This window comes from Halichoerus grypus, chromosome 13 (genome assembly GCF_964656455.1).
Source record: "Halichoerus grypus chromosome 13, mHalGry1.hap1.1, whole genome shotgun sequence".
NCBI lineage: Eukaryota > Metazoa > Chordata > Mammalia > Carnivora > Phocidae > Halichoerus > Halichoerus grypus.
The window spans coordinates 61769527-61913705 of NC_135724.1; the positions used below are offsets into that span (position 1 = coordinate 61769527).

Below are 144179 nucleotides of genomic sequence, written 5' to 3' on the forward strand. Positions count from 1 at the left end.
TTTGTGGAGGATTTTGGAATCCATATTCATCAGGGATATCGGTCTGAAATTCTCCTTTTTGATGGGGTCTTTGCCTCATTTGGGGAGTAAGGTAATGCTGGCCTCATAGAATGAGTTTGGAAGTTTTCCTCCTGTTTCTATTTTTTTTTTTAATTTTTTTTTATTGTTATGTTAATCCCCGTACATTACATCATTAGTTTTAGATATAGTGTTCCATGATTCATTGTTTGTGCATAACACCCAGTGCTCCATGCAGAACGTGCCCTGCTCAATACCCATCACCAGGCTAACCCATCCTCCCAACCCCCTCCCCTCTAGAACCCTCAGTTTGTTTTTCAGAGTCCATCGTCTCTCATGGTTTTTCTCCCCCTCCGATTTCCCCCCCTTCATTCTTCCCCTCCTGCTACATTCTTCTTTTTTTCTTTCTTAACATATATTGCATTATTTGTTTCAGAGGTACAGATCTGAGATTCAACAGTCCTGCACAATTCACAGCGCTTACCAGAACACATACCCTCCCCAGTGTCCATCACCCAGTCACCCCATCCCTCCCACCCCACCCCCCACTCCAGCAACCCTCAGTTTGTTTCCTGAGATTAAGAATTCCTCATATCAGTGAGGTCATATGATACATGTCTTTCTCTCTTTGACTTATTTCGCTCAGCATAATACCCTCCAGTTCCATCCACGTCGTTGCAAATGGCAAGATCTCATTCCTTTTGATGGCTGCATAATATTCCATTGTATATATATACCACTTCTTCTTTATCCATTCATCTGTTGATGGACATCTTGGCTCTTTCCACAGTTTGGCTATTGTGGACATTGCTGCTATAAACATCGGGGTGCACGTACCCTTTCGGGTCCCTACTTTTGTATCTTTGGGGTAAATACCCAGTAGTGCAATTGCTGGATCGTATGGTAGCTCTATTTTCAACTTTTTGAGGAACCTCCATACTGTTTTCCAGAGTGGCTGCACCAGCTTGCATTCCCACCAACAGTGTAGGAGGGTTCCCCTTTCTCCGCATCCCCGCCAACATCTGTCATTTCCTGACTTGTTAATTTTAGCCATTCTGACTGGTGTGAGGTGGTATCTCATTGAGGTTTTGATTTGGATTTCCCTGATGCCGAGCGATATTGAACACTTTTTCATGTGTCTGTTGGCCATTTGGATGTCTTCTTTGGAGAAATGTCTGTTCATGTCTTCTGCCCATTTCTTGATTGGATTCTTTGTTCTTTTGGTGTTGAGTTTGATGAGTTCTTTATAGATTTTGGATACTAGCCCTTTATCTGATATGTCATTTGCAAATATCTTCTCCCATTCTGTCAGTTGTCTTTTGGTTTTGTTGACTGTTTCCTTTGCTTTGCAAAAGCTTTTTATCTTGATGAAGTCCCAAGAGTTCATTTTTGCCCTTGCTTCCCTTGCCTTTGGCGATGTTTCTAGGAAGAAGTTGCTGCGGCTGAGGTCGAAGAGGTTGCTGCCTGTGTTCTCCTTTAGGATTTTGATGGACTCCTGTCTCACATTGAGGTCTTTCAACCATTTGGAGTCTATTTTTGTGTGTGGTGTAAGGAAATGGTCCAGTTTCATTCTTCTGCATGTGGCTGTCCAATTTTCCCAACACCATTTGTTGAAGAGACTGTCTTTTTTCCATTGGACATTCTTTCCTGCTTTGTCGAAGATTAGTTGACCATAGAGTTGAGGGTCCATTTCTGGGCTCTCTATTCTGTTCCATTGATCTATGTGTCTGTTTTTGTGCCAGTACCATACTGTCTTGATGATGACAGCTTTGTAGTAGAGCTGGAAGTCTGGAATTGTGATGCCACCAGCTTTGCTTTTCTTTTTCAACATTCCTCTGGCTATGCGGGGTCTTTTCTGGTTCCATACAAATTTTAGGATTATTTGTTCCATTTCTTTGAAGAAAGTGGATGGTATTTTGATGGGGATTGCATTGAATGTGTAGATTGCTCTAGGTAGGATTGACATCTTCACAATATTTGTTCTTCCAATCCATGAGCATGGAACGTTTTTCCATTTCTTTGTGTCTTCCTCAATTTCTTTCATGAGTATTTTATAGTTTTCTGAGTACAGATCCTTTGCCTCTTTGGTTAGATTTATTCCTAGGTATCTTATGGTTTTGGGTGCAATTGTAAATGGGATCGACTCCTTAATTTCTCTTTCTTCTGACTTGTTGTTGGTGTATAGGAATGCCACTGACTTCTGTGCATTGATTTTATATCCTGCCACTTGACTGAATTCCTGTATGAGTTCTAGCAGTTTTGGGGTGGAGTCTTTGGGATTTTCCACATAAAGTATCATATCATCTGCAAAGAGTGAGAGTTTGACTTCTTCTTTGCCAATTTGGATGCCTTTGATTTCTTTTTGTTGTCTGATTGCTGTGGCTAGGACTTCCAGTACTATGTTGAATAGCAGTGGTGATAGTGGACATCCCTGCCGCGTTCCTGACCTTAGGGGGAAAGCTCTCAGTTTTTCCCCATTGAGAATGATATTCGCTGTAGGTTTTTCATAGATGGCTTTTATGATATTGAGGTATGTACCCTCTATCCCTATACTCTGAAGAGTTTTGATCAAGAAAGGATGCTGTACTTTGTCAAATGCTTTTTCTGCATCTATTGAGAGGATCATGTGATTCTTGTTTTTTCTTTTGTTAATGTATTGTATCACGTTGATTGATTTGCGGATGTTGAACCAACCTTGCAGCCCAGGGATAAATCCGACTTGGTCGTGGTGAATAATCCTTTTAATGTACTGTTGGATCCTATTGGCTAGTATTTTGGTGAGAATTTTTGCATCCATGTTCATCAGGGATATTGGTCTGTAATTCTCCTTTTTGATGGGGTCTTTGTCTGGTTTGGGGATCAAGGTAATGCTGGCCTCATAAAATGAGTTTGGAAGTTTTCCTTCCATTTCTATTTTTTGGAACAGTTTCAGAAGGATAGGTATTAATTCTTCTTGAAATGTTTGGTAGAATTCCCCTGGGAAGCCATCTGGCCCTGGGCTTTTGTGTTTTGGGAGATTTTTGATGACTGCTTCTATTTCCTTAGTGGTTATAGGTCTGTTCAGGTGTTCTATTTCTTCCTGGTTCAGTTTTGGTAGTTGATACATCTCTAGGAATGCATCCATTACTTCCAGGTTATCTAATTTGTTGGCATAGAGTTGCTCATAATATGTTCTTATAATTGTTTGTATTTCTTTGGTGTTGGCTGTGATTTCTCCTCTTTCATTCATGATTTTGTTGATTTGGGTCATTTCTCTTTTCTTTTTGATAAGTCTGGCCAGGGGCTTATCAATCTTGTTAATTCTTTCAAAGAACCAGCTCCTAGTTTCGTTGATCTGTTCTACTGTTCTTTTGGTTTCTATTTCATTGATTTCTGCTCTGATCTTTATTATTTCTCTTCTCCTGCTGGGTTTAGGCTTTATTTGCTGTTCTTTCTCCAGCTCCTTTAGGTGTAGGGTTAGGTTGTGTACTTGAGACCTTTCTTGTTTCTTGAGAAAGGCTTGTATTGCTATATACTTTCCTCTTAGGACTGCCTTTGCTGTATCCCAAAGATTTTGAATAGTTGTGTTTTCATTTTCATTGGTTTCCATGAATTTTTTTAATTCTTCTTTAATTTCCTGGTTGACCCATTCATTCTTCAGTAGGATGCTCTTTAGCCTCCATGTATTTGAGTTCTTTCTGACTTTCCTCTTGTGATTGAGTTCTAGTTTCAAAGCATTGTGGTCTGAAAATAGGCAGGGGATGATCCCAATCTTCTGGTACCGGTTGAGACCTGATTTATGACCTAGGATGTGATCTATTCTGGAGAATGTTCCATGGGCACTAGAGAAGAATGTGTATTCCATTGCTTTGGGATGGAATGTTCTGAATATGTCTGTGAAGTCCATTTGGTCCAGTGTGTCATTTAAAGTCTTTATTTCCTTGTTGATCTTTTGCTTAGACGATCTGTCCATTTCAGTGAGGGGGGTGTTAAAGTCCCCCACTATTATTGTATTGTTGTCGATGTGTTTCTTTGCTTTTGTTATTAATTGCCTTATATAATCGGCTGCTCCCATGTTAGGGGTGTAGATATTTACAATTGTTAGATCTTCTTGTTGGATAGACCCTTTAAGTATGATATAGTGTCCTTCCTCATCTCTTATTACAGTCTTTGGTTTAAAATCTAATTTGTCTGATATAAGGATTGCCACCCCAGCTTTCTTTTGGTGTCCATTAGCATGGTAAATGGTTTTCCACCCCCTCACTTTCAATCTGGGGGTGTCTTTGGGTCTAAAATGAGTCTCTTGCAGACAGCATATCGATGGGTCTTGTTTTTTAATCCAATCTGATAGCCTGTGTCTTTTGATTGGGGCATTTAGCCCATGTACATTCAGGGTAACTATTGAAAGATAGGAGTTCAGTGCCATTGTATTGCCTGTAAAGTGACTGTTACTGTATATTGTTTGTGTTCCTTTCTGGTCTATGTTGCTTTTAGGCTCTCTCTTTGCTTAGAGGACCCCTTTCAATATTTGTTGTAGGGCTGGTTTCGTGTTTGCAAATTCCTTTAGTTTTTGTTTGTCCTGGAAGCTTTTTATCTCTCCTTCAATTTTCAATGACAGCCTAGCTGGATATAGTATTCTTGGCTGCATATTTTTCTCATTTAGTGCTCTGAATATGTCCTGCCAGTCCTTTCTGGCCTGCCAGGTCTCTGTGGATAAGTCTGTTGCCAATCTAATGTTTCTACCATTGTAGGTTACATATCTCTTCTCCCGAGCTGCTTTCAGGATTTTCTCTTTGTCTCTGAGACTCGTAAGTTTCACTATTAGATGTCTGGGTGTTGACCTATTTTTATTGATTTTGAGAGGGGTTCTCTGTGCTTCCTGGATTTTGATGCCTGTTTCCTTCCCCAAATTAGGGAAGTTCTCTGCTATAATTTGCTCCATTATACCTTCTGCACCTCTCTCTCTTTCTTCTTCTTCTGGGATCCCAATTATTCTAATGTTGTTTCGTCTTATGGTATCGTTTATCTCTCGAATTCTGCCCTCATGATCCAGTAGTTGTTTATCTCTCTTTTTCTCAGCTTCTTTATTTTCCATCATTTGGTCTTCTATCTCACTGATTCTGTCTTCTGCCTCATTTATCCTAGCAGTTAGCGCCCCCATATTTGATTGCACCTCATTGATAGCCTTTTTGATTTCTACTTGGTTCGATTTTAGTTCTTTTACTTCTCCAGAAAGGGTTTCTCTAATAACTTCCATGTTTTTTTCAAGCCCAGCTAGTATCTTTAAAGTGATGATTCTGAACTCTAGATCTGACATCGTACTAATGTCCGTATTGAGTAGGTCCCTGGCAGTCGGTACTACCTCTTGTTCTTTTTGTTGAGGTGATTTTTTCCGTCTTGCCATTTTGTGCAGAGGAGAATAGATTAATGAGAGAACAAAATGCTAACAGGGTAACAACGTTCCCAGAAAATATACTCTAAACAAATCAGAAAAGACCTGAAGCAGTGGGAAAAGAAAGGGAAAGAGAGAAAAAAGAAAAGGAAAGAAAAAAAGAAAAAAGAAAAAGATAAAGATAAAAACAAACAAAAGCAGAACAAAACAAAACAAAACAAAAACAGAATGTGATCAAATATGATCAGGCTGGATTATAGATCAGTGCCACACACTAGATTTTGGGTGTATTTTGGTCTGTTAAAAGAAAGTCCCTCCCAAAATTTTAAAGAAAGAAAAACTTATATATGTACAAAAATAAGGGTTGATATGATGAAGGGATGGAATATGACTGTAAAGATGGAAATTATAAAAAATTTTAAAAAAGGATTTGATAAGTTGTTTGAAAAAAGAAGAGGATTAAAAAAAAAGAAGAAGAAAGAAAAAAGGGAGAGAATGTGATCAGGCAGGGGAGTAGAAAAAAACCATACACTAGAGATTTAGAGTATATTTTGATCTGTTAGAAGAAACTATCTCAAGATTTTAAAGAGAGAACAACTTATATATATATGCCAAAAATACGGGTAACTACTATGAAGGGATAGAATATGACTTTAACAATGAAAAATAAAAATGTTTTTTTTAAAAAAGGTATTGATAAGATGTTGGTTGAAAAAGGGAAAAAGAAAAATTCAAAAAAAAAGAAAAAAGGAAAAAAGAAAAAAAGACAGTTAAAAAAGTAATTAACTTTGAAAGACTAAAGAATCATGGTAAAAAAGCCATGAATTCTATGTGCAGTATTCCCCTAGCGCTGGAGTTCTGCCGTTCTCATTGATCGGTAAACTTGGTCTTGGCTGGCTGTTCTCGCTGATCTTCTGGGGGAGGGGCCTGTTGCCGTGGTTCCCAAATGTCTTTGCCGGAGGCAAAAGTGCCCCGCCCTTGCCGGTCCGGGCTAAGTAATCTGCTCGGGTTTGCTCTCCGGAGCTTTTGTTCCCTGCAAGCTCTCCGTACAGCTTTGGAGGCGGAGAGTGAAAATGGTGGCCTCCCAGTCTCCGCCCCGGCGGAGCCGAGAACTCGGGGTCCCGCTCCTCAGCGAGCCCCCAGAGAAAAGCCGTCAGTCACTCCCGTCTCCCCGGTCTCCGGCCACACTCCGCGCTCACCCGGCCTGTGACCGCGCCTTTCTATCTGGCACCCGACCCCGGGTGGAGTCTCCAAACCCAGCAGATCCCTGCCGTGCACTCCCGCACCTCTCCTCCCGGGGCAAGAAGGTGAGTCTCCCCGGATCTGCCGCTTGTTGGGTCCCTGCTGGAGGAGCAGTGGCCCGACTGTGCCGCGGATCACGGTCTATGACAACCCTGAGCTGAGAGCCCGCGCCTGGGCTCCGTCTCTGCAGCCGGCTTCCCTGCTCCGGTACCTGGGAGCTCTGCCGCACTCAGGCACCCCCGGTCTTTCTGTGACCCCGAGGGTCCTGAGACCACACTGTCCCGCGAGGGTTCCACCCCCCACTTCGCCACCAGAGTGACGTCCCTCAGCGGAGCAGACTTCTAAAAGTTCCGATTTTGTGCTCCGTGGCTCTATCACTTGCCAGAAGCGGCCGACGGAGGCCCCTCCCCCACCGTCTATCCTCCCGAATGTCGCCTCGGATTCACTTCTCCGCACGTCCTACCTTCCAAAAAGTGGTCGCTTTTCTGTTCAGAGAGTTGTTGCTCTTCTTTTCTTTGATCTCCTGTTGAGTTTGTAGGTGTTCAGAATGGTTTGATCCCTATCCAGCTGAATTCCTGAGAGGAGACGAAATCCAGGTCTCCTACTCCTCCGCCATCTTGCTCCGCCCTCCTGTTTCTATTTTTTGAAACAGCTTCAGTAGAATAGGTATTATTTCTTCTTTGAATGTTTGGTAGAATTCCCCAGGGAATCCATCTGGCCCTGGATTCTTGTTTTTTTGGGAGGTTTTTGATCACTGCTTCAATCTCGTTACTGGTTATTGGCCTATTCAGGTTGTCAATTTCTTCCTGTTTCAGTCTTGGCAGCTTATAGGTTTCCAGGAAGGCCTCCATTTCATCCAGATTGCTCAGTTTATTGGCATATAGTTGTTGATAATAATTTCTAATAATTGTTTCTATTTCCTTGGTGTTAGTTGTGATCTCTCCCCTTTCATTCATAATTTTCTTAATTTGGGTCCTTTCTCTTTTCTTTTGGATAAGTCTGGCCAGAGGTTTATTGATCTTATTCTTTCAAAGAACCAACTTCTAGTTTTGTTGATGTGATCTACTATGTTTCTGGTTTCTAATTCATTGATTTCTGCTCTAATTTTAATTATTTCTCTTCTAATGCGTGGCTTAGGCATCATTTGTTGCTTTTTCTCTAGGTCTTTAAGGTGTAGAGTTAGTTGGTGAATTCGGGATTTTTCTATTTTTTTGAGTGAGGCTTGGATGGCTATGTATTTCCCACTTAGGACCGCCTTTGCAGTATCCCATCGGTTTTGGACCGATGTGTTTTCGTTCTCATTGATTTCCATGAATTGTTTAAGTTCTTCTTTGATTTCCTGGTTGACCCAAACATTCTTGAGCAGAGTGGTCTTTCACTTCCAAGTGTTTGAATATCTGCCAAATTTCTTCTTGTGACTGAGTTCCAGTTTTAGAGCATTGTGGTCTGAGAATATGCAGGGAATAATCTCAATCTTTTGGTATCGGTTGAGACCTGATTTGTGACCCAGTATATGGTCTATTCTGGAGAAAGTTCCATGTGCGCTCGAGAAGAATGAGTATTCTGTTGTTTTAGGGTGGAATGTTCTGTAAATATCCATGAGGTCCATCTGGTCCAATGTATCATTCAAAGCTCTTGTTTCCTTGTTGATTTTCTGCTTAGATGATCTGTCCATTGCTGAGAGTGGAGTATTGAGGTCTCCTACAATTAACATATTGTTATCAATATGACTCTTTATTTTGGTTAACAGTTGGCTTATGTATATGGCTGCTCCCATGTTGGGGGCATAGATATTTACAATTGTTAGATCTTCTTGTTGGATAGACCCTTTAAGAATGATATAGTGTCCTTCTGTGTCTCTTATTACGGACTTTAGTTTAAAATCTAATTTGTCTGATATAAGAATTGCTACCCCAGCTTTCTTTTGAGGTCCGCTGGCATGGAAGATGGATCTCCATCCCTTCACTTTCAGTCTGGATGTATCTTTAGGTTCAAAATGAGTCTCTTGTAGACAGCATATGGATGGGTCCTGTCTTTTTATCCAATCTGCAACCCTGTGCCGTTTTATGGGAGCATTTAGGCCATTCACATTGAGAGTGATTATTGAAAGATATGAATTAATTGTCATCATGTTGCCTGTGAAGATGTTGTTTTTATAGATTGTCCCTGTAAATTTCTGTTGTAGATCACTCTTGGGGTCTTTCTCCTTTTATAGAACCGCCCTTAATATTTCTTCCAGGGCCGGCTTAGTGGTCACATATTCTTTCAGTTTCTGCTGGTCGTGGAAGCTCTGCATCTCTCTGTCCATTCTAAATGAAAGCCTTGCCGGATAAAGTATTCTTGGCTGCATGTTCTTCTCGTTTAGTACCCTGAATATGTCTTGCCAGGCCTTTCTGGCTTGCCAGGTCTCTGTGGATAGGTCTGACATTATTCTGATGTTCCTCCCTCTGTACGTAAGGAATCTCTTCCCCCTAACTGCTCTTAAGATGGTTTCCTTGGTTCTAAAATTTGCAAGTTTTACTATTACATGCGGGGGGGTTGGCCTGTTTTCCTTGATCTTAGGAGGGGTCCTCTCTGCCTCTAGGACGCGAATGTTTGTTTCATTCCCCGGATTAGGAAAGTTCTCAGCTACGATTTGCTCAAATACATCTTCTAGTCCTCTCTCTCTCTCCACTCCCTCCAGGATTCCAATTATTCTGACATTGGAATGCTTCACGGTGTCACTTATTTGTCTGATTCTATTTTCACGGATTCTGAGTTGTTTTTCCCTGGCCTCCTCTTTTCCCTTTTTATCTATTAAATTGTCTTCCAGGTCGCTTATTCTCTCTTCTGCCTCAGTTACCCTAGCTGTTAGGTTATCTAGATTGGATTGAATCTCATTGATAGCATATTTAAGTTTTGCCAATTCAGCTTTCATTTCTGCCCTTAGAGACTCTATGTTGCCATTAATTGATTTCTCCATTCTAGCCATTGTCTTCACAATTGCTAGCCTGAATTCCATCTCTGACATCTTGGTTATATCTGCATCCATTTGTAAATCTGCAGCATAAGTCATAATCTCTGAGTCTTTTCTATTTTGGGGGCTCCTCCTCCTACTCATTCTGTTGATGGGTGTTTGAGGGAATGTATAGAGTCCAAATTATTGCCCAGAACCCAAGCAAGATGCACCTGTTTTCTTGGGACCTTAGGGTTGCTGGGCTCTTGTTTTCCCAGCCTGTCTTCTGCGGGAGGGGCCTGCCATGCTGTTACTCAGGTAACCCTGTTTGGGCGGAGTTGCCCTGCGCCCCTGTGGCAGGGGATGGGCTCAGTGGGAATCAGTTTTTGGGGCTTTTGTTCTCTGGTGGCTTTCCCTGGCGGCTTTCCGCGTCTCTTCCGCGAGTCAGAGCAGAAGAGACCGTTTCCAACCCTCTGCCTCAGAGCAGAGAGATCGCAGTCTATTCTTCAGTGAGCTCTCCAGGCCACACTGTCTCCGTTTCTGTCCGTGCTGCTAAAAACTGCAGCATCCTGGGTTGTGCGCCCCTCCGCAGTGCTCCCAGTCCTGCCTCCAGGTCGGGGCCCGTCTCTGCCCTTTGTGCTTCTAAAACCGCCAGCCGCTCCCAGTTCACGGGTGCACGACCCCGCCGCTCTGGGTTCCCGCCCGGGGGGCTGCCCTAGAGTCCTTTTCCCATCGCTACTGGTCTGCGAGTCTGTGCCCGTCCCCAGTGAGCGAGGCTGTCACTCATTGGTGGTGTAGGATCCCCATGGCCAGGCATCCTCCTGTTGCCGTTTATCCTCCAATATCTGCCTGCGGAATCAGGGCTCCCCGTTTCGTACCTCGAAACCAACCGCCTGTGATATTCTGTTTGTAGAGATCCAGATCTTCTCACATCTCAGGCTGGTTTTGTGGGTGCTCAGAGTGGTCTGGTAGATATCCAGCTCAATTCCGGGGACCAGTTGAAATAGGGTCCCCTACTCCTCGCCATCTTTCCTCAACCTCCAAATAAATAAAATCTTTAAAAAAATGAAAGTTCAACATACCAAGATTTAATTGATGCAGCAAAAGCACTGCCTAGAGAGAAATTTAGAGCTATAAGCACCTACATTAAAACAGAAGAAAGCTCTTTTTTTTTTTTTAAAGGAGTCTCCATGCACAGCATGGAGCCCATTGCGGTGCCAAACTCATGGCCCTAAGATCAAGACCTGAGCTGAGATCAAGAGTTGGATGCTTAACCGACTGAGCCACCCTGGTGCTTCAAAAGCTCTTCTTTTTTATTTTATTTTTATTTTATTTTTTAAATGTTTTATTTATTTATTCATGAGAGTCAGAGAGAGGGAGAGAGGGAGGGAGAAGCAGGCTCCCCGCCTAGCAGGGAGCCAGATGCAGGACTCGATCCCAGGACCCTGGGATCATGACCTGAGCCGAAGGCAGACGCTTAACCATCTGAGCCACCCAGGCGCCCAAAAGCTCTTCTTTTTTAATAAGATTTTATTCTTAGGTAATCTCTACACCCAGCATGGGGCTTGAACTTAAAACTCTAAGTTCAAGAGTCACATGCATTACTGACTGAGCCCACCAGGCACCCCCTGGAAGAAGCCTCTTAAATCAACAACATAAACTTCTACCTTATGAAACTAGAGAAATAAATGCCAACTAGAACCCAACACAAGCAAAAACAAGAAAATAACACATATTAGGGTGAAAATAAATGAAATGGAAAATAGGAGAACAATAGAGAGCATAATGAAGCCAAAACTGGGGTCTTTGGAAAGATCAATAGAATTGGCTAGGAAAAAAGAAGACTCCAGTGATTAAAATCCACAAAATGAAAAAGGGTACATTAATACTGACTAATAATTAAATAACTTAAATGAAGTAGACTAATTTCTAGAAAGATACAAACTGCCAAAACTGGCTCAAGAAGAAATAGATAATCTGAATAGACCTAAAATAAGAGATTGAGTTAGTGATAAAAAAAAACTTCCTACAGCGGCGCCTGGGTGGCTCGGTCGTTAAGCGTCTGCCTTCGGCTCAGGTCATGATCCCAGGATCCTGGGATCGTGCCCACAGCGGGCTCCCTGCTCAGCGGGAAGCCTGCTTCTCCCTCTCCCACTCTCCCTGCTTGTGTTCCCACTCTCACTGTGTCTCTCTCTGTCAAATAAATAAATAAAATCTTAAAAAAAAACTACCTACAAAGAGTACACTTTATTGTGATTAGCACTGAGTAATGTATAGAAATCTTGAATAATTCTATTGTACATTGAAACTAATATAACACTGTATGTTAATTATACTGCAATAGAAAAATTTAAAAAAAACTGGAGAAAAAAAAAAACTTCCTGCAAACATAAGCCCAGGACAAGATGGCTTCACTGGTGAATTCTACCAAATGTTTAAAGAATTAATACCTTCACAGACTCTTTCAAGAAATACAGGGGAGGGAAACACTTACCAACTCATTGTATGAGACCAATATCATCCTGATACCAAAGCCATCACAAAAAAAGAAAACTACAGATCAATATCTCTTATGAGTATGACAAGGGGCGAGAGGAAGAGGGTACTATCTTTCCAGAATGTCTCTTAGTTGATGGAGGGACAGAGAGATGTTAAATAGTTTAACTGGTAAGTGATTGTATTTATATTAAATAAGTATGGATGTGTTATATATTACAAGGAAATGTGTGTGATTTTAAAAGAGGCAACAACACTGGAAAGAGGTTTTGAACTTGCAGAGACACATTGCCTATGGATCCTTAGAGGCCTCTGTGCAGCTTTCTTGGACAATAGGGATAAACAAATGAGGAATCGACTTTCTCTTCTCTATCCAAAACTTGAATACTGAAACCTTAAGGCCTCTGACTCATGGTACCATATTTGGATGTTCAGAGGTCAGACTCTCCTGCTCCTTGGGACATATCCCTCTTCATTCATGTTGTAAAGGACCCAAAGGCAGAAGAATGGAGGCAGGGCCCTGGGCTCACACATGCCACCAGCCCCAACACCTAAGCCTCTTGTCTTTCCTGAGCAAAGTGTCAGGATTCCAGGCCTGATGTGATCTCCCGGTTGGAGCAAGGTTGATTGCCATGGATAGTATGAGGGACATCCTTAGGGGGCCCTCTCCAGGTGGGAAGGAGTCCTGGGTGCTCACACACAAGGCTGTCCAGCAAGCCGGTGGTTTCTAGACATGTGGCCACAGAGCCTTCTGCCAGGGGAAGTCGGGGCTGCTTCAGGAACACTGAATAGCCTCAGTCCTGCCTCTGGGTGCCACTTGTTGAGCATGAAGCTTCTCCCGCTCCTCTTTGCTCATGTTCTGCAGTGCACATCCTTCCACCTATGCTCTATAAATGGTGCCTCTTCTAGACTGCACTTGGCTTCACTTGCATTTCTCTCAGCTGCCTGCTGTCATACGTTTGCTGACTTGCTTAACCATGCTGTCATCTCTTGGTTTTTGTGCTGAGTTGGGCTGTGCTCTTCTCTGCCTTCTCTGCACTTAGTTCCCCTTTCCAGTATCTCTTCTGTCTGTCTCCATGGCCCCAGTTGTCGCCCTTCAATCCTCCATGAAGGACTGTTTTTATTCTCTGCCCCCATCTAATATACTTACTGGACTTTCTGTAACCACTTTTTATCCCTGTCTCACTCCTTGTTCATATATCACAATGGCTTCCATTCTCTGTGCTCAAAATTCCATAAGTAACTCATATAGATTATTATTTGAAAGCTGACAAAGCCCATTAAACTTATACGTGTTTCAGTTACTTTATGCTTCAGTTTCTCCATAGAAGTTTCTGGTGTGACAAAGATTCTGCATTTGTAATTTCTTTCAGGCCAAGAAATAAGAACTCGAGCCAAAGATTCAAATCTGAAGCAAACTATTTCTGAAGACTTTTCCCCCTGGAATAGCAGAAAAGCTCAAGTCAGATGACATTTTGTACTCCCCAAGTGAAGTCTCAGATTTTGGTGACTACCGAGGGTGTTGCTGGAGATTTCCCCTGGTAAGTCATTGTCGTTCATAAGAAAAAGCTTCATTCAGGAGAATGTACTTAAATGTAATGAATTTGGGGGAGACTTTAGTCTGAACTCAAACCTTATTTCATGGGAGCATATTCCTGAAGGTTACAGAGTGCATAACTGTAACAATGATAGCAATAACTTCACACAACCCAGAACCTAATTAATTAAAAGAGAAGCTATACAAGTGAAAAGCCTTACAAACATAGCAAATGTGGAAAACACCTCAGCTGCATCACATATCTTACTCAAATTCAGAGACATATTGGAACTTCAGAGACATACTGTCTCATAGTGGAGACAAAGCCTACAGTTGCAATGGATGTAGGTATACATTCAGTGATAGTGCATATCTTACCTTATTGAACATCAGAGACCCTGTGTATATATGTATACTTATGTATGTATTTTGTTACTGAAGTATAATTAACACACAGTGTTATATTGGTTTCAGATGTACAGATGTTTCTATATCTGTTTCTTTCTTTTTGTTTCTTCATTTGTTTTATTTTTAGATTCTATGTATAGGAGAAATCATATGGTATTTATCTCTCTTTGTCTGACATATTTTGCTTAGGATAATGCTCTCTAGGTCCATCCATGTTGTCTCATATGGCAAGATCTCATTCTTTTTGATGGCTAAGTAATATTGCATTATATATATGTTTCCTTCAACCATTCACCTGTCAATGGACAATTAGGTTGCTTCCATGTCTTGGCTATTGTAAACAATGCTGCAATAAACATAGGGGTGTGTACATCTTTTTGAATTACTGTTTTTTTTGTTTTGTTTTAATTTTTTATTTGAGTCTAGTCAACACACAATGTTACATTAGTTTCAGGTGTAGGTGTGAAATCTTATTAGTGTAATGAATGTGAGAGAGCCGTTAGTCATACCTTTACCCCTCATTAACATCAGAGAATTTGCTTTGGAAAAAAGTTCTACAAATGCAGAAATTGTGGGAGATCTTTCATAGGGATCACACCTTATACAACACACATTCAGAGAGATACCATATGAGTATAATGTAAATGAAAATCATTCAGTTGGGACTTATCTCTCATCCTACTTCAGAGAATCATACCGGGGAGAAACCCTATGAATGTAATGAATGTGAAAAAGCTTACAGTCAAAGTACTTACATCATGTGACATCAGAAGATTCACACAGAAGTGAAAGGCTATTATTATTATTATTATTATTATTATTATTATTATTTAAGAGAGAGAGGGAGCGCACACTTGGGTGCTAGCTGGGGGGGAGGGGCAAAGGGAGAGGGAGAGAATCTTAAATAGGCTTCATGCCCAGCATGCAGCCTGATGTGGGGCTTGATCTCACAACCCTGAGATCATGACCTGAGCCGAAATCAAGAGTCAGACGCTTAACCAACTGAGCCACCCAGGCGCCCTGAAAGTTTATTAATATAGTCAGTGTGGGAAGACTTTTAACTAAAGTACATATCTTACTCTGCATCACAGAGCTCCTACTGGGCTAAAACTCTATCAATGTCCTGAATGTGGCAAAGTCTATAATCATGGGTCATCCTTTATTCAACATAAGAGGATTCATACTAGAAAAAACCATTTGAATATTAAAAATATAGGAAAGCCTTTACTCAGAGCATTAAGCTTATTTTCTATCTGAGGATAAATATGGGAGATAAATCCTATGAATGTACTGAATGCAACTAAGCCTATAGTCATAGGTCATAGGATCCTCAACGTAAGAGGATCTATACTGGAAAAAAGCCTTTTGAATGTAATGAATGTGGGGAAATTTTCTGATGGAATACACATCTTACTCAACACCAAGAATTCATACCAAGAAAATCCTTATAAATGCAATATGTGGCAAATCTTTCAGTAGAAGTATACACCTTAATCAACACGAGAGAACTCATATTGAAGAGAAACCCTACAAGTGTAGTGACTATTGCTAATCCTTTGGTCAGATGGCATATGTGACTCAACATCAGAGGATGCATGCTGGGGAAAAACCCTATGAATGTATGAAATGTGGGGAAGACTTCATCATAAGTGCTACCTTATTCACCATCAAGGATTCATAAGAGGGAGGTGGGTGGGGGATGGGGTAACTGGGTGATGGGCATTAAGGAGGGCATGTGATGTGATGAGCACTGGATGTTATATGCAACTAATGAATCATTGAACACTACATCAAAATCTAATGATGTATGATATGTTGGCCAATTGAATTTAAATTTAAAAAAAGGATTCATAAGAGAAAAGTCTTAATGTGACAAACATAAAGAAATTCAGACAAGAGAAATTCAACAGATACATTTAATTTGAGAAATATTTCAGCTATAATGCAAACTTCTCAACATCAGTGAAAAATCAGTTCAAGAGAGATATTCTATGAATGATAATCATGAGAAATACTTCAGTCATAGTATATTATTTATATGACATTTATCTTTTTCTAATGAAAGATTCCTATAAATATAAATTTATAAAATGTTGTAGTGAATTTTTATCTCTTACTAAATATTAGGGAATAAACACTGGGAGAAAGTACAAATAACATATTTTCACCACAAAATTAGTCAATAAGGTGAGCCTTTTCTCCCAATACTAGTAATTAACTTTCTAGAAAAATATAAAAATAATGTATTTGTATCTTGATAGCATCCAGAAACAATATTACGAATGAGGAGAGAGTTTAATGTTACAAATCTGATGCCCGACTTTTTATAGAAGTAACTTTGAATTTGGTAAATATAAAACTGGCATGTCAGAGGCCTATACAGTCACATCTCTAACATTAATCTAAAACTAATTAATCTAGGCACTACAATGATGAATCCTATTATCTTGAATTTACCTCAAAATTACAGTGTACTACATAGAGTTTTTCCTATTTGGCAATTCCCAAATTTTGTTGCAAAAATTAGAGAAAGGATTTTTTTTTTAGATGATTTAACCCAGATATTTTTCTTTGAAAATTATAGGTGTCCCTTTGATACCATCTGGAATCACCTCTTCTGCTTCTCTATGTTTGCCATTATGTTTAACAAACACAGGAATTAAAAATCAAACATCCAAGATGTGTGGGTGGCTCAGTCGGTGAAGCATCTGCCTTTGGCTCAGGTCATGATCCTGGAGTCCCTGGTTCAAGCCCCACATCAAGCCCCACATTGGGCTCCCAGCTCAGTGGGGAGTCTGCTTCTCCCTCTGCTTCTGCCCCTCTCCCTGCTCCTTCTCTCTCTCTCTTTCTCTCAAATAAATACATAAATAAATAAATCTTTTAAAAAATTAAAACTTCCTCTTTCTCAGCTGTTTGAAGGGAGGGGTTTCTGTCCTTTTTAGCCAATCAGGTTAGCATTAGCAAGTGCAGTTCAAAGATATCAGTATGCAAATTTAATGAGACTTAATAGCTAAGATTTCTTTACTGCCCTTATTAGTTCTCTTTTTACTTATTATTTAATAAAATCAAAACCCTTACATCTCCTACATTCAGCAAAAACAATTCTCTTTCTCATCACAGGATTTTTGTCTTAAAAGTAACATATTTCAACTATTTCTAGAACATGGTTGTTTTTCCTTTATCAGCTTTTAAAAATTAATCTCTATGAGTTACATTATAAGGTAAGTGAAATAGGTGAGACCAGTTTTCTTAACTCATACACTGGATTTTATGCATCCAAATGGACTATATCCTTCCAAATAGCCAACATAAAAAGGTCTGTGCTAAATCCTGGGTTATTTCCATTGTTCACAATGCCTGAAATTCTCTTTGCTTTGAAATGGCCCTGGAGGAGTTTTCTGGCCATGCAGGCAAAGTAATGTCACTTAATGCCATGGATGCCTTCCAGTGGTGCTTTCTGGTTTTGTTCTGCCTGAGTCTCTTGACAGTTTAGGCACTCAGCTGAGGACACTTGAAACGTTTCATTTTGTTGGTATGAGTAACAAATGGATTCCCCCAAAGAGTTAAGCATGACCCCTGGTGAAGGCCCAGTGGAGTTGTATCAGTCATCTTGGGCTGTCTTAACAAAATAACACAGATGGTGTTGCTTAAACAACAGAAATTGCTTTTTCTTACAGATCTGGAGGCTGGAAGCCCAGGGTCAGGGTGCCAGCACAGTCAGATTCTGGTGAGAGATCTCTTCCTGGCCTGCAGACAGCTGCCTTTTTGCCATGTCCTCACATGCTGGAGAAAGAGAAAGCTCTGAGGTTCATTCCTCTTCTAATAAGGGCACTAATCCCATCATAGAACCCCACCCCATGACCTCATCTAAACCTAACTATCTCCCAACGACCCCACTGCCAAGTGCCATCACACTGGGGGCTAGGCCTTCAACATATGACTTCTGGAGGAGACACAAGCATTCAATCCATAGCTGGGGTGCTTCATTTTGTCCATGTCAGAGCTGATTAGCCCAGGCACATAGATATTTACTGATTTGTTGACATCACAGGCACAGGTGGCTGGGCCCTAAGGATGTGCATCACCATAAATCATATTGCCATGTGTCCTGAATAAATGAATAACTAATGGACAAGATTTCACTAAGCCCATGTCTTCCAGGCAGTGGGTGCACATTGTCACTCCCTTTTGGCCATAAATTAAAGGGTGAATATAGTCTTTCCAGACAGTATGACATAGGGCTTATCATTTTATCATGAAAGTGCTTCTAAAACTTGATAAGAAAGTAATAAGGCGGGGGGGTGGAGCAAGATGGCGGAGGAGTAGGAGACCTGGATTTCGTCTCCTCTTAGGAATTCAGCTGGATAGGGATCAAACCATTCTGAACACCTACAAACTCAACAGGAGATCGAAGAAAAGAATAGCAACAACTCTCTGAACAGAAAAGCGACCACTTTCTGGAAGGTAGGACGTGCGGAGAAGTGAATCCGAGGCGTTATTCGGGAGGATAGACGGCGGGGGAGGGGCCTCCGTCCGCCGCTTCTGGCAAGTGATAGAGCCACGGAGCACAAAATCGGAACTTTTAGAAGTCTGCTCCGCTGAGGGACGTCACTCTGGTGGCGAAGTGGGGGGTGGAACCCTCGCGGGACAGTGTGGTCTCAGGACCCTCGGGGTCACAGAAAGACCGGGGGTGCCTGAGTGCGGCAGAGCTCCCAGGTATCGGAGCGGGGAAGCCGGCTGCAGAGACGGAGCCCAGGCGCGGGCTCTCAGCTCGGGGTTGCCATAAACCGTGATCCGCGGCACAGTCGGGCCACTGCTCCTCCAGCAGGGACCCAACAAACGGCAGATCCGGGGAGACTCACCTTCTTCCCCCAGGAGGAGAGGTGCGGGAGCGCACCGTGGGGATCTGCTGGGTTTGGAGACTCCACCCGGGGTCGGGTGCCAGATAGAAACGCGCGGTCACAGGCTGGGTGAGCACAGAGTGCGGCCGGAGACCGGGGACACGGGAGTGATTGACTGCTTTTCTCTGGGGGCTCGCTGGGAGCGGGACCCCGAGTTCTCGGCTCCTCCGGGGCGGAGACTGGGAGGCCGCCATTTTCACTCTCCGCCTCCAAAGCTGTACGGAAAGCTTGCAGGGAACAAAAGCTCCGGAGAGCAAACCTGAGCAGATTACTTAGCCCAGGACCGGTAAGGGCGGGGCAATTTTGCCTCCAGCAAAGACATTTGGGAACCACGGCAACAGGCCCCTCCCCCAGAAGATCAGCGAGAACAGCCAGCCAAGACCAAGTTTACCGATCAATGAGAACGGCAGAACTCCAGCGCTAGGGGAATACTGCACATAGAATTCATGGCTTTTTTACCATGATTCTTTAGTCTTTCAAAGTTAATTATTTTTTTTAACTTTTTTCCTTTTTTCCTTTTTTCTTTTTTTTTCAATTTTTCTTTTTCCCTTTTTCAACCAACATCTTATCAATCCCTTTTTTAAAAAAAAAACATTTTTATTTTTCATTTTTAAAGTCATATTCTATCCCTTCACAGTAGTTACCCGTATTTTTGGCATATATATATAAGTTGTTCTCTCTTTAAAATCTTGAGATAGTTTCTTCTAACAGATCAAAATATACTCTAAATCTCTAGTGTATGGTTTTTTTCTACTCCCCTGCCTGATCACATTCCCTCCCTTTTTTCTTTTTTCTTTTTTTTTTTAATCCTCTTTTCTTTTTTCAAACAACTTATCAAATCCTTTTTTAAAATCTTTTATAATTTCCATCTTTACAGTCATATTCCATCCCTTCATCATATCAACCCTTATTTTTGTACATATATAAGTTTTTCTTTCTTTAAAATTTTGGGAGGGACTTTCTTTTAACAGACCAAAATACACCCAAAATCTAGTGTGTGGCACTGATCTATAATCCAGCCTGATCATATTTGATCACATTCTGTTTTTGTTTTGTTTTGTTTTGTTCTGCTTTTGTTTGTTTTTATCTTTATCTTTTTCTTTTTCCTTTTTTTCTTTCCTTTTCTTTTTTCTCTCTTTCCCTTTCTTTTCCCACTGCTTCAGGTCTTTTCTGATTTGTTTAGAGTATATTTTCTGGGGACGTTGTTACCCTGTTAGCATTTTGTTCTCTCATTAATCTATTCTCCTCTGCACAAAATGGCAAGACGGAAAAAATCACCTCAACAAAAAGAACAAGAGGCAGTACCGACTGCCAGGGACCTACTCAATACGGACATTAGTACGATGTCAGATCTAGAGTTCAGAATCATCACTTTAAAGATACTAGCTGGGCTTGAAAAAAACATGAAAGTTATTAGAGAAACCCTTTCTGGAGAAGTAAAAGAACTAAAATCGAACCAAGTAGAAATCAAAAAGGCTATCAATGAGGTGCAATCAAATATGGGGGCGCTAACTGCTAGGATAAATGAGGCAGAAGAAAGAATCAGTGAGATAGAAGACCAAATGATGGAAAATAAAGAAGCTGAGAAAAAGAGAGATAAACAACTACTGGATCACGAGGGCAGAATTTGAGAGATAAACGATACCATAAGATGAAACAACATTAGAATAACTGGGATCCCAGAAGAAGAAGAAAGAGAGAGAGGGGCAGAAGGTATAATGGAGCAAATTATAGCAGAGAACTTCCCTAATTTGGAGAAGGAAACAGGCATCAAAATCCAGGAAGCACAGAGAACCCCTCTCAAAATCAATAAAAATAGGTCAACACCCCGACATCTAATAGTAAAACTTACGAGTCTCAGAGACAAAGAGAAAATCCTGAAAGCAGCTCGGGAGAAGAGATATGTAACCTACAATGGTAGAAACATTAGATTGGCAACAGACTTATCCACAGAGACCTGGCAGGCCAGAAAGGACTGGCAGGACATATTCAGAGCACTAAATGAGAAAAATATGCAGCCAAGAATACTATATCCAGCTAGGCTGTCATTGAAAATTGAAGGAGAGATAAAAAGCTTCCAGGACAAACAAAAACTAAAGGAATTTGCAAACACGAAACCAGCCCTAGAAGAAATCTTGAAAGGGGTCTTCTAAGCAAAGAGAGAGCCTAAAAGCAACATAGACCAGAAAGGAACACAAACAATATACAGTAACAGTCACTTTACAGGCAATACAATGGCACTAAATTCCTATCTTTCAATAGTTACCCTGAATGTAAATGGGCTAAATGCCCCAATCAAAAGACACAGGCTATCAGATTGGATTAAAAAACAAGACCCATTGATATGCTGTCTGCAAGAGACTCATTTTAGACCCAGAGACACCCCCAGATTGAAAGTGAGGGGGTGGAAAACCATTTACCATGCTAATGGACACCAAAAGAAAGCTGGGGTGGCAATCCTTATATCAGACAAATTAGATTTTAAACCAAAGACTGTAATAAGAGATGAGGAAGGACACTATATCCTACTTAAAGGGTCTATCCAACAAGAAGATCTAACAATTGTAAATATCTATGCCCCTAACATGGGAGCAGCCGATTATATAAGGCAATTAATAACAAAAGCAAAGAAACACATCGACAACAATAGAATAATAGTGGGGGACTTTAACACCCCCCTCACTGAAATGGACAGATCGTCTAAGCAAAAGATCAACAAGGAAATAAAGACTTTAAATGACACACTGGACCAAATGGACTTCACAGACATATTCAGAACATTCCATCCCAAAGCAACAGAATACACATTCTTCTCTACTGCCCATGGAACATTGTCCAGAATAGATCACATCCTAGGTCATAAATCAGGTCTCAACTGGTACCAGAAGATTGGGATCATCCCCTGCCTATTTTCAGACCACAATGCTTTGAAACTAGAACTCAATCACAAGAGGAAAGTCGGAAAGAACTCAAATACATGGAGGCTAAAGAGCATCCTACTGAAGAATGAATGGGTCAACCAGGAAATTAAAGAAGAATTTAAAAAATTCATGGAAACCAATGAAAATGAAAACACAACTATTCAAAATCTTTGGGATACAGCAAAGGCAGTCCTAAGAGGAAAGTATATAGCAATACAAGCCTTTCTCAAGAAACAAGAAAGGTCTCAAGTACACAACCTAACCCTACACCTAAAGGAACTGGAGAAAGAACAGCAAATAAAGCCTAAATCCAGCAGGAGAAGAGAAATAATAAAGATCAGAGCAGAAATCAATGAAATAGAAACCAAAAGAACAGTAGAACAGATCAACAAAACTAGGAGCTGGTTCTTTGAAAGAATTAACAAGATTGATAAGCCCCTGGCCAGACTTATCAAAAAGAAAAGAGAAATGACCCAAATCAACAAAATCATGAATGAAAGAGGAGAAATCACAGCCAACACCAAAGAAATACAAACAATTATAAGAACATATTATGAACAACTCTATGCCAGCAAATTAGATAACCTGGAAGTAATGGATGCATTCCTAGAGATGTATCAACTACCAAAACTGAACCAGGAAGAAATAGAAAACCTGAACAGACCTATAACCACTAAGGAAATAGAAGCAGTCATCAAAAATCTCCCAAAACACAAAAGCCCAGGGCCAGATGGCTTCCCAGGGGAATTCTACCAAACATTTCAAGAAGAATTAATACCTATCCTTCTGAAACTGTTCCAAAAAATAGAAATGGAAGGAAAACTTCCAAACTCATTTTATGAGGCCAGCATTACCTTGATCCCCAAACCAGACAAAGACCCCATCAAAAAGGAGAATTACAGACCAATATCCCTGATGAACATGGATGCAAAAATTCTCACCAAAATACTAGCCAATAGGATCCAACAGTACATTAAAAGGATTATTCACCACGACCAAGTCGGATTTATCCCTGGGCTGCAAGGTTGGTTCAACATCCGCAAATCAATCAACGTGATACAATACATTAACAAAAGAAAAAACAAGAATCACATGATCCTCTCAATAGATGCAGAAAAAGCATTTGACAAAGTACAGCATCCTTTCTTGATCAAAACTCTTCAGAGTATAGGGATAGAGGGTACATACCTCAATATCATAAAAGCCATCTATGAAAAACCTACAGCGAATATCATTCTCAATGGGGAAAAACTGAGAGCTTTCCTCCTAAGGTCAGGAACGCGGCAGGGATGTCCACTATCACCACTGCTATTCAACATAGTACTGGAAGTCCTAGCCACAGCAATCAGACAACAAAAAGAAATCAAAGGCATCCAAATTGGCAAAGAAGAAGTCAAACTCTCACTCTTTGCAGATGATATGATACTTTATGTGGAAAATCCCAAAGACTCCACCCCAAAACTGCTAGAACTCATACAGGAATTCAGTCAAGTGGCAGGATATAAAATCAATGCACAGAAGTCAGTGGCATTCCTATACACCAACAACAAGTCAGAAGAAAGAGAAATTAAGGAGTCGATCCCATTTACAATTGCACCCAAAACCATAAGATACCTAGGAATAAATCTAACCAAAGAGGCAAAGGATCTGTACTCAGAAAACTATAAAATACTCATGAAAGAAATTGAGGAAGACACAAAGAAATGGAAAAACGTTCCATGCTCATGGATTGGAAGAACAAATATTGTGAAGATGTCAATCCTACCTAGAGCAATCTACACATTCAATGCAATCCCCATCAAAATACCATCCACTTTCTTCAAAGAAATGGAACAAATAATCCTAAAATTTGTATGGAACCAGAAAAGACCCCGCATAGCCAGAGGAATGTTGAAAAAGAAAAGCAAAGCTGGTGGCATCACAATTCCAGACTTCCAGCTCTACTACAAAGCTGTCATCATCAAGACAGTATGGTACTGGCACAAAAACAGACACATAGATCAATGGAACAGAATAGAGAGCCCAGAAATGGACCCTCAACTCTATGGTCAACTAATCTTCGACAAAGCAGGAAAGAATGTCCAATGGAAAAAAGACAGTCTCTTCAACAAATGGTGTTGGGAAAATTGGACAGCCACATGCAGAAGAATGAAACTGGACCATTTCCTTACACCACACACAAAAATAGACTCCAAATGGTTGAAAGACCTCAATGTGAGACAGGAGTCCATCAAAATCCTAAAGGAGAACACAGGCAGCAACCTCTTCGACCTCAGCCGCAGCAACTTCTTCCTAGAAACATCGCCAAAGGCAAGGGAAGCAAGGGCAAAAATGAACTCTTGGGACTTCATCAAGATAAAAAGCTTTTGCAAAGCAAAGGAAACAGTCAACAAAACCAAAAGACAACTGACAGAATGGGAGAAGATATTTGCAAATGACATATCAGATAAAGGGCTAGTATCCAAAATCTATAAAGAACTCATCAAACTCAACACCAAAAGAACAAAGAATCCAATCAAGAAATGGGCAGAAGACATGAACAGACATTTTTCCAAAGAAGACATCCAAATGGCCAACAGACACATGAAAAAGTGTTCAATATCGCTCGGCATCAGGGAAATCCAAATCAAAACCTCAATGAGATACCACCTCACACCAGTCAGAATGGCTAAAATTAACAAGTCAGGAAATGACAGATGTTGGCGGGGATGCGGAGAAAGGGGAACCCTCCTACACTGTTGGTGGGAATGCAAGCTGGTGCAGCCACTCTGGAAAACAGTATGGAGGTTCCTCAAAAAGTTGAAAATAGAGCTACCATACGATCCAGCAATTGCACTAATGGGTATTTACCCCAAAGATACAAAAGTAGGGACCCGAAAGGCTACGTGCACCCCAATGTTTATAGCAGCAATGTCCACAATAGCCAAACTGTGGAAAGAGCCAAGATGTCCATCAACAGATGAATGGATAAAGAAGAAGTGGTATATATATACAATGGAATATTATGCAGCCATCAAAAGGAATAAGATCTTGCCATTTGCAACGACGTGGATGGAACTGGAGGGTATTATGCTGAGCGAAATAAGTCAAAGAGAGAAAGACATGTATCATATGACCTCACTGATATGAGGAATTCTTAATCTCAGGAAACAAACTGAGGGTTGCTGGAGTGGGGGGTGGGGTGGGAGGGATGGGGTGACTGGGTGATGGACACTGGGGAGGGTATGTGTTCTGGTAAGCGCTGTGAATTGTGCAAGACTGTTGAATCTCAGATCTGTACCTCTGAAACAAATAATGCAATATATGTTAAGAAAGAAAAAAAGAAGAAGAAGAATGTAGCAGGAGGGGAAGAATGAAGGGGGGGAAATCGGAGGGGGAGAAGAACCATGAGAGACAATGGACTCTGAAAAACAAACTGAGGGTTCTAGAGGGGAGGGGGTTGGGAGGATGGGTTAGCCTGGTGATGGGTATTGAGGAGGGCACGTTCTGCATGGAGCACTGGGTGTTATGCACAAACAATGAATCATGGAACACTATATCTAAAACTAATGATGTAATGTATGGGGATTAACATAACAATAAAAAAATTAAAAAAAAAAAAAGAAAGTAATAAGCTAAAATGGTGGTGGAGTAGGAGGACTCTAGGCTCACCTCATCCCACAGATACAACTGGATTACTGCCAAATCATCCTAAGTACCCCAGAAATCAACCAGAAGACTGGCAGAACAAACTCCACAACTAAAGGTAGAGAAGAGACCACATCGAAGAAGGTAGGAAATGCAGAGACATGGTTTGGGAGAGAAACAGATCATGACTCCATGGTGGGGAGGGAGCTGTGGTCATGGAGAAGGGTGAGAGACAGACTAGCACATGGGAACACAGGGGGAAAATGAATCCCCATAACAACTGGATTGGAAAGCAAGAAGGGTTGAGTTTCATGACTTCTGGTAAGCAGTGGGATGTAAAGCTTGGAGTTTTAAAGGTCAGGGGTTAGCTGGGATAGACCCCTGAAGGCATTGTACTGCTCTTGGAGAGAAGGCAGGCAGACAACCCACAGATATACAGCGTGAAAACAGTGATCTGAAGAGTGCCTGGGGCACATAGTGGGGAGGTTAGTTGCTCATCTCAGAGTGGGTCCCAGAGAGGCAGTGTTCATGGAGAGATCCCTCTGGGAACAAAAGAACTGTCCAGCACCATTTCCCTCCCCTGCCTCTCAGCATAAACACAGGGCCACCTGCAGGAACCAGCGCATCACCAACACTTGCTACTTAACTTGCTTACACCAAGCCCCGCCCTCCCCACTCCAGTGGAATCATGCTTCCAGTCATGCTTGCCTCAGTCACAGTTTGGTGAGCCCCCTCCCCCAGAAGACTGGCCCAAACGCCTGTTTACACCATTCCCAACCAGGGAGTTTTGTAAGGCCTTGGTTCTGGTGGAAGTGGCAACAGACCAGCACAAGCAAAACAGAGCACACCTCATTAAATATACCACATCCAGGCCAGGGACCAAACACTGCCCACAACAGGCAAAGAGAGCCTCTGTAGACGACTGGCCTGAAGGAAAAAGTGGCCAGGGCAAAATAGCAGACCACACACAGCACACACTAGAGACACTGCCTGAAGTGCTAGGCCCTGGAGAACAGGGGACATTACACAGCAGGGTACACAGGCCCTCTTCTTCATAAGGACGTTGCCCTCAAGAACAGGAGACATAGATGACTTTCCTAACACACAGAAACAGGCACAGAGATTAGACAAAATGAAAAGACAGAGGAATTTGTCCCAAATGAAAGAACAGGACAAGAACAGGGCCAGAGATTTAAGTGAAACAGATAAGTAACATGCCTGATAGAGAATTTAAAGTAATGACCATGAAGATACTCACTGGACTTGAGAAAAGAGTGGAAGACATCAGTGAGACCCTTAACACAGAGATAAGGAATAACATAGCAGAGATAAAGGGCTCAATAGATGAAATGAGAAACACATTTGATGGCATGAATAACAGGCTGGGAGAAGCAGAAGAATGAATTAATCACCTAGAAGACAGTAATGGAAGATAATGAAGCTGAACAAAAGAGAGAAAGGAGAATTATGCAAAACAAGAATAGACTTAAGGAACTCACTGACTCCATCAAATATAATAACATTCACATTATAGGAGTCCCAGAAGAAGAGAGAGAAAGGGGTCAGAAAATTTATTTGAAGAGATAATAGCTGAAAAATTCCCTAATCTAAGGAAGAAAACAGATATCCAGATCCAGGATGCACAGAGAACCCCCAACAAAATCAACAAAAGCAGATCCACACCAAGCCATATTATAATTAAAATGGCAAAATGTACTGATAAAGAACAAATTTTTAAAGCAGCAAGACAAAAGAAGACAGTTACATACAAGGGAAACCCCATAAGGCTATCAGGGAATTTTTCAGCAGAAACTTTCCAAGCCAGAAGGCAGCCAGTCAGGGAACTCACAAAATAAAAGGATGTAAAATATGACACCATATACCTAAAACATGGGGAGGAGAAAAGTAAAGAATGGGTTCACACTCAAATGACCATCAGTTTAATATAAACTGTTATATGCAGAAAATATATACAAACCTAATGGTAACCACAAATCAAAAACCACTAATAAATATGCAAAGAATAAAGAGAAAGAAATCCAAATATACCACTAAAGAAATGAGCAAACCATGAAAGAGAGAAAGACAAGAAATGATTAGAGAAAATCTTGAGAAATAACCACAAAACAGGTAATACAATGGCAATAAATACATATCTATCAATAATTACTTTGAATGTAAGTGGAATAAACACTCCAATCAAATCAGGGTGACAGAATGGATAAAAAACCAAGACCCATCTATATGCTGCTTACAAGAGACTCATTTTAGACCTGAAGACACCTGCAGATTGAAAGTGAGGAGATGGAGAAACATTTATCATGAAGAAAGCCAGAGTAGCAATACTTACATCAGACAAAATAGACTTTATTTTTTATTTATTTTTTTTTAAAGATTTTATTTATTTATTTGACAGAGAGAGACACAGCGAGAGAGGGAACACAAGCAGGGGGAGTCGGAGAGGGAGAAGCAGGCTTCCCACTAAGCAGGGAGCCCGACGTGGGGCTCGATCCCAGGACCCTGGGATCATGACCTGAGCCGAAGGCAGACGCTTAATGACTGAGCCACCCAGGCACCCCTAGACTTTATTTTTTAAATATTTATTTATTTATTTTAGAGAAAGAAAGAGAGTGTGCGAGTGGGGGGAGGAGCAGAGGGAGAGAATCTCAAGCAGACTCCTGCTGAGCATGGAGCCCAATGCCAGGCTGGATCCCACTACCCTGAGAACATGACCTGAGCTGAAATCAAGAGTCAGATGTTTAACTGACTGAGCCACCCAGGCACGACTAAATAAAAAATTTTTTTAAAGATTTTATTTATTTATTTGACAGAGAGAGAGAGAGAGCAAGCACAAGCAGAGGGAGTGGCAGGCAGAGAGAGAGGGAGAAGCGGGCTCCCTGAAGAGCAGGGAGCTAGTTGCGGGGCTCAATCCCAGGACCCTGGGATCATGACCTGAGCCGAAAGGAGATGCTTAATCAACTGAGCCACCCAGATGCCCCTAAATAAAATATTTTTAAAAAATTGACTAAGGACCTAAATGTGAGGGTCATCTGGCTGGCTCGGTTGGTTGAGCAGCTGACTCTTGGTTTTGGCTCAGGTGGTTATCTCAAGGTCCTAGGATTGAGCCCTGAGTCGGGCTTTGCACTCAGCCCGGAGTTCTCTCTCTCCCTCTCCCTCTACCCCTCCCCCTGCTCTCTCTCTCTCTCATAAATCAATCAATCAATCAATCAATTTTGGGGAAAAAAATAAAAGACCTCAGTGTGAGACCTGGAACCATAAAATCCTAGAAGAGAGCACAGGCAGTAACTTCTCTGACATTGGCCATAGCAACTTTCTTTCCAGATAGCTGCCCTGAGGCAAGGGAAACAAAAGCAAAAATAAACTATTAGGACTATATATATTAAAAAAAAAAAAAAAACCAACTCTGCACAGCAAAGGAAACAATCAACAAAACTAAAAGGCGGCCTATGGAATGGGAGAAGATATTTGTAAATGACATATCTGATAAAGGGTTAGTATCCAAAATACATATAAATAACTTATAAAACTCAACACCCAAAAAACAAATAATCGAATTAAAAAATGGGCAGAAGACATGAACGGACATTTCTCCAAAAAAGACATTCAGATGGCCAACAGACACATGAAAAGATGCTCATCATTATTTATCATCAGGGAAATGCAAATCAAAACTACAATGAGATTATTGCCTCACACCTGTCAGAATGGCTAAAATCAAAAACTCAAGAAAAAACAGGTGTTGGTGAGGATGTGGAGAATGCAAACTGGTGCAGCCACTGTGGAGAATGGTATGAAGGTTCCTCAGAAAAGTAAAAAATAGAACTACCCTATGATCCAGCAATCGTACTAGTGGGTATTTACTCAAAGAATACAAAAACATTAATTCAAAGGTATACACATTTGCAGGTCTTCAGATCAAGAGAAGTCCCACTCAAAGTCAAACCAAGGACTGCACCTGAGGAGTTTCACCTGCAGCTGTACCTGGTTTAGATACTGGATTTAGATTCTGGACCTTGAACCTGAGCCCAGGGCCATAACAGGATAAGACTTGGGGGTGGGGCTTGCAAGGGGTGAGTGTATTTTGCATGCGTGAAGAATGAAGGTAAATACTTTTTGGTCAGAGAGTAAACTGGTGGTTTTTAAAAATGGCCACAGACTTTCTGACAAACGTTGTACTGAGAGGTGGACTCTATGCCCCCTCCCTTTGAATCTGGGATGGTTCGTGACTGCTTTGACCAACAGACTATGGTGGGAGTGATGCTGTGTGGCGCCCAAGACCGAGTCATAAAAGTCTGTGTGGCTTCTTGGGTCATTGCTCTCTTTCAGGACACTCCCCAGAACCTGGCCGCCATGCTGGGAGGAGCCCACACCACATGAAGAGACCGTGATTAGGTTCTCAGGTTGAGTCCAGGCTGAACGCTGTCTTTGAGTCTTCCCACCCAGGTGCGAGCCATGCCAGTGATAAAGCCTCCAGATAGTTCCAACCCTCAACCATGAAGTCACCTCGAACTCTGACAGTCTACCTGGCTGAGACCTCAGTCTGCTCACTGTGGAGCAGAGATGAGCCCCCATGCCCCATCTTAATTCCTGGCTCACAGAACCCATGAACACAATAAAATGGTAGTTTTACATCACTGAATTTGGGGTGGTTTTCTTATAGCAACAGAATGCCCTCCTACAGAGAGATGTAGCCTGTACTTACAGAGATAGGACGAAATGTTAGTAGCTGTCTTACCGGTAATCACCCACAGAGCTCTTTGGGTCTCAGGCTAGTTTAAGACAGACACAGTTTACTGTGGGGTTCAAGAGAGGCTCACAGAATTCAGAGGCAGGAAGTAGAGCCAAGGTGCCTGGGGGCTGGAGCTGAGAATGGGGCCTGGAGGAATTAGGACTGTGCTGACCTGCTCTCTCTGGGACTGCGCAGGTCCTCCTCCTCCAAGTGCCCTCCCTGTGGGAGCGTCTAATGACTCCTGGCCCCGCAGTCCTCTAGGACCCTCAGTCCAACTGGGCACACTGGCTGCTCCCATCAGAATTCCCAGCCCATGGGGGATTAGCTTGGGAAACAGACCTGGCTGCCTTTGGCCCCCAAAGCCAAGGTCAGGCAAGGGGGTACCTCTGGCAGGGAAGGCACTCTGACGTATGTCAGTCATCCAGATGGGTGGGCATATTTTTGATCAGGAAGAAATAAAAATAGGCATTGTTGGCTGATAATACTTTTTTGGGTCTTTCCTGTATGTCTGAGGTAAATAACCTTATTGTCCAATCTTCCTTCCTTCCACCCTTCCCTCCTTCTTTCTTTCCTTCCTTCCTTCCTTCCTTCCTTCCTTTTTTCTTCCTCTTCTCTCTGTCTGTCTCTCTCTTTCTTTGTTCTCAAGTTGCTCCCAGGGAGAAGGGGAGTAAAGGCTGAGACCATGGAGGAGCCTTCTCACCAGGGGCTTACCCCAAAGTGTTCAGGTCCATAGGACTCATGGAAAAGCAGGTGAAAGCAGGAACTGTCTGGAAACTTGCCTACCCCTCACCATCATGCCCTGGCCCTGATGCTTAAAGGACTCCAGGGAGAAAAGCAAAAAATGTGTTTCTGACACTCACTGAACTTCACTTGTCCTTGGTCAGCAAAGCAAGGGCCTTAGTCCCAGGTCTCTTGATTATATGGCCCCTCCTGTCCCAGGATGGCACAAGTATTTGGCTTCCTCCTTCTAGCTGGACAGCCCCTAGGCTGGCACACTGGCCTTGAGTCCCCACCAAGTGAGCCATAGCCAATACTGACCCCCTGGTGCCCCCTACCCATGTCCTTATTTCTGTGCCCACATCTTGACATGGTGGTTCCCAGAAAAAAACCAGCAGATGTCTCACCCTTTCATGTGTGTGGCAGACCCTCAGGGTGGCCACGTTTCTATCCAGGATAGGGAGGCAGGGGCAGTTATGTACCTCTGCAGACTCTTCCCCTCATAACTCACGCCCAATGCCATCAGAAGAAAAGCCCAGGGTCAAGGGCAGCAGCTGGGGCTTCCTGAGGGCACCTTCCTTCCTCTTCTGGGTGATCCCAAGCAAAGGACCTGATTTTCTGGGCAAAGAGAAATGGACCCACTCCTATCCTTGAGGATGGGAACAAAGAGTAGGTCAACAGCCAGGATCCCTCAGAACCTGGCAGATGTCTCTGGAGTCTTATCCTTCTCACTCAGAGGTCACATGATCTGCATTCTCCACACTCGCCTGCCAAGCACACACATGTACACACAACACACACACACACACATACACATGCGCACACAGGGAGACACAAACCAGAACTGTGAGACAGGAGCCATCAGATAACACTCAGGTGCATGTGTGTACAGACCATGAGATAGAAGTCACAAGTAGAAGCTCACAGAGTTACACGTGGCCCAGACCTGCAGGAGATGATGTCACTTGTATGCAGATGCATGCTCACACAGTCACAACCCCCCCCCCCCCCCCGCCGACAGACCAGACTGTGAGATAGCGGCCAGCACACAGACCCACATTCTGTCCTGTAAATAGGGAAGTTCTTACAGTGTCACATGGAAGCACATGCCCCCAGAGAGCACAGATGAGAACCGTGAGCCACAGTGTGCATACACAATCATTCTGGTAGATCTGCAAGGGCTGCAGTGGTACACAAACTCACACAGAACACAAATATATGAAGACATACAGACTATACCCACCACCCAGCATCCACAAACACACAGTCCCACTGGGAAACCCACAATCAGTCATGCATGCACACACGAACACACACACAGTTACACACAAGGCATTCACTGGCATAGACTGGTACTCTCACAAACACAGACCTATAGATCAGCAGTTACACCAAAGGCACACACATTCACAGGTGCACACAGATTGTCACACACACAGGCACACTTCCATACTTAGACAAACACACACACACATACACACCATCCAGGCAGTTGCTTCTGATTAACATTGGTCCTGCACTTGGCAGGAGTATTAATCATCTATAGCTGTGTAACAAATAACTCCAAACTTAGTGACTTAAAACAGTAACAGATACTATTTCACATAGTTTCTGTGAATCAGAAATTGGAGAGTGACTTAGGTGGGTGGTTCTAGCCTGGGGTCTCAGTTAAGATGTCAACCATGGCTGCACTCACCTGAAGGCTTGACTGGGGCTGGAGGATCCCCTTGCAAGATGGTTTACTAATGGTTGGCAAGTCCATGCTGGCTGTTGGCAGGGAGCCTCAGCTCTTCACTGTGTCTTCTCAATAGGGCTTCTTGAGGGTTTTCGTGACATAGCAGCTGGCTTTTCTCAGAGTGGATAATATAAGAGAGCAATGCTGGGCTGTAATGCCTTTTATGACCTAGCTTTAAAATCTACACATTGTCATCTCTGCTACATCCTACTGGTTACACAAGTCAGCTCTAATCCGTATGGGAGGGGACTATACAAGGGCATGAGCACCAGGAGGTAAGCATCATAGGGGGCTATCTTATAAGATAGCAACCACAGTCCACCTCAAGTCTCTAGTGATTCACATCTCTCCCACGTGCAAAATACACTCATGCTTTCCTGAGTCTGCCAAAGTGTCATGCAATTACAACATCTGCTCAAACTCTATAATCTTGTCATCTACATCAGGTCCACGTGTGGATCTACATTAGTATTTTCTCAAGTTCAGCTCCATGAAGGCTGTTGCTCTTGCTCCAAAGAATTGTGAACTCACAACTGCCCTCCACTACTCACCCAATATACATGGTGAGACAGGCATAAGATAACTGGATGTTCTTGTTCAAAAAGGGGACAGATATGGGAGATACACAGGAATCACTGGTCCACAGTAATTATGAAATCTGGAAATGCATGGGTTGGAAGTTCTTTGATTAGGCCTCAAGGTCTAGGAATAATTCTTCATGGCATTTTGCTCAGCCCTCTGAGTTACTGTTCCTTTTCCATGAAAGGTTCTTGTGCTTATAACTGTGTAGTCCTATGTGTTATCAGTCTGATTCTCATCCTATAGAAACATTTGAACATTAGAAGGCCTCTTTTCCTTTTGTACTGTCTCTCTCCCTTTTAGTCCAAGCTGGTGGCACTTTTGTCAATATAATTCTCTTAAAAGTAGGGCAGGTCTCCTGTGAATCTCATTGGAGTTTATGCAATTAGACAAAATCCACACCCACAAATCTCTTTGAAATAAGCCCTTTTTTACTGTGGACTTACACTGAGTTGTCCAAAAGACAACATACTTATGCTTCTAAGAAGCTCTTTGGTTTGAATAGCTTTCTGAGGCACCACACTTAGATTTTTCTCAGTTCTTAACAAATGATTTTATAATTTCTTTTTTTAATTTAAAAGCTTTATTAAGATATAACTCACAGTCCATATTATTCACCCATTTAAAATGAATAATTTGATGGGTTTTAGTATATTCACAGAGTTGTGTAATCATCACCACAGTCAGTTTTGAATATTTTCATCACCTCTCAAACAAATACCACCCCAGAATCATTAGCAATCACTGTCTATTTTCCCCAGACCCTCAGCCCTAGGTAACCACTAATCTACTTTCTGTCTCTATAGATTTGCCTACTCTGGACATTTTATAGAGATGAAGCCATACAACGTGTGGTCTTTTATGACTGTATTCTTTCATTTACTACAATATTTGCAAGATCCATCCATATTGTAGCATGTATCAATATTTTATCCCTTTTTAACGATGACTAATATTCCACTGTATGGCTATTCCTCGTTTTATTTACCCATTCATCATTTGGTGGACATTTCGGTTGTTGCCACTTTTTGGCTACTATGAATAGGAGAGCTATGAACATTCATGTACAAGTTTTTGTGTGGACATAAGTCTTCATTTATCTTAGGTATATGCCTAAGAGTGGAATTGCTGGGTTATATGGTAACTCTATTTTCAGCCTTTTGAGGTACTGCCAGATGGCTTTCCAAGGCATTTTTGTATAATTTTACATTCCCAACAGCAATGTATGAGGGTACCAATTGCTCCACATCCTTGCCACTACTTGTTACTACCTCTTTTGGTTACAGCCATTCTGGACGGGGTGTGAAGTGGTACCTCAGGGTAGTTTTGTGCATTTCCCTGATGGCTAATGATGTTGAGCATCTTTTTTTTTTTTTTTTTAAGATTTTATTTACTTGCGAGAGAGAGAATGAGAGACAGAGAGCATGAGAGGGAAGAGGGTCAGAGGGAGAAGCAGACTCCCTGCTGAGCAGGGAGCCCAACGTGGGACTCGATCCCGGGACTCCAGGATCATGACCTGAGCTGAAGGCACTCGCTTAACCAACTGAGCCACCCAGGTGCCCCGTTGAGCATCTTTTCAGACAACTTCATCTTCATAGCATTTTTCCTGACTGTGCCCTAGATTTAATCTTTGCCTGTAAACCATTTCCTGATTTCAGCATCATTTGCCATCTGGAGAGCCTGGGAATTTTCAGACGCAGCAATACCTCACTCCTTTTTGTTTAATGGTGAATTTCTCCCCTCTCCTATGTTCCTATGAGCAGCAAGAAGCCAGGAAGCACCTTCAACACTCTGTCGGGAAATTTCCTTAGCTAGATCACCCAGTTTATTAGGTACCTTTTCTGCTTTCCATGTTACTACAGGTGACTGCATTGCTAAACTTTCTGCCACTATGCAGCAAGGACTCCCATCTCTCCAATGTCCAACATTCTCCTCCATTTCCTTTAAGCTCTCATCCAAAGTATCCTTTTAAAAAATATTTATTTATTTAAGTAATCTCTACCCCCAACATGGGGCTCGAACTCACGACCCCAAGATCAAGAGTCACACGATCTTCTGACTGAGCCCCCCAGGCACCCCATCATCTGAAGTATCCTTCAAGGCCATCAGACTTCTTCTAAATAGATCCTTCAAAGGCAATTATGCTTTCATTACCACTCTTCTCAAAGTCCTTTTAGCTTCACGCTCTTTGCTGGTTCCAAAACTTCTCCCACAATCCAGTTTTTGAGGCCATAGCATCCTATTTCTAAACACTGGATTTAGTAATCTGCCCTAATTATATATACTACTTTTACCTGTACTTGTTATCTATTGCTGTACAACAAATTACCCCTGAATTGGTGACTTAAAACAATAAACTTATATTCTTGTACCTCATGTCTGGCTATTCTTGTGTTGCTCTGGCTCGAGATCTTTTATAAGTTTGCAGTTAAAATGTCACGAGGGCTGGGGGCGTCCACTTTCAAGATCAATCCTTCTGTGGGTGGCAGTTGCTGCTGGCTGTAGGCAGGTGGCCCAAGTTTCCTCCCATGTGGAACTCTCCAGATTGCTCAAGTATACTTAAGATGTGGTGTTGGCTTCCCCAAGAGTGAGTGATCCAAGACAGCAAGGCTGAAGCTTCAATCAATGTCTTTCATGACCTAGCTTCACAATTCACACACCAGTATATCCCCAATATTATTTCTGTTACACAAGTCATCCCTACTCAGTTTGGAAGTATTACACAAAGATGTCCCTACCAGGAGACGAGCTTTACAGCGGCCATTCTGGAGGCCAGCAACCACAGCAGGGTTGTGCTGGTGCTGGCTGGGTACAGCTTGGGGCCAAAGCTGAACCTGGGATTCAAGTCAAGAAGGGTGAAATTGTTCGAGCACTGTGTCAAGGCTGGACCAGACCCTCCTTCCCCTCTCGTGAGGAGGGACCAGCATCAGGATCACTGGGCCTGAGAGCGGGGCTGAGGATTTCCCTACCCCTGTCCCTCCTTGCGACCTCAGGTTAGGGGCAGCAGGGGCAGGAAGCCTGGTAAAACGCACCACCACTAGTATCCTTAGGGCATGAGGTGCATGAGCCTTTTCTGCAAAGATCGATATGGACCGGGAACCACCCGAATCCACCTGGAGACGTGGACGAACTGACAGAATCATTCCACGTTCCTGGGCACCATCTTCTGGACACCCCTGCAATTAGACACACACGCAGTAGTCCAGCCTGACACTGGAACTACACTTCCCAGAAAGCTGTGCTACAAGCTCGTCTGCGTCCGGCCGTCAGAGCATCTGGGAAATGGAGTCCGCGGTCTGCGCAGCGCAAAGACTCCCGGGAGTTGTAGTAGGCGCCCGGTCCGCGCAGGCGCACCTTCCCACAGCGGTCTTCGGGTTGCTCCTTTGTGGCTGTTGCTGGGCTTTTTTGGGAGGGCGGTCAGCCCCAGGACCTGTTTTGGAGGCCGGGCTCCGCGCCCTCTAGTTCACAGCAGCTGCACCCGAAGCCGGCCTGAGTGTGTGGGGCCCGAGTGATGGGGCGTGGGCGCCCCCTGGGGTGTGGGGCGCTTGCTGAGCCTGCCTGACCCCGACCTTGGGGGGGGGGGGCGCAGGGGGCTCCGCGTGCGTGATTGTGCAGCCGGGACTGCGTGTGCGACCCCCCGGGGCTCCCCTGCAGGCTGTCGCTGAGCCCCGGGAGGCTGCAGAGCTGCCCACGCCTCCGGGGAATGCTCCCGAGTGGCGGCGCCATGGAGACCCCTGCCTGGAAGCCCCAGGAGACAGGTACAGCGTCACTCTCTGTCTGTGGATTTGTATTGGAAGGGACTGAAGGTGAATTTTCCTGCTGTGAAATTCTATACGGAAAACCCAGAAATGAGAGCTGTATGAACGTTGATGAATCTTACCTACCCAAAGTTAAGCAAAAGAGTAACACACAAAACGATTATGTTTATGCCAAGGTCAAACACTGGCAAAATAGAAACTGTTGTTTATGGTGCAAGGTTGTGGTAAAACTGTAAAGTTAAGCAAGGAAAGTATTACTGTAAAAGCCAGAAGCGTGTTTAGCTGGGGAGTGTAGGGAGGTGAGGGAGAGAGATGATAAGAGAAATAGACAGGGCAGGGGCTGTTTCAGGGACACCATTAGTATTTATTTCATGACCTGTGTCAAGAATTCCATGGATGTTCTCTATACAACTGTCTGGTCCAGTGTAAGGTTCTTGCATGCACTGTATGTGTGTTTCACAATCAAAATCTTTTAAAGATAACCACACACCCATTAGGATGGCTATTATAAATCAAAAACAAAAACAAAAAATAACACGTTAGTGTGGATGTGGAGAAATTGGGACCTTTACACTGTTGGTGAGAATGTAAAATGGTGCAGCCACTGTGGAAAACAGTATGGAAGTTCTTTAACTTTTCTTAAAAAAATTAAAACTAGAACCACCATATAATCTCTGGGTATGTATCCGAAAGAACTGAAATCAGGATCTGAAAGAGATACTTGCACACCAGGTTTATAGCAGCACCAGTCACAATAGCAAGAGGTGGAAGCAACCCGTGCGTCCAGCCACAAATGAACGGCCAAGCAAACTGGTATATCCATACAAGGCACGATGGTGTTCAGCCTTAAAAAAGGAAGTTTTGGCACATGGTACGACATGGATGAAGCTCCAAGACATTATGCTAACTGAAATAAGCCCCATCTCAACAAATAGTGTATGAGTCCACTTATATCAAGTCCTTAGAGTAGTCAAATTCATAGTGGAATGGTGGTTGTCAGGGGCCAGGGGGAGGGTGTGTGGAAAGCTGTTGTTAAACGGGTGCAGAGTTTCAGTTTTGCGAGATGAAAAGTTCTGGAGATTGGTTGCACAGCAATGTGAATATACTTAACACTACTGAACTGTACTTAGAAATGGTTAAAATCGTGAATTTTTTGTTATGAGTATCTTTACCACGATTTTTAAAAATTTAAAAAACATTAGTAAAATAATAATTAAGGTGTTAGTGTGAACAAAAGTTGAAAAGACCCTGGGAGCCCACAGAACACTGGGTCGCCTAGGCCTTTTCATGCCCTGATGGGTCTCCTTTCTTGAGTTGGGGTTCTGACAGGCTCCCCTGGTCCAGGAAGGGCATCTCTGAGAAGCCTGCTCCTAACACCCCTGCCTGGGGTTTCTCTTCCTTCTGCCTGGGGTGTTTGAGTCAGGAGCTCAGAGTCAGAAGTTCTTCCAGGTATTTGGAGCAGTGGTCCAAAACGTGGATAACAGGAGACCATCTAGCTATGCATCCGTCCCCTGAGCACTTGTGTGGGGCCCTGTGTTGGGGGGCCTGCCCTCAGGGCCGTGGTCCTGAGTGACCAATGGGAGAAGCGGCTGGGGCTGGGCCTGGCATACAGTAGGCCCACAGGCAGAGGGAATAGCCTGTGCATATCCAAAGACAGTGACAGTGTCTGGGCAACTACATAGGCCATGAGGAGGGTCTCATGAGTCATGCTGAGACTATCTCTGCTTTATTGTAAAGAATCATCCAGTACAAGTAATGCACACGTGCTGGGGAAGTGTTGGAAAATCCAAACAAGCACGATAAATATTAACCCCCCGAGTCCCAGACAGAGCTCCTCTTACCTTTTTGGCAAACATTCCTGTGGGCTTTCCCAGTCTGATTATGCTAATTATCTCAGTAATTACGTAATGTAATACTTTGAGATTGGTAAGTCCAGTGGCATATTCATTCACATAGGATCAATACTAAGCAAGGATCGAAAATGATCTCAGATGTAAGGTTGGTAGTTACCAATTTGAAAGTATGATCTCTCCCTGTTAATAAAACCCTCTTGTCCCACTTTCCAGCAACCACCCTGTTCCTCTTTTTTGCCTTTATACCAGAACTCCTCCAAAAAGTTGTTTCTGTCTGCTGTCCCTAACTGCTCTCCTCCAGGTCCGTCTTGAACCCACCCTAAGCAGGCTTACACCCCTACAGTGGTACCCCAACTGTCCGTGTCAAGTTCTCCAGCGAATGCTATGTTGCTTCATCTTTAGCACTGTCTTCTCTGGGCGGGGGGACAGCGCCCCTCCTGGCTCTCCTGCTGCCTCTCCAGGAACTCCGCAGTCTCCACTGCTGGGTCCTCATCTCCCCCTAAGATGAGAGACCTCTCTCCCCAAGACTAGAGGGCCTCAGGGCTGGATCTTCAGAAGCCTCCCCTCTTCTCTAGCTGCCCTCACTTTGGAGAAACGTCATCCAGCCTTGTGGCTTTCACTGCCACCCTTGGGCTGCTGATGCCCACATTTGTATCTCCCGCTTAGATGTCTGTTCTGAGCTCCGGGCTCACTACCTGACTGCCCACTCGGCGTTTCCATTTGGATAGCTAATATCCTGGGACTTAACATGTCTAAAAGGACTCCTGCGCTGTGCACAGACCTCCTCCTCCCCCTGCACTCTTTCCCATCTTAGCAGATGATCGTTCCTTTCTTCCAGTTGCTCAGTCCAAAAATCGTGGAGTACTTCTTGACTCTGCCTTGTCTCTCACATCCCACATTTGATTCCTTCACCAACCCCGTCAAACTCTTTCTTCACAAGGTATCCAGACTCTGTCCCTTCTCAGCTTCTCCCCTGCCCGATACCATCTCTCCCTGGATTGTTGGAATAGTCCCTCCCTGGTCTCCCTGCTTCTACTGGTTCTGCTCTAGCAGCAGGATGATCCTGTTCCAGAATGAGCCTCACCATGGCCTGTGAGGTCCTGTGCCATCTGGTCTCTGGTTCTGAGTTCCAGCCTCATCTGGGGTCGCTCCCTCCCTCCCTCTGCTCCGGCCACACCCGCCTCTCTGCTGTATCTGGAACTCACTAGGCATGCTTCCACATGATAGTCCCTCTGCCGGGAACACTTTTCTCCCAGATACCCATGTACCCAAGTGGTTTGTCTCGTCACTTTTTTGTTTTTTAAGATTTATTTATTTGAGAAAGAAAGCATGAATGGGGGGAGAGGAAGAGAGAGAATCTCAAGCAGACTCTAGAGCCCATGACTGAGATCATGACCTGAACCTAAACCAAGAGTCGGATGCTTAACCACCTGAGCCACCCAGGTGCCCCATGGAGCTAGTTTCTTTTTAATCAACTTATTGCCATATAACTTAGATACAATAAAATGGGATGTGATGGAATGTGGCGTATAAATCTGTGTACCTACCACCCCAATTAAGACGGAACATTTTTAACATCCCAAGAAGTTCCTTTATGCCTCTCTGTAGTCAATTCCTAGTTTTTCTCACTTTGAGCAACCACCGGGCTGATTTCTGTCATCATAGAACTTGCTTTAGAACCATTTCCTTACACCACACACAAAAATAGACTCCAAATGGTTGAAAGACCTCAATGTGAGACAGGAGTCCATCAAAATCCTAAAGGAGAACACAGGCAGCAACCTCTTTGACCTCAGCCACAGCAACTTCTTCCTAGAAACATCGCCAAAGGCAAGGGAAGCAAGGGCAAAAATGAACTATTGGGACTTCATCAAGATAAAAAGCTTTTGCAAAGCAAAGGAAACAGTCAACAAAACCAAAAGACAACTGACAGAATGGGAGAAGATATTTGCAAATGACATATCAGATAAAGGGCTAGTATCCAAAATCTATAAAGAACTCATCAAACTCAACACCAAAAGAACAAAGAATCCAATCAAGAAATGGGCAGAAGACATGAACAGACATTTTTCCAAAGAAGACATCCAAATGGCCAACAGACACATGAAAAAGTGTTCAATATCGCTCGGCATCAGGGAAATCCAAATCAAAACCTCAATGAGATACCACCTCACACCAGTCAGAATGGCTAAAATTAACAAGTCAGGAAATGACAGATGTTGGCGGGGATGCGGAGAAAGGGGAACCCTCCTACACTGTTGGTGGGAATGCAAGCTGGTGCAGCCACTCTGGAAAACAGTATGGAGGTTCCTCAAAAAGTTGAAAATAGAGCTACCATATGATCCAGCAATTGCACTACTGGGTATTTACCCCAAAGATACAAAAGTAGGGACCCGAAAGGCTACGTGCACCCCGATGTTTATAGCAGCAATGTCCACAATAGCCAAACTGTGGAAAGAGCCAAGATGTCCATCAACAGATGAATGGATAAAGAAGAAGTGGTATATATATACAATGGAATATTATGCAGCCATCAAAAGGAATAAGATCTTGCCATTTGCAACGACGTGGATGGAACTGGAGGGTATTATGCTGAGCGAAATAAGTCAAAGAGAGAAAGACATGTATCATATGACCTCACTGATATGAGGAATTCTTAATCTCAGGAAACAAACTGAGGGTTGCTGGAGTGGGGGGTGGGGTGGGAGGGATGGGGTGACTGGGTGATGGACACTGGGGAGGGTATGTGTTCTGGTAAGCGCTGTGAATTGTGCAAGACTGTTGAATCTCAGATCTGTACCTCTGAAACAAATAATGCAATATATGTTAAGAAAGAAAAAAAGAAGAAGAAGAATGTAGCAGGAGGGGAAGAATGAAGGGGGGGAAATCGGAGGAGGAGAAGAACCATGAGAGACAATGGACTCTGAAAAACAAACTGAGGGTTCTAGAGGGGAGGGGGTTGGGAGGATGGGTTAGCCTGGTGATGGGTTATTGAGGAGGGCACGTTCTGCATGGAGCACTGGGTGTTATGCACAAACAATGAATCATGGAACACTATATCTAAAACTAATGATGTAATGTATGGGGATTAACATAACAATAAAAAAAATAAAAATAAATAAAATAAAATAAAAACAAAACAAAACAAAAAAGAACTTGCTTTAGAACTTCACGGATCGTGTGTCAACTATACTTCAATTAAAAAGAAAAAAAAAAAAGGGGCACCTGGGTGGCTCAGTCGGTTAAGCAGCTGCCTTCGGCTCAGGTCCTGACCCCAGGGTCTTGGGATCGAGTCCTGCATCAGGCTCCCTGCTCAGCGGGAAGCCTGCTTCTCCCTCTCCCTCTGCCTGCCACCCGCCCTGCTTGTGCTCTCTCACTCTCTCTGTCAAATAAATAAAATCTTAAAAAAAAAAAAAAGAAAACAAAGTTCATGAAATTCAACCATATTATATGTACCATTTTTCATCTGGCTTTTAAAAAATTTTCATTGAACTAAATGTCTCTGAGATTCTTCCATATCATGTGTGTATTAGCAGTTCATTCATTTTTATTGCTCTGTGTTACTCCTTGTATGAACATACTACTGTTTGTATATTCGTTCACCTGCCAGTGGGCATTTGAGTAACTTCTAGTTTTTAGCTTTTATGAGTAAAGCTGCTGTGGTCATTTGTGTACAAGCCTTTCTGTGGACATATATTTTATTTCTCTTGGGCAAACAGCTAGTAGTGGAACGGCTGGTGGCTCATATGACAGGTATATATTTAACTGTAAAAAAACTCTGAAACTTCCAAAGTGGCTGATCCATTTTACATTCCCACTAACAATGTGTAAGAGTTGTGTTTGCTCCAGATCTTTGCCAACACTTGGTATTGTCAGTCTTTTTAATCTTAGCCCTTCTAATGGCATGGTGCTGACTCACGATGTCTTTCATTTGGATTTTCCCAATGGCTATGATGGTGAGCATATTTTCATATGCTTTTCATCATTTTTATATCTCATTTTATGAAGGCCTGAGTCCCTTGCCCATTTTTTCCTGGGTTGGTTGATCTCTTGTTTTTGAGCTCTAAGAACTCTTTCTATATTCTAGATGTAAGACCTTATCATGTATGTGCTATATGTGTATATGCTCATGTTACCCTGTATGTGTTCTGTACTGCTGTGTTTGTATGTCTATATGTATTACGTCTGCATTACCACATATCGAGGGCTTGCTGTCTCAAGGATCCCCAGGGCCACCGTCAGGCTTGATGTTCCACTAGAAGGGCTCTCACAGGACTCAGAAGTTACTGCCTCATGGTTAGTGCCTATTACACCAAAAGAATGCACAGTAAAATCAGCACAAGGAAAGGTGCATGGGGCAAAGTCTAGAAGAAACCATGCACAACCTTCCACGTGTCCCCTCCCAGTGGAGTGGCAAGGCATGTACCAATTTCCCGGGCAGTAATGTGTGACATGTGCAAAGTGTCACCAACCATGGAAGCTTACCCAAGTCTAGGTGTCCAGTGTTTTTTTTATCGGAGGTCAGCCATGTAGGCATATGGTGCTGCATGGCTGACCTCAGTTACTAAAGCTCCAGACCCCCAGATGGGAAGTAGGTGTTCACCATGAATCACACTGTTAGTGTAAGCTATCTGGACAATCTGGCACAGGGTGGCTCAAGGCCTCAGGCTTGCAAAAACACTCTTCTCATCCAACAGAACATTCTAGGAGCTCAGTGCCCAGGAGCTATCCAGGGGCCAGTTCTGAAAATATGCCTTTCTTGGGAATGTGCAGGGCACGAGCAAACCAGGCATGTAGAGTTAACCCTTTCCTGCATGGTTGCCTCTTTATTTTCTTAAGGATGTCTTTTATAGAGCAGACATTTTTTAATTTTGGTGAAGTCCAATTTATCAACTTTTATAGTTATTGATTTTTGTGTCCTACTTAAGAATTCTTTGCCTACCACAAGGTCACAATGATTTCCTGTTTTTAGCTTTTCTGTTTACATCTATAATATAATTCAAATTAATCTTTTGTATGTAGTGAAGTAGAGGGCAAGAGTAGTTTTTTCCCCTGACAGTTGTATCAGTAAATATCCAACCAGGAGACAGAAACTGCACAGTGAGATGAACAGGGAAAATGTAGCATAAGGAATTTTAACTATGGCCTGGGATTGGAGTATTAAGGTTAGTAAGAAATCAGGAGACTCTCACATCCTATGACCTTGCTTAGTTTATTCATTTTTAAAGATGTATTGTGGCTTCCTTAGGTTTTTCTATGGAGAAAATCATGTTGACTGCAAATACAGTTTTACTTCTTCCCTTTTACTATTTATGCTTTTTATTTAGTTTTTCATGTTTTATTTCACTGACTAGGACCTCAAATACAATGTAAAATAGAAATGGTGAGAACAGACATCCTTGCCTAGTTCCCAATATCAGGGTTAAAACATTGAATGTGTCATTATTTATTATGATGTGAGTTGTAGGTACTTTTTGTGGATGCCGTTTATCAACTGAATAAGTTCATTACTGGTGTGCTGAGCATTTTAATCATGAAGTAGTGTAGAATTTTATCTAATGATTTTCTGCATCTATTAAGATATGATTTTCCCCTTCATTCTCTTAATATGATCTTAATGTGATTAATTACATAAAATTCCTAATCTTAAACCAACATTTTTTTTTCTGGGATAAACTCCACTGGAAGATATACACACACCTGCACACTTATATATACATATATTTTTGATTTGCTGATATGTGGTGAGGATTTTTGTATCTGTGTTCCTGGTGTTGGTCTTTAATTGTCTTGTAATGATTTCTCAAGTTTGAATAGCAAGGTTGTGTTGGCCTCATGAAATGAGTTAGGAAGCATTCCCTTCTTTTCAATTTTCTGATGGAGTTTGTGTATTTTGCCTTTAAGTGTTCGATAGCATTCATTCATCATTGAAAGCCATCGGGGCCTGGAATATTCTTTATGGGAGGAGCTGGTCCTGAGAGAGAAGGGATCTATGCTGTCAATGCCTCAGAGATGTCAGAAAAGACCAGAAAGCCAAGGAAAAAGCCCCACTCTTTCTTCACGGTATAGAGCCCCAGGGGCACAAGTGGTCGTGTCCTTTATGCCCCTGTTGGGGTGCCGGGGGAGAGGTGAGCGGTCCTCTCTGGACAGTTCTGAGCCCACAGGAGCAGGCACTCATGTGTCCTCTCTCTCTCTCTGCAGCTTTTCCTGGAAAAGAGGACATGGCCAAGGCACAGGTGACGCTGAGGACTTTGCTTTCTGTGCAGGTGGGAGTCAGGGAGGTTGTGTTTATTCTTTCTGACCTTTGCATGTTTATTTATTGGGGTCATAATGTTTATTTAAAGCCCACTTCTGTGAATTTTTTAAGTAATTAAATTTTTAAATAAGTAATACATGCACATAATTGAGAATTCAAACATACGAAAGGGTGAACAGAGAAGTGCAAGTCTTCTACTTCTGCCCCCAGCCCCTCAGTTGTCCTCTGCAGACAACCTCCTGTGTATTCTTTTAGGGATAATTTATACATATGCAACCATCTGAATTTGTATCCTTCATCCATTTCTTTTTCACCCAAGTGGTAGAATGCTACACACACAGGTTATCACTTTGCTTTTTTCTATTGTGGCAAGATATGTATAACATAAAATTTGCCATTTTAACCATTATTTAGCATACACTTCAATTACATTCACAATATTGTACACTCGTCACCAATTATCACCACCCAGTTACCATCAAGCCAAACAGAAACTATATAAACTAATAAATAGGGGCGCCTGGGTGGCTCAGTCTGTTAAGTGTCCAACTCTTGGTTTTGGCTCAGGTCATGATCTCAGGGTCATGGGATTGAGCCCTGTGTTGGGCTCCACGTTTAGCATGGAGTCTGCTTGAGATTCTCTCTCACCCCCGCTCCCTCTGCCCCTCCCCCTGCTCACTCTAAACAAATAAATAAATAAATAAATAAAATCTTTAAAAAAAATAAACTAAGAAATAATTCCTCACTCTTAACAGATAATATATGTTGTAGCATGTATCAGAATTTAACTCCTTTTTATGGTGGGATAATGTTTCATTGTATGCATATCCCCCATTTGTTTATCCAGTCATCTGTTAATGGACACTTGGACTGTTTCCACCTGTTAGCTATTGTGAATAATGGTGTTGTGAACATTGGTGTACAGGTATCTATCAGAGTCCCTGTTTTCCATTCTTTGAGGCATATACCTAAGAGTGGAATTGTTGGGGTATATGGTAGTACCGTGTTTAACTTTTTGAGGAATCACCAAACTTTTCTACAGCAACTGTACCATTATACATTCCCACCAGCTGTGCATAAATGTGTCAGTTCCTCCATGTCTCACCAACACTTGGTATTTTCTGTTGCTTTTATTACAACCATCCTGGTAGATGTGCAGTAAAATTTCATTATGGTTTTGATGTGTATTTCCCTAATAACAAATGATGTTGAGCATCTTTTCATGTATTTATTGGCCATATGTATACATATACATATATATGTTCTTTGGAAAAATGTCTATTTAAGTCTTTTGTCCATTTTTATTTTTATTTAAAGATTTTATTTATTTGAGAGAGAGAGAGAGAGAGAGAGAGAGAGCATGAGCAGGGGGAGGGGCAGAAGGAGAGATAGAATAGAATCCCAAGCAGACTCCACGCTGAGGACCCTGAGATCATGACTTGAGTCAAAATCAAGAGTCAGATGCTTAACCGACTGAGCCACTCAGGTGCTCCTGTCCATTTTTAAGTTGGGGCTTTTTTTTTTTTTGGTGGTTGTTAATTTGTATGTGTTCTTTATATATTGTGGATATTAAGCACTTACTAGATATATAATTTGCAAATATTTTCTCCCATTCTGTGGATTGCCTTTTTGCTCTCCTGATGGTATCCTTTGATACACAAAATTTTTAAGTTTTGGTGAAGTCCAGTTTATTTATTTTTTTAATTTTATTGCCTGTGCTTCTGATGTTATATTTAAGGAACCATTTGCCAAATCCATAGTCATGAAGATTTGCCTTTATGTTTTTTTCTGAATTTTATCATTTTAGCTCTTAAATTTACGTCTTTCATTCACTTATGTTAATATTTGTGTATGGTGTAAGGTAAGGGTCTATATTCATTCTTTTGCATATGGATATCCAGTTTATCCTGCACTGCCTATTGCCCCATTGAATAGTCTTGGCACCTTTCTCAAAAATCAGTTGGCCATAAAGGTCATTTGCCCCTCCCCACCCCTGCCCCCACTCACATGCATGCACATGTGCTCTCTCTTTCTTTCTCTCAAATAAATTAAACATTTTTTTTAAAGAAAGCTAATTTATTTAAACTAAAACAAAAAACAAACTTCACCCATTTGTCCCACTCCTCACTCCCCCACCTCTGGCAACCACTCACCTATTCTCTGTATCTATGAGCTTGGTGTTGGTTTTGTTTTTGTTTTTGTTTTTAATTTATTTTCCACATATAAGACAGATAATTTGGTATTTATCTCTGCCTGACTTATTTCACCTACCATAATTCCGTCGAGGTCCATCCATGTTGTCACAAATGGCATTGTGTGGGGATGTCTGAGTAATATTCCGTTGTATGTATACACCACACCTTTATCCATTCACCTATTAATAGACACTTGTATTGCCTACATATCTTGGCTACTGTAAATAATGCTGCAGTGGACACAGGGGTATGGATATCTTTTTGAGCTAGTGTCTTTGTTTTCTTTGGATAACTACCCAGAAGTGGGATCACTGGATCCTATGGTGGTTCTCCTTTTAAGTTTTTGAGGATCCTCCATTTTCCACAGAGGCTGCACCAACTTACATTCCCACCAATAGTGCGTGAGGGTTTCCCTTTTCTCTACATCCTCACGCATACTCGTTATTTCTAGTCTTTTTGATAATAGCCATTCTAACAGGTGTGAGGTGATATCTCCTTGTGGTTTTGATTTGCATTTCCCTGATGATTAATGATGTAGAGCATCTTTTCATGTGTCTGTTGGCCATCTGTATGTTTTTGGAAAAATGTCAGATCTCAGATCTTCTACCCATGTTTTAATCTGATTATTTGGGGTTTTTTTACTATTGAATTGTAGGAGTTCTTTATATATTTTGGATATTAGCCCCTTATCAAATATATATTTGCAAATATTTTCTCCCATTCAGTAGGTTGCCTTTTCATTTTGATGATGGTTTCCTTTGCTATACAGAAGCTCTTTACTTCGATGTAGTCCCACCTGTTTATTTTTGCTTTTGGTGTCAGATTCAAATATTTTCTTCTAGGAGTTTTAGGGTTTCAGGTGTTAATTCAAGTCTTTAATCCATTTTAAGTTAACGTTTGTGTCTGATGTAAGATAGTGGTCCAATTTCATTCTTTTGTGTGTGGCTATCCAGTTTTCCCAGCACCGTTCATTAAAGACTGTCCTTTCCCCCATTGTATTTTCTTGGTTCCTCTGTCATAAATTAATTGACCACATATGCATGGGCTTATTTCTGTGCTGTCTATTCTGTTCCACTGATCTATGTGTCTGTTTTTATGCCGATACCATACTGTTTTAATTACTGTAGCTTTGTAATATAATTTGAAATCAGGGAGCACGCCACCTCCAGCCTTATTCTTTCTCAATATTGCTTTCAATATTTGGGGTCTTTTATGGTGTCATAGAAATTTTAGGATTGTTCTATTTCTGTGAAAATAGAATTTTCACATTGTAATTTTTTTTTTAATTTTATTATGTTATGTTAGTCACCATACAATACATCATTGGTTTTTAATGTGGTGATCCACGATCCATTGTTTTCGTATAACACCCAGTGCTCCATGCAGTACATGCCCTCCTTAATACCCATCACCAGGCTAACCAATCCCCCCTCCCCCCTCCCCTCTAAAACCCTGTTTGTTTCTCAGGTCCATAGTCTCTCATGGTTCATCTCTCCCTCCAATTCCTCCACCCAATTTTTCCCTTCCTTCTCCTAATGTCCTCCATGTTATTCCTTATGTTCCACAAATAAGTGAAACCATATGATAATTGACTTTCTCTGCTTGACTTAATTTCACTTAGCATAATCTCCTCCAGTCCTATCCATGTGGATGTAGAAGTTGGGTATTCATCCTTTCTGATGGCTGAGTAATATTCCATTGTATATATGAACCACATCTTCTTTATCCATTCATCTGTTGAAGGGCATCTCGGCTCGTTCCACAGTTTGACTATCACGGACATTGCTGCTATGAACATTGGGGTGCATATGGCCCTTCCTTTCACTACATCTGTATCTTTGGGGTAAATACCCAGGAGTGCAATTGCTGGGTCATAGGGTAGCTCTATTTTTAATTTTTTGAGGCACCTCCACACTGTTTTCCAAAGTAGCTGTACCAACTTGCATTCCCACCAACAGTGTAAGAGGGTTCCCCTTTCTCCACAACCTCTCCAACATTTGTTGTTTCTGTCCCTGTCCATTTTTGCCATTCTAACTGGTGTAAGGTGGTATCTCAATGTGGTTTTGATTTGGATTTCCCTGATGGCTAATGATGATGAACATTTTTTCATGTGTCTGTTAGCCATTTGTATGTCTTCTTCGGAGAAGTGTCTTTTCATATCTTCTGCCCACTTTTTGACTTGATTATTTGTTTTTTGGGTGTTGAGTTTGAGAAGTTCTTTATAGATCTTGGATACCAGCCCTTTATCTGTAGTGTCATTTGCAAATATCTTCTCCCATTCTGTGGGTTGCCTCTTTGCTTTGTTGACTGTTTCCTTTGCTGTGCAGAAGCTTTTGATCTTGATGAAGTCCCAAAAGTTCATTTTTGCTTTTGTTTCACTAGCTTTTGGAGATGTATCTTGAAAGAAGTTGCTGTGGCCGATGTCGAAGAGGTTACTGCCTATGTTGTCCTCTAGGATTTAGATGGATTCCTGTCTCACATTGAGGTCTTTCATCCACTTTGAGTTTATCTTTGTGAATGGTGTTAGAGAATGCTCAAGTTTCATTCTTCTGCATGTGGCTGTCCAATTTTCCCAGCACCATTTATTGAAGAGACTGTCTTTTTTCCATTGCATGTTTTTTCCTGCTTTGTCAAAGATTATTTGACCATAGAGTTGAGGGTCCATATCTGGGCTCTCTATTCTGTTCCATTGATCTATATGTCTGTTTTTGTGCCAGTACCATGCTGTCTTGGTGATCACTGCTTTGTAATATAGCTTGAAATTGGGCAACGTGATGCCCCCAGCTTTGTTTTTCTTTTTCAACATTTCCTTGGCAATTCGGGGTCTTTTCTGATTCCATACAAATTTTAGGATTGTTTGTGTGGAATTTTGATCGGGATGGCACTGAAGGTATAGATTGCTCTGGGTAGCATAGACATTTTAACAATGTTTATTCTTCCAATCCATGAGCATGGAATATTTTTCCATCTTTTTGTGTCTTCTTCAATTTCTTTCATGAGTGTTCTGTAGTTTCTAGAGTATAGATCCTTTACCTCTTTGGTTAGGTTTATTCCGAGGTATCTTATGGTTTTTGGTGCTATTGTAAATGGAATCGTTTCTCTAATTTCTCTTTCTACAGTTGCATTGTTAGTGTATAAGAAAGCAACTGATTTCTGTGCATTGATTTTGGATCCTGCCACATTACTGAATTGCTGGATGAGTTCTAGTAATTTGGGGGTGGAGTCTTTTGGGTTTTCCACATAAAGTATCATGTCGTCTGCGAAAAGAGAGTTTGACTTCTTTGCCAATTTGAATACCTTTTATTTCTTTTTGTTGTCTGATTGCTGTTGCTAGGACTTCTAGTACTATGTTGAACAATAGTGACGAGAGTGGGCATCCTTGACGTGTTCCTGATCTTAAGGGAAAGGCTCTCAGCTTTTCCGCATTGAGGATGATATTTGCTGTGGGTTTTTCATAGATGGATTTTATGAACTTGAGGAATGTTCCCTCTATCCCTATACTCTGGAGAGTTTTAATCAGGAAAGGATGTTGTATTTTGTCAAATGCTTTTTCTGCATCAATTGAGAGGATCATATGGTTCTTCTCCCTCCTCTTATTAATGTGTTCTATCACATTGATTGATGTGCGAATGTTGAACCACCCTTGCATCCCGGGGATAAATCCCACTTGGTCGTGGTGGATGATCCTTTTAATGTATTGTTGGATTCTATTAGCTAGGATTTTGTTGAGGATTTTGGAATCCATATTCATCAGGGATATCGGTCTGAAATTCTCCGTTTTGATGGGGTCTTTGCCTCGTTTAGGGATTAAGGTAATGCTGGCCTCATAGAATGAGTTTGGAAGTTTTCCTCCTGTTTCTATTTTTTGAAACAGCTTCAGTAGAATAGGTATTATTTCTTCTTTGAATGTTTGGTAGAATTCCCCAGGGAATCCATCAGGCCCTGGACTCTTGTTTTTTGGGAGGTTTTTGATCACTGCTTCAATCTCGTTACTGGTTATTGGCCTACTCAGGTTGTCAATTTCTTCCTGTTTCAGTCTTGGCAGCTTATAGGTTTCCAGGAAGGCCTCCATTTCATCCAGATTGCTCAGTTTATTGGCATATAGTTGTTGATAATAATTTCTAATAATTGTTTCTATTTCCTTGGTGTTAGTTGTGATCTCTCCCCTTCATTCATAATTTTATTAATTTGGGTCCTTTCTCTTTTCTTTTGGATAAGTCTGGCCAGTGGTTTATTGATCTTATTAATTCTTTCAAAGAACCAACTTCTAGTTTCGTTGATGTGATCTACTATGTTTCTGGTTTCTAATTCATTGATTTCTGCTCTAATTTTAATTATTTCTCTTCTAATGTGTGGCTTAGGCATCGTTTGTTGCTTTTTCTCTAGTTCTTTAAGGTGTAGAGTTAGTTGGTGAATTCGTGATTTTTCTATTTTTTGAGTGAGGCTTGGATGGGTATGTATTTCCCACTTAGGACCACCTTTGCAGTATCCCATCGATTTTGGACCGATGTGTTTTCGTTCTCATTGATTTCCATGAATTGTTTAAGTTCTTCTTTGATTTCCTGGTTGACCCAAACATTCTTGAGCAGAGTGGTCTTTCGCTTCCAAGTGTTTGAATTTCTGCCAAATTTTTTCTTGTGATTGAGTTCCAGTTTTAGAGCATTGTGGTCTGAGAATATGCAGGGAATAATCTCAATCTTTTGGTATCGGTTGAGACCTGATTTGTGACCCAGTATGTGGTCTATTCTGGAGAAAGTTCCATGTGCACTCGAGAAGAATGAGTATTCTGTTGTTTTAGGGTGGAATGTTCTGTAAATATCTATGAGGTCCATCTGGTCCAATGTATCATTCAAAGCTCTTGTTTCCTTGCTGATTTTCTGCTTAGATGATCTGTCCATTGCTGAGAGTGGAGTATTGAGGTCTCCTACAATTAACGTATTGTTATCAATATGACTCTTTATTTTGGTTAACAATTGGCTTATATAGATGGCTGCTCCCATTTTGGGGGCATAGATATTTACAATTGTTAGATCTTCTTGTTGGATAGACCCTTTAAGAATGATATAGTGTCCTTCTGTGTCTCTTATTACAGACTTTAATTTAAAATCTAATATGTCTGATATAAGAATTGCTACCCCAGCTTTCTTTTGAGGTCTGCTGGCATGGAAGATGGATCTCCATCCCTTCACTTTCAGTCTAGGTGTATCTTTAGGTTCAAAATGAGTCTCTTGTAGACAGCATATGGATGGGTCCTGTCTTTTTATCCAATCTGCAACCCTGTGCCATTTTATGGGCGCGTTTAGGCCATTCACGTTGAGAGTGATTATTGAAAGATATGAATTAATTGTCATCATGTTGCCTGTGAAGATGTTGTTTTTATAGATTGTCTCTGTAAATTTCTGTTGTAGATCATTCTTGGGGTCTTTCTCCTTTTATAGAACCCCCTTTAATATTTCTTCCAGGGCCGGCTTAGTGGTCACATATTCTTTCAACTTCTGCCGGTCGTGGAAGCTCTGCATCTCTCTGTCCATTCTAAATGAAAGCCTTGCCGGATAAAGTATTCTTGGCTGCATGTTCTTCTCATTTAGTACCCTGAATATGTCTTGCCAGGCCTTTCTGGCTTGCCAGGTCTCTGTGGATAGGTCTGACATTATTCTGATGTTCCTCCCCCTGTACGTAAGGAATCTCTTCCCCCTAACTGCCCTTAAGATGGTTTCCTTGGTTCTAAGATTTGCAAGTTTTACTATTACATGCGGGGGTGTTGTCCTGTTTTCCTTGATCTTGGGAGGGGTCCTCTCTGCCTCTAGGACTCGAATGTTTGTTTCATTCCCCAGTTTAGGGAAGTTCTCAGCTACGATTTGCTCAAATACATCTTCTAGTCCTCTCTCTCTCTCCACTCCCTCCGGGATTCCAATTATTCTGACATTGGAATGCTTCATGGTGTCACTTATTTGTCTGATTCTATTTTCACGGATTCTGAGTTGTTTTTCCCTGGCCTCCTCTTTTCCCTTTTTATCTATTATATTGTCTTCCAGGTCGCTTATTTGCTCTTCTGCCTCAGTTACCCTAGCTGTTAGATTATCTAGATTGGATTGGATCTCACTGATAGCATTTTTAAGTTCTGCCAATTCAGCTTTCATTTCTTCCCTTAGAGACTCTATGTTGCCATTAATTGATTTCTCCATTCTAGCCATTGTCTTCACAATTGCTAGCCTGAATTCCATCTCTGACATCTTGGTTATATCTGCATCCATTTGTAAATCTGCAGCATAAGTCATAATCTCTGAGTCTTTTCTATTTTGGGGGCTCCTCCTCCTAGTCATTCTGTTGATGGGTGTTTGAAGGAATGTATAGAGTCCAACCAGAACCCAAGCAAGATGCACCTGTTTTCTAGGGACCTTAGGGTTGCTGGCCTCTTGTTTTCCCAGCCTGTCTTCTGCGGGAGGGGCCTGCTGCGCTGTTACTCAGGCAACCCTCTTCGGGTGGAGTTGCCCTGCGCCCCTGTGGCGGGGGATGGGCTCAGCGGGAATCAGTTTTTGGGGCTTTTGTTCTCTGACGGCTTTCCCTGGCTGCTTTCCGCGTCTCTTCCGCGAGTCAGAGCAGAAGAGACCGTTTCCAGCCCTCTGCCTCAGAGCAGAGAGACCGCAGTCTGTTCTTCAGTGAGCTCTCCAGGCCGCACTGTCTCCGTTTCTGTCCATGCTGCTATAAACTGCAGCATCCTGGGTTGTGCGCCCCTCCGCAGAGCTCCCAGTCCTGCCTCCATGTTGGGGCACATCTCTGCCCTTTGTGCTTCTAAAACCGCCAGCTGCTCCCAGGTCCCACATGTGCGACCCCGCTGCCCTGGGTTTCCGTCCCAGGGCCTGCAGTTCGCAGGCGCGACCCCGCTGCTCCCGGTTTCCACCCCGGGGGCTGCCCTAAAGTCCTTTCCTCGCCGCTACCGGTCTGCGAGTCTGTGCCCCGTCCGCAGCGCGCGAGGCTGTCACTCACCGGCGGTGTAGGATCCCCACGGCCAGGCACCCTCCCGCTGCCATTCATCGTCCAATATCTGCCTGGGGAATCACGGCTCCCCGCTTCATACCTCGAAACCAACCACTTGCGATATTCTGTTTGTAGAGATCCAGATCTTCTTACATCTCAGGCTGGTTTTGTGGGTGCTCAGAGTGGTCTGGTAGATACCCAGCTCAATTCCGGGGACCAGTTGAAATAGGGTCCCCTACTCCTCAGCCATCTTTCCCCCCTTCATATTGTAATTTTGATAGGGATTGCATTGAATCTGTATATTGATTTGGGTAATATGGACATTTTAACAATATTAATTCTTCCAGTCTGTGAACACAAAATATCTTTCCTTTTATTTGTGTCTTCTTTAATTTCTTTCCTTAATGTCTTGTAGTTTTCAGTATACACATTTTCACCTCCTTGGTTAAATGTATTCCTAGATGTTTTATTCTTTTTGATGTAATTGTACATGGGATTGTTTTCTTAATTTCTCTTTCTGGTAGTTCATTATTAGTGTATAGAAACACAAGAGATTTTTTTGTGTTGATCATGCATCTTTACTGAATTTGTTTATTAATTCTAACAGTTTTTTTGATAGCATCCTTAGGGTTTTCTGTGTATAATATCATGCCATTTGCCAATAGCGACAGTTTTATTCCTTCCTTTCCAATTTGGATGCCTTTTATTTCTTTTTCTTACCCAGTTCTGGATAGGACTTCCAGTACTGTGTTGAGTAAAATGGCAAAAATGGGCATCCTTCTCTTGTTCCTGATCTTGGAGGAAAGGCTCCCAGCTTTTCACCATTAAGTATGATGTTCCCTCTATACCAATTTGTTGAGAATTTGTATCATGAACAGATGTTGATTTTTGTCACATGCTTTTTCTGCATCTGAAATATAACCAATTTTTCAGTGTTAATTTTATATCCTAAAACTTTGGTGGGTTTTTTTATGGAAGCATTAGGGGTTTCTACATATCAGATCATGTCACCTGCAAATGGTTTTACTTCTTCCTTTCCAATTTGGATACATTTTATTTCTTTTTCTTGCCTAATTGCTTTCTCTAGAACTTGTAGTAGTATGTTGAATAGAAATGGCAAGAGTGGCATTCTTGTCTTATTCCTCATCTTGGAGGATAAAGCTTTCAGACTTTTAGCATTAAGTATGATGTTAGCTGTTGGTTTTTTTTACATATGGCCTTTACCATGTTGAGGAAGTTCCCTTCTATTCCTAGTTGTGTTTTCATCATGAAAGGGTGATAGATTTTGTCACATCCTTTCTCTGAATCAATTAAGATCTCATGTAATTTTCTTCCTTCATTCCATCAATGTGGTGTGTTATGTGGATTGGATTTTTTGTATGTTGAGCCACCCTTACATTCCTGGGATTAATCCCACTTAGTCATGTTGTATAGCCCTTGTAATATGCTGCTGAATTCGATTTTCTAGTGCTTATTGAGGGTTTTTATATCTTTATTCATAAGGGATGTTGATCTATACTTTACTTATAGTTTCTTTGTCTGGTTCAGTATCAGGGTAAATCTAGCATCATAGATTGAGTTAGGAAGTGTTGCCTTCTATTCAATTTTTGGAAGAACTAGTGTTAATTCTTCTTCAAGTGTTTGGTAGAATTTACCAGTGAGGCCATCTAATCCTGGGCTTTCTTTGTTGGGAGATTTTTCATTACTGATTCAGTTTCCTTACTTGTTATTCAGATTTTTAAATTTTTTCTTGAATCAGTTTTAGTAGTTTGGGTGTTTCTAGAAATTTGTTCAGTTCATCTGGGCTATCCAATTTGTTACATGCAACAAGTGACTTCAGCAGTATCTATTGAATAATTTGCTCTCCAGATATTTGTAATATCACCTTTATGAGATTAACTTAGTAAATATACAAGAACCAGGTTTGGGGGTTATCTGTTCAGCCAGTTACTTGTTTTTAAATGAAAGCAGTTTTTGAACTGAAGCAAAGGTAATTTAATAATTTTAGCTTTGTAAAATTCTTTTGGCCTGATTTTCCTCCCAGATGAATTTTTGTGTCTTTTTTTTAGCAAAGTAAAAAATTTCATTTTGTGTTTTGGTTAATTTTATCATAAATTTGCAAAGAATGTATGCCATTTTAGTAACCAGTCTTCTTATGTCTCAGTAAAGTTTTATAGTTTTTTCCTAAAAGACTATTTATCCAGGATTTTTATTTGTTCTCAGCTGGAAGATAATCAATTACTGGAAACTGAAGTCTAGCAAAGTTTTTAATCTTTGCCAATTTAACAGTAAAGGAAAAAAGTTACTCCTTTAATTTCCATCTCAAATTTTCATTAGTGTGGTTGAATATCTTTTCATATATATTTTTTCTTTTTTTAAAGATTATTTATTTTAGGGACGCCTGGGTGGCTCAGTCAGTTAAGCATCTGCCTTCAGCTCGGGTCATGATCCCAGGTCCTGGGAGCCTGCTTCTCCCTCTGCCTGCCGCTCGCCCTGCTTGTTCTCTCTCTCTGACAAAAAAAATAAGGGAAATATTTTAAATAAATAAATAATAAATAAGATTATTTATTTTAGAGAGAGAGTGTACAAGCAGGGGCGGGGCAAAGGGAGAGAAAGGGAATCCTCAAGCAGACTCCCCATTCAGCATGGGGCTCAATTCCAGGACCCTGAGATCATGACCTGAGCTGAAATCAAGAATTGGCCACTTAACTGCCTGAGCCATTTAGGCACATACATCTTTTCATGTATTTATTAACCATTTGAATTTCTTCTGTGAATCACTCATGTCTTATGTCCATTTTCTCTTATTTGTTTTATTCTTATTGATTTATAAGAACTTTTTACATAGAAGATTATCAATCCTTTGAAAATAATATTGCAAATTCCTTTTCCCAGTTAGTTGGGAAAATTCAAACTTGTTTAGGTTGTACAGAAAATCTGGATTTCTTTGTTTTCAGGTGTGCCTCTGGTTTTAGAATGGATCCTGGCCTTGGTGTCAGCCTTCCACAAGATTTTCAATCCTTATAACTATTGTGACTATCATAGCTTTAAAAACTAATATATTTTGTCCTTAAGAATGGTGTGAAGGGGGTGCCTGGGTGGCTTAGTCAGTTAAGCGTCCAACTCTTGATTTCAGCTCAGGTTATGATCTCAGGGTTGTGAGATCGAGCCCCATGTCAGGCTCCAGGCTCAGCATGGTCAGCTTAAGATTCTCTTTCTCTCTCTCCCTCTGCCCTTCCCTCACCCCCACTTGCACACCCTCTCTCTCTCTCTCAAAAAAAAAAAAAAAAGTTGTAAGGTGGGTATCTTCTTTTTATTTTTTCCAGGTGATTAGCCAGTTGTCCAGTACCAGTTTTGAATGATCCATCTCCCCTTGCTGCCTAAAAAGGCCATGTTTGTGTCTAAATTGGCACCTATTTCCAGGCCATCTAGGCTGCCTGGTTTCATGAATATAATGTTGTTTTAATAATCATAGTTTTGGACCTATACCTAATTGGGCAAGTTTCCCTCATTTGGCTTCTTTTATTAAAAATAAGAAGCAAACAATAACAAAAAGAAAATCTTGGTTTGTTTCCATTTAAATCTTCTTTTTCACATTTAGTAGGTTTTATTTCTGGTAGCCATTATGAATATTCTCTAGATAAGCCTATAGTCAAATATTTAGAAAAATATATGTTCAACAAAATATTTTTCATTATATTACACAATTACTGAAAGTTTCTGTTCTTTCATTCTATTTTTTTCTTAATGAAAAATCAACACACAAATATACAATGTCCATCTCCCTCTGTGATCTTTCCTGAAGACTTTATTCTTCAAGTACATGGTTAAGGAAGTGACCACTACCTTTTAAAAGTGCCTTTCTATTTTAGATACTGAACTTCTGAAAGGAATTATCATGAACATAAGACAGTTTCTTATCATATGTGTCTTACATATTTAACCAGAAGCAAAGAATCAGTTTACAGCCAAACCAAGTGTCTGTGTCTACATTTAAATCTTTAGATGGATTTATTAACTTTCAAAGCCTGCTGCCCACATGGGTCAGGATTTTGTTTGAAGAACAGGTGGTTTTTTGTAACACATAATGTTGCGTACTCATTCTTTCCTGACTCATTCTTATTAATTAAAATCATTTAGAACTATTAATAGGCACTTGCAGCTTTTTACTTCTCGAAAAATCAGGTTGTAAAATTTTATTATAAATTAAAACTATCTTTTAAAAATTCTCAAGTTGATTATCTGCAAAAATTTAAAGGCTTCGGTATTTAGTTGAATTCATTTCTCATTACTGGGATTACATTTCAGCTTGTACTTGTTGGATTAACTAAACCAGATGAAGGAGAATGTGGTGTTTACTTAGCCATTGTCTGACTAGACTGGGGGGACATGTTCTCAGCTGGTGAACAGGCTGCTTTAGTCCTTTTGCCGTCTTGAATTTTGGGATTGCATGGGTGTCTGCTTCGGTGACTGGGGCTCTGAAGTAGCTGCTACCCTGGTCGGATCTCTCAGGCTTTGTCCTCTCACGGCTTTGGTGAGGATGCCCAAACAATGATGTGACTCAGCCTTCACAGGTCTGGCCCCCTGGTCTCTGCTGCCCTGGGCCATGGGCGACATCAGTGGATCTTCTTTGGTGAGGCGGCTCCATTCATGGCAAGGTGGGCACCACCACTTGTAGAATCTCTGTCTCATGGAGAAGAGAGTCCCCACTGCCCACGGGGTCTCCAGCTGTGGTGACGAACCCACTGTTACCTGGGGAATTTCTGCCCATGGGGTCTCCACCTCTGTCGGGGAGGGCATGTCCTCAGTGATGGAAATGACACTGTTCTGCCCAACTTCGCCCTTGACTTCTTCTTCTCCTCTCACTCTGTTCTGACAACTCATGTATTCAGACCTGAAAGCTCATATTAGGAGTTTGGGACAAAAAGTGGTCCTGAGGTCCTAGGAGAGGATGAGCCTAGGGAGACCTCAAGGGGGGGGATTGGTGCAGAGGACTGTGAACCCCAGTCATTTAAGGAGGAGAAAGATGGGGAGGACCCAGGGGTCTGAGCAGGAAGGGCCAGGAGAGTGTGCTGCGTGCGGGTGGAAGAATAAGGAAGACACACACAGTTGAGATGCAGAGCCACAAAGAAGCTGTCCCTCAGCATCGGTCTGCACATCACAGCACCTAGTTCCCTGTTGTTTGCGCTGCCCTGACCAGCCTTGCTTCCGGTAACTCTTTTGTCCTGTTCCATATAACTTAATAGATATACTTCCTTTTTATCCGTCTCTTCATCCTAAAAACAACATCCCTCTCCCTCCTCCTTCAAATACAGTCTCTACCCTGGAATTTGTAGGAATCTTCTTCTTGCTCTTCTTTATGGTCTTGCCACATACACCCCTAAACAATAGACTGTTCACATGCACATGTTTGATCTCTGTTCATCTGCCAGGGCTGCCTTAACAAAATACCACCAACTGCATGGCTGAAACAACAGAAATTCATTTTCTCACAGTTCTAGAGGTGGGAGGTCCAAGATCAAGGTGCCATCAGATGAAAGGTCTCCTCCTGGCTTGTAGAGGGCCACGTTCTCTCTGTGTCCTCACATGGCTTTTCCTCTATGTGCATGCACTCCCGGTGTCTCTTCCTCTTCTTACAAGGACCCGTCAGATTAGGGCCCCACCCTTATGCCTCATTTAACCTGAACTGTCTCTTTAAAGGCCATATCTACAAATATAGTCACATTGTGGGTTGGGGCTTCAACATATGACGGGTGGGGAAGGAGCACAATTCAGTCTGTTACCCTGAATAAATGCATATTCCTTGGATTCTGGATTCAATGACAATTTGCTTCTTTGCCCTTGACATCACCCCAGGGAGTCTCGTAACTGTCTGTAGCTGTCATTACTCTTCTGGAATTTCTTACTGCACAGACTAGAACTTCCAGGAGAATATCAGAGTAGCAGATTCAGTGTTGGTGTCTTGTTCTTGCTTGAACCAGATGCACTAATGTCTTGTGTTCAGCACAATATAAGCCAGTTTCTTTGTATATACCTTCCCCTGCCTGCCGGGATGCTGCCCTCTGTGATGTGCTGTGCATGGCATTCCCACTGCCTAACGCTGCCTCTGGTAATGTCTCAGGACCCAGTGACATTCCAGGACGTGGCTGTAGAGTTCACCCAGGAAGAGTGGGAGCACCTGGGCACTGCTCAGAGGGCACTGTACCGAGAGGTCATGCTGGAGAACTACAGGAGCCTGGCCTCCCTGGGTAAGAGTCGCCCTGGGCCCACCATGGCAGCACCCTGGGAGGGGCAGGGGACACAGGTGCCATCTGCTCAGGTTCTGCTTAGCTGATGGGAAGAGGGGAGATGTTAAGTAATTTAACTTGGCAAGTGATTATTTTTATATTAAATAAACACAGATATAATAGATTATAATGAAAATATGCATGATTTTAAAAGATGCAACAGAGACTGGGAAGGGGTTTTAGACTCTGAGAGGCACAGTCCACTAACAGTCCTTGAAGGCCTGTGTGTACCTACCCTGCCAATATGAGTTGGTGAATGAGGAGTCTGCTTTCTCTTCTCTATCCAAACTGTGAGTCCCAAGGCCCTGAGGTCTCTGACCCATGGGGCCATATTTTGATGTTCAGAGGACACAGACTCAGGGTGTTTCCACTGCTTGTCCTCTGCGTGGTAGGGAGCAGGAGGCTGAGGCTGCCCCCACCCCCACCCCGGGGTCACCCATCATTCATGCTGCAAAGGTCCTGGAGACAGGGAAATAGGGGCAAGGCCCTGGGCACACGCTTGTCATTGTCCCAACATTTGCACCTCTTGTCTTTTCTGAGCAGGGTGCCAGGATTTCAAGCCTGATGTGATCTCCCGGCTGGAGCAAGGTGGATCGGCATGGATGGCATGGAGGGACATCCCTAGGTACCCCTCTCCAGGTGAAGAGATGGGAAGGAGGCCTGGGAGCTCATGCACAAGGCTGTCTAGGAAGCTAGTAGTTTCTAGAAGCACAGGCCATAGGAGAAATCCCAGGGGAAATCAGGACTGCCTCGAGAATAATCCCTGCACAGAAACTCCTGTTCCTCTCCTGCCTGAGTCCTGCTCCTGCAGGGAATGTACTGCCCACCTGGGCCCCTCCCCAACCCCCCCCCAATACTGTGCTGGCTTTCTTCTTCCCTCCTCTCTGGTGTGCCCCTCCCCCTGTGCTGCCAGGCATTCTGCCCTCTCTAGAGAAGCCCCTCAGTGGGCAAGGATGCCACTTTCACCTCCCTCTCTTTCCTGTCATCTGTTTGATCACCATTCCTTCCCTCTGAATCTACCTTGAATGTTAGGTAAGTCTATTAGGAGTGGTCCAGTAACCACGTCCACTCCCTGCCAGCATCCACAGCATGGATTTCTGCTTCCGGCTGCATTCAGCCTCAGCAGGACTTTCCGTAATCACTCTCCACCTCACTCAACTCCTGTTTCTTGTCTTCTCACACCCCCTCAATTGTATTGGATTCTGCATAAGTCCTTGCCCACTTGCTAACTCTGACCCCCCTACTCAAGTCAACAGTGACCATGCATTGCCTCTGATAGCAGCAGGAAAATGGGTGGTGTGGGACCATCCTTACAGACCTGGTGAATTGGTGTTTCAGGGAAGTTAACTGTGGCAGCTTACAAAATGGGCAAATAGGGAGAAGAGGTTGGAGGCTGAGAGATTAGTGGTGGTATTTCACAGTGCCCCAGGCACACAGTGACATTGGGTTATACCCTGATCTGCTTTTCTTCTGCGGGTCTTTATTCCAGTGATTCCCCTCATTACTGCCCCCTTGTCCATTCTCAGTCCCCGTTTTTACCCTTCAGTCATTCCAGAAAGGCAGTCCTCATTTGTGTCACTTAGCAGCACCCCTATAACCACTGGTGTGTCCCTTTCTTCCTTGCCCCTGTGCACAGTGGCTCTAGGCTTCCAGGACATTTGAAATCAGTCAAAGCACCGTACCTCTGTTTGGGGAGTCAAAGAATAAAAGTAATAGGAACATATTATATGTAGCTTCAGCTAGCTCACACTATTTGTCTCTCTAAATGGTCAAATATCCTCCATTTTCTATTTCTTTCAGACCAAGAGACAAGATCTAGAATTGCAAAGTCAAATCTGAAGCAAGTAATTTCTGAAGAATTTTCCCAGGGTATGATAATCAACAAAGGTAAAAGGAATGGAATCTGTTACTCCACCAGAGAAGTCCCAGAATATCTTAGCTGTTTCGAGAGCCATCCAGGGCAGATGGCATTTACCCATAAGAAAATCCTGACTCAGGAGAACATTCATGAAGATAATGGATTTGAGTTTAAACAGCAATCAAACTTTGTTACTCAAAGCACAAGTCCTTCAGGGAAAACAATGTGTAAAGATGACTGTTACAGCAGGAGCTTTTCACATAACCTAGATCAAAGTAATCATCAGAGAATCTACACAAGTGAAAAGCCATACAAATGTGACCAATGTGGGAAATACTTTGGCTGTGGTTTGGATCTCACTCAACACCAGAGTACTCATACTGGAGTTAACCCATACCTTATTAGATATCAGAAATTTGGTGCTAGAGAAAAGCCCTTCAAATGCAGAAATTGTGGCAAATCTTTTAGCAGGGGGACACACCTTATACAACATGAAAGATGTCACACCGGGGAGCGACCATTTGAGTGTACTGTATGTGGGAAGTCGTTCAGCTGGGACTCATCCCTTATTCTACATCAGAGAACTCATACTGGAGAAAAACGCTATGAGTGCAGTGAATGTGGGAAGGCCTTCAGCCAAAGCACGTGCCTCACACAACATCAGAGGATTCATACAGGCGAGAAACCTTATGAATGTAATCAGTGTGGGAAGGCCTTTAGCCAAAGTTCACATCTAACTCTGCATCAGAAAACTCATACTGGGGAGAAACCCTATGAATGTAATCAGTGTGGCAAAGCCTTTATTCAGAGCATTCAGCTTACTCTGCATCTAAGAACTCATTCTGGAGAAAAACCTTATGAATGTACCGAATGCGGTAAAACCTATAGTCATAGCTCATCCCTAATGCAACACAAGAGGATTCATACTGGAGAAAAACCCTTTGAATGTAAAGAATGTGGGAAAGCCTTTACCCAGAGCATTCAGCTTACTTTACATCTGAGAACACATACTGGAGAGAAACCCTATGAATGTAACGAATGTGGCAAAGCCTATAGTCATAGGTCATCCCTTATTCAACATAAGAGGATCCATACTGGAGAAAAACCCTTTGAATGTAATGAATGTGGGAAAGCTTTCCGATGGAACACACATCTTACTCAACACCAGAGAATTCATACTGGAGAGAAACCTTACAAATGCAAAAAATGTGACAAATCTTTCAGCAGAAGTACACACCTTAATCAACATCAGAGAATTCATACTGAAGAGAAACCCTACAAGTGTAACGAGTGTGGGAAAACCTTTGGTCAGAGTGCATATCTGACTCAACACCAGAGGATGCATACTGGAGAAAAACCCTATCAGTGTGAGGAATGTGGAAAGGCCTTCACTGTAAATGCATACCTTGCTCAACATCAAAGGATTCATAAGAGAAAGAAACCTTTATTATGTGCCAATCACAAAGAAATTCTGACTGGAAAGAAATCCAACAAATGGATCTAATGTGGGAAATATTTCAGCATAAACACAGGCATTCCTCAACATGAATAAATTAATAAAAGAGAGAACTCCTATAAATATAACTGTGGAAAATATTTCACTTCTAGCATGCCATGAGTGCTAGAATACTAATATGCTCATCATAAAACTAAAAAGGTGGAAAATGTGTGAAATGTTTTAATGTAATATGACCTCTTACTATAAGTTAAAGGAAATACACTGAGGGGAACCTTAAAAATAACGTCTTTAAAACCACAAAGTCGCACATGAGAGTTAAATCTTTTTATCTATCATGCTGAATTTCTAGAAAGGGTGTAGGAGTAATGTGTCTTGAATCTATAAATGATGTTCTATATAAGGAGGCTCACACTTCAAATCTGATGTCTCACTTTATATATACAGAGCTTTAAATACTGTAGATCAAGGGACAGCAAACTGTGGTGCATGGGACAAATCCAGCCTGCACCTGTTGTTACAAATAAAATTTTATTGGAACACAGTCACATCTATTTGTTTGTATAAACAACCGAAATTTATTGTCTCACAGTTTGGGAGGCTGATGTCCAAGATCAGGGTGCTGGCAGGTTTAGTTTCTTCTGAGTCTCCTCTCCTTGGCTTCTTGCTGTGTTCTTACATGACCTTTCCTCTGTGCACTCATCCTTGGTGTCTCTTCCTCTTCTTATAAAGACACCAGTCATTTCAGATTATGGTCCCATCTTTATGACCTCATTTGACTATAATCACCTCTTTAAAGGCCCTGTCTTTAGTCACATTGAGGTTCAGGGATTTGTTTTAATTTGTTCAGGTTGCTGCAACAGATATTCTGTAGGCTGGGTGGCTCATAAACAAATTTATTTCTCAGTTCTGGAGGCTGAAAAGTCTAAGATCAAAGTGTTAGCAGATTCAGTGTTTGGTGAGAGCCTACTTCCAAGTTCATAGATGGCCATCTTTTTGTTGGGCCCTCACATGGTGGGGAAGGTGAGGCATCTCTCTGGGGTCTCTTTTATAAGGGTACTAATCCTATTCATGAGGGCTTTACCTTCATGACCTAATCACCTCTCAGAGCCCCCCCCCCCCCCACTTCCTAGTACCATTACTTTTGAGGTCAGGATTTCAACATGAATTTTGGTAGGGACACAAATCTGATATCATACACATATGATGAAGACCATAGCAGCCTTCTACATATGTTATTTGGAGAGAACACAACACAGTCCATAACAAGCCTGTGAAGCCTAAAATACTCTCTAGTCCTTTACAGAATAAATTTCCTGAACTTGAGGGTATAGATAACCAACATATACATCAACATTCTACACTGGAAACAGATTCCTAAAAAAAAAAAGTAAATTAGGGCAACATAATAGTCATAAATTGTACCATATAGAGAACCTACCTGTTTTGTAATTGTTGAATTATTTTGCAAAAATTAGAGAAGGGATATTTTTTTCTGGAAAATAGAAGGCAGAGGTGTTTCTTTGAATTCTGTGACTTCTCCAATTCATAATTTTTGTAGCAAACACTGTTCAGATCACCTCCTATTTATCCCATTGGTGAGGGTGGGATTCTCCACCCTACGTAATACAAGATAGCTAAATGCATGACACCTGACACTGGCCTGATGACTGACAGAAGTTTATTAGTCACATATGATCCCAGCGCACGGAAGGACACTGCACACCACACCACACAAACACCCCATGTGGGTTGCACTGAGGAGCAGAGCGAACCAGTACGAGCAATGGGAAGAAGGTTTGTAGTAGTAAGAGAGTGAGGTATTCCCTGTTTTCCACCAGAGAATGTGATTGGATTGTGTGAATAATTCATGGGCTAGGAGGGTGAGGATGGAACACTGAGCCAGGTGATAGGGAAACTACCTGGAGTGGGAACCTTTCCTGTTGGGCAGTGGGCATATTGGCAAAAGCAGGGTAATCCACAGTTAGGCGTTGGAGGCCCTGTGAGGCTCAAAGATGTCCAGGCAATGGTGAAATTTCAATTTTTACACATAGCATTAGAAACCAGGTCTGTTTGGGGAAGTTTGCAGTCTTCTGCTACCAATCTAATTTGCCTTACTAGGAGCAAACCCTCATGACACCAACTTTTTTCACAAAACTTTTTCAACTTTATACTTCTTCCAAATGATCCCAACTTTTCTTGGTCCTTTGCTTTCCCGAAAGTTAAAATTTTAGAGTGAGCTTGTCCATTTCTGTCCATATAAACTGTATTATTTTGTCAAATGCATTTTCTGTATCTATTGAGGATACTTTTTTCTCCTTTACTATTTAATTGGGCTAATTACATTGATTGATTTTGAAATATTAAGCCAACTTTTCATTCTTTGAATAAACTCCACTTGATTGTGATATATTATCCTTTCTAAAGTATTGCTGGATTGGATTTGCTATTTTAAGACTTTCACTTCTGTGTTCTTGCATTGTTGTTCTGTAATTTTCTTTCCTTGTAATGTCCTTGTCAGGTTTTGGCATGAGGATTATTTAAGCCTCTGAAAATGACCTAGGAAGTGTTCCCTCCCCTTTTATTTTAGAAAACATTTTCTGAAAAACTGGTATAATTTCTTCCTTAAACATTTAGTGGAATTCACCACTTGAGTCTGAAATTTTATTTCTAAGGAAGTTTTAAATTACAGTTTTAGAGGGTTTTTGTTTTTAGTTATAGGGCTATTCATATTTTTTTTTCTTTGTCAGATTTGGCAAATTCCATTTTTCAAGGAATTGTCAATTTTATCTAAGTTCTCAAATTTTTGGCAATTTGTTGCTAAATTTGTTAATACCACTCCCTTATCCTTTTAATGCCAAGAGTATAGGTATCTCTCCTCTTTCACTCTTTCTTTATATTGTGTTTTCTCTCTTTCTGTATCAGTTTTACAGGGGTTTACCAGTTCTAATCATCTTTTCAAATATTCCACTTTGGCTTTGTTGGGTTTTCATTATTCATCTGTTTTCTATTTCATTGATTTCTGCTCTTAGGTTTTTTTTCTTTCTTTCTTTGGGTTCTTTGTTGTTGTTATTTTTAGTTACTAGCTTGAATTATGTTTTGTTTGAAGATTTTATTTATTTATTTGAGAGAGAGAGCAAGTGCATGTGTGCATGTAGGGGGATGGGCAGAGGAGGAGGGAGAGGGACAAGCAGACTCCATACTGAGTGCAGACCCCAAATCTCATGATCCTGAAATTATGACCTGAGCCAAAATCAGAAGTCAGACACTTAACCAACTGAGCCACCCAGGCAATCCTTAAATTATGTTTCTTAACCATTTTTTTCTTTTCTAATATATGAGTTTCCTCTAAGTACTATTTTAGCTGCATCTCATGAATTTTGAAATGTATTTTTATTATAATTTATTTTAAAATTTTATTTCCCTTGTAATTTCTTCTTTGCTAGGTGGTATTTGTGTTATTTAATTTCTAAGTATTTGAGGATACTTTAGTTATATTTTTTGCTTTTGATATCTATTTTAATTCCATGCTGATCTAAGAACAGACTCTGTATGATTTCAATTATTTTGAGATTATTAAACTTGTCTAACAGGAAAGCACTAGTCTCTCTTTTTCTTTTTAAGATTTTATTTATTTGTCAGAGAGAGAGAGAGAAAGTGCACAAGCAGGCGGGGAGTGGCAGGCAGAGGGAGAAGCAGGCTCCCCGCTGAGCAAGGAGCCCCAGGCAGGACTTGATCCCAGGACTCTGGGATCATGACCTGAGCCGAAGGCAGCTGCTTAACTGACTGAGCCACCCAGGCATCCCAAGCATTAGTCTATCTTGATGTATGTTCCATATTAATTTGAAAGGAATGTGTATCCTGCCATTGTTGGGGATGGTGCTCTATACATGTCAATTAGGTCAAGTTGATTAACAGTACTGTTTAATTCTCTGAATTCTTACATTTTTGGCCCACCTGTTTTATCAGTTACTAAGAGAATTGTTCAAATCTCCTTGAAATGTTTGCAGACTTGTCTATTTCTTCTTTTATGTCAATTTTTATTTAATATATTTTGAAACTATATTATTAGGTATATAAACATTTAGGATTATGTCTTCAGGAAGAACTCACTTTCTTATCATCATTGAATGTCCTTCCTAATACCTGGTAATATTCCGGGGTGCCTGGGTGGCTCAGTCGTTAAGCGTCTGCCTTCGGCTCAGGTCATGATCCCAGGGTCCTGGGATTGAGCCCCACATTGGGCTCCCTGCTCCACGGGGAGCCTGCTTCTCCCTCTCCCACTCCCCCTGCTTGTGTTCCCTCTCTCGCTGTGTCTCTCTCTGTCAAATAAATAAATAAAATCTTTTTAAAAAAAATATCTGGTAATATTCCTTATCTTTAGGTCTACTTTGTCTGATATCAGTAGCCACTCCAGCTTTCTTGTGGTGATTGTGTTTCACAAGATATCTTTCTTTCATCTTTTTCCTTTCTATTTCTCTGTGCCTTTATAACTAGAGGGTATCTTTTATAAAGAGCATATAGTTGTATCTTTTTATTTTTTTATTTATTTTTTTAAAGATTTTTTTTTATTAATTTGAGAGAGAAAATGAGAGACAGAGAGCACGAGAGGGAAGAGGGTCAGAGGGAGAAGCAGACCCCCCGCTGAGCAGGGAGCCCGATGTGGGACCCGATCCTGGGACCCCAGGATCATGACCCAAGCCGAAGGCAGTCGCTTAACCAACTGAGCCACCCAGGCACCCTCTTTTTCTTTTTTTAATGCAGTATGATAATCTCTGCATTTTTAAAAAGATTTTATTTTTAAGTAATCTCTACACTCAACATGGGGCTCAAACTCACAACCCCAAGATCAAGTTGACCACTCCACTGACGGAGCCAGCCAGGCATCTCAATGATCTCTGCCTTTTATTTATTTTATTTTTTTAATAATTTTTTTAAGGATTTTATTTGTCCTATCACCGCCTGCCTGCCCGCTACCTGCCTGCTGCCCCCACCGCTGCTGTGACCCTCTGACGTCACTGTCGCTGCCGGAGGTAATCACTGTGCCGGCGCTCTGAGAATTGTAGGTGGCGATAGGCATTGCTGGGGCGTGATCCTGGGGCCTGCCCTCTTCTGCGTGTAGGTCCCGGTGGAGCCCCCTGGCTGCCGCCCACACTGGGGGCTGAGCACCAAGCTGAGGGGCTACTCTGGCAGTTGGGCAGTGCGGGGACACCGAGGGGGGGACCCTGGCCAAGAGCCCCTCTTGGGAGCCTGTCTGCATGTCAACCACCACGACTGACCCTCCCCCCCCCCGGGTTCGAACAGGGCTGCTGCCATGGCCCCCTGAAGTCACTGGCGCATCCTGGACTCCGTCACCATGTGCCAGCGCTCTTAGAATTAATGTAGGGGGCAGTAGGCCACGGCTGCCCGTGATCCTGGGGCCTCTGCCATGCATAAGTCCCCAACGGGAGCCACAGGCACTGCTGAAGGAGCCCCGGGCTGCCGGGCTACTCTGGTGGGTGGGTGGCGCAGGGACATCAAGGTGCAGGACCCTGGCCAAGAGCACCTCTTGGTAGCCCCTCCACCCCGGGATTGGCCCCGATTGGCACCCTCCTACCTTTGCTCACAAATTCCCAGCCCCCTGGAGCTGAGGCCAGACACCTCCCAGTGCCCTTAGCCCATTCCCCATCATAGTCATCAATGCCCCTTTTCTGGCCAGATGACTCATTGAGGCCATTTCCTACAATACTACCTTCCTGCCTCCAAGCCATTGCCAGCCACTTCATGGCTCCCTCGGGTCATTACTGTGACTTCCCAGGCTGCTGGAGCCTTCTCTGGTCACATCCCAGCACCTGCCCTACCCCAGAGACACTTCCGGCCTCTTCTGGACCTTTCAGACATAAGAGCATGGACCTTGGCAGTGTAGGGCCCACTCCTCTGGGAAGGAGGGATATGGGGTTTCAGGCTGCTGTCCTTGATTCCAATAGCTTCTGTGCTCCTCCACCGGAATCCCATGTGTATGGCCCCAAAGAGGGCTCACCCCAAGATATCTAAAGCTGAGAAAAAATAGAGATTTCAAGGTCCTCAAAGAGTCAGTGGGGTGCTCTCTAGGTACTTCTCTCTAGGAAAGGAGCTTTAAAAAGCTATTTTATTCCCAGGAAGATGAAAGATGGTGAGCAAGCATTTGAAACCCTGTCTCTGGAACATCAAGCTTGGACAACGACACCACAGAAATACAGTTCTGGAGGGACCAAGGGGTTCTTGCATGGAAAAACAAAACCCAGTTTTGTTTTCCTGGAGTGTTTTCAGACCAGTGTGGGGAGGTTACTGGGAAGCCAGTTTTAGCTTGCTGGAAGGAGAAAGTTAACACTATGAGCTGCCTGTGTCTCAGGAGGGAGTAATCCAGAGACTGGGTAATTTTGAAAGAGTGCAAGAGATAAGTATTAGAGTAAAGCATGCCAGGGTCCCTTCTGACTGTGAAATTCCATGATACTTCATCATCTGTTCTCTTGGATTTGAAAACCACTTGTTAAATGCCCATTTTGTTGGAGAAAGAGGGAAGATGGTGGAGGAGTAGGGGACCCTATTTCAACCGGTCCCCTGAATTTAGCTGGACATCTACCAAACCATTCTGAACACCCAAGAAATCAGCCTGAGATGTAAGAATATATATCTGCATACCTACAAGCAGAAAGTCTCCAGCGGTCTTGAGGTATGAAGGACTTTGGACTCTGTACATTCCCTCAACCACCCCCAACAGAATGACTAAGAGGAGGAACACCCAACAAAGAAAAGAATCAGAGACTATGGCCTCTGCCACAGACTTAATGGATATGGATATAAACAAGACGTCAGAGATAGACTTCAGAGTAACAACTATGAAGTCGATATCAAGGCTTGAGAAAAATAATAGTGACACTATAGAATCTCTAAGGGCAGAAATGAGATCTAATCAGGCCAAACTTAAAAATGCTATGAATGGAGCAGCCCAGGGGAGACTTGGAAAACGCCATCTGGGCCGCTGCCGCCGGAAAGGGGGAAGACTCGCCACGGGATGCGCCCCAGCAGAAGCGGACATGAGTGGAAAATTCCCCGCAGACACCGGCAAGCCCTGGCGGCCCGGCCGGCCGTGGGGCATGGGCTTCCCACAGCGGCATACCTGCGGTGCCCGGGCTTCCGGGAGGACTTAGACAAATTTCGGCGGGCAGGGACCATACAACCGAGACCAGGCGAGTACTCTGACAACAACCACCAATGAACCATTTTTCTTCTATCATTTCAAGGGGAGGAGGTCTCTCTGAAGCATACAAAGAAAGCTCAGGACAGAAAGGGGGTCACTGACACACACCCCCAGAAAGGTGCAAACGAATCCGTCTCTGCACATACCACGATGACGTCCAAAGACAACAAATGGGGGGGCGGGGGGGGATGTGGGGGAGGCATGGAATGGGGAGGAAGGGAGTTAAAATAGCCATTCACTCAATAAATCCAGTTCTGGTGGGGGGAATGCTATGAATGAGATACAGTCTAAACTGGATACTCTGACTACCAGGGTAAATGAGGCAGAAGAACGAATTAGTGAGCTAGAAGATTAGATGATAGAAAAGGAAACCAAGGAAGCCTGGGAAAAACAGCCTAAAGCCCAAGAGATCAGAGTGAGAGAGATTAATGATGCCATGAAACATTCCCATCTCAGAATTACTGGGATCCCTGAGTGAGTGGAGAGAGAAAGAGGTCTAAAGGTATATTTGACCAGATCGTAGCTGAGAACATCCCTAATCTGGTGAAGGAAACACACATTCACGTCCAAGAGGCAGAGAAGACCCCTTCCAAAATCAATGTGAGCAGATCAATGCCACAACATGTAATAGTACACCTCGCAAAATGTAGATCCAAGGAAACAATCCTGAAAGCACCCGGGGGAAGAGATTTCTTACATACAGAGGGAGGAACATCTGAATAATGTCAGAACTGTCCACAGAGACCTGGCAAGCCAGAAAGGGCTGGCAAGACATACTCAGGGTTGGGGGGGGGAAGATGGCGGAGGAATAAGGGACCCTATGTCAACTGGTCCCCGGAATTGAGCTGGATATCTACCAGACCACTCTGAGCACCCACGAAACCAGCCTGAGATGTAAGAAGATCTGGATCTCTACAAGCAGAATATTGCAGGCGGTTGGTTTTGAGGTACGAAGCGGGGAGCCCTGATTCTGCAGGCAGATATAGGAGGATAAACGGCAGCGGGAGGGTGCCTGGCTATGGGGATCCTACACCGCCGGTGAGTGACAGCCTCGCGCGCTGCGGACAGGCACAGACTCACAGACCGGTAACGGTGGTGAAAGGACTCTAGGGCAGCCCCTGGGGTGGAAACCCGGAGCAGCGGGGTCGCGCATGCGAACTGCAGCCCCCGGGGCGGGAACCCAGAGCGGCGGGGTCGCACGCCCACGAACTGGGAGCGGCTGGCGGTTTTAGAAGCACAAAGGGCAGAGACGGGCCCCGACCTGGAGGCAGGACTGGGAGCACTGTGGAGGAGCGCACAACCCAGGACACTGCAGTTTATAGCAGCACGGACAGAAACGGAGACAGTGTGGCCTGGAGAGCTCACTGAAGAACAGACTGTGGTCTCTCTGCTCTGAGGCAGAGGGCTGGAAATGGTCTCTTCTGCTCTGACTCGCGGAAGAGACGCGGAAAGCCACCAGGGAAAGCCGCCAGAGAACAAAAGCCCCAAAAACTGATTCCCGCTGAGCCCATCCCCCGCCACAGGGGCGCAGGGCAACTCTGCCCGAACAGGGTTGCCTGAGTAACAGCGTGGAAGGCCCCTCCCGCAGAAGACAGGCTGGGAAAACAAGAGGCCAGCAACCCTAAGGTCCCTAGAAAACAGGTGCATCTTGCTTGGGTTCTGGTCAATAATTTGGACCCTATACATTCCTTCAAACACCCATCAACAGAATGACTAGGAGGAGGAGCCCCCAAAATAGAAAAGACTCAGAGATTATGACTTATGCTGGAGATTTACAAATGGATGCAGATATAACCAAGATGTCGGAGATGGAATTCAGGCTAGCAATTGTGAAGACAATGGCTAGAATGGAGAAATCAATTAATGGCAACATAGAGTCTCTAAGGGCAGAAATAAAAGGTGAATTGGCAGAACTTAAAAATGCTATCAATGAGATCCAATCCAATCTAGATAATCTAACAGCTAGGGTAACTGAGGCAGAAGAGCGAATAAGTGACCTGGAAGACAATATAATAGATAAAAAGGGAAAAGAGGAGGCCAGGGAAAAACAACTCAGAATCCGTGAAAATAGAATCAGACAAATAAGTGACACCATGAAGCGTTCCAATGTTAGAATAATTGGAATCCCAGAGGGAGTGGAGAGAGAGAGAGGACTAGAAGATGTATTTGAGCAAATCGTAGCTGAGAACTTCCCTAAACTGGGGAATGAAACAAACATTCGAGTCCTAGAGGCAGAGAGGACCCCTCCCAAGATCAAGGAAAACAGGACAACACCCCCGCATGTAATAGTAAAACTTGCAAATCTTAGAACCAAGGAAACCATCTTAAGGGCAGTTAGGGGGAAGAGATTTCTTACGTACAGAGGGAGGAACATCAGAATAACGTCAGACCTATCCACAGAGACCTGGCAAGCCAGAAAGGCCTGGCAAGACATATTCAGGGTACTAAATGAGAAGAACATGCAGCCAAGAATACTTTATCCGGCAAGGCTTTCATTTAGAATGGACAGAGAGATGCAGAGCTTCCACGACCGGCAGAAACTGAAAGAATATGTGACCACTAAGCCGGCCCTGCAAGAAATATTAAGGGGGTTCTATAAAAAGAGAAAGACCCCAAGAGTGATCTACAACAGAAATTTACAGGGACAATCTATAAAAACAACATCTTCACAGGCAACATGATGACAATTAATTCATATCTTTCAATAATCACTCTCAACGTGAATGGCCTAAACGCTCCCATAAAACGGCAAAGCGTTGCAGATTGGATAAAAAGACAGGACCCATCCATATGCTGCCTACAAGAGACTCATTTTGAACCTAAAGATACATCCAGACTGAAAGTGAAGGGATGGAGATCCATCTTCCATGTCAGCGGACCTCAAAAGAAAGCTGGGGTAGCAATTCTTATATCAGACAAATTAGATTTTAAATTAAAGTCTGTAATAAGAGACACAGAAGGACACTATATCATTCTTAAAGGGTCTATCCAACAAGAAGATCTAACAATTGTAAATATCTATGCCACCAACATGGGAGCAGCCATCTACATAAGCCAACTGTTAACCAAAATAAAGAGTCATATTGATAACAATATGTTAATTGTAGGAGAGCTAAATACTCCACTCTCAGCAATGGACAGATCATCTAAGCAGAAAATCAACAAGGAGGGGCGCCTGGGTGGCTCAGTTGGTAAAGCGACTGCCTTCGGCTCAGGTCATGATCCTGGAGTCCCTGGATCGAGTCCCGCATCGGGCTCCCTGCTTGGCAGGGGGTCTGCTTCTCCCTCTGGCCCTAACCCCTCTCATGCTCTCTGTCTCTCATTCTCTCTCTCTCAAATAAATAAATAAAATCTTTAAAAAAAAAAAAAAAAAAAGAAAATCAACAAGGAAACAAGAGCTTTGAATGATACATTGGACCAGATGGACCTCATGGATATTTACAGAACATTCCACCCTAAAACAACAGAATACTCATTCTTCTCGAGCGCACATGGAACTTTCTCCAGAATAGACCACATACTGGGTCACAAATCAGGTCTCAACCGATACCAAAAGATTGAGATTATTCCCTGCATATTCTCAGACCACAATGCTCTAAAACTGGAACTCAATCACAAGAAAAAATTTGGCAGAAATTCAAACACTTGGAAGCAAAAGACCACTCTGCTCAAGAATGTTTGTGTCAACCAGGAAATCAAAGAAGAACTTAAACAATTCATGGAAACCAATGAGAACGAAAACACATCGGTCCAAAACCGATGGGATACTGCAAAGGCGGTCCTAAGGGGGAAATACATAGCCATCCAAGCCTCACTCATAAAAATAGAAAAATCCCGAATTCACCAACTAACTCTACACCTTAAAGAACTAGAGGAAAAGCAACAAATGATGCCTAAGCCATGCATTAGAAGAGATAATTAAAATTAGAGCAGAAATCAATGAATTAGAAACCAGAAACATAGTAGATCACATCAACGAAACTAGAAGTTGGTTCTTTGAAAGAATTAATAAGATCGATAAACCACTGGCCAGATTTATCCAAAAGAAAAGAGAAAGGACTCAAATTAAGAAAATTATGAATGAAAGGGGAGAGATCACGACTAACACCAAGGAAATAGAAACAATTATTAGAAATTATTATCAACAATTATATGCCAATAAACTGAGCAATCTGGATGAAATGGAGGCCTTCCTGGAAACCTATAAGCTGCCAAGACTGAAACAGGAAGAAATTGACAACCTGAGTAGGCCAATAACCAGTAACGAGATTGAAGCAGTGATCAAAAAACCTCCCAAAAAACAAGAGTCCAGGGCCTGATGGATTCCCTGGGGAATTCTACCAAACATTCAAAGAAGAAATAATACCTATTCTACTGAAGCTGTTTCAAAAAATAGAAACAGGAGGAAAACTTCCAAACTCATTCTATGAGGCCAGCAAACTTACTCCCCAAACGAGGCAAAGACCCCATCAAAAAGGAGAATTTCAGACCGATATCCCTGATGAATATGGATTCCAAAATCCTCAACAAAATCCTAGCTAATAGGATCCAACAATACATTAAAAGGATCATCCACCACGACAAAGTGGGATTTATCCCCGGGATGCAAGAGTGGTTCAACATTCGCAAATTAATCAATGTGATAGAACACATTAATAAGAGGAGGGAGAAGAACCATATGGTCCTCTCAATTGATGCAGAAAAAGCATTTGACAAAATACAACATCCTTTCCTGATTAAAACTCTCCAGAGGGGCGCCTGGGTGGCTCAGTTGGTTAAGTGACTGCCTTCGGCTCAGGTCATGATCCTGGAGTCCCTGGATCGAGTCCCACATCGGGCTCCCTGCTCAGCAAGGAGCCTGCTTCTCCCTCTGACCCTCTCCCCTCTCATGTGCTCTCTCTCTCTCATTCTCTCTGTCTCAAATAAATAAATAAAATCTTAAAAAAAAAAAAAAAAAAAAAAACTCTCCAGAGTATACGGATAGAGGGAACATTCCTCAAGTTCATAAAATCCATCTATGAAAAACCACAGTGAATATCATCCTCAATGGGGAAAAGCTGAGAGCCTTTCCCTTAAGATCAGGAACACGACAAGGATGCCCACTCTCACCACTATTGTTCAACATAGTACTAGAAGTCCTAGCAACAGCAATCAGACAACAAAAAGAAATAAAAGGTATTCAAATTGGCAAAGAAGAAGTCAAACTCTCTCTTTTCGCAGACGACATGATACTTTATGTGGAAAACCCACTCCCAAATTCCTAGAACTCATCCAGCAATTCAGTAATGTGGCAGGATCCAAAATCAATGCACAGAAATCAGTTGCTTTCTTATACACTAACAACGCAACTGTAGAAAGAGAAATTAGAGAAACGATTCCATTTACAATAGCACCAAACACCATAAGATACCTCAGAATAAACCTAACCAAAGAGGTAAAGGATTTATACTCTAGGAACTACAGAACACTCATGAAAGAAATTGAAGAAGACACAAAAAGATGGAAAAATATTCCATGCTCATGGATCGGAAGAATAAACATTGTTAAAATGTCTATGCTACCCAGAGCAATCTATACCTTCAATGCCATCCCAATCAAAATTCCAATGACATTTTTGAAAGTGCTGGAACAAACAATCCTAAAATTTGTATGGAATCAGAAAAGACCCCGAATTGCCAAGGAAATGTTGAAAAAGAAAAACAAAGCTGGGGGCATCACGTTGCCCGATTTCAAGCTATATTACAAAGCTGTGATCACCAAGACAGCATGGTACTGGCACAAAAACAGACATATAGACCAATGGAACAGAATAGAGAGCCCAGATATGGACCCTCAACTCTATGGTCAAATAATCTTTGACAAAGCAGGAAAAAACATGCAATGGAAAAAAGACAGTCTCTTCAATAAATGGTGCTGGGAAAATTGGACAGCTATATACAAAGGAATGAAACTCAACCATTCTCTAACACCATTCACAAAGATAAACTCAAAGTGGATGAAAGACCTCACTGTGAGACAGGAATCCATCAAAATCCTACAGGAGAACATAGGCAGTAACCTCTTCGACATCGGCCACAGCAACTTCCTTCATGACACGTCTCCAAAGGCAAGGGAAACAAAAGCAAAAATGAACTTTTGGGACTTCATCAAGATAAAAAGCTTCTGCACAGCAAAGGAAACAGTCAACAAAACTAAGAGGCAACCCACGGAATGGGAGAGGATATTTGCAAAGGGCATTACAGATAAAGGGCTGGTATCCAATATCTATAAAGAACTTCTCAAACTTAACACCCAAAAAACAAATAATCAAGTCAGAAAATGGGCAGAAGACATGAAAAGACACTTCTCAAAAGAAGACATATAAATGGCTAACAGACACACAAAAAAGGTTCGACATCATTAGCCATTAAGGAAATACAAATCAAAACCACAATGAGATACCACCTTACACCAGTTAGAATGGCAAAACTTGACAAGGCAAGAAACAACAAATGTTGGAGAGGTTGTGGAGAAAGGGGAACCCTCTTACACTGTTGCTGGGAATGCAAGTTGGTACAGCCACTTTGGAAAACAGTGTGGAGGTTCCTCTAAAAGTTGAAAATAGAGCTACCCTGTGACCCAGCAATTGCACTACTGGGTATTTACCCCGAGGATACAGATGTAGGGAAAAGAAGGGGCACATGCACCCCAATGTTCATAGCAGCAATGTCCACAATAGCCACACTATGGAAGGAGCCGAGATGCCCTTCAGCAGAATAATAATCAAGAAGATGTAGTCCATATATACAATGGAATAATAGCCATCAGAAAGGATGAATAGCCACCATTTGCATCGACATGGATGGAAGTGGAGGGGATTATGCTAAATGAAATAAGTCAAGCAGAGAATGACAATTATCATATGGTTTCACTTATATGTGGAACATAAGAAATAGCATGGAGGACCTTAGGCGAAGGAAGGGAAAAATGAAGGGGGCGGGGATCAGAGGGGGTGACAAACCATGAGAGTCTATGGACTCTGGGAAACAAACTGAGGGTTTTAGACGGGAGGGGGGGTGTGGGGATGGGCTAGCTCGGTGATGGGTATTAAGGAGGGCATGTATTGCAATGAGCACTGGGTGTTATAATCAAACAATTAATCATGGAACACTACATCAAAAACTAATGAAGTACTGTATGGTGACTAATATAACATAATAAAAAACTCACAAAAAAACAAATTCTCCATCAAGCATAAAAAAAAAATGTGAATTTCCTCAGAGTCACACTGTCCAAGACCATTCTGGCCAACACATGGGTACAGTTCTTTCCTTCTATTTTTATTGTGTATTGTGTACATTTCCTCCCCCAACCTTTTAAAATTGAGAAATGTAACACACCCAGAAAGGTGCATAAATCTCGTGAATAACGCTGTGTTTACTTTCTGCTGCAGTGTGGCAAAGGACCACAAATTTGGGAACTTAACAAATGCACTTACCAGGCCGCCTGGGTGGCTCAGTCATTAAGCATCTGCCTTCAGCTCAGGTCATGATCCCAGGGTCCTGGGATCGAGCCCCACATCGGGCTCCGCGCTCAGCGTGGGGCCTGCTTCTCCCTCTTCCTCTGCTGTTCCCACTCCCTGTGCTCTCCTACTCTGTCAAATAAAGAAGTAAGATCTTTAAAAAATGCACTTACCTCCACTTCTGGGGGGCAAGAGCAGGGGCTCGGCTGTAGCTGGGTCTTGCTCAGGGTCTCATGGGGCTATAATCCAGGTACAGACTGAGCTTTCTTCTCATCTCGAGGTGCCAGTCATTCAAGCTCATTCAGGTCCCCGGCAGATGCATATTCTCATGATTGCATGACTGAGGGCCCCAGCTTCTTCCTGGCGGCTGGCTGGAGACCACCCTCAGGTCCCGGAGGCTGCCCACAGTCCCCTGCCACGTGGCCCTCTCAGGGGCTGTTCACTTGGCTGTTTGCTCTTGCCAGGCCAGCAGGAGAGTCTGTCTCCAGTCATCCCGGGAACATGAGCGTGATGGGCATGACATCCATCATCCTTCCCATTTGACATGACATCATCAAGGGAGGGACATCCTGCCCTTTTCAACAAATTCTGTTATTGGTTAGAAGCACATGACCGGTCCAGCCCACACTCACAGGGAGGGGATGATACAGGCTGTTGACTCACTGGGGGTCCCCTTGGGGTGTGCCTAAGTGGAACCCAGGTGACAAAACTGAACATCGACCACCAACCCAGAAGCCTAACTTACCCAGCCCCATCTCCACTTAGAGGTAAGACTAGTGCCGAGCTGGAGCCGGCTCATGAGAACCCAACGTTAAATTTTCAGGAATTCTGTGGGCTTGCTGTCAAACAGATATTATCAAAAGTTAAATTATACAAGTTTACAATGATATCAGTACTGTTGACAACAAGGTCTCAAAACACATTACTTCCCAATTCTCCTACCATGACCTATGCTCTTGGGGTTATTTACATCTGTTGGATCCATATGCTGGAAATAGCATTCTCAACCCTGCACTCAGACACTCCAGGTCGGTAGCTTGAAATCGGCCGTCAGAGGAATATTTATATTGTGGGAATCTGAAAATTCTATAGTTCAGAGTTTGAAGGTTGAAAAGGTTTGTAGACAAAACAAAACAAAGAATATGCGACAGAGATTATATGTGTCTGGCAGAGCCAAAGATATTTGCCATCTGACCCAACCCCCGGTCTAGACTCAAGAAAGTAATAGAGAAAGTTAACAATGTAGTTCAACTTAACTTTGTGTCAAGCCTGCAGCCTTTATATTGTAAACAGCACAAAACGTTGAGGAATAACTGTATTTGTAAACCACTGTCGAAGAAGTTGCTCACATCAGTGATAAAATTCTGAAGTCTTTTGGGCTTCATTTCTGTCTTATTAATGTAACATCCACCATGTTCATATCACAGATTACATTTAATGATGTTTGTTGGTAAATAGGTTGGGAGGCAACTCAATTTGCCAGATCACGGGCAGAATTTCAACTACAGGTTGGCCCGGGTACAAGAGTCCGGCGAAAGTAAGGAAAAGCCCTCTCCGAGCACCAGTGGTCTCCAGGAGATTTACGAGCAAGACTGCTGTTCCTTCTCTCATTCTTTGTAGGCGGTGCGCGGCCCACGCTGGATCTCAGCGACACTCATGATAAACTTACGCACGGATACAGTACCATCGGCCTGTTCGTGGTGTGAGGATTCCTGGCTCTCCTTGATACCTTAACCAGGTTTACAGTCGCTCTTTCCCCCACCTGACCCAGGCACCTTAGAGCCCGGAGAAGCGTCTGGCACACAGTCAGGCATTTAGCAGATGTTGCTGAAGTGGGCAAACTCCCGAGGAATGCTGATTTTAACAGGGCCACCGGCAGCGGCAACTGTGAGCCTTTACGAGAAAATGACAAAAAGGAAAAAAAGTCGGGGAAGTTTGCTTTCTCATCTCGGTAAGCCTCTTCCCGTCTTGTCGGCATCAATAGGGCATAAAAACAAAGGCGGGGGTGGCGGCAGCACCAGCCCTAATAGTGAGCCGGGCCACCCAGTGCTCGGCTTGCACCCGGCAGGTGACGGGAGAAGCCAGACACGTCCCTTCGCCACTCCGTCACCCGCCGGGGAGGCCCGGCTCGCATTAACCGCGCACAGGCACCCCGCGAACGTCCGGGGCCCCCTCACTGGAGGGCAAACTCGGGCTGGGCGGAGGCGGCGGCAGGGCCCGAGCGCTCTGCCTCCGGGGCCACGTGGAAGCCAGGGGCCCTGCTCCCGCCGCCACGGGGTCCCAGGGCCTCCCTGGCCGCCCCGCCTGTGACCTTGGGTGGGCCACGTCCCCCCTCCCCGGGACCCCCTGACGGCCGGTCGCGCAGTTGTCCCTGGGACATAACTTACCCAACCAGGCTCCCGCCGAGACCGGAATGGCGCGCGGCCATGCGTTGCGCGCAGGTGCGACTTGCAGTGCCGCCCGCCCCTGGCTGCCCGGGAACCCCGGACAAGATGCGCTGTTCACACGCAGTGGGATACTGCTGAGCCTTAGAAAGCAAGGAAGGAAATTTTGTGTTATGTGTATTTCATCCCAGTAAAAAGGGAGGACAGTTCTGACCCAAGCTAAGGGATAGGGGAACCTAGGGGACATTAGGCTGAGCGACAGAAGCCAGAGACGGAAGGACGACTACTGTAGGAGTCCACTAACAGGAGGGATCTAGAATAGGCACATTCATAAGGACAGAGGAGAATAGAGGTTTCCAGGGGATGGGAGTTCTTTGATGGGGACAGAGTCTCAGTTTGGGAAGATGAAAAAGTTCTGGAGACGGATGGTGGTGGCAGCTGCTTTGTGCCCCTGAACCGAGCACTGAAGAACGGTTAAAATGGCAAATTGTGTGTGGTGTGTGTTTTACCACATCCTCCCCACTCAACATCACACTGAGTTCTGCCCAACGATATCCTTTCTATGTTCTACCCCACCTGTCTTCATCTCTGCTCACATCATCCCGAACCCCTCCAGCCCCAACCAGCTGCCTTTCTTACCTAGAACACACCATCCTCACTGCTCCTTGCTGTTCTCTCTGGTAGAAATGCTCTTCCCTGTCCACACAGCTGTTTCCTTCTCCTGGATTCATTCATTCAATAGACACAGATCCATGCTTATTTTCTGCTAGACATTATGCAACACCAGGGGATGCACAGGTGATCAAAACAGAAAAAGATTCTCCTTGACTTTATATTCTGGCAGAGGTCAGAGTCAATAAACACCAACAGCAAGGAATCTGGGGCAGCAGGAACATCCAAGTCAGCACAATTAAGGTCCCTGCCCATGTGAGCAAATATCAGGGAGCATAGTTGGGAACAAGACTCTTCCGATGGGAGGAAGTGCTATGGGGTGTCTTGAGAGGAGTATGGGGGTGGAACTCCCACAAAGTGGAAGACACGAGGTGGGTGACAGATGACAGTTTGCTCAGCTCACAAGGGCATCTCTGAGCTGACAGTGTGGTTTTTTTTAAGATTATTTATTTATTTATTTGAGAGAGAGAGAGAGAGCGAGAGAGGGAACACAAGCAGGGGGAGAGGGAGAGGGAGAAGCAGGCTTCCCGTGGAGCAGGGAGCCCTATGCAGGGCTCGATCCCAGGACCCCGGGGATCATGACCTGAGCTGAAGGCAGACGCTTAATGGCTTAATGACTGAGCCACCCAGGTGCCCCTGAGCTGACAGTGTCTTGAGCAGTGACTAGATCAATCTGCTTCTTAAAACAAACAAACAAAAAACCAATTTATTTGAGAGAGAGAGAAGGGGGCAGGGGAAAAGGGAGAGGGAGAGAGAGAATCCTTTAGCTGAATCCCTGCTGAGTGTGCAGCCCAACATGGGGCCTGTCTCACAACCCGGAAATCAGGGCCTGAGCCGAAATCAAGAGTCAGACACTTAACTGACTGAGCCACCCAGGTGCCCCAGTGACTGGATCAATCTTGCAGGTTCTCTGTGCCTGTCCAGCTTCCTCATGCCCTCAGTCAGTCATTCCACCACATTCTGCAGGTTCCTCAGACAGCTCCCCTCTGGAGGGGCAGGGGCTATATGCTGGAACCTACAGTGAATTAGACAGAGGGGGTCCTTTCTCTCTGCCTTAGATGCTCTTCACTCCTCCTACTCTTCTTTGGTTCACCTTCTCCCTGCTCCAAGGCATCCCCCAAACTCTAATACCCTGCCCCAAAGAGTAATTGGCCGGTTCCCTCCCACACTTTATTACAACTGTCCTTCCCAGAGTATGGGGGGGGGGAATCCTACCTTCACCTGGAATTCCTCGAGGGACCTCTCTCCCCGTTTGTCAACTGCAGGATGCACAGCCCTTCTCTGGACCACATTCTTCTATATCCCTTCTGAGAATCTGTTCCTTATTTCTGTTTCCACCTTTCCCTTCTCATAGGTACCTTTGTCCGTGACTAGAAGCAGAGGGGACACATACATGGAATAGATGTATGGTCATAGACAACTACCCCATACAGAGAAGATGCATCATCCTAAGCAAACTGATGTTCTGGTGAAGATCCATGTGTCTTCCTGAGTGTCCTCACTCAGTTCCTTCCTCACATGGAGAGCTGAGAGGTGGGCCAGACCCACACATCTGGGGGAGGAATGATGGACTTTGGCAACCTCCTCACGTAGGGATTCACTTCAACAGACCCCATCCCCTCAACATGAATTACCCTCTGGCAAGCATCCCTGAACTTTTAACATGCACATGTCATATCCTACTGATATCTATTTATTTTTGATATTGGCCAAAATATTGATATTATATATGAAAATGTTGCAATTGATGAATATCTGACTCTTACTGTAGAGGATAAATACATAATAATTTTTATAAATTGTAAAAACAACTGAAAATGTCTCAGTATTGGAGCATATGAATCAATAAAATAAAAGTATAATTATCTGTGAATAATTTATAATCAGAATCTTATAGGCTTCTAACTGCACAGTTCCAGTGTAAATATAAAGTTGAATTAGTGGTGTGGAACACACTTTTTTTTTTCTCCATCTTCGATTAATCCAACAGTCCAAGGTGGGTGTCAAAGCTTGAGAGGTTAACTTTTGATGTAACTGACTTTCTCAGAGAAAGAGGAATCTGGGTCCAGGGGGAAGGTGGTGGGAGATGCTGGAGGCTGGAGGACAGAGTGGGATCTCATCGACCAGCAGAAAGGGGCTGGGTGCGGGGAGGTCAGTGTCCTTATCACCCTAAGCTCTATCTGTCTAGCATTTCCTACAGGAGTTCATGTAGTAAATTCCCTACAACAACCAGGTCATTTTCTCTACATCAACAATGAAGAAGCCCAAGAGGATATTAAAAAACAATTCCATTTAAGATAGTGTCCAAAAGAATAGAACTTTTAGGAGTCAACTAAACCAAGTAAGCAAAAGACTTGCAAACTGAAAAGTACAAAGGATAGCTGAAAATACTAAAAAGACTTAAATAATTGAGAGGATCCCACATCCATGGGTTGGATGACTTAATATTGTGAAGGTACAACCAACACCAGCCAGTCCATCTCCACATTCAGTGCTGTCCTTCCGTGAGCTTGTTTCCCCCAGTTTAATTCCAGGATGTCTACTGGTCACTGCTCCCCCCATCCCCACCCTGCCCCGCAACTGCTTGTTGGAGGGTTTTGGGATAAATGTCTGTTCTTTAGACCCAGATTTTAGACACTCATCCCCCACGAATTCCACATTAGGCCATGAGGATTTTCAGTGGAGGAGAGATGGAAGAACCCCTCAATAGAGGAGGGCTCCATTTATAGTAATGTTCTGTGTATAACAATCTTCATACTAATTAAAATTATAAAATTGATTTAAAATATATTAAGTATACAAGAGAGTCAAATATATAAGCATTTTGCAGGCTGAATTTCAAGGAAACTTTGAACCCAGAAAAGTCAGCAGGAGCAGAGGACGCATGTCCCTGACAGCGTTCTGTTCCCATGGCAGAGACAGGCATCAAACGTCCTTGCAGTGCAGGCTGAGGGGACCTCACAGGGGAATCTAAACCCACAACAACAACGGTCAAACTGGAGGACGGGTCCATGTGGAATTACTATGAGGTGTGAACCACCTTGGTACTCGGAGAACTTTAAGCCTTTTCCTTGGTTCAAGATGATGGTAGACTTGTTATGACCCCAAGCTCCTGGAAGAGGCAAACTCCAATGTCAGGTAATCCTGAAATACCTGGTAACGTAAGCAGAGTGCAATACATAATGTTTTTAACCATCCGGAGGTCATTAGTGATCTGGAAATAACCTGTCAGCCCGAACACCACAGAGGGCTCCTCTTCATTCTACTGCTCTGGGCAGTGATATGGAATGATCCAGTTGCTAACGTCTGGACATCATTCCAGGAGCGCTGGGAGGTGTCAGATGGGCTGGACGACTTGGTGTCTCGGCCCAGCAGGTGGCGCTGTGGGACTGGGCCTGTGAGGACAGGCTTCTGGTCCAGACCAACCAGGGAACTACTCTACTCATTCTTGCACACTTGGCAGGCGGTGTCTTCACTGAAGTGTGACCGCAGCACCTGTGTCCCCGCAGCTGCGTGGGGGCTCAGCTCTGACTCCCTCCCTCCTTCCTGCTCCATCCGCCACCCCATGGGGGCCTTGCCCAGGCTGGTGTTCAGACAGGGACAGACCCGCCCACACCTGGAGTGGTTCGCATCATGAAAACTAATCACCTGCCATGCTACGGGGGCCCAGGGCAAGAGACCCCTGGGGAGGGGAGGAGGGGAAAGCCACCAGTGTGGCCTCAGCCAGCGGACTCTGGGGCTTCTCTGTCCTGTCCTGATTCCTCTATGGCCTCCTCCCTCATAGACAAGGAGGTCCCTTTAGGGCTGAAGAGAAAAGCTGCTGGGGTGGGGAGGCATTTGCACTGCTTTGTTCCCAAACAAGCCCCATTCTTTCTGTCACCTTACAGCCTCCAGCTTTCCTTCCAGGGCCTGTCAGACTGTGGTACTCTGCCGTCCAGGGCATCGGGGTCCTTGTTGGGGAAAAGGAAAAAAAAGTGATATATATTATAAATTATTATAAATAAATATCACATATTATAAAACTACATAATATATACACATTATATAAACATATATTAAATGTGTACAGTATATTATATTGAATTATTACTTATATCATTTTATATATACTCTAGTAAATATAAATGTCATGTATTATATAAAATGCCATAGATTATATATAAATATTACATCATGTGTATGTTATAAGTTGCATGCTGCATACACATATCATATATTATAAATTATACATTTAAGAACTATAAGGTATATACAGAGGGAGGGAGAGGAAAATGAAGTTACTGTGGTCTGGGAACTAATATGAGTTTGCTCCATCCTGAATTAAATTTAGAGACCCAGCCAGGTGTGGAGTCACACAAAAGAATCTGTATTTGCGGCAAATGAGATCACAGGGAATAACTTGCAAAGCCTTGACTCCCAGAGCTGGAGTGAGTGGGTTCTTTTCATTTCGTATTTGGGATGAATATTCAGAAGGGAGCTTTGTCATCCCATGTCAAGGTGGACGTAAGGTCGGTCAGGAGTCCTGAGAGCACAGGCCTATACAGGCATCCTCTGCTCTGTTAATGCGGCCAGTGCACCTCCTGGTGCAGAGACTTTCACATTATAATGAAGCAGAGGTGGCTGTCCCACAAGGGGAAGGGGCTAGGGACCTGCTCCCAGAGCCAGGATTAACTGGAAAGGGTTTGAGCTCCTTATCTGGGGCAAGGAGTCCAAGGCCTGGTTTCCTTGGAAACAGCACAGGGGGTGTCTCTGATGTGGTTAGACTGTTTCCTGGATTGTTAGAGACTGTCCATTTTTGCATTCCTTTTCTTCCCTTAAGATCCTTAACTACTGAAGTGTTTTTGTGTTTGTGTTTGTTTTTGTTTTGCATTTCTTCTTAATTCTGGCACCTCTCAGGAAGATCTGCAAAATGTGTGCTGGGAAAGTAGAGCCACAAGGGCAGAGATCACAGGAAATAGCTGGGGGCCTAAAATGACTTCTCCTGTGCCAGGAAAACTATATTCCATCTCCCCCCCACCACCTTGGGGACCCCTAGCTTTCTCTGCTCACACACGGACCCACTGATGGGATTCCTTGGTACTGGAGCCCCCGGTGGGCAGTGTGCATCAGCATGGTCCTTCAGAGAAGAAAAGCACAGCCCAAAGGCAGCTCTCCCCTGGGAAACCAGCATCTCCTTAGAGCCCCCAGGAGTTAGGAGCAAGCGGGAGGCTCTCTGCTCCTTCCAACTTTGTGAGGGGCTCCTGGGCCCACGGTTCTTCTCCCACATCCAGTTTTCCAATCCTCGTGCTCACCACTGGCTCCAGACCCTGCCAGCAGGAAAGGATTCCTCTGACCCGGGATGCCTTGAGAACGCCTGAGACAGGTTCTAGGGTGGGCTCAAGGCTCTCTTCAAGGTCAGGGAGCCTGGCTGATTACTGTGAATCCCCAATTTATTCATGATGAAATCTACAATGAATTCATTAGTTCTCAAACTGTCATGATATTTAGTTGCTATTCCTAAGGAATATGATATTGGTCATTTATTTCTATATTTTATGGTGACTTACAGAAGCTGACACTGTTTTTCAGATATGACAATTATTCTCTCCAATTCTTCCTTTTTCCCTTAAGTTTTAGATCCTCCTTATCTTCAAATTTGATGCAGATTGAACTGCATACTTTTCTCCAGTGTATCAAAGAATCTTGTGCTAAATGGACACAAAGTGATTGAGTAGGAACCTTTGTGCGATAGAAGTTGGACTCTCAAACACAGACACTGAGAAAGGCAAAGAGAAACCATGCACATTATATGAAACACACAATGTACTAGAAATTCTGAAATGAATATAAAATCATATTTTATTTCACATTATGTTGAACAGTGATCTGACACCTGTGGACATTCCTTAAATGTGTGTTTAAAGAGTGAATGAATGAATGAATGAATGATGCAGACTAAGCCCTCAGGCAGGTTACTGTAACACACATCCTCCCTATGGGGGAGGGAAGGCATCCCTCAGCCCTGGTTCTCTGTGTTTCTGCACCTCTGCACAGGTCATACCATGGTCTCTATGTGACACGGGGACAACAGACCCATCACCAGCCCCCCACCTGCTCTCCCCCCTGACCTCACCTGTGTCCCCCCAGGCATCCCCGTCCATCCACCTGGCACGCACTCTGGACCATCCCTCCCTCTCCCACAGTCCAGGGCCCAGTCACTCATCTCCCTGTGTCCCACCGGGACACAAGCCACTTCACCCTTCCCTATTTCCTTGGCTGTCATCTTCCTCTGGTCACTCTCCCCTCCAATGGCCCCTTCTAGGTCTCCCTGTCCCAAATTCTGTCCTAGGACTTCCCATGGAGCTAATTCTCTAATGAGCAAGAGTGAGGACAGGCACAGCTGGGATTAAGACTCTCACAGCAAATGGAGGGGCGGTCACAGGATGTCCCTGCACTGGTCGCTGCTAGACACTCAGACCCTGCTCTGTCTACAAACCTCCAGGAGCCTCATCAGGGTTTACTCTGTCCTGTCAGTCCTGCTCAAGAAAGACCCAGCATTCCCACCTTCTGTGTCCTCCTCTCTGAAGGTGTGTGTCCCCTCCGCAAGCTCCTGTTCACATTCAGCTCCCAGAGCCAGCCCACCTCCTCTGAGACCCTCCCACGGGGACAGATGCCCTCTGCTCTCTGTTCCCCGTGTCTTGTCCTCAGCTCCACAGTGGTTCACAGGCTCTTCTGGGTCAGGACTGCTCATGTACCTCCCGCTAGACCCCCGTCCAGGGAGGAAGCCTGATCAGGGACAGCACACCAGGACCTCTGTCCTTCCTTGGAGGGTCACTGTCACCTGGTGGGAACAGGAATCAGAGAAGCAGGTGAAGGAGAGGCTTGCCAGCAGTGGGAAAGAAGGACATATTTGTCCTGGTCTCTGAGAGACCAGCGGGGGGTGCGGGGAGGCGGTATCTGGGTGTCTGTGCAGGGTAGGGCTCCCAGCTGGGCAGTCCTCCACCGACAGGAGGCCCTAGGGCGGGGCCCCTTGCTTTCAGTGGGAACTGGGCAGTCGTGTCCTCTCTGGACCTGGACCAGTCCCTAGACCTGGGCCTGTGTGTGGTCCCAGCAGCTGCTTCCTCCAGGCCCACCAGGGAGAAACTAGTGCATCAGGAATTCACCCTGTCAAGGGGCCACAGACCCGGGAGTGCACAGCAGGGAGAAGCAGGGGTGGGTCACATTTGCATGAGCAGCCCCTCCTCGGTGAGGCCCTTGGACAGGGGATAAGACAGACCCGGGGGCAGCCCAGCCCCAGCTCTGTGGCCTAAGAAGGGGCTGTGTCACCATGGTCCGGAGCCCTGTCCTCCTTGCACTCCTCACTGCACAGGTGGGGACAGGCCCCAGTGCCCGAGGGTGGCCCCCCAGCCTGAGTCAGATCCCCTGGCTCAGCTCCTCATGCACACGCACTCGATCCCTTCTCTTCATTCTGATGTGTGTGTTTGCAGGCTCCCTGTCCCAGCCCGTGCTGACCCAGCCGCCCCCTCTCTGCAGCTCCGGGAACGACGGCCAGACTCACCTGCACCCTGAGCAGGGACATCAGTGTTGGCGGCTCGAACATCTACCGGATCCAGCAGCAGCCAGCGAGCCCTCCCCGGGGTCTGCTGTACTACTCCTCAGACTCCGGTAAGCACCAGGGCTCCGGGGTCCCCGGCCGCCTCTCGGGCTCCAAAGACGCCTCGGCCAATGCGGGGCTTCTGCGCATCTCGGGGCTGCAGGCTGAGGCCGAGGCGGACTATCACTGGGCTACAGCTCAGGGCGGTGGGAGCACCTACCGTCACCCACAGCGTCTCAGACAACGAGGAACTGAGACGGAAAGCCCTGGGCCCTTCTCTCTGGTCCTCTTCATCGAGAAGCTTCTGTGCGGCTTCCTGTCAGGTGTATGCTAGTGGCGCTAAGCTCAGTGACAGAGACACATGGGGGGGGGACAAAGTCCTGGGGCCCTAGGTTCCAAGCGGTGACAGGTGTCCGGAGGTGGTTAATCCCTTCACTGGTGACAGCAGTAGAACACATTCCCGGGGATTCGGGCATGAAATGGGGCCCCGCTGGAACTCTGCCCTTTCCTTACACACGGTGCCCATGGAGCCTCTAAAATGTAAAACAGAATGTCTATTAATACTAATACATATTCGCATCACTAACACATTTTCCCTTGTAAGACGTGTGGAACAGAAGATGAAATCCATCCAGATGACAGCACACAACATCGTACTATGTTTTAGGAATCATTACACATACATGTTTATTTTATTTTAAGATTTTATTTTTAAGTAATGTCAACACCCAGCGTGGGGCTCAACCTGACAGCCCTGAGCTCAAGAGTCAGTGCTGCAGGGACTGAGTCAGCCAGGCCCCCTCTAGATGCATATTTTCAAGCCCGAGTGTCACCTGTAGCTTATCCGAGGCCCCAGGCTGTGCTTTCTGCCTCCAAATGAGAAAGCTAATGAAAGAGATGAACTTTCTGAGGAGCCTCCCGTCCATAACAGAGATTTCACCCCAAAGCAGTGTTTGTTTGCCTGGCAACTGGCAGTGAGCCTGGAGTTCAGAACCCACATTGTCTGAATGCCCTGCTTTTAACATAAAATGCTGTGTCTGGGTCAAATATGTAAAAAGCCTTGGCAGCTCAGCTCAAGGGCGCTCACACTTTGTGTGGTTGTTGTTGTTTCTTTGTGTTTGTTTTTTCCTCTCATTTTAAAGTCAAACAAACCATCCCGTGGAGCCAGGGAATCCCCAAATCCTCTCCATTGGGCGGTAATGTATTTCCTGTAAAATAAAGGCAGAGTATATGTATCTTTTTTACTACACTTTGCCTCACTTTGCATCACAAAGGAGGAGAAGGAGGAAGAGATCCCTAATCAATGACTCACACAATATCATCTATCCTTCCAGATCACATTCCTGACCTGGAGCCCCCTCTCCAGAGACCCCATGTCCTTTCCCAAGACCACCATGCAGTCCCTGCTTCTGTGCCCCAGGACCCCTGGGCTGGCCTTGGCTGCCACTGACAGGCCTCCAGGCCTGGGGAGAGGAATGGGAGGGAAGGAGCTGAGGGGTGAGGTCTTTGGGCATCAGATCCTGGATCCACAGGACTGGGGAGAATGAATGAACCCACACTTGTTAAAAGAGTGCTTCTCCGCATGGGTCCCAGAGCGCCCTGGGGGACGTCTCCTTGTCTCCCTCCCTTTCTCCACACGATCCAGCCACAGGGCTCTCAGGCACACACCAGGCTCTGCTGAGATATTTCTGGGTGCAGGCTAATCCCTCTTAAGGGCCCTGCAGGGGATGAGCATTTATGGCCACCTTCCTGCCTGGGAGGAGCTGGACTCTCAGCTGTGACCACAGGGATTCACCGCCATGACGGCACCTGCCCAGTGTCCTCCACACACATTAATTATCACCTCTCCCTGCTGGTTCTGTTGTCCTGTCCTCACTCAGCGGAGCCCCTTCTTCTTTGCAGTCTCCAAACCTGACAGCCGAGACTCCAATTTTATTCCCGCTGTCCTTCCCCTCACAGATACAGGAGGACATGGGTCCTATGGGACCCCCTCCTCAGCATGTCTGACATGTTCCTTCTTTGTTTTCCCATTTATTTCCCTGTCATGGATTCCTCACACCCGCGCACGCTCCTCTTGTCTGATGTGAGTCTACTGTAGCCATAAGATGTCTGGTCATGCACACAGTCTAGTCAGTGTGTGTGACATCTTCCCTGCCAGGTCTCCACTGCCCACGGAGAATGATTTGCTCGGGGGTCGGCCCCACAGCCCGCAGCACCCACCCCACCCCCGGCGTCACTGTCACATGTCACTCTGCTCATGTGAGGGTCTGTGTCTGCTCTCCCACTTGGCCTGTGTCACTAACAAAGAAGGGAGGGGATTAAAAATGATATTACAAGCCTCCTCTGTAGCAGCTGAATTTTAGTATAAAGCCAAGCTGTGGATAGACAATGTTCTGTGCGTTCGTAGATGTATTTTATTTTTATATTTGGTGGTGGCGGTGGTGCTCACAAGGGAGGTCCTCATAGGAACTGAAGACCATTATAGAGGCAACACATTCTTTCTGTATCTTTAAAGTTCAACCTGTAGTTATTTTATTACATCTACAAGCCCATACAATTGAACAGTGACTTCAGGGGTCTTTCATGTAATTGGCCAGTTGTATAGTCAGCTAATTCAGTGCTTCGAAAATTTAAACTCTAATTAGTTTCACATATTGGTTTTTCTTAACTAAGTAAATTATTTTACAGAATTAATCATCCTTATTCCTGAAATAGTAATTAAAATGAAATATATTAAACTTATATGTGTGGAACCAAATAATGCACATCAACTAAGTAAGATTTTAATTGACAACATATCTAAAATAGTCAGTTATGCAATTTAAAATTGGGTTTTCAAACATGTCTCTATACTGTATTATAGCAAATATTTCAGAAGATACTTAAGTGCACATAACCCTTCTCATCACAGAAATAGTAACTCAAATATTTGATTGTTCTCCCCCTGTCTGGTATACATTTCAAATTGTCCTGGGGTTGACCAGCAGGCTCCTCCCACGGAGGAGGTCAGCAGGGGAACCAGGTGTGACACTGACACCTGTTGCCTGGGACCTGCAGCTGTCAAGTTCCAGAATAATTCTTTTTCCTTCCTAGTTCATGTCCTGAGCCCCTTGTGAATGGCACTGAGTTGTGTGCTTCACACATAACAAGAGGTGGCTCTGCCGTCCAGTCACCAGATCTGTCAGCCATGGGGTCTGTCCGTGCACGTCTGCACACGTCTGAGGACACGGGAAGGTGCTGTGCGCTGGAGGCTCTTTCCCAGGCTCCAGGCACCTCGTGCAGCCACTCGAGGGCTGAGAGTGACGTGTGGCCGCAGCCCTGGCTCCCGTCTTCAGGGGACTGACGTCCGTGCGCATGAAGGCGGTTTAAAGCTCACACTCACGTACCGTCTCTGCCATGGAAGCAAAAGGCAGTGCCCACATTACTTTGCAACTGAGCTTCTCTTCAGTGAGTTACTCCATGCAGTGGGTTTCATGGTGGGAAGACATCTGGGTTTATTGTTGTAGAAATGATAATATTTAGTGGTTTTTAAGTATTATTCCATTTATGGCATAATTCACACTTCTTATACTTTATAATGCCTATAGATAAAAGTTTTAAATTCTAGTACAATTAAGGGATTGACTTTGTACAGACAGGACTTGTGGTCATAAGTAGGAACCACACGATATGCACTTTTGTGCAGTTGACATCCATCTCGACAAGTCTTACTAGACAGTCAGAATGGACATATGTCTTTAGTTTGCACTGGGAAGTCAGACAGGATGTCTGGGTCCAGCTGTGGAGGGACAGGGAGTTCAGGGCTTCCTGGTCACAGCTGTGACCACCCCTGCCCTGTCCTTCCTGACAGGAAGGTTCCCAGCAGCTGAGTCCCCCTGGGAGTGAGCCTTCCCTCAGGGACACCCAAGGGCCTTTGCAGACTCAGATCTGGGTTCAGATTAGGTTCTAGGTCAGGATGTTCATGTGCTTCTTCCCCTGCATCCTCCTCCCTATGCACCCCCCCACACACTGTGGAGGGTAGGAGGAGAGTGACCTTCAGACAGGTCCACCTGTGAGCCCCCTCCTGATGGTCTTGGAGCTGTCAGACTTCTCCAGCGGTGGGGGGTGGATGTGCATGAGGAGCCCCTGCCTCAGGGATGTGGGTGGCAGAGAGGGACACTGAGGGGGTCGGAGCAGATCTGTAGATCTCTGGGTGAAGAGCTCAGCGTTGGCTGCACCTTGGCCTGGACCCGTCTCCCCCCCACCATGCTCCCCAGGTTCTGCACTGGTGACAGGCATGGTGCAGCAGGGGACTCTGCTTCTCTCTCCTCCTCTGCTCAGGTATCTCCTGACGGGATAGATCTGAAGCAGATACACATCAGGCCCCTGACCCACCAGCAGTCAGCCTCCATGGGCTCCTTTCCACACCTCCTTCTGCACCTGATATGAATGTGAAGATCCTGAAGCCAAGAACCATGCTGGGGACAGTGGTGGCAGCATCTCCATGGCCTGGCCAGTTCCTGTCATGACACAGCCCCTCTCTGTCTCCTGTCAGCTGAGCCCTCAGTGGTGCTATGGACACACGTGGCAAATCTTCTGTCTCCCCGGGAGAGGCCAAGGCCTCCTCAGCACGACTGGGGAGGACTCAGATTGGGTCCTAACCAGGGACCTCACTCAGAGACAAAAGGTCAAGGCTGAAGTCGCTAAGAGATAAAATACCTTTTAGGACACTTACCGGGTGCTCTGATTGTCCCCCATTCCCTATGTGGCTGGCACCTCTCACTCTGAAAGTCACACAGCGAGCTCCGTGGACACCTACAGAAGTCGAGCACGTCAAGAGCACAATGGTTAGACACCTGGAAAACCTAAATCAGATGGTCCATGAGCTTGAGCTGGTCAGCGGGAGAAGAGAACTGGTGACTTTGAGAGCTCACACTCCTCGACCCCCAAATGTGGGGGAGACAGTGGTGTTTGCTCTGGGCCTCTAGGGCCCACGGGGGAGAGCCACCTGGAGATGCTTTAAATCCTGCTCCAGAGAGCCTCCCAAAAGGTAGAATACTGACCTCAACAGGCAGGTAGGCTTGTAGGGATGCCCTGAATTTACCCACAAACCTGACTCTGAAAAGTAGGCCTGTTATCAATCACGGGGCTGTTGTTCATTGAGTCATTGTTAATAAATACACCCATTGTTGTGCTGAACAAGGTTGTCCTATGTTGGTGTGGACAGGGTCCTCTGTGTCAGCAGTGAGTGCAGACTGCCTAGCTGTTTCTCACTATGGTCTTGCTTTCTCTGACAGATTACAAACTCTTGTGGATCACCTGTTCTCTTGCTTTGACCACAAATCTCCTCAGAGGAAGCACATGCTACTTGTGGACAAGGGGTCAGAGCCCATGCTCACCCTGCCCCTTAGTCTCCCATTCTGCCTCCCTGACCAGCATTTTTCCAAGAATGGCTTCTAATTCATGTCAGCATGGGGGGCACCTGACCACATGGAGGCTTGTGGAGGGAGAGCAGCTTCAATGAGGTAAGGATGTTGTGACCCTTCAGTTTCTGATGAAAGGAGCCCAGGTGAAAATCCTTTCCCATTTTGTTAATAAGAAGCCCAGTCAGGGCATGCACAGCTCTGGAAAATCACTGGGACTCACTGAGGACAGTGCCCTGAGCCCAGAGTTTGCAGAGGAGGGGTCTGAGGCACTGCGGATTTGATTTAGCAGGGGCTGAGAGCATGGGGATCAAGGCTGCCCCCACACTGAGCAGACAGAAACCACCTGGGCTCTCAGGGCTTTGGCCCATGAGGAGGTGTTTGCCTTGAGACCAGAAGGGGGCGCTGTGGGCCTGTTCTGTGGTCCTTACAGAACTGCTCAGAGACGACCTTTCAAACAAAGGAGCCTGTACTTGGAGGCTGGGTCCTGTGCTCTCTGATGGGGACTCAGCAGTCTCCAGAGGGTTTTGTCTCCAGAACAACTCTTAACACTCTTAACACTTAACTGGGATCCGCTGATGAGACTGTAAATGTAAACCTCCCACCCCCACCCCAATGCACACTGCCCAACATGGCCTGATCTGTCCTTGAAGTCCCCTTAGGAATTCAGGCAACCCTGTATATTTAAAAGGTCTGCAGAGGAGGAAAATGGCAGTTGTTCCTTACTCAGATTTTGAAAAATGGTTCCTTTCATGGTTCTCAAGCTGTCCTCCAAATCAACCCTGCTATCACCAAGAAACTGACACCTCAGTTAATCTCCAACAAAACAGCAGGTATTGCAAAGCTAGGGGTCCAATTTTCAGTTACCCCTGACTGCCAAGTGATACTTGAGCAGGTCTGATCTACAGGGGACGGGGCCAAGAGTGGGTCCTGCTGCTCACAGACTGGGACTCCCCTCCTCCTCTGGATGGAGACATGCTATGGGATGCTTATTCCAGCAGGATCCACATCCTGAGAGGTCTCACTCTGACAGAGGGGTCCTGTGAAAACACTGCTTGACAAGAAGGAGTATTTTAGAGGCACACACAGTGTTCAGCTGTGCTTCCGATTGTCCAATTCCAATGTTAACAAGGCTAAGCAACAGAAATCAGGAAGGAGCCCTGCTCTTCAAAATGCCAACACATTGTTGCATCCAGTTGTTATTTCACGGCAACTCCAGAGAGCTGCCCACACATCTGCTGCTTCCTCTTATTCCACGTGGTTCAGGTCATGTTCTTTACAAAAATCATGAAAAACTATGCAGTAAGAAAGAATTCCTTGAGTTCAGAGAAATACAGGAACTGAAAGTCTTGTCTTTATGTCCAAAGCAATCAGAAGAAAAGAACTTAAAACAATTAGAGCAGAAATCAATGAAATTGAAAACAGGACATCAATAGAGAAAAGTCAACAAAACCCAAATCTGATTCTTTGAAAAGACCAAAAAATTTGACAAGCACTTAGCCATGCTAATCAAGAAAAAAGAAAGAAGACACAGATTACCAACATCAGACTTGAAAAGGGGGTCATCTCTACTGCTCTCATACACATTAAATGGATAAAGAATTATTATAAGCAACCCTTCCTACAAATTTGATACCCAGGGTGAAATGGATCACTTCCTTGAAAACTACCAAAACTCACACAAGAAGAAATAGATAGTGTGAATAGACCTGTAACTATTAAAGAAAATGAATCAATAAATTATCATCTTACAAAAGACAACACCAGACACAGATGGTTTCACTGGTGAATTCTACCAAATATTTAAGGAAGAAATATTGCCAGTTCTCTTAAAACTCTCTCAGAAAACAGAAGCAGAGGGAACAACTCCAATTCATTCTATGAGGTCATTATTGCCTTCATACCAAAAGCAGAGAAAGAACTAAAAGAAAGAAAAACTGCAGAATATTTCTTATGCATAGATGCAAAAATCCTTAACAAAATATTAGTAAATCAAATCCAACAATGTATAAAAGGACTTATACATCACAGTGAAGGAATTTACTCCACATAGACAAAATGGTTCAACATTCAAAAATCATTCCAATGTTAACAAGGCTAAGCAACAGAAATCAGGAAGGAGCCCCGCTCTTCAAAATGCCAACACATTGTTTTACTCCACATAGGCAAACTCATTGTTTTACTCCACATAGGCAAATTCAAAAATCAGTTCAAACAATTCACCACCTCAACAGGCTAAAGATGAATGATCATAAGATCATATTGTTTCAGAAAAAAACTTTAGACAAAACCAACATCCATTCATGATAAAAGCTCTTAGCAAACTAGAAATATAAGTTAATTTTCTCAACTTGATAAAGAATGAGAAAGAATATCTGTAAAAATCCAACGGCTATAATATATACATAATGACATATTTGATGGTGAGAAACTGGATGCTTTACACCAAAGACTAGGAATAAGACAAGGATGTCCTTTCCAATTATATTGGAAGTCCTAGGTCTTAGAAATAGAAATAAATGGTATACGGACTAGGAAGGAAGACATAATTTAATCCACATATGACATGATTACCTATGTAAAGTATCCCAAAGAACCAACCACCACCACCAACAGCAACAAAAGCCTCCTGGAAGTGATTATGGTAAGGTCCCAGGAAAGGCTAATATACAAAAATCAATTGCTTTTTTTTATATACCAGCAGTGAACATGTGGAATTTGAAATTGATGTAAATTACCATTTACATTTGCATAAAATGAAATATTTAAATACAGATCTAACAAAACACGTGTAAGATCTATATGGAAGAAACCACAAAACTTAGAGGAAATCAATGGAGAGATATTCCATATTCATTGATTGGAAGACTTAATATTGTTAAGATGTCAGTCCTTATCGATTTGATCTATACATTCAGTGCAATGCCAGTAAATCCCCAACAAGTTATTTTGTGGATGTTAACAGGCTGATTCTAAAGTATGTATGGAAAGACTCAGAATAACCAACACAATACTCCTCTAGGAAGAGGAACAAAGTTGGAGAGCTGACATTACCCATGCTCAAGATTTACTATGAAACTACAGTAATTCAAGACAGTGTGATATTGGTGAAAGAATATACAAATAGATCACTGGAACAGAGAGCCCAGAAATAGACCTGCACAAATATAGTCAACCGATCCCTGACAAATATGCAAAGGCAATTCAATGGAAGAAGCATATTCCTTTTAACAGAGTTCTGGAACAGTCAGATGCCTATCTGCAAATACATTAGATATGGATGAGAGAGAGACAGAAATAGAAAAAGAGAGACCTACCACATTTCACAAAAATTAGCTCAAGGTGAATCATAAAGCTCTATGTAAAATGCAAAACTATATAATTTTTTGATTATGACATAGGAGAAAAATCTGGGTGACCCTGGGCTTGGTGATGAGTTTTTAGATATAACACCAAAAGCACAATCCATGATAGAAAATTTATGTTGGGCTTTATTAAAATTTAAAAACTCCTGCTTTGCTGAAGACAGATTGGGAGAAAAATATTTGCAAAACACATATCTGATAAATGACTTGTATCCAAGAACTCTTAAAAGAAAGGACTCTTAAAACTCAAAAATAAGAAAACTCACTTTAAAGGTGGACAAAAGATCTGAGCAGACACCTCATGAAATAAAATGTACAGATGGCAAATTAGTATATAAAAAGATGCTCACATCATTTGTCAGTAGGGCATTATAAATTAAAACAACAATGAGAGACCACAACACACCTGTTAGAATGGCTAAACTCCAAAAATCTAACAATTCCAAATGCTGATGAAGATGCAGAGCAACTGGAGCTCACTCACATTTGTTATTGGCAGAAATGCCAAATGGTACAGGCACCTCGGAAGGCAGTTTGGCAGTTTCTTACAAAGCTAAACATAATCTTACCATATGATCCAGCAATTGCACTCCTTGGTATTTACCCAACTGAACTGAAAACTTATGCACACACAAAAACCTCTAGATGGATGTTTATATCAACTTCATTTATAATTGCAAAAAACTGGAAGCAACCAAGATGTTCTTCGATAGGTGAATGGATAAACAAACTGGTACATCCATATAATGGGATACTATTCAGCAATACAAAGAAATGAGCTATCAAGCCATGAAAAGACAGGGAGGAACTTTATATAGATATTGCTAAATTTTAAAAAGCCAGTCTGGAAAGGCTACATACTGTATAAGTTCAACTCTATGACATTCTGGAAAAGACAAAACTATGTGACAATAAAAAGATTAGTGTTTGACAAGAGTTTGGAATGAGGCAGGAACAGATGGGTAAATGGCATTCAAGGGATTTTCAGGGCAGAGAAACTGTTTTGCATAATGCTGTAATGCAGATACGTGACATTATGCATTTGTAAAAATCTATAAAACTTTACAACACAGAGTGAATGTTAATGTATGCAATTTTTTTTTTTTTAATTTAGGAGCTTGGGAGAATCCCCTTCCCCAAAATGCAGCCTTGGTACTGTACTGTCAGTTATTTTACCAGCAAAAAGTGGGCTTATTTGGGAACAGAAGAGAATTATAATACAGGACAAGCAAGCCATGGCAAAACCACAGGCAAGTCCCAAGAACAAAGGAGAGGAGGCTCTTTTACAGAGAAAAGGCAGCGGTTGACAAGGCTATTATAAACTAAAAGTCCATGGAAGTAATCTGGGAGTTCTAAGTTTAGTGGCTTCTCATTGGCTGGGCTGTCACTGTCTCTCATTGGCTGGGCTGTCACTGTCTCTCATTGGCTGGGCTGTCACTGTCTCTCATTGGCTGGGCTGTTGTGGAGGGGGGAGGAGGGTAGTAAAGTAGTATCCACTTCCAAGATGGGTCTCTTCGTTGGGTCTGCAATTGAAACTGAGTGGCAGGGCTGAGAGCTCCCCTTGGCAGCCTCCCAGTGCCATTCCAAATGAGGTTTCCTTTTATTAATTTTCACAGCTAAGAGAAGAGAACTTACTACAAATAGGTGAAACAACCTCATTGAAGGCATGGGTGAACAAGTGCTGGCCTAAGTAACTCTGGGCATGAATGGAGTGTGTAGGACTAAAGGCATGAGGCGCTGCAGGTGGGTAAGGCACCTACTCAATGAGACTTAGTCCCGTGGGGATGTGGCGAACCATTCTGCTGCTGCCATAGGTGTGTGCTGGAACTGAACGGCTGAGAGACGGTGGGTGGTGGGAGCCAGGTGCTCACTGTTAGAGCTGAAATTTCAGATCAGCAAGGGGAGGAGGCTAGAATGACCCATGAGGTACTGGATTGCAGTTAGAGACGTTAATAAGAGCTCGTGTTTAACCTTGCATACATAACAGATGGCTACATAGAGAAATGTTTATAGAAAGAGGAGAGGAAGGGGGAGGAAGGAGGGAGGGAGGGAAGGAAGGGAGGGAGGAAGGTAGGAAGGAAGGAAGGAAGGAAGGGAGGGAGGGAGGGAGGGGAGGGGAGGGGAGGGAGGGAGGAAAGAAGGAAAGAAAACATTGATGAGGGCACGTCAAAGGGACACAGGAGGCTGAAAGAGCCCCCAGTGGCCAAAGCAGGAGCAATGTGAGCAACAAAATAATGTAGGAATGGATTATAACCCAAAGTATAAAATAAATATCCATGAGTCCATAATGATATAAATGACTGATGAAATTAATAAATGAGTAAGAAGAGACAAATGTACATCATGGAGACTATGGTTAATAATACTTAGTATATATTTGGGGGCACCTGGTGGCTCAGTGGGTTAAGCATCCAACTCTTGATCTCAGCTCAGTTCTTGATCTCAAGAGTCATGTGTTCAAGCCCCACATTGGAGCCTACTTAAAATAATAATAATAATAATAATGATAATAATAATAATAGTGTATATTTGAAGGTTGCTAAGAGAGTAAATCTTGAACGTTCTCATCACAAGAAAAAAATTAACTATGTACAATGACAGATATTAATGAGACTTACTATGCTCATTTAGCAATATATACAAATATCAAATCATTGTGTTGTACATCAAAACTAATATAATGTTGTATGTCAGTTATACCTCAATAAAAAAATAAATGTGTAAGAAGAGACAAATCACCAGTGCAGAATTCCAAGTAACATTTGTAGATACCCCACTCTGAAGGAGGGGGAGCATAACTCCCTGCTCCTAAAGCGTACACCGTGCGTGGAGATTCCTTCCAGAAAGGGCAGTGTGGAAGGGGGGAAAGAGAGAAACTTCATAGTGGAGAAACTGACAAACATTACTTCAGCCAGGAGAGCAAGGTCATCATCACTGCCCACAAATCATGTTGGTAGCCTGCACTCTTTTTTTTTTTTAACATTTTTTATTTAAATTCAATTAATTAACATATAATGTATTATTGGTTTCAGAGATACAGGCCTGTGATTCTTTAGTCTTATATAACACCCAGTGCTCATTACATCACATGCCCTCCTTAACGTCCATCACCTAGTTACCCCCTCCCCCCACCTCCCTCCCATCCAGTAACTCTCAGTTTGTTTCCTACGATTAAGTCTCTTACGGTTTATCTTCCTCTCTGGTTTCATCTTGTTTTACTTTTGCTCTCTTCCCCTATGATCCTCTGTTTTGTTTCTTAAATTCCACATTTCAGTGAGATCCTATGATAATTGTCTTTCTCTGATTGACTTATTTCGCTTAGCATAGTACCCTCTAGTTCCATCCATGTCATTGCAAATGGCAAGATTTCATTCTTTTTGATGGCTGTATAATATTCCATTGTATAAATACACCATATCTTCTTTATCCATTCATCTTTATCCATTCTATAGTTTGGCTATTGTGGATGTTGCTGCTATAAACATTGGGGTGCAGGTGCCCCTTTGTTTCACTACCTTTGTATCTTTGGGGTAAATACCCAGTAGTGCAATTGCTGGGTCATAGGGTAGCTCTATTTTCAACTTTCTGAGGAACCTCCATACTATTTTCCAGAGTGGCTGCACCGGGTTGATTCCCATCAACAGTACACGAGGGTTCCCCTTTCTCCCCATCCTCGCCAACATCTGTGGTTTCCTGACTTGTTAATTTTAGCCATTCCAACTGGTGTGAGGTGGTATCTCACTGTGGTTTGGATTTGTATTTCCCTGATGCCCAGTAATGTGAAGCATTTTTTTCACTCTTGATGAAAATGGCACTTTTCTCTGTGACCTTGTTCCCATAATCCCAGTCTATTCAGAGGAAAATATCACAATTTTCTCTGGAGAAGCAGCCTATAATACACCTGACCATTATGCCTCAAAATTGTCAGGGTCATCAAAGACAAGGGAAGTCAGAAATTGCCTTAGCCAAGACAACTGAGCCTAGGGACATGATGACTACATGCAATGTGGTACCCTGGGGGAGGTCCTAGAACAGAAAAAGGAGATTTGGTAAAAACTAAGAAAATCTGGGAGCACCTGGGTGACTCAGTCGGTGAAGTGTCTGCCTTCGGCTCAGGTCATGATCTCCAGGTCCTGGGATCGAGCTCCGCATCGGGCTCCCTGCTCATCAGGGAATCTGCTTCTCCCTCTCCCTCTGCTTCTCCCCCCTGCTCATGCTCTCTCTCTCTCGCTCGCTCTCTCTCAAATAAATAAATAAAATCTTTTTAAAAAACTAAGAAAATCTGAATAAAGTCTTTGGACTTTAGTTAATAACGATGTATCAATATTGGTTCACTAATTGTAATAAATATAGCATTATAATGTAAGATATTACGCAGGAAAACTGCCGGGAGGTATATGGAACTCTATGTACTGTGAGTTCAATTTTTCTGTAAATCTAAACTGTTCTAAAAATGATACCTATTGGGTTTTTTGTTAAGTTTAAGAAATGGGGGGGCAGGAGGACAAACCTTTTCAGAAGGTTATGGACTGTTTAGAAGGCAGTGGGTTGTTCCAGAGTTTGGAATGGACATTTTCGCTGACCTTATTCGGTCCCCAGGTACCTTTGGATTTACACCACAAACTTTCCACAACCAGCCACTGCTCTAATGCTCCAAATGTAAGAAAAGTCCAGTTGCTTCTCTCTTTCTCCCCAAACATACAGTGAGCTCCATCTGGGGTTTTGCCACCTGTATCCACCCAAAAAAATCCTGATGGTAATCTTTCTCGGACTTTCTCAAACTTAGGGCTCTGTCATCATTGTCAATGGACCTCACAAACCCCTACCTTGCTCCTACCTTGCATACACACTTCAAAGTGGATTATTGGTTGTGTCGTCTTCCTGCAGTGCTTCTCAAGGTCATGGTGCCCCCCGATCTTCTAGTGCACGTTGTGCCTGTGGGGCCTCCTGCAAGTCTGTTGTCTCCTTGCTGTTTTATCAAAGACTCACTTATCAGCTGATTTTTGTAAACTTGTAAAACTTAAAGCATAACATACTTACTGCAAAGTATGCAAACATTTTTGTCAGTGTTCACAGAAATACAGAGGCATAATTTTTATTCACTAAAATGCATAAATTTCAAGTGCATTCATTCATCTCAATGCAGTTTTTACAAATGAAGAAACTCCTATAGCTGCCACCAGGCTCAAGATAGGCAGCACCGCCAGCCGCGCGCGCGCGTGTGTGTGTGTGTGTGTGTGTGCAGGAGATGGAATGCCTTTTCCTGATCGCTATTGTTCTGAGTTGTAGGCACACTTCTGCTGTGTTTCCAGTCGAGTGTCACCGTTTCCAGGGTCTTGCCTCATTGCAGTTCATGTTAAATGTTTCCAGGCTGCTGCCGACACTGATTCCACACTGCTTTCTCTCAGAGAAACATAACGAACTTCTTGATTTATGTTTTTCAGATAAGGAGTCTGATCATGATTGCCACATGGCTTATCTTTAAAACAATTCTGTGTTTCTCATAGGGACAGCTGAGACTTCACTGAGTTTGAGCTGAATTTACTGATGAGCTGGGAGGAGCGGCACTGAGCCGGCTCCCAGCAACCCTCCTGCATCCGGCCAAACACTGTGAGCTGGGTGGGACACAGGTCTGCAGAGAGGACCAGGCTGTGCTCGGTCTCCAGCCCTCAAGACCCTCCATGAAGTCTTCTGTCTTTACTGTGAAAGGAAGGAATTCTTCCAGAACTTTCCACTGGCTTTGGGCACCCTTTCCCTGATCCATGGTTCTGGCAGACCTCCTGGTCGGTGAGGTCCTGGGGTTCCCTTACAGACACACTCATGGTATCGTGGTTAAGCCCACAAGCTTCGGGCCACTAACTAGCTCTCAAATGGAGATTGAAATTAGGATGTTTCCCATAGGCCTTGCATAGGTTTACACGAGTCAGTGCAGACAAAGTGCAGAGCATGGCGTCTGGCCCATGGCAGCCACCACATTTTAAGTGGACTTCCCCTGGATGCTGATATTGGGGGTGGGGAGGGCAGGAGTCCTGGTCGAGCTAAGTGGGGATCAGACCCTTCCAGGCACCCCTGACAAATGGGCGGGGCCTGGGGGTCTTGTGGGCATCCCACTACATTCACCCAATACTCAGCCTCACGGTGAACAAGGGGAAGGTCCCTCTGCACCCGGCTCACGCCCTTCCTAAAGTCCTCCTCACACTGAATTTCAACAGTCCATTTACCTGTGCCTCTGCAGTTAGTGCAGTTTCCCAACCTCAGCAGCACTGACACCTGGGGCCAGCTGATCGGTGGCTGTCGGAGCCTGTGCTGCCCGTCGTGGGGTGTTGGGCAACACCACTGGCCTCTCCCGCTGGATGCCTTCAGCACCCCTTGCTTCAAGCCAGGGCAGCCAAAACCGTCGTGGGTGTTCCACAGTGTCTCTGGGAGACCAGCTCCAGCGGGAACCACTGGGTTAGACTGGGAGCTCCGGGTGGGAGGGGCCGTCCCCTCTTTCTCGGCATCTCCCAGGCCTGGCGCACAGTAGGTGCTCATCAAAGGGAAATGGAGCACATCCAGGCCCTGCACTCGGCATTTCACCTGAGTCATGCCCTTTGATCTTCCCCACATCTGTGAGGAAGACTCGCACGAGGGATGAAGAAACCGAGACACAGCAGGGAGGCCGCTGGCCCAGGGTCTCCAGGCTGCTTAGCGGTGGATTTGGAACTTGAACTCCACACTCTGTCCTGTCTGATTGGCCGTGCTGAGGCCACACAACATCTCCTGTCGCACAGGCTTCCTCAGTACCCGGGGCGGCAGCTCCCGCATCTGCCTGGCCCCATGGCCTTGCCAGGTCCCCGTCAGTCTGTCCGTCCCACCTCTCGCTCACTGAGCGCTGGGTGCTGCAGGCCACAGCCCTCCACGTAAACCCCGCTGTGGAAGGTGTGACTTCAGCACTAAGGCATGCTTCCCATTAAGGTCAGACAGTTCTCGCCTGCCCTGGGAAGTTCCAGTGGCCAGCCCTCCCATGGAAGGACATGAAGACTGGCTCGAACATTATGACATCTCAGGAGAAATGGGTGCTAATGACCACACAGAACTAGTATGTGGGAGGAAGCTCTTGCCAAGGGGAAAGCCAAAATGAAACAGGACTCAGTTTCGGGAACAATGGACACATGAATCATAGTAAGTAAAACAGAGTGAGTTCGCTTTCCCCCTTTCATTGATATACTGATGATCGTAAGATAAATGATCTTTGGAGAAGAATCAGAATGATTGGACTGAGTTTGAGTGAAGCTTTTCTGATGAACCTTGGATCCGGTAACCTATCTGAGGACTGACATCTGTGGGATGCTGGAGTGTCCAGCTTTCGGTGACACTCCATTGCTCACACCGTGGAATGGCAGGGAGAGATTTCACGGGACAGAAATGCAGCGAACCCAAGGGACAGACACACATGCTCTTCCAGGTTCAGGGACCATAATTCAAAATCCATGACCCACTTATAAGCAGGTCAAAATAGCCCCAGCTATAAGCAAGCACTCCTTTTTCCTAAATGAGAGGAAGGAGGCAAGGATCTTGAAGTGACCTCCCAGTTGCAGAGATTTCCCTGGTTCATGGTGTTTGCTCCTGTGAAGTGAAATGATCTCCCCATTGCTGAGATTTCAATAAATGCAGAAGTCCTCCTGGGCTCCCTCCAGGGAGGGATTTCACTCTCCACGTGTACTCAGTGTTCCAGAAATACCCTGTACTTGGGAGCAAATCCGACATAAAATTTCCAACTAGACCCTTGGTAGTAAAATTTGCCAAAGAAGGGACAGGAGAAATAAATGAGCATCTCTCCTGACAGAGTCTCCCCAGGCTGCAGCCTCCATTGGAAGACAGCCCTTGCTCCTCACATGCCTTCAGGTGCCCGCCCTGTGCCGAGCCCTGTGTCACTCGGGGGGGACCTGGGCCACCCTCGGGGGCAGCCTTCCCTCTGTGGCCTCAACCCCCGTGAGGAAGGGGAGGGTGAGGACGGTGGGTTTGCACACAGTGGAAGATGGAAGCTAAAAGTGGGACAGGTTCAGAAACAAGGCAGAGCCATGCCAGGTGGGGCCTGGGGCCTGGGTTTTGGAGCCCCACAAAACTGGGTTCTCACGTGACCCAGCTGTGACATCTTGGCAAGTCACTTAAACTGTGTGACCACCTGATTCCTCACCTGTAAGCCCAATGTTGTCATAAGAATCAAATGGCATGCTCTTCTCCCTAAAACTAAATATCAATGTATACGCACACCCCACAAATGAGTCTAAGTATTATTACATACAGAATTGTCGTGACTTATTGGGGGTCTCTCTCCCCTGCCAGGATGTATGCTCTGCACGGGCAAAACGGTCCTCACTGCCATATTCTGTGCTACTGTCTTGCAGACACAGAGGCGCTCGGTGAATGTTTGTTAAGTGAAGGACGAGTATGGTCGCCTAAGCGAAGGAAGAGCTACCCCAGCGCCACCCTTGAGGGACCCTCGCCCCATCCTGCCCTGTGCGCACCTCACTCAGCCCTGTTTCCTGCCCCCTGCATGGGATAATTTTCCAACAAACATGGTGAGGATAAAGAGGCACTGGTCAAAGGATCAAAAACCTGGGGTCGGTATTGATCCTGTCGCTAGTCACCCGTGTGGTTTGTGGGGTGTCCCTCTCTGCTCAGGGCCTGCATTTCCTCATTTGCACCAAGATGGGGTTGCATCAAGCCTGTGGTTTTTGAACTGTCTCCACAAAACCTGTAGATGGGTTTCCTGTCAAGATCCCTGGAGTCCTAATCTCCAGGACCCCACGCTTCATGTTACCGGAGTCACTCTACTTTTGTCTTTTCCATAGGACAGCTTCTGAGAAAGACAATGCTTGAACAAAGGACTTCATTTCTAAAAGAAGCTTTATCCCTCTGGACTGAGAGGCCCCTAGAGTCCCTCCTCCACTCTACCTATCAGTGAGCACGAGGCCCAGTTTGGGGCTGTAAGGGACACGGGACATCCTCTTGTGGGACAGTCACCATGTTGCCTCTCCCAGGACATCTGTAATTTGGCAAGGGACAGCTCTACCTCCCATGAGAGGCTTTCAGAGCACCCGCCAGGTGGCCGGGCCCATACTCCCCAGGCAGCGAGCCCTCCTGCAGGACACGGACACCCACATCACCCAGCGCCACCCAGGGCCCATCAGTTCTGTCGCTCACGGTTTTCCACAAACCTTCCTCCTCTCCTAAGTGCTCACTCCGCTAAAACCCCCAGAAAACCTTGCCTAATTCTCAGGGACAGAGTGAACCCTACAAATGCTTCCTGCCCCCCTTTCTCCACCAAACATGTCTGTCTCCACACATTACTTTCTGTCAAGCCGTACAGCTGTCCCCAAGCAGCGGTGACCGCTGGACCACAGGTTGGCTGAAGCCACACTTGCGTGGATTCGACCAGCAAGGAAATGGTTCTGGGTGGTTTATTACTTACACGAACAGCAGAAGCAAGACTGTCTTGTTGTTAGCCTCCCACATTCCTAGTCTCATGGGATGACACCAAACTGGAGGAACAAGGGGACAGTCATGAGCCGAGGTCATTCTGTCACAGGAGAGCCGATTGTAAAATACACCTTAGTGGCTTTATAGCTGCCCCCTGTGCCTAAGAGTGGCCTGGGGATGTCCTAGTCCCACCAGAAGAGGGAAGCACATGACACACTGTCCTGGGCAGCCTCTCACGAGACAGGGAGCCTCCTTCGTGCCAGGCAGGGAGGTGGGTAAGAATGGCCTCAGGATTAGCCCCTCCAAGGCCCCCTCACTTGCCATATTCCTGGAAGGATCATGGGCGTTCTGCCAAGACTCAGATCAGACGGCGGTGAACCCTGCCTCCATGGTCTGCATGGGACGTGCGAGGGCCCTGTGGTGCAGTCCTTCCCCTTCTCTAAGAACAAGGGTCTGTCCTCTTGTCTAAACATGAGCTCATTCTTATCTCTCTGGATTTTACCACACCTCTCATTGGAAAACCCATTTCATCAAAGGTCCCTTCCCTCTTCTGAATCTTCATCCCACCCACCCTGCTGGGTATATGGTGTGTAGCCACAGCACATAAACATGCTTCATATACTTATCTTAAAAAGACAATAAACCATACTACAAAGCTGTCATCATCAAGACAGTATGGTACTGGCACAAAAACAGGCACATAGATCAATGGAACAGAATAGAGAGCCCAGAAATGGACCCTCAACTCTATGGTCAACTAATCTTCGACAAAGCAGGAAAGAATGTCCAATGGAAAAAAGACAGTCTCTTCAACAAATGGTGTTGGGAAAATTGGACAGCCACATGCAGAAGAATGAAACTGGACCATTTCCTTACACCACACACAAAAATAGACTCCAAATGGTTGAAAGACCTCAATGTGAGACAGGAGTCCATCAAAATCCTAAAGGAGAACACAGGCAGCAACCTCTTCGACCTCAGCCGCAGCAACTTCTTCCTAGAAACATCGCCAAAGGCAAGGGAAGCAAGGGCAAAAATGAACTCTTGGGACTTCATCAAGATAAAAAGCTTTTGCAAAGCAAAGGAAACAGTCAACAAAACCAAAAGACAACTGACAGAATGGGAGAAGATATTTGCAAATGACATATCAGATAAAGGGCTAGTATCCAAAATCTATAAAGAACTCATCAAACTCAACACCAAAAGAACAAAGAATCCAATCAAGAAATGGGCAGAAGACATGAACAGACATTTCTCCAAAGAAGACATCCAAATGGCCAACAGACACATGAAAAAGTGTTCAATATCGCTCGGCATCAGGGAAATCCAAATCAAAACCTCAATGAGATACCACCTCACACCAGTCAGAATGGCTAAAATTAACAAGTCAGGAAATGACAGATGTTGGCGGGGATGCGGAGAAAGGGGAACCCTCCTACACTGTTGGTGGGAATGCAAGCTGGTGCAGCCACTCTGGAAAACAGTATGGAGGTTCCTCAAAAAGTTGAAAATAGAGCTACCATATGATCCAGCAATTGCACTACTGGGTATTTACCCCAAAGATACAAAAGTAGGGACCCGAAAGGCTACGTGCACCCCGATGTTTATAGCAGCAATGTCCACAATAGCCAAACTGTGGAAAGAGCCAAGATGTCCATCAACAGATGAATGGATAAAGAAGATGTGGTATATATATATACAATGGAATATTATGCAGCCATCAAAAGGAATAAGATCTTACCATTTGCAACGATGTGGATGGAACTGGAGGGTATTATGCTGAGCGAAATAAGTCAAACAGAGAAAGACATGTATCATATGACCTCACTGATATGAGGAATTCTTAATCTCAGGAAACAAACTGAGGGTTGCTGGAGTGGGGGGTGGGGTGGGAGGGATGGGGTGACTGGGTGATGGACACTGGGGAGGGTATGTGTTCTGGTAAGTGCTGTGAATTGTGCAAGACTGTTGAATCTCAGATCTGTACCTCTGAAACAAATAATGCAATATATGTTAAGAAAGAAAAAAAGAAGAAGAAGAATGTAGCAGGAGGGGAAGAATGAAGGGGGGGAAATCGGAGGGGGAGAAGAACCATGAGAGACGATGGACTCTGAAAAACAAACTGAGGGTTCTAGAGGGGAGGGGGTTGGGAGGATGGGTTAGCCTGGTGATGGGTATTGAGGAGGGCACGTTCTGCATGGAGCACTGGGTGTTATGCACAAACAATGAATCATGGAACACTAAATCTAAAACTAATGATGTAATGTATGGGGATTAACATAACAATAAAAAAATTAAAAAAAAAAAAAAAAAGACAATAAACCACTAAAAAACACACTTCTACGTCTGCCTTAGATCTTCATTCTGCTCTGGCCTCCTCCCTTCCCTCTCCCCAGACGTCCTCCCCCACATGCCAGCTATTACCTTTATGTCGCAAATTCCTCTATTTCCACCCCTCGACTTCCACCCCGTTCTCTCAGGTGCTTCCACAGAGCCAGTGGTCGACTGAGAATTTCCACCTGAATGTCAGAAGGGCCCCCCAATTTAGTGTGGCTGAGAAACAACAGTTTATCTTCCTCTCAAACCTGCTATTCCTCCTGTGTGCACCTCCAAGAACACACTTTCAGGAGCCAAAAATGTGCCAGAACAGCCTAGTCTTGGCTCTCTCTCATCCCTAATATCCAATATTGACTTGGGGACTAAGTCTTATTAACTCTTAAACATTTCTTCCCCTTTTAAAACATTTCCCTTTATTAGCACCATAGTTTTTGCATCAAGATATATAACCTCAATAGCAGGCTTCTTTTGAAAGCTGAGTACTTACTCTGCCAAAAAAAACAAAAAACAAAAAAACAAAACAAAAAAAGCCAAAACCATAAATATTTATTGTATGTAACCTGGGCCCACTTCCATGATTATCCCAGATATCTAAATGTAGGTAACTTTGTTTCTCCTGTTGTGTATTCAGAACCAAGGCACAAGGAAGATGGAACCAGATAAGAATTATTTTATAAAGAATTGTTTTATACAGAAAAGGATGACTAATGTTAGCCCAAACTCTAAAGGAGGGATGGGAGTAAATAAGGGATATTTTCTTCTAGAAACAATTTATAAAACATTCTAGCCCATAATTTTTTTTTTCCAAAATGGTTTTAGGAAGAGGTAAAATATCAACACAAGCTTTAAGACTGTGAGGGATTTCCCCTCCCGGCCATGATGTAGTAACCAGAAAAAAACTTCCCCTCCAGGTAGAAAATTGGACAAATATGTAAAAACAAAAACACTTTCCTAAAAAGACGTTGGGCTCAGAGCTGTAATCTCTGAGAGAAGGGGAATAAGAGTGAACAGTGCACCTTATGATTATTGAAATTTGTACTTGAGGCACTTTCTGGACTGTAATGCAGGGTCCGGCAGTCTTGTGCATTGAGGAGTGAGAGACCAGAGTTCCAGAAGGATGAGTGATCAGAGAGCCAGAGAGAAAGGAGCAACACAGAGAAAGAGCCACAAATCTCAAAGATGTCCCCTTAGGCTTTTTGCTCCACACTAAGCTGTGTGTGCAGTGAAGCTCCATGAGGTAGGCAGAAATTCTGGGGAATTATAAGCAGAACAATCCCCAGAATTCACACAGGGTTGGGGATATTTGAGTTCTGACCAGCCAAAGTGGATAGAACATCGGGGGAGTAAAGGCTCACTGAGATCTACCCTAACAAAGGTTATAAACAAGCCTCAAAATGATTTGGTGGATTCACAAGCAACTCGAATACTTGACAAAACAATCTTCATTGTTTAAAGGAAGAGAACACAATCCCAGCACTCAACAACATATACATAATGTCCAGCAACTGACTGAAAATTACTAAACATGTTAAGAAGCACAGATACGTGGTCCGAAGCCAGGAGAAAAATAAGTCAATAGAATTAGGGAAATTAAAGAGATTATGGAATTAGAAGAGAAAGGCTTTTCAAGTAACTATCACAAGTATGCCCACACTGCTCAGGGATTTAAAAGAAAATATGAGAAGAGAGATCAAACAAATTAAAAAAAAAAAAACATGAAATTTATTGCTACAAAAAATACAACATCCAAGAGGAAATTTTTACTTAATGGGATTATCAGTCAACACTTCAGAAATTTGATTAATAAACCTGAAGACACAGTCATAGAAATTATCCAATTAAAGCCTCAAGGATAAAAAGACCCAAAGCAAATGAACAGAGCCTCAGAAACTTGAGTCCAATATCAATACATCTAGCATATGAGTATCAGAAGGAAAGCTGAGGGGAGAAAAAATAATATTTGAAGAAATAATGGTTGAGATTTTTCCAAATTTATTATAAATTATAAACAATTTGTAAATTATAAATCCATAGATCAAAACAACAACAAATCCTGATCAGGAAAAATAAATATATAATGATATGTGTCCATCATTATACATTCATACAGAGTCTTATCACCTCCCTAACAATCCTCTGTGCTCCACCTGTTCATCCCTTCCTTCCCTCTTCCTCTGACAACCACTCATCTTCTTATTGTTGGCATCGTTTTGCCTTTTCCAGAATGTCACATAGTTGGAATCATACAGTATGTTTTTTTTTTTTTTCAGATTACCTACTTTCACTTAGAAATATGCATTTTAGATTCCTCTGTGTCTTTTCATGGCTTGTTAGCTCATTTCTGTTTAGTGTTGAATAATATTCCATTATCTGGATGTACCACATTTATTTATCCATTCACCTCCTGAAGGACATCTTGGTTGCTTCCAATTTGGGGCAATTATGAATAAAGCTGCTATAACATCCATGTGCAGGTTTTTGTGTGAACATAAATTTTCAGCTCCTTTGGGTAAATACCAAGGAGTGCAATTTCTGGATCATAGGGTAAGACTATGTTTAATTTTGTAAGAAAACACTAAATTGTCTTCCAAAGCAGCTGCTCTATTTTGCATTCCCACCAGCAATGAGTGAGGGTTTCTGTTGTCCCACATCCTCAGCCATATTTGATGGTATCAATGTTCTGGATTTGGGCCATTCTAATAGGTGTATAGTAGTATCTCATTGTTTTAATTTGCATTTCCTGATGGCATATGGTGTGGAGCATTACTTCATATGCTATTTGCCATCTGTATGTCTTCTTTGGTGAGGTGTCTGCTAAGGTCTGTGGCCCAGTTTTTAATTGGGTTGTTTATTTTGTTGTTGAGTTTTAAGAGGTCTCTGTATGTTTTGGATAGTAGTCCTTTATCAGAGTATCTTTTGCAAATATTTTCTTCCATTCTGTGCTTTGTCTTCTCATTCTCTTGACATTGTTTTGTTTTTTATTTTGGAAAGCAGAAGTTTTTAGTTTTAATGAAATCCAACTTGTCAATGATTTCTTTCACGGATCATGTCTTTGTTGTGTCAAAACAGACATCTCCATACCCAAGGTCATGTAGGTTTCCTCCTATCTTATCTTCTAGGAGTTTTATATTTTTGAGTTTCACATTTAAATGCAAGGTTTGTAGTCTATTTTCAGTTAATTTTTGTGAGTGGTGTAAGGTCTGTTTCTAATTGTTTTGGGGTTTTGTTTTTTGGGTTTGTTTTTGTTTTTGTTTTTTTGCATGTGGCTATCCAGGTGTTCCAGTGCCATTTGTTGAAAAGACTATCTGCCCTATTGCAATGCTTTTGTTCCTTTGGCAAAGATCAGTTGACTATATTTATGGGGGTCTATTTCTGGCCTCTTTATTATGTGCCATTGGTCTATTTGTCCATTCCTTTGCCAATACCACACTGTCTTAATTACTGTAGTTTATAGTTAGTCTTGAAGTCAGGTAGTGCCTGTCCTCCAACCTTGATCTTCTCCAACAATATTGTCTTAGCTATTGTGGGTCTCTTGCCTTTCCATGTAAACCTTAAGAACTGTTTGTCAATATGCACAGAATTACTTCCTGGGATTTTGATTGGGATTGCATTGAACCTATAGGCCAATTTGGGAGAACCAATATCTTGATAATATCAAGTCTTTCATATAAATTAACATGAAACCTCCCTCCATCTCTTCAGTTCTTTGAATTCATTCATCAATTTTGTTGTTTTCTTCATATGGATTTCATACATATTTTGTTAGATTTAGACCTAAGTATTTCATCCGGGGGGTGGGGGGGCTAATGTAAATGATATTGTGTTTTTAATTTCATATTCCACTTGCTCATTGCTGGTATATAAGAAAGCAGTTAACTTTTGTATATTAACTTGCACCCTGCAACCTTGCTATAATCACTTAGTTCCAAGAGGTTTTTGTCAATTCTTTTGGATTTTCCACATGAACAATCATATCATCTATGAACAAAGACAATTTTATTACCTCTCCATAAGAGGAAGTCTTATGTACCTTTTATTCCTTTTTTTTTTTTTTTGCCTTATTGCATTAGCTCAGACTTCCAGAACAGTGTTGAAATGGAGTTGTTAGAGGGGAGATCCTTGCCTTGCTCCCAATTTTAGTGGGAAAATTTTTTGTTTCTCACCATTAAATATGGCATTAGCTGTGGTTTTTGTAGATATTCTTTATCAAGTTGAGGAAATTCCCTTCTATTCCTAGTTTACTGAGAGTTTTATCATGAGTGGGTGTTGAATTTTGTCAAAAGCTTTATCTGCATCTATTGATAATGATCATGTGATTTTTCTTTTGTAAGCCACTGATGTGATGGATTACATTAATTGATTCTTGAATATTATTCAATTTTGTAGTCATAGTTGCTTCTTTTCTTTTTGTTCATCTCTAATTCTTAATGATCAATACCTACCCCTCATCCTGTATCAGGACTCTCCATCTGGGGATTCTTAATCTTGATTTATCTTCTGGTAGCCTACTGTAGGTTTGGCATAACTCTCAGAAATGAGGTTTAGTGGTGTACTGTCTGCATCCCTGCCTTCCTGAGAACTATTTTACAATTGTTTTCATGTACAAAGTTTGCAATGTCCATCCCTGCTCAGTTCTGATAGTTGAGAGGCATTTGTCTGGCTCTAACAGACTGAGATGGGAACACGTGGTTTGTTGTCAAGGTCTCTAAATGTGCTGTAGTATCTGGTTCCTGTGGGTCTTTTGTTAGTTGGTTGGTACAGACATAGGGCACACAATCCTACACCCCCTTGCTGGCCTTATGCCCTCTCATGCTTAGCGTCATGCCCCTAGGGTGAGCCCATTGCCCTCTGAGTAGGAGGACACACCACTTACCAGCTCTCCTGTCCCTATGCAACACCAGGTTGTGTGGTAGGAGCTGTTGTCTCATCTAGCTGAGGTGGGGAGAAGGGATAAATGTGAACAGGTGCAGTGTCACCCTGCCCTATGATGGGCTATATTGGCAGCTATTTCCAGAGACTTCTAGTGTTCATTGGATTTTTCATACTTCAGCAATCCTATTTATTGGGGCAGGGGGCACACTGATTGGCAATTTAGAAGCATTCCCATTTGCTTTTTACTTAGAAACATTTGCCAAGTGGCCGCAGATACTGGCCACCACAGAATTTGTAGAGACCTTACTCTCTTCTGAGACTTCCTCCCCCTGGAATGGCCTTGTCTGGCTCATCCCTCCCACTTTGGTTGAGGAGACTGAGACCAAGGCACCAAGGAATCTTGCCCAACAGCCCCTACATTTTCAGACCTAAACTCAGATCACTTTTTCAGAGTTCCTTTCCCTTTACAACACAATGTGCTCTGAACATGTGAATTATTTCTGCCATTTAGGTTTGGCATCTAAGAAAAAGCTTCCTTCCTGAAGGGATTAAGATTCCAAATGTTTGGAAATATGCAGCAATTTGGCATCTTCTGCACATAATTGCTGTCTTCAGGATGCAGGCTGGGCTTGTCCGGATGTGTGAGGATGAGGTTGAGCTGGCCTCCTTTGTGCAGCATGTCTCTGCCTGCTGTGGGCCTCCAGCCAAAGCCCTGTGCCTCTGCTTTTACTCAGACACATGCATGGACCCCTGGAGGATGGAGGCGGGCAGCCCAGGCACACATCAAATAGAAGATGCTTAATTTCTTAGCACCACAAAGAAAGGGAAAAAATTGCTCACTTAGAAAATTCAATCTATCTTACACATTTGGTTTCTGATAGTTTTAGCTCTTGTCTAATTTTTCTAAATCTTTAGCATGGGGGTGCCTGGGTGGCTCAGTCGGTTAAGCAGCTGGCTTTGACTCGGGTCATGATCCCAGGATCCTGGGATCGAGCCCTGCATCGGGATCCCTGCTCAATGGGGAGTCTGCTTCTCTCTCTCCCTCTGCCTGCCGCTCTGCCTACTTGTGCTCTCTCTCTCTGTCAAATAAATAAATAAAATCTTTAAAAATAAATAAATAAATCTTTAGCATGATTAAGTGAAACCCCACACAACTCAACTATTTAGAATTGGACGTATGGACCTGAAAGCCTTGCTGCTCCTGCTCTTTCAGAATCTGGAGAGTCTCAAAGCCTCAGACAATAACTTATACACTGCAAAAAAATGCAGAAATGTGTACAAATCAATTTGTAAATTAAACATTGCCTAAGAGAAGCAAATTTTCATAAAATTTTGAGGCTACTGGGAAAAATGTGTGTGTGTGTGTATGTGTGTGTGTGTGTGTGTTGGGGATATGGATGTGGGACTTTAAAAAGTAGTGATGTATTTGCAATACTTAAAGGTCAAGAATCTCATCATTGGTCTAAGAACATTGAAAGTTATATAAATCAGTTTGCTTTTAAATGATCATATCTGACATGTTTAGATACAGAAGATATAGAAACTGCTCCCATAAGATAATTCTGGCCAGCTTTTTAAAAATACTTGGGGATAAAATTTTCTTAGGGCCTTCCTCCCCAAAATATTCTCAACCTTTGCGAGTGTGACTACATTCATCCCTGAACATAACTATAAGGAATTTTATTCTTCCCCAGTCTGAAGAATAACTGGCTCTCTGCATATACTGTTTGTTCTGCTTGGATCTTCTTCCCTCTCTGTGCTGACTCACCCCATCTTTCCCATCCAGTGGCATCTCCACCCCTTCAGGGACCCAATGAGGAGTCATCCTGTACTCTGCCCCCAAATCCTCTCCCCAGTTACTCTCACCCTGCACTGAGAACACAGCTCAAAATGTCTCCTCACTGAGCTTTTTCCCCATGAGCACAGGGTGTACCTGCTTTGTTCATCCCTACTTCCTCAAGGCCCAGCCAGTGTTGGACCGGAGTGTTGTGAGAGAGATGGTTATGGCAGTCATGAAGGCAAGAAATGAGAAAGGAAAAGGACCTTAGAAAGATAATAGGTTTGTGTTCCAGAAAGACATGCTGCTACTGTATCGCAGGAAAAAACCCTCACATCACCTGACACGGAGAGCTTCCCATGGTCCCCATGGCCCCACGGTTCTCCTGGATGCTCTCCTTCCCCCTCACAGCACCCCTGTTGGTGCTGCTTCTCTGCTTCTCACCCCAGTGGTCTCATGCTGCCTTCTCACCTGCTGCTACTCTCCCCACCACTCCTGTGGTGACAAAGACAGTGCATATGACACCATCTGTGACCCATTGCAGCATTATTCACAGCAGCCAAGACATGGGAACACCCAGTGTCCATCAGCAGATGAATACGTAAAGATGTGGTATAAGTATACAGGGGAATATTATTCAGTCACAAAAAAGGAAGTCAATCCTGCCATTTGCAACATTGATGGACCTTAAGGGCACTAGGCTAAGTGAAGTGACTCAGATGGAGATAAATACCATATGATCTTACTTCTAGGTGGAATCCAAAAAAACCAAACTTATAGACACAGAGAACACATTGGTGGTTTCTAGGGGCAAGGGGGGATGATAGCCAAAATGGGTGAAATGGTCAAAAGACACAAACTTCCAGCTATAAGATAAATGGGTCCTGGGCATGTAATGTACAGCATAGTGACTATAGTCAATAATACTGTATTATATAGGGGCGCCTGGGTGGCTCAGTCATTAAGCATTTGCCTTTGGCTCAGGTCATGATCCCAGGGTCCTGGGATCGAGCCCCGCATCGGGCTCCCTGCTCAGCGGGAAGCCTGCTTCTCCCTCTCCCACTCCCCCTGCTTGTGTTCCCTCTCTAGCTGTGTCTCTCTCTGTCAATAATACTGTATTATATATTTGAAAGCTGTTAAGAAAGTAGACTTGAAAAGTTCTCACTACCAGAAAAAAAGTCATAAATATGTGAAGTGATGGATGTTAAGTAAATGTGCTGTAGTGATCATTGCACAATACATACATACATCAGTATGTTGCACAGCTTAAAGTAATACAACGATATATGTCAATTGTTTATCAATAATGTTGAAAAAACAAAGTTAGAAACCTTTGGTGGAAAAGAAAGATAATGAAGCTAATATTTAATCAAAAGTGCTTATCAATAATAAAATAAAATAATTAACTTCTGAATCAGATATAGGCAGCTAGCTAGCTAGAAGGCTTCCATGATCCAAACAATGAACTAAGTTTATTACCATGTTTTATCTTATTTAACTCCCTAAACAACTCTGGGGTATAGACACTGTTTGGATGAAGTTCAAGAAGTCTACTTACCTACATAAAGTACCCTGTGAACACTGGGCTTCACCACCTCCATACTATCCCATATGATCTTCTCCATCTAGCTAAACTCAATAACCACACTTTTTTTGAATTTCATAGCCTCCAGAGGACTTGGCACTGGAATAAACATACAGCAGGTGCCCAATAAACGATTGCCCATGACTTGTTGTAGAGGTCGCTGGTGATCCAGGTGGACAGAAGGCGGATTGCAGGGCATGTTATACATAGTTGGGCATCCTATAGGCAAACTCCGTCTCTCTTAAAACTTAAATTGATGATAAACATAAAAATTGAGATTGTCAGTTTAATTTTACACATTTAATTATGCAGATTAAGTCCTATGATAATAGAAATGTGTTATAAGTAAGACATTTGGAAGCCCCCAAAATTGACTAATATCACTGGAGCAATAGTTAATATAAAAAAATTCCAGTACAACCAAAGGAATTGTCTGTTCCCATAGGAGAGATTTGGCCCCTTCTTTCTTGTTCAAACATACCAGATCATGTGCTTAACATGCAAGCTAAAAATCCATCTATAATTAGCTCTGCCTAAGAGTGAATAAAAGGCATTCCAAAAAAAAAAAAAAAGGTCTTCAACAAAATAACATTAAAATGGCCATATGTTTAACTTGGCTTCAAGTTGCAAAATATCAAAACATTATATGCTATTAATGTTGTAAACTTATATGGGTCTCTCAAGTGATCCAAAAGCTGAAGAGGAGAAAGTAAGTTAAATAAAAATGAGGCAAAAGCTCAAGATACATGGAAAGAAATACTCAAAATGTTTATTTTAAGAAAACAGTTCCAGTGACTCCACTGTCCATATTGAAATTTTCCTGTTTACAAACACTGGACTGATATTCAGAAAGTCTTTGGATTCCTGATATATATTAGGGCTGCAGTACGACATCTGGTGGACAGAGCAGCCAAGTATACATTCCTTCATTGTTTGTAGTCTCCTGGGTATTCTGGTTTTTTCCTGCAAAACTAATGGGTAGAGAACCCCATAGAGTGGGGGCTAACCCACCCCCATATCAACAACTTTATCTCTTTAACAAAATACAGAGTGCAGTGAGCAGGGGTCCTCATTCACAGTCCCTTGATATATTCCCCTACATCTATCTGGTATTTTTAATTCCTCAATTGTTTGTAAGTATGAAATAAATACATGTTTACTATAAACAAAATCTGGAAAATGCCAAATAGTAAGAAAGTTATCCAAAAATTCCTTTTCCAGGAATGATAGAATAGGTAATTCCTGCCAACCCTTCAGCTGAGAAAAAACTAGAAAAGCTGGACCAAAAAACAAACAAACAAACAAACATCTGTTGGAAGACATCAGACAGCTAATAATGTGAACAAGCATAAGGCAAAGCTCTGCTCTAGAAAGAAACTCAGAAAGCCCAGATTTTCCCCAGGGCCATATATCTATTCCAGAAAAAAAGGTTGAGAAGCTGAGATAAGAGGAATAAGAGAGTTTGGGGAATATATGGGGATTATAGAGTATATGAGTGAACCAGAAATAGATGATTTTTGCAAGGACAGCACCCAGCTTCCTCTCAAATCCTGATCAGTTAAGGTCATCTGGAATTATGAATGCCTCTACCCACTTTTCGGAAACAAATATAAATTCCCTCTGGAGAAACAACAATGTCATTCCATACCTCAATTACCTCCACAGTGTTTCATACACCCTATCTGGAACTCAGTAAAAATAAATAAATAACCAGACTTATGAGATGATAAGGAAAAAAAGAAGAGGAAAAGGAAAAGAAAAGACCAAATCAAGGAAAACAAATGGAACTGAAGGAGTTCGGATAATGGCATTATGAGACAGACTTTAAAAAAATGATCACTGATATGTTTACGTGAATAAAAGAGAAGATGGAGATTTTTTCAAAGAACTTAGAAACTTTTAAAAATGGAAATTGTGGCTGAGTAATATTCTACTCAGCCATCAGAAAGGATGAATACCCAACTTTTACATCAACATGGATGGGACTGGAGGAGATTATGCTAAGTGAAATAAGTCAAGCAGAGAAAGTCAATTATCATACGGTTTCACTTATTTGTGGAACATAAGGAATAGCATGGAGGACATTAGGAGAAGGAAGGGAAAAATAAAGGGGGGGGGGATCAGATGGAGAGATGAACCATGAGAGACTATGGACTCTGAGAAACAAACTGAGGGTTTTAGAGGGGAAGGGGGGCAGGGGGATGGGTTAGCCCAGTGATGGGTATTAAGGAGGGCACGTACTGCATGAAGCACTGGGTGTTACATGAAAACAATGAATTGTGGATCACCACATCAAAATCTAATGATGTATTGTATGGTGATAAACATAACATAATAAAAACACAACACAGGGACACAATGGATGAATTCAATGGAAGGTTAGACACAGCTGAAGAGAGAATTAGAGAACTTAAGAACAGAAGGAAATATCCAGACTGACAACAAGAGACACACAGATAACAAGGCACTTGATAAAAAGACCTAAGGTGTGACTCGGTTTCCAGAGGGAGGAAAGAGAGAAGATGGACCAGAACTTCAGCAAGCATGGAATGTAGTGAATTGCACAGGATTTCTGTAACATCTGGAAACACAGAAAAATGTATACAATGTTTTAAAGAACATCTTCAATCTCTAAAAACAGAAGTATATTATCTCTATCCCCAGACTTATAGACACCCTATGGAACCAAGACCACCACCAACAAAAAGCAGTGGGAGTATGAATGAAAGCAGTATGGAAATGTTCATATGCTTTGACAAAGGGGGAAACTGGGAAGGTAAAGAGAAAAATAGAATATGTTGATTAATCAACTTATAGGTAATAAGTGGTAATGGCTGGGGGTCAAAAAAAACAATTCAGACTGGCAACCCAAGTAGTAGAAGCTTAAATAAACAAAGGAGGGGAGGACTAAGGACATTATATGAAGGGATGAAATGCATAAATACAAATGTTATGAGAATATAAATATTTAAATTCTACAAAATTATATAAAAATACAAATGTCCCTAAATACTAAATGAATAAGAAAAAGACAAAACAATAAAACAGGCAACATGGTAAAAGAGGGGCAGCAGCTATAACATATTTTACAGGGTTAATATACACTAAATAATATGACGGGACCAGAGAGTTCCGAGTTCAGTCAGCAGAGTGAGTTGAAAGGACAGTCTCTAGCACTAAAAGTTATAACAGGGACTAGAGATGAAATAATACCTATGTTCCAAATGATGCATCAGCACTCATAACAGTAATGACAGAAGAGGTGAGGAGAAAGGCTAACCAGGAAGGTTAGCATCAGTATGCTGCTCTCAGCTAAAGATGGGTTCAGTGAACACCGATAGATCAGTGAACACTGATAGAAACAGAAAACCTAAATGGTATACCCAATAAGGTGCACACAAAACCCTGATCTCATAGCAAAGACAGCATGTGTACTCAAAACATTCTTGAAAACCCACTGTCTTCCAAGCCACAAAGCAAAGCTCAGGAAATCTCAGAAAATAGAATTAATGTAAACAATATTTTCTGTTCATAATGAAACAAAACTCAAAATTAATAACAAAAAATCCTTTCCACAAGACAATTAGAAAAACCTGTCAATTAAAAACTCTAAGGTCAAAGGCTAAAAACAGACCTAAATTGTAGAATTTCTTAAAAGAACGATGATAATGGAAAAGCCACAGTGAAATAAGTTTATAATTTATGCTTAACTCAATCACTCAAAGATGAAATAGTAAAAGGAAATATTCCACCCAATACACCAGAAAAAGGAAAAGGAAGTAATTTAAAAGAAAGCAGAAAGAAGAAAATAAAGATAAAAGCCAAAATTAATTCATTGGAAAAATAAAAACAATGCAACTAATAAATAAATTTAAATGCCTGTTATTTGAAAAAAGAAGAATAAAAATAAGGCAAGCCACAAGCCAAACCAATCATAAAAAGAGGAAAACACAAACACACAAAATAAGAAATGACAAGGGTGATAGCCATTGGAATAAAAGAATTTTTAAAAAACAAGAAACCGGGCGCCTGGGTGGCTCAGTTGGTTAAGCGACTGCCTTCGGCTCAGGTCATGATCCTGGAGTCCCGGGATCAAGTCCCACATCAGGCTCCCTGCTCAGCAGGGAGTCTGCTTCTCCCTCTGACCCTCCTCCCTCTCGTGCTCTCTCTCATTCTCTCTCTCGCAAATAAAAAAAAAAAATTTAAAAAAATAAATAAATAAATAAATAAATAAAAAACAAGAAACCACTTTGCAAAACTAAAAGTAAATAAATTTGAAAACCTCAAAGTAGTGAGAATTTCCTAGGAAAATACAATTTATCAAAACTGACCCCGGTAGAGATAGTTTCCTCAGACCACTCCTGAGATGAGTCATGGAACATGATCACAGACCTACACCCTGAAAAGCACTGGGCCCACCGGATGGCCTCACAGGAAATCCCCCCAGATGCTCAAAGGCCAGGTGGTGATTCCCTTGTTACTTACGTGGCTCTGATACACAAAAAAGAAAAAAAAATCTAATTATTTTAATGAAATACGATATTAATATTCACCAGTGAAGTGTGTAGCATCAGCCCCCAAATCCAGCGATCTGCCTCAGGGACAGATACCAGGCGCATCTTCCCTGGGGTCAGAGAGGTGGGAAGAGTACCCTCCAGCACCTTGGCCAACGCCCACACCAGAAGGGCTGTGCCTTTCACATGGTGATGGCATTCATCTCCAGGGGCGGTCTGGACAATCAAAAAACTGCTTGTCCCTCTAAGTATGACTACAGACAATGGGACCTCATTCCTGCCCAGGGACCACTGCCCCACTCCGCTTGGCACACGCGGCTTGGGCAACTCGAGAGCAGTTCCTAGTCTCTGTTCCTTTTGTTGGAGTCGGTGTATGGCGTGGGGTTGCACCAGGGACCTCAGCCTCAGCCTCATGGCATTCCAGAGCAAACCTGATGCAACAGATGGTTTTCTTCAGCTTTCAGAGAAAAGAGGCTTGGATTAAGTTTTTTTAATTTACTTCAAATGCATCTATTATAAGAGTTAAGCAATTTTTGTTTTCCGGTTCTAGAATAATCTTTAAGTTTGAGACTGTATGTGTCTGAGTTCAGAATATGTTTCTTTCTTTGTTATATTTTTTGTTGTCCATTCAACATCAAAGAAAAAAGCCAACCGACAAAATCCCAAACTTTTACCCTCCCAAATGACCAAGACACAGCGGTGTGCTTCACGGGGCCGTTCTTGTTCTAGAGGAGAGACAAAGGAGAAATAAAGTCTCAACGCCAGCTCCAGTGTGGTTCACACACACAAGTCAACGGAGTAGGAATCAGGTTTTTAAAAATCCAAGCTCAGCAGAACGAGCATTTCTGCTAACGTGAATGTTTCTTCGCCAGCTGGCCATGCCGTGTTGCGTAGACCATCCAAGGCAACTCGCTGTTGTCTGGTTACTCGAAGACTCCCTGCAGAATGGAGCCAAGATGTGTCCTCTTCAGGTTGTGCTCGGGTTCCAACAGATGATGGAGGAAGTGCAATGTGTGTCCAAAAGTAGAAATAGCTTTCTTCCCAGAACTGTTTCTGAGCCACAGGCCAACACTTTAATCCTTTGGACGCTAGAATCTGTGAGCTCCCTAAAGTATAAAAGGTCCTGTCTCACACAAGACCTTTGGTGAGGGCTTTCGCAGTACCCTCCAGGCTCAAGGAGAGCAACCCTGCAGAGTTCAGCCGGCTGGTTGGCTTAGAGATGCCCCAGGTTTGGGGTTTTGTCTTCTCAGCTACCACACGGACCCTAACCTGCTAGGGCCCCGTTGATCAGCCATCACTGCCAGCACAGGGAGGTCTGTTTGGGGTTCGAGGTACTAGTTATGGAGGTGTGACTACATGGGTTTCAGCCCACATTGGACCTCATGCCCTGGGGCCTTAGCACGTCTTCACCAGAATATCTTACACCTTATAAAATGAAAACCAACCACAAGCAAATAACCCTAACAATCTGTTGTGGGGGGAACATAGAGGACAGAAGAGGGTATCAGGGATGGAAAGAGGGAGTTGGGGAGATGTGGGTGAGCCGCTCAGCAGCATCTGAGATCCCTCCCCTGCCCCAGAAGCAAACACCAATTTGGCGGGGCAAGAAGGCACTCCGAATAGAAAAAGAAGCCCATAGCTCAGACTCCAGAAAGTTCACCATCTGGCTGGAGCCGTGAGAACTGAGGAAGGAGTCACGAGAGAGGATCAAGATGCGTAACAAGGAGCCAAAAAACTCTTGATAAATACCAAGTAGAGAGAGGCACACACAGGCACAAAAGCCCTAGGACAGAGAGTAAAAAAAGACTGGATAGAGCCCATGCAGTGTGCGGTGTGCGTGTGGGTGTGTGCAGTATGTAGTGTGTGGTGTGTGTGCAACGTGCGTGTGTGCAGTGTGTGGTGTGTGTGTGCAGAGTGTGGTGTGCGTGTGTGTGCAGTGTGCAGCATGTGTGTGTGCATTATGTAGTGTGTGGTGTGTGTGCAATGTGCGTGTGTGCAGTGTGTGGTGTGTGTGTGCAGAGTGTGGTGTGCGTGTGTGTGCAGTGTGCAGCATGTGTGTGTGCATTATGTAGTGTGTGGTGTGTGTGCAATGTGCGTGTGTGCAGTGTGTGGTGTGTGTGTGCAGAGTGTGGTGTGCGTGTGTGTGCAGTGTGCAGCATGTGTGTGTGCATTATGTAGTGTGTGGTGTGTGTGCAATGTGCGTGTGTGCAGTGTGTGGTGTGTGTGTGCAGAGTGTGGTGTGCGTGTGTGTGCAGTGTGCAGCATGTGTGTGCAGTATGTAGTGTGTGGTGTGTGTGCAATGTGCATGTGTGCAGTGTGTGGTGTGTGTGTGTAGAGTGCGGTGTGCGTGTGTGTGCAGCATGTGTGTGTGTGGTGTGTGTGCAGCGTGCATGTGTGCAGTATGTAGTGTGTGGTGTGTGTGCAATGTGCGTGTGTGCAGTGTGTGGTGTGTGTGTGCAGAGTGCGGTGTGCATGTGTGTGCAGCATGTGTGTGTGCAGTATGTAGTGTGCAGTGTGTGTGCAACGTGTGTGTGTGCAGTGTGTGGTGTGTGTGCAGAGTGTGGTGTGCGTGTGTGTGCAGCATGTGTGTGTGCAGTATGTAGTGTGTGGTGTGTGTGCAACGTGCGTGTGTGTAGTATGTAGTGTGTGTGTGCAGAGTGCGGTGTGCGTGTGTGTGCAGCATGTGTGTGCAGTGTGTGTGCAGTGTGCATGTGTGCAGTATGTAGTGTGTGGTGTGTGTGCAACGTGCGTGTGTGCAGTGTGGTGTGTGTGCAGAGTGCGGTGTGCGTGTGTGTGCAGAGTGCAGCATGTGTGTGTGTATGCAGTATGTAGTGTGCAGTGTAGTGTGTGTGCAGCGTGCATGTGTGCAGTATGTAGTGTGCGGTGTGTGTGCAACGTGCGTGTGTGCAGTGTGTGGTGTGTGCGTGCAGTGTGCAGCATGTGTGTGCAGTATGTAGTGTGCGGTGTGTGTGCAGCATGCGGTGTGCTCGGCATGTGTGTATGCAGTGTGTGAGCAGTGTGCGTGTGTGCAACGTGCGTGTGCAACATGTGTGTGCAGTATGTAGTGTGTGGTATGTGGGCAGCATGCGTGTGTGCAGTGTGTGGTGTGTGTGCAGCTTGGGTTGTGCACGCAGCATGTGTGCTCACCACGTGTGTGTGCAGTGTGTGTGTGCAGCGTGTGTGTGTGCAGCGTGTGTGTGCGCAGCGTGTGTGTGTGTGTGTGGCATGCAGGGCAGGGGAGGGCTGGGACCCTCAGCTCTGGGAGAACGCGGGGGGCCGAGGTGGGGCGCCGGGGCCAGAAGAGCAGAGGTTACCGCCCCCGGTATGGCGGAGTATGGAACGCATCTTCTGATCAAAAAGCCCTGTCCTTAGTCCTCAAGAAAGGTCCGCTGGGAGAGCTCTGACCACAACAACCGCGGGGAACCTTGGCCCCTGGTCTCTCACGACAGAGCAAGACACGCGGTCCGCGGCGCAGCGAAGTGCTCCCAGATGAGCTGCGGGAAACGCACCGCGTAGAAGCAGAGTTGAGCTTCTGTTAGAGTTGGGCTCACCTTTAAAGGCTGGTGCTTGGACTGCTGACTCCCCCCTGCCTCCCTCCCTCTCTGACGCCCTCCCTGCCCCCCCTCTCTCTCTACTCCCCCCTGCCTCCCTCTCTGACCCCCTCCCTGTCTCCCTCGCTCTCTGACCCCCCCCCCCCACTCTCCCTCTCTGTCTCTCTGTTCCTTGAACGCATCTGCCAAGGGTCCTGATGGCTGCAGGGAAACCGAACTGGGGGCCTGTCCCCGGGGAGCAGGAGGCCAAGGGCAGGAGGGGAAGCCTTCGGAAGGTGCCCGAGAGCCGCTGGGGGATCAAACACAGACGCCCCAGAGCTCTGAAACTGCAGGCAAACCTCAGGTGTTTCGTGGGTCCTCCTTCAATGCTTTTCAAGTCATTCTCCCCCGATGTCCCTGGTGCCAGTGGCGGGGGGGACAGGGAGTGGAGGGCCCTCGGGGGACCCGGCCCACAGCCCCTGCCGCCAGGACCACCCGCAGCCCGTGGGGCCAGCGCTGCGCCGGCTGCCTTGACACAAACCCCAAACCTCGTCCACAGAAGCGCCCCCTCCCTCCCCACCGTGTCCCTGAACGTGGGACATTTGGGAACGTGCCCACGTCCTCTTATCGTCGTTATTCTTCACAGGCACTGCTGGGCGCGAGGACGCCGTGGCCTCCAGGCCCGCAGGCTCCAGGGGCCGCCTGCCCTCGAGCCCAGCTGCTGCCGCCGCCCGCGCACCCCATCCTGTTCTGCCTCACACCCGATCCTCCTTCCACGCAGACGGGCCCCCCTGAAGCCGGGTTAACGTGCGTGAGGGCCTCGCTGCTGTGACTGCCCATCTTCCGTTTGCATGGAAGCCTCTCAGGGCCACGGTCCCCTCACCCGGCCCTCGGGCGGCCCAGCCCTTCTGCGTGGGCTCTCCGTCCCTCAGAGCGCCCCCCCCCCCGCCCCTCTCCCAGGGCTGCTTGCTGGGGATCGACCGCGCGGGAGCCCCCGCCCCCAGGGCAGGAGCGGGCCGCCGCTGGCCGGGCCGGGCGAGGGTCTGCGGCTCGGCCTGCGTGGCGGGCAGGGGGACAAGCTCTGTGTCCCTGAGCAGGACACTCAACCTCTCTGCGCCTCCGTTTCTGCTCTGCAAAATGGGGAGACCAGTCCCTCCCTCCAGGGGTGGCTGGCAACCTTAGCTGCTTGGCACGGCCTGCCTCGTGCTAAATACCGTGAGGGCCAGCTATGTACGGATGAAGAGGCCATGATTTGTGAAATGTCTAAATCTTACAGGCTACGTGGAGCCGGCTTTAACCTCTTGTTGCTGCTGCTGGAACACATGACCGCAGACTCCGCGGCCGACGCAACCCAAGCTTATTCCCGCACAGCTCGGAAGTCGGAAACCTGAACTGGGTTTCCGGGGCCCGTCGAGGCTGCGGGGCCGGGGCTGCCGCGAGGCTGGGCCGTGACCCCCAGGCAGCGTCTCCTCTCCCCCTGCTTCCCCTGTCACGGGGCTTTGGCCCCCTCTGACCTTCTCGCCCCTCTTACGAGCACCTCATGCCTAGACTGTACTTTCGTGGAAAACCACGACAATCTCCCCGCCCCACACCCTTACCTGCAGCACACCTGCAGAGTCCCTTTTCTGTCTCAGGTTCAGGGAGGAGGATGGGGACACGTGGGGGGGGGGTCATTATGGAGCCCCTCCCCTTCTGGAAAAGAATCCTGCAGGCAAATTCAGCGCCCCCCGCCCCCCCCCCACGAGCCCGTGCTGACCCGGCCACGTGGCACACAGCCTGTCCCAAGCACTGGCTCTGGGAGGGATGAGCAGCCCCAGAAGCCTGCACGCTGGGGGCTCCCCACTGCGGGGCAGAGAGGGCCGTGCTGCAGGGGCAGACGGCAGGAGCCAGAAGAGCCCCTGACCTTCTCCCTGAGGCTGACAGGCCCTGTGACCCAGCCCAGCACCACCGCCAGGACAGCCCAGCTCCTTAGAAACACCGGGTGGCCCCCTGGGTGTGGGGGTGCCCCTCGGTCCCCACCAGGGCACCTCCTGTGCCCTCCACCCCTCCTTCCTGGAGGGGGCACACCTGTGCGCAGCCGCAATGTGCATGGGCTCGCTCCAGGCCTCACAGCTGTTTGTAAGGATGGACCATCTGAGTGTTAACGGAATAGCCCCTCACCGGGGGACTGGCACCAGGGCCAGCCCTGGACAGGCATGCGTGCTGTTGGAGAGAACCCACCAAGGCCCACGAGCTGGGCAGACAGGAGACAGACGCCCCCCTCCGTGTGGGGCATATGGGATCTCTCTGTACTCTCTGTATAATTTTTCTGTAAATCTCAAACTGTTCTTGAAAAATGAAGTTTATTTTTAAAATCTCCCGTCTTGTGGGATCACCCCATCTTCTGTCTGGATATGTCAAGACTCTAGGGAGGCACTGGGGGGCCCCTGGGCGGTTGGCACAGGACGCTTGGATTCACCAGCTCCCCTGAAGGCCCTGAGGTTCCACACGTGCTCCTCTCGGACTGAGCACCCCCACGTGGAAGCCAAATGTCCAACGTCCAAGAAGATGTGAGGACGACGGACCTCTCTGTGGCCTAAGACAGGCCCAGCTCTCCCTCTGTCTGGCTTTTCTGGGCCAGGACTCAGGAGTTTTAGGGCATGATCTCCTGAGTTGGCCCAGAACTGAGGTGCTGGGGCTGGTAATTCCAACACATGTCCAAGTCTAAGTGGGGGAGGAATTCAACTCGTGGTCTCACAGCAGCTTGGCTCTACGAGGCGGCAGGGTCACCCACCCACACTCCCAGAGCCCCTGCCTCATTTTGCTGGGGTTCCTTCCACCAGGATCAACCCCTCAATGTGCCAGGACTCATTCTCATGCCTCCCAGAGTTCCTGAAGGTGATTCCTGGGGTCTGAGTAAGGTTTTCCCTCTGGCTCCCACCTGCCGAGTCTTCACAGATTTGAACTTTCACCCTCATGGCCTGGCCGCAGCTGGGGGTCACACTCACGCCACTCTGTTGCCCTCACTGGGGTCTTCCCTTAGTGGATGGTGGCTCGGGGCCTTATAATGTCCCCTAAACTCCCTACCTGCTGCATCCAGTTCACAAGGGTGGGTGGGTTGGGGGGGTGCTGAGAAGGTGTCAGATCAGTGGGTGGAGGCTGCAGCATGAGTCTGAGGGTGTAGAGTGACTCCAGAGTCTCAGACATCATCACCCCAAACCTAGGGCTGTGCCAGAATGAAGGAGAGACAGACTGGGGAGGCCAGTGAACATTTCCATGACACTTGTTACAATAGCAAATGCCTGGGAACAATACAAAGGCCTATCAAAAGGGGGCTGGTTCACTAAACTACAGGCTCTCTGTATAATGGAGTACTATACAACTATACAAAGGGAATAGGGAGTATTTCCATATACTGCTGTGGTTACACATTAGGACATCCTGCTCAGTGAAAAATCCAAGATGGATACATGACCAACAAATGTAGGATATATTACTATGTATTGAAAATACGAGAGGATATGAAAATATGTAAGTGTTTTTAAGTGGAAGGATATAATATAAATTTCCACAATATTACTGATAGGAGGGTGGAGGGGAGAGGGCAGTGAGGACAGAGATAGAAGCTGGACGTCTCTGACTATAACATTGTCATATAGGTCTATCTTAGGATCCATGTAATTAATTATAACACAAAAAATCAATTAAAAAGCAACTACTGAATGTAACTTTTAAGCATAATTATTTGACTATCCATCCCTAATGGGATACACATACACACACACACACACACACAGTTAAACTACCTTTGGGAATCATATTGCCGCTAGTCGATGTTGGTATTATTATACTGAAATAGTTTTGTGCATAAAACAAATTCGTAATTATTTGATGTCACAGAGAATGAGGATTTTTATTTTGAAGAATGAAGACATATGGATCAATTAAGTTTAATAAAATGTAATAGTCCTAAATTTTATTTGGAAGCAAAATTATTTAATTCAAGAAGTATTTTGTCTTTTGGGGGCCTGGGTGGCTCAGTAGGTTAAGGGTTTGCCTTCGGCTCAGGTCATGATCCCAGGGTGCTGGGATCGAGTCCCACACTGGGCTCCCTGCTCAGCGGGGATTCTGCCTGCCACTCTGCCTGCTTGTGCTTGCTCTCTCTCTGTCAAATAAATAGATAAAATCTTTCAATAAGAAAAAAGAAGTATTTTGTCTTTTAAAAATTTTGCTATTTTCTTGCTCTGTCCACTGAAAAGGCCTAATAATGAGGAAAAAAACCAGTATCTATGAGCACTTCTAGAGCCCAAAGAATGAAAACATCCTTTGAACTATATACATAGGATTTGTGCACTTTGGAAGCAACCCAAGTGAATAAGCAAAATGTGGTGTATACGCACAATGGAGTATTATTCAGTCTTTAAAAGACAGGAAACTCTGGGGGCACTCTGGATACTAATTACTTAACATCTATCTGGTAAGATTCAGAGAGTAATTAAATCAGATAATGCATATACAGTCCTTATCACTGTGCTTAAAATATAGTCAACACTTTATCAATAGTAGCTATTGATAAAAATGACAACAAGAATGAACAAAATATATTTTAAGACTTGGGTTTTTTTCTGAGTACAGTTTGGACATGTTCTATACACTCAGATATGTAGTGTTGTCATTGTAATTACTTTTTTAATAGTCTGCATTTGGAATGGCCATTTCCTCTTTAATCAAATATTTATTTATTGGTTAGTCAATTATGTGTGTATGTATGTATATATTATTTTCAAGAGGTTGGATTTGGGAGGAGCCTGGGTGGCTCAGTCGGTTAAGCATCTGCCTTTGGCTCAGGTCATGATCCCAGGGTCCTGGGACCGAGTCCCACATCAGGCTCCCTGCTCAGTGGGGAGCCTGCTTCTCCCTCTGCCCCTCCCTCCCCCGCTCATGCTCTCTCTTTCTCTCTCTTTCTCAAATAAATAAATAAAATCTTAAAAAAGAAAAAAAGGACTGGAAACTCTGACTCATGCTACAGCATGGATAACTTGAGGATATTATACTACGTGAAATAAGCCAATCAAAGAAGGACAAACACCATATGATTCCAGTATGAGATTCGTAGAGCAGTCACCCTCACAGGGCCATCAAGTATGGTGGTGCCAAGGGCTGGGGAAGGCAAAGGCAAGTTGTTGGCTATAGAGTCTCAGTTTTGCAGGATTTAAAGAGTTCTGGGCATGGCTGGGGGTGATGGCTGCTCAACAATGTGAATGCTCTTAATATCAGTGAACTGTACACTTAATAGTTAAGACAGTCAATTTTATGTTAGGCCTATTTTACCACATAAAAGGACTGGAAAAACACACACGCACAAACAGAAAGAACACTACCCACATGGCCAGTACCGGAACCATTAGGTGACTCGTGTCTTGTCTGACCCACTAGTGCTGCCCAGTGAGGTTTCTGACGTGTAGTGTACCTGTGGGAGGGGCCGGGTCACACAGCCCTGCTGCTTTCTCTGCTGTGGAAGGACCACTTGCTGAGGAAGAGCTGAGTGGATTCATAGACCCAGTTTGCATGATTTCTGCTGATTCTCCCATATGTGCTTCTTCAGATCCTGCTTCTTTCCCTCAGCATGCTGTGTGCATGTTCTCAGAATGCTGTTTTAAAAGCATCATAATATCCTGGCCTGTGGATGGAGTCCTGCCCTGTGTGGCTCTTCTAAATTGTTTTCCTCGTTCCAGTCCTCCTCACCCACACTGGCTCCTGGCCTTAGTTCCGGATTCACTCTCTCTCCCTTCATACCATAATTCATCTTGATTCTTTGTGTAGGACGATAATCAGTTTCTGCTCTATGCACAGTCACCGCACGTGGAATGAATGAGCACTTAATAGGCCGACATCACTGTGGTCCAAAAAGCAGTGAGCTGCCCACACCTCTTGCTCCATGGTGCTCGGGCGTAGACTCACGAACAACTTGGGAAGGTGGGGTGTAAACAATCACCAAACCATAACAGATTATAGACGCCTCTCTGACTTCAGAGAGCATCTAATTTCATTACTCTTATACAGATGATTGGACTGTGGTCCCTAAGTAATGTGATGTGGTCAGATGCCATGAAGTCATTGCAAAGCAGAAAACAACAGAACGCAGAACCCTTTACAATGAAGAGTGGGTTCAAACTAGGCTGCACGGGCAGGATACATGCTGTCAGGAGCTACTCACCCTGCAGATGCTCACACCTTGTAAAGGGGTGTTGTTTGTGTGTGGACAGGGCATCTCCCTATTATCACTGCCATCCCCACTTACATTACTTCAGCCTGTGTGAATCCTGCTACATTCGGTTTTATGGCTGCATAACAGATTACCAGCAACTCATCCCCAGCTTAAAACACTCCTGTTTATTACCTCACAGTCCCGTAGACAAGAAGTCCAGGCACAGTGTGACTGGGGTCTCTTCACAGGGTCTCAAAAGCTGAAATCCAGGTGGCTGCTGGGCTGTGTTTTCATCTGGAGGCTCGACTGGGGAAGAATTTACTTCCAAGCTCGTTCAGGTTGTTGGCAGAATGCAGTTCCTTCTGGCTGTAGAGTGGCAGCCCCACTTCCTTCCTGGTTGTCAGCCAGGGGCTACTCTTCCCTCAGAGGGGCAGCCCACACCCTTCGCCATGTGATGCCCTCAGGCAAGTAGACTCTCCCTCATGTGCAATCCCTCTCATGCCTCAATTCATCTGTCTCTGATTTCTGGCCCCAAATGTCAAGGGTCACATGCCTGGATCAGGTCTGCATGGTAAGCTCTCCCTCTTAAAGTCAGCTGCATCATTTAACAATCTAATCACAGAGTGAGATCCATTATATTCACATATACATACACACATTGCACAGGGTGTGCACACCAGGGTGAGATTTGGGGACTATCTTAGAATCCTGCCTGCCACACTGCCCCAGAGCAGCCCCAAGGAACCTAAACACTGGTCCACAGACTTAGCACATCATTAGAGCTGAAGTTTGTGTTGGAAAGAACCTCTGAAGTCAGGAAAGTCGGCTCTGTAGATTTCCATATGATGCTGGATTCGAACTTGATTCCAGCTGGAAGGGAGGTGGGGGGGACAGTTCTAGTTGGTCAAAGCATAACCAATTCCCTGCTCTGCCTTCTTGGTTGGACTCAAATCTTCAGCATTTCCAACTTGTTCCTCTACCTGCAAGAACCCTATGGAAATTATTCCTAATGGTCCATGAAAGGATCAAGGGTCAACCAAACTCAGATGTCTTCAGTTGCCATGTTCTAACTTATTGGCAATATGTTGGGTAATGCTTTCCTGATTATTTCCCAATTAGGTTGCTTTACCAGATGAAAAATGACCAAAAACAGTTATTAATTAAATGAAAATGCAGCAACCAGATGTGAAGATCCTAAACTCTTTTATTTTGAAGTATCTTTTTTTTTTTTTTTTTGAAGAAACACTGGCTAGAAGAGAAATTTGTCATACCTTTTAGCTTATAAATTTATTTTCAACATCCATATGCAACTAACTTCTGGTTTCATTTCCTATCAAACAATGCTTTGAACTTGTGTTCCTTCTAAAATCGTCCCAGGTAAACTCGTATTAACCAGTGAGGCAGGCTGCTTTTGTTAAAGAAACTCTGTGAAAAGAAAATTGAATCCATTTCCAGAGTTGAAGAGGAAACAGTGGTGAAAGAATAATTTATAAAATACACTGCACTGTTAATTGGCAATGTTTGTCTTGTCTTTTTGAGGCAACTCTCTAAAACCCTAGCATTTTAGAGGAATGAAGGAACCAGAGGATGCTCTGATATAATCTCTTTGTGTTACAGATAAACTGAGACGGAGAGAGTTGAAGCGACTTTCTCAATGCCACACAGCTAGTTAGCAGCTGCCCCAAGGGTCCAGTTTCCCAAGGGCACTGCATGCGGCCAGGCCATCTCCCTGACCTCTGGAACAGAGCCAAGGAGCCCTCCCTAAGATGCCTCCAACCCGCTTATGGTTTCATGCAGAAGGTGCTGCTAATGGAAATGCAAAATGACATAAATTAGGCAGATTCTCATGTGTTAGTGTTTTGAACAAAGAACATCTGTCTTCACTTTGCCCTTGTAGGAGAATCTTCTGCATGAGCATGCTTGGACCCATTCTGATGATCCTTTGCAGGGTGGGCCAAACAGTGAGAGTGAGGTATCACTGAAGGACATCTCAGGGTTGGCAGTCAGGCTCCTAGAGCTTCACTTCAGAGTCTGAAGACCATCATTTCTAGGGAGATCTGATGGATACCCAAAATAACTTCCCAAGCATGCCATTTCATGCCTTGTGTCCTGAAAGCCTATAATCCCTCTAGTTATCAGAGGGTCAGTAGTGATTAGTAAGTTATTCAATGCTATTTTTTTTCTTACTAATAAGGGACATTTTGAAACTTAAAAATCACTTGCAAAAAAAATATTTAAGCGTGATGTATTGACCTTAATAGTACTTTTTTGGGTACAAAAAAATGAAAAAAATTCTAAAAACCTATGGGTTTTGTAAAGAATAACTTTTAAATTCTTTTTAAATACAGGGTCTGTCAATCTTGGCACTATTGACATTGTGGGACAAATAGCTTGTTCAGTGTGTGCCTGTCCTGAGCACCATTAAGATGTTTAGCAGCATCCCTGACCTCCGCCCACCAGATGTCAGTAGCACACCCCCTCCCCAGTTGTTATGATCAACAATGTCTCCAGACATTGCCCAATGTCCCCTGGAGGCTGATGGCACCTGTCGGCATACTGTTGAACATCGGCAGTGCATTTCAGACATGAATGCGGACAGTATGCATTGCTATCCAGAGCCAGGGAGCCCTCAAAGACAGTTTTACAACAAAATCAATATCCAATACCACCAAATATATATCTGAAGTTCAATTTAAAGAAAAACTTCCTAACAGGCAGAGCTTCCCAAAGGATCCTACTGTCTAAGGAAATAGAAGATTGATTATTAATAGATGTGACTGACAGGAAGGAGAGTCAGAAAACTATCTAGCACAGACTGATGGGAAGGTAACAGCAGGTAGAAGCAGGGATAGGAGAACATTCAGCTGTCTCCATTCAAGAGACGGGCTTCAGCATGCCAAAAAAAAAAAAAAAAGTTACCTATCTGTAAAACATTTCTGCCTAAATGCCTGCTTTCCATAGCTTAACATTTTTAAACTGGGTAAACTAATGGTGTCACATTGTAGAAAATTCAGAAAGTACATAAAAGTACAAAGAGACATAAAAACAATCACCCTCAATCTGACCAAAAGAAATTGCTCCTGACGTGTGTTTATATTTCTGTCCAGATGATGTTCTATGTGTGTTTTTGCATTGTTGAGCCCAACTTGTCTTGCTCTAAAAATTTTGTATTCAGTTTTCCTCCTGTCAAGAAAACTCTGGAAGCAAAATGTATCCTAATTTAATTAACCGTCCTCTTATTGTTGGGTATTTACAAAAGTCACCAAGACAAAAGGAATATTTGGTCTTGATAGATATGTCTCATGATTGTAATATACTTGGCTCAGCACCTAGCTTGATGCAGAGTAAGTAAAGTGCTCAGTGAATGAGTGAGAGGGTGAGTGAGTGTTGTTATGACATGGTTAAATTGCTTCCCTGACAAGTTAAACCCCCACCAACACTGAAGAAGTTTCTGTCCCCTAAAACCTTTGATGGCACTAGCTACTACCCGCTCTTCACTTTGTTGTAATTCAATGGATGAAAATAGAACTAATTGCTATCTTAATTTAATTTGCATTTCTTGACTACCAGGGACATTGACTACTTGGGTAGTTTATTAAACATTTTTTTGTAATAGAAGGTCTGCTTATGACCCTGTTTTGAATTTCTTGAAAACTTAGTTCTTGCCTTTATTACTTGCATGAGTCCCTCTCTTAATAAGGATATTAGATATTAACCTCTATCTTTCGCAGATGTTTGGGGTTTTCTAATTTTATAATTTCACATTTGCACACAAATTTGCTTGGGGGAAAACTCCCAGACAAGGTGAATTTACAAATAAAAAGTATAAAACACTTGACAAAACCTATTGCCATAGGACACAATTAATAGAACAAAATCATGGGAGAATTCATACCTAATGAAATAGAGGGGAAATGAAGCAAGTTGAAAAGAACTTTGACGTTCAATTGTTAGACTTTATGGAAATAGAAGGAGTGACAACCATTAAGTGAGAACAGACATTTCAAGTTTGAGAAAATCCATTTGGAAATCTGGAAACTGAAAAACACAGCCATTGAAATAAACAAAAAGTCAAAAGATGGCTTAAATTGTATACTAGCGGGTGCCTGGGTGGCTCAGTCCTTAAGGGTCTGCCTTTGGCTCAGGTCATGAACCCAGGGTCCTGGGATCCAGCCCTGCATCGGGCTCCCTGCTCAGCAGGAAGCCTGCTTCTCCCTTTCCCACTCCCCCTGTTTGTGTTCCCTCTCTCGCTGTGTCTCTCTCTGTCAAATAAATAAATAAAATCTTTTAAAAAAATTGTATACTAGATATAACAGAAGAGGGAACCAATGAATTAGAACATGGCGCTAAGGATATCACTCAGAATGTAGCGCAGAGAGATGAAAAATAAGTTCAGAGACATGAAGGTTGATGGAATCCAAGATTCATTTAATAGGAGTTCCCGAAGGAGAAAATGGGCAAGTGTGGACACTTAGGCAGATAACAGAATAGAATTATTTTATAACTGAGGAAATATGAGTCCCCAAATTGAAGAAGTTCACGGAGAGATGAGAAGGATTGAGTTTTTTATATTGGAATCACCTTGGAAGCTTCATAAATGCTGATGTCTGTGTCCCACCCCCAGAGATTATGATTAGTTGAGCTGGGGTGGGGCCTGGGCTTTGGGATTTTTCTAATGTGCAGATAAGTCTGACATTCATTGCCATAGACCCTTGAATGACGAATGAACTTTAACAACAACAAAATGAGCCCAAAAAACAATAAAGGAGTATCATAAAACATAATGAGCAAAGAGAGAAGTAAAATAGTCTGTTCAATTAGATATTAAACTTTAAATAATACAGAAAAAAGTCCAAATTGGGTCTTTATTATAAAAAAAAATAATAATAGTGAAAAACATATCTATTTGAAAAATGCCAGGAACTAAAATTCTAAATAAGAACAGGGAAGATAGGAAGTAGAAAGTTCAGAGGGAAGTTATTGTGTCCCTGGATTCTTGTCTTCTTTATAAAGGGGGCTTAGAGTTAATTACCAAATGCATTTGAAAAATAAGTTAAATCACTAAAGAGTTATAAAAAATTATAGGCGACCACTAAAAGAACAGATACAAAATGTTTAACTTTCAAAGGAGCAGGTAACAGGAAAATAAAACTTTCAATCTAACAAAGTCAGGAAGGAGAAAAACAACTAAGGAAAATAATGTTGAAAAAAATGATGCTAGAAATAAGTCCAAATGTGTCAGTAAACTCAATAAATGTAAATTAATTAAATCATCTTTCTAAAAACACAGATTTTTTGGGCACCTGGGTGGCTCAGTCATTGAGCGTCTGCCTTCAGCTCAGGTCGTGATCCCAGGGTCCTGGGATCGAGCCCCACATTGGGCTCCCTGCTCCACGGGAAGCCTGCTTCTCCCTCTCCCACTCCCCCTGCTTGTATTCCCTCTCTCGCTGTGTCTCTCTCTGTCAAACAAATAAATAAAATCTTAAAAAAAAATAAATGAAAGCACAGATTAAAAAAAAAAAACAGAATAGATTCTAAAATTGAAGTTTTGACTAGACACCAAGATAAAGGGATGTGAAAATCCTAAATGAAGTATCAGATTCACAAAGGAAACAGTTGAGAACCAGTCCACTGGCTTTGAACTCACACACTCAAGGATATGGTGAAAACATAGATTTGTGGGGACAGCATAGATTTGTGAAGCATGTCTGCGGTGGAAGGGGTTTTTATAGCTGAGACCTTCCCAAGAGGGAAGGGTGGGAGGGGTGACACTTTTCTCACCCCAAGAGAACAGGCTCAGCTGTGGTTCTTGGAGAAGCTGTATAGGTTTGATGCTGAGGGCTTGCTCTAGACGGATAACTTCCTCCCGCCCAAACAGAGGGGTGGCCAGGTGCTTTCACAGGTGTGTGAAGGCTCGGCAGCCAGCGGTGGTTAGACACAAGTAGCCCTCCTGCACCAGATGCCGGGCATACAGAAGGGACGGAACCAGGGCGGGAGACCGGGGCAAGAGACAGACAAGAAACAGAACTGGGTATGCACATGCACACACACACGCATAACAGACATGCGAGGCCCTGCCCCAGAGGACCACCCAAAGTGCCTAGAGGACAGCAGCGGAAGCCACGGGAGAGTGGCCCTCTGAGATCCCAGCAGAGAGGCCGCCAGAGGAGCAGACCCCAGAGTTCCTGCACAGGGTTGCCAGTGAGGGCAAGAACAGCTCTGAAGAACCAGAAAGTGCCCCACAAGAGCTGTGTAAAACCTCTGCTGGACCTGCAAGGAGGAAGCACCCCCCCACACACATACACTCCTCTCTTCTCTCCAAGGACTCTAGCCTGGCGGAAGTCGGCACTTCTGTGAGGGCTGTCAACTCCACAACCACAAAGCTCACGGGGGGACAGAGTGGTAAATGAATATAACCATTTCAATGAACAGCTCAGCTGCACTTACTTGATTTCTGAATTGAGATGTGTTGGAGGTGGCACACTAGGAGTCAGAGGTGAGTATGGGACCTACCCAAGCCATGACCACCAATAAACTCACTTTAAAGAGACAGGGAACAAAACTAAAGTCCTGCCCTCACTACCGCATAAATCATGTTTATTGCACATACTAGTTACAAAATATTCAGCTACATACAGTGCATGAGAAAAACACCCCAAACACCCCAAATGCAAGGAAACACAGGATGTAAATAAAGAGATGAGAAAGATAGGCAATCGCTGAACAAGGAAAGCTTGACTGGCTTTATAAATATGAGACAAAAGAGACATTAAGACAAAGTATTATTAGGGATAAAATGATCATTTTTAAGGATAAAAACAAGAGCTCTCTGGGAGATGAATAATCTTCAATACACACACATCAGATAGGTCAGCCTTACCACATACAAAGCAAGAATTGACAGAACCGTAACAAGTTGGCAAATCCATAATCAAAGTAAAATATTCTAACACACTTCTCTTACTAACAGATAAATCAAGCTTCCCAAATATCAGCAAGAACAAAAAAGATTGAAACACTCTAATTGATATATGGGATATAGATAGACTAGAGATGGAGATGAGTGATAGAAATGGAGATGGAGATGGGATGGGGATGAGGATGGAGATGGGCATGGGGATGCAGATGGGGATGGGGTTGGAGACAGGGATGGTAATGGGGATGGAATGGGGATGGAGAAGGGGATGGAGATGAGGAGGGGGAAGGAGAGGGGATAGAATGGAGATGGGGATAGAAGTGGAGATGGGGATGGGGAGGGGAGGGGATAGAATGGAGATGGGGATGGAAGTGGGGATGGGGATGGGGTTGGAGAAGGGAATGAGGATGGAGAAAGGGATGGGGATAGAGTTGGGAAGTGGATGGGGGTGGAGATGGAGATGTGGATGGTGATAGAGATGGATATGGGGATGGAAATGGGGATGGAGATGGGGATCAGGATGGAGATGGAGATGGAGACGGAAATGGGGATGGAGATGGGGAAGGGGTGGAAGTAGAGATGGGGATATGGATGGAGATGGAGTTGGGGAGGGAATGGGGTTGGAAATGGGGATGGGGATGGACATGGGGATTGGGACAGAGATGGGGATCCAGATAGGGGTGGCTTTTATATATTTTATATATAAAATGGTGGGGATGGGGGTGGAAATGGGGGTAGAGACAGAAGAGAGGGAGCTCCTAGACTTCCACAGATACAGACTATGCATTCTTTTCAAACTCATAAAATATGTTTTTTAAATTTGAGTACATACATAATGGATCATAAAGGAAGTATTGAAAAATTCCAAAGATTTGAAAACATGCATCCACAATGATTTTATAAATAAAATTTTAAAGTCTGCTAAAATACACCCATACATTTGGAAACTAAATAGCACTTTTAAATAATTCATGGATCTGGAAGAAATTGTAATGGAGATTATAAATACTGAGAACTGAATGACAACAAAGGAACTATACTCAAGAATCTGTGGGAAGTAGATGAAAGGATATAGGGAATTTATAATATGAATATACATATGTTAGAAAACGAGAGAAATTTTAAATTAATGAGCTAACAATTCAATATGAGAATTTAAATATGAAAATCAATGTAAGACGAAGGAAAAACAAAATAAGAAAATATTAAAGTTCACAATTATGGAAACAGTAAATCAAGAAGTAATATGGAGAAACAAAAACCTCAAAAGCTGATTCTTTACAAATGATTGATAAAAAATACAAATTTTTTTCTTGATTAACCAAGAAAAAAGGCATGAATAAATATCAGAAATGAAGAAGAAGAAGAATCACTGCTAAGTAGTGATCAAAGTACAAAAATAAATGAACAATTTTGGACTAATATATTTGAAATCTTATATATGGTGAACAATTTTCTTTAAAAAAATGAAATTACTGAAGCTTCTCTTTTTACTAATATGCTCCAAATCCTAGAAGAGGAGGGAAGACTATCTCCTTTATGAGGGAAGCATCCCTATGGTAACAAAACAAGATGAAGCAGGAAAAATAAGGAAAATTATAAGAAATCTTCTGCACAGCTAAGGAAATGATCAATGAAATAAAAAGGCAACCTGCAGAATAGGAGAAAATATTTGCAGACTACACATCTGATAAGGCGTTAATATGTAAAATGTATTAGGAACTCATACAACTCAATACCAAAAAAGCAAGTAATCCAATTGAAAAATGGACAGAGGACCTGAATAAACATTTTTTTTTCCAAAGAAGACATACACATGGCCAACAGGTACCTGAAAAGGTATGCGACAGCACTCACCAATCATCAGGGCAATGTAAATCAAAACCACAATTCACACCTGCTAGTTGGCTTTTATCAAAAGGACAACAGGTTAAGTGTTGGTGAGCAAACACTTTAGAGCAAAGGGAACCTTTGAGCACTGCTGATGGGAACGTAAATTGGTGCAGCCACTGTGGAAAACTCATATGGCCCAGCAATTCCACTTCTGGGTGTATATTCTGAACAAATCAAATCAGTATCTCAAAAAGATATCCGCATTCCCATGTTCGTTGCAGCATTATTCACAGTAGCCAAGATTTGGAAACCACCTAAGTCCTAAGTGTCCATTGATGGACAAATGGATAAAAAAGATGTGATATATACATACAAAATGGAATATTATTCCTCCATGAGAAAAAAGGAAATTCTGCCATTTATGACAAGATGGTGGGAGGACATGCTGCAGGACAACTTGACTGGATTCTTCAAAAGGGTCACAAAACCCAAAAAGGGAGTGGGGGTGGGGAGCTGCTCTCCATTTACAGAGATTAAAGAGTGGCCCCTAAACGCAGTATGTGAGGCTGGATTGGAGCCTGGACCAAGTGAAAAACAGCTACAGGGACCTTCTCCAGATAGCTGGTAACGTTTCTCCCAACTCTGGCCATGTAGAGGAATACCTTGATCTTCAGTTTATTAATTTATACATTAGATTTATTTAATTTATTAATTTAGACATTAAATGCACTTCCACCAAAATTTCAAAGAACGTTTTCTCTTTTTTTCTAAGATTTTATTTATTTATTTGAGAGAGAGAGAGCACAGGCAGGGGGAGCAACAGAGGGAGGAGAAGCAGACTCCCCACTGAGCAGGGAGCCAGATGTGGGACTCGATCCCTGGACCCTGAGATCATGACCCGCGCCAAAGGCAGAGGCTTCACCACTGAGCCACCCAGAGGTTTCACCGACTGAGGAAAACAAAGAATGTTTTCCTCCTGGAAATTTTCAAGTTGTCCCTCAAATTAACAAGGATGAGGATGAGATAAAGCCATGACTACGTAGAGTAATGAAGAGGAAGGATGTGCCTTTCCAAGTGTGAAGACGGACTTGAAGGCAGAGAGATTATAATCCTGTACAGGCACGGGAACCCTCTTGACTACTGGCCCCATTGCCTTCAGCAGCCCCGCCGCCCAGGGGCTGCCCTGAGCCCCTCCATCGCACATAAGCACCGCCCTTGCTCTTCCAACCCCTGCCTTCAACCGGCCTGGGGCCAGAGCCACCTGCCAGAGGGTCAGGACACCAGCACTTCTGAAGTGCACATTAAACTTACAATCTGCGGGGAAAGAAAGCACCAGCCACAGTACTCAAGCTATCTGGATGTGGGTGTGCGGAGGGATGGGGGTCTCCATCCCCCTTGTCCTCCACGTCCCCACAGCAAGGACAGAAAGTCACTGGGGCTCGCTGTGCACCAGCCGCTGTGTCAGGCGGGGGCCGGGCCATCTGGATCTCTTCCTGCTGCTTCTGTGGAAAGAAACTAAGTCCGGAACCAAGTCAGAGAACCCAAGAGGAGCCCCGCCCTGTCTCGGAGGCCTGGCCACCTCGTCGCTCTCTCCCAGCCTCCTGGAAGCATGGAGCATCGTGTCCCTTGAACTCTCGTCCTGTGCACTCCATTGCCCCCGGGGGTGGGGCTGTTGTGTTGCATGAGTGTACGCGACACCCCCAGGATGCCGTGGCGGGGCTCCCTGGCGCTGTGCCATGCCTCGGCCTGCAGTGGGGGCCGGGGGACACTGCCGGGCTTCCCTGCCAAGGGCCACCTGAAAGGGACCCAAAGCTGAAACTTCTACAATACAACAACCAAGCCGGCTCGGTGCAGGGGGGCATCACTGAAGTGAGAACCCCGCCTTTCCACAACCTAGGAGCAGCCCCCCCTCCCGCCCCCAAGCCTGGGTCCTCTGCTGGAAGGGGCCTTGGCTACAACGGGAAGAACTCTGCATGACAAGGAATCCAGAAAAGGAAGATTCAGAGCCCCAGAGAGGAGGGTGAAGAGATTTGGCAAATGCTCAGGGAGATTCCAGCGGAGCTGGCTGAAGGCTGGGAGATGGAAGGACACATTTGTTCCTTCCAAATTATTAGGACCAAAGAGCTTTATTCTCCAACAACAAATCCTTCCAGGGAAAGCCCCACATCTCCAAGGCATGCATGGGACTCCTATTAGCATTCATAACCATTTTCCCCACCAGTCTGATGAGGTGGTTCCCATGCAACCTTAATCTCCTCCATGTGGCCTCCTACTTGGCCAACTTTTCAGCTAACAATAAGATCTATTCATCAACAAATACTTGAATATTGATTGTGTTGCCTGAGTGCAGGCTGGTTACCAGATCACAGTACCCCGTGTACAATAAAATGCCATTTGTAATGAAGTATTAAATCAAATGACACTCAGAAACACACACTTTTCTGGAGCCTTTTTTTATGGGTGAAACTTAATGGACATTAAATGTGAAGCATATGCATCGAGAGTGGAGAACAGGGCCTCTCTGAGCCAGAAGTGAGTGTTCGTGCTTCTTCACTCCCAGCTGGGACCTCACCTGGACCACACTTCTGTATCAGTGCCCTCCCAGTGTGACCATACAGATTCCACAGACACTCATGAAGAGTGGGGATGGGTTCTCACGCCGATGGTCTGTCCTGGAAAACCCAGCCAAACCTATTCTAAAGGTGAGGCAGAGTCAAGATCCCCTCCTTACCCCTGTTAATACAGGCAGGACATTCTCTTTCAAATTCCTTTTCCATGAGTTTTACAGAGGGTCTGTCTTCATTGGCTCTAGTGTGTCTCTGGGTCTGCCCCCACTGGCTGTCATGCATCTCTGGGCCTATCCCCACTGGCTGTCATGCATCTCCGGGCCTGTCCCCCCTGGCTGTCATGCATCTCCGGGCCTATCCCCACTGGCTGTCATGCATCTCCGGGCCTGTCCCCATTGGCTGTCATGCATCTCCGGGTCTGTCCCCACTGGCTATCATGAATCTCCGGGTCTGTCCCGATTGGCTGTCATGCATCTCCGGGTCTGCCCCCAGTGGCAGTCATGCATCTCCGGGCCTGCCCCCACTGGCTGTCATGCATCTCCGGGCCTGCCCCCACTGGCTGTCATGCATCTCCGGGCCTGCCCCCACCGGCTGTCATGCGTCTC

General features: G+C 43.9%; 1 protein-coding gene and 1 long non-coding RNA gene across 12 annotated transcripts; one reads left to right on the top strand and one right to left on the bottom strand.

Annotated features, from left to right (window-relative positions):
* The first annotated feature begins 36603 nt into the window (after positions 1 to 36603).
* LOC118543337 (zinc finger protein 74-like) lies at positions 36604 to 83530 on the top strand. Of its 9 annotated transcripts, none has more exons than XM_078060604.1 (6): positions 36604 to 36995; positions 45050 to 45114; positions 60399 to 60525; positions 61108 to 61203; positions 62365 to 62451; positions 83009 to 83530. In XM_078060604.1, exons 1-6 carry the CDS (start codon positions 36941 to 36943, stop codon positions 83026 to 83028), a joined length of 450 nt encoding a protein of 149 aa, XP_077916730.1. In that variant the 5' UTR covers positions 36604 to 36940; the 3' UTR covers positions 83029 to 83530. The 9 variants fall into 9 exon arrangements, with proteins under 9 accessions (XP_077916730.1, XP_077916732.1, XP_077916733.1 ...); XM_078060606.1 differs by having other exon boundaries at positions 62365 to 62433; XM_078060607.1 differs by lacking the exon at positions 62365 to 62451 and adding an exon at positions 80219 to 80549.
* On the bottom strand, positions 80014 to 89756 carry LOC118543342 (uncharacterized). 3 transcript variants are annotated; one of them, XR_013443387.1, is made up of 8 exons: positions 89192 to 89756; positions 88198 to 88474; positions 85535 to 85604; positions 84695 to 84807; positions 82870 to 83024; positions 81622 to 81748; positions 80986 to 81125; positions 80014 to 80491 (listed from the first exon to the last, which is right to left on the bottom strand). It is a non-coding gene; the product is annotated as an uncharacterized LOC118543342 (long non-coding RNA). The 3 variants fall into 3 exon arrangements; XR_013443388.1 differs by lacking the exon at positions 88198 to 88474; XR_013443389.1 differs by lacking the exons at positions 84695 to 84807; positions 88198 to 88474.
* Positions 89757 to 144179: the final 54423 nt, after the last annotated feature.

Coding starts and splice junctions, on each gene's coding strand:
- LOC118543337 (XM_036104277.2), top strand. CDS start 36,941: ATGCTCCCGAGTGGCGGCGCCATGGAGACCCCTGCCTGGAAGCCCCAG. Junction 45,115..60,398: donor GGACTTTGCTTTCTGTGCAG/GTGGGAGTCAGG, acceptor GTAATGTCTCAG/GACCCAGTGACATTCCAGGA. Junction 60,526..61,107: donor CAGGAGCCTGGCCTCCCTGG/GTAAGAGTCGCC, acceptor TTTTCTGAGCAG/GGTGCCAGGATTTCAAGCCT.